This window comes from Talpa europaea (genome assembly GCF_964194135.1).
Source record: "Talpa europaea genome assembly, chromosome: 1".
NCBI classification, from domain to species: Eukaryota; Metazoa; Chordata; class Mammalia; order Eulipotyphla; family Talpidae; genus Talpa; species Talpa europaea.
Genome location: NC_140073.1, coordinates 56359397 through 56481292, shown reverse-complemented (window position 1 = coordinate 56481292; position 121896 = coordinate 56359397). Strand labels below are relative to the sequence as shown.

Genomic DNA, 121896 nt, shown 5'->3' with positions numbered 1-121896 from the left:
ATACTCAGGTGATATTTGTTGATTTAATAAAATATAAGATTTCTGTTTTAACTTAATTTCCAAAAAAATTTATCTTTGTACTTTTGTTACCTTCTAGACTTGTTTATAAACTGATCTACATACTAAATTGTTCATTTCTGTCTTTTGATCAGATAGATGCCTTCAGTCAGGTAAGTTTAAGGAGAAAATGCTTTGAGTTTGACACATTGATATGTGACTCTGTCTGCCAAGGACACATTTGGCTGTATCATGTTTGCTACTGAGTAGTAAGTAGGAACATGCACATGAGAGAATGATTAAAAGCTTTGCATCTATAAATGTCTGCATATATTTGCCATGGTTGGAAAAAATAATCTTTAGCCAATATACTTTGTTAATTTTACCACTTTCTAAATTTCATTATTAAATCATTTTCATATAAACTGGGAAATTGTACTTTTGTAACTTACCTTCCTTAATATTACCGCAGATTTTTGATTTGTCTCTTCTGGTGTTTGAATAGACGTTATATTTGAAATCTATGGCTTATTTCCTTCTATCGCCTTCCTTTTTTCCTTAGTGTTTATGTGAAGGTGCTTCATAAATATTTCCATCGCATTGTCAAAATAAGTTTGGACTTGGATAGTTGCTAGCCACATTTTAGGCGTTTCACAGACTGGAATTAGAAGCTAGAAAAGATACTCGCCTTGGTTGATAAGTTAATGGGTAGAGGAGTCAGCTCTAGTTTTAAATTCCATTGTTCTCTCTGTGACCTGCTGCTGTCATTAAAAATACAAACTGAAAAGAAATTGCGTGCCTCTATGGGCTAGACTGACGACCACTCTTCATTCCAGATGGTCTTTTGTGAAGCACAGGGGGTTGCCCCTGCTCTGATGCACAGACATGGACAAGAAAAATTGCAAACCACATAGTAATATTAACTTGAGTCAAAATGCGGTAAATCAGTTATTGCACTTCATAACTAGATAAGGCTATATAAACCCATGTATTGCCAACACCATCTTACTACCCCGATAACTAATGGCTGGAGAGATCAGTGAGATTACTAGTAGGGGCAACCATACCTGCTTCAAATCATTTCCAAAAATATTTTACTTTTGTTTTTAACATCGTATATCATTTTGTAAAAAGATCTCCTTTTCTTTACCAGTGACTTTGAGATCCGATATTGAGGAGGAGACTTAATGTAGTTTACTTGGGGTGAAAGTACATAGTGACTATCCCATTTGTCACTGACCTGGTTTGCAGCTAAGGGGTTTTTTTTTTTTTTTTTTTTTTTTTTCCCTGAATGAAACTACCCACATTGGCAAAAGTTGTATAAAGTTTCTTTCGTTGGTATATCTTTTGGGGCAGGTGTTGACCATGTTGAAACAGCAGGTTAATTGATTGTAGGCAGACAACCAGAAGAAAAGGTTTTATGGGAACTTTCTTAATAAATTACCATTCAAAAATAACTTTATCTGCTACAAAATTATGAATTTTAGAGTTGGTTTTGTTGTAAAATTTGCCATGTGAGATCACCTGGGGAGCAAAACATCATCTTGACTGAACCTTTCACTGTCAAGCGCCCTGCATGTCTCCCTTGAGCCCCGGGCATTTGGCAGCAATTCTGTGCAGTGATTGGAGCACAGGAAAAGAAAGAGTAAGAGAAGCAAGCAGCACCCCCTGCTCTCCTATACTTGAATACCAGGCTGTCTGCCTTAATGGGAAGCACTTAAAATCCAATTCCTTGGCTTCCCAACAACCACTCAGGCTCAAGCCTTAAGCACACCAAACTGGCATCGCTTAGTGCCCAGCTTTCAAAGGGCACAAAATAAAATCTCCATTGCACTGATCATCTTTGTCCTGTAGTGGCAGAGGAAATACCCTTCACTTAACGTCGCTTTTACTGAGGGGAGGCTTCAGGGCCCTGGAAGAGGCAGCGGCACTGCTGTAAGAGGGGAAAGAGGGCTTTCGTGAAAGGGTCTGAGAAATCCAACTAGTAGATCTTAGGAGGCAGGTGCCGTGATGTCGGGTGGGTGTGCCCGGCGTTCGGTGTTCATCACGGCTGTCCCAAGAAGAGCTTGCTGACAGCTGCTGGTAGGCAGAACGAAGAGCTCTTGGACAGAATTTATATCATGGATGGGTCCAAAGTAGAAAAGAAGGAATTGATGCTTCCTTTCATGTTAACAAGGGTACAATACATTGAATTGGTGTGATCCTGGCCTAAAAGAAACATGAACATAATAGAAGAGTGTGGATTGACAGTAAATACAGACAACAGTCTCTGTCCCTGACTCCTGGCACAGCGCTGTTTCCTATGTTGGACACTAGGAACATCTTTTAGCTAATAGTTGTTCAGAACCACTCATCTGAGGTGTGCAACTGTGTGGTAGACATGACACTTCAAAAGATTAAAAAGGAGTATTTAGTAAGCCTGTTTTGCCAATATCTTATGTCTATTTGGGCAAGGGAGGGGGAGAATTCTCCAACATATACAAATACAAAATCCAAGTATGTTAAAGAGAAAATGTAAGAAATTGAAGAAAATAAAGGTGAGGATCTTCAGGGAAAGGATGTAATTTTTAATTAACAGTTCACTTTAGAAGGAATACTAATGAGATAGTTGCAAGACAGGGACCTCATGATCCCCTCTGGAAGTGAGAGAGGGAGGGCTCCACAAACAAAGCCAGGGATCCTGCTGTCCCCTTCTGGAACTGAGTAAACATGGAGGGGATCTTTAGAGACAGCGCCCATCACCATACCCACAGCATCACTGCCCTTGTGGAGTTTTGGGTAACATGGCTGAACTCAGTCTGGCCACCAGTTCCTGACACCCCAGAAGGAGCACCCCAAAGAGATGACCACCACTACCAGTGGCATAGTGTCCAATGCATAGAACCAAATAGAAAAGAACAGGGAGAAGGAAAACTCCAAATAACCAAGCAGGCCCTCAGGGGAAGGACACCCCACAAAAAGAAAAACATCCACCAGAACCCAATAACAATGATGTGGAAGAACTCTGCCTGCCAGATAGAGAATTGAAAATCATCATCATTAAAAAACATGAAGATGAAAAGGATAATGATATGAAAGATGTAATTAATGAACTAAAGAATGAAACTTGAGTTCCTAAAGAAGGAAATGAAAGAAACATGAGAGGTTAAAAGATTAATGGGGAAGCTAAAGAACTCGGAAAGGCAATGAAAACAATTGATGAAATGGAATAATGAATCAGTACTCTCGATACAGAAATAAAAAACCAAGAGGGAAGAGAAGTATGAGTGAAAAAAGTTAAAAACACTTCGAGAACTATCTGACACCATGAGAAAAGGAAATATAAGAGTTATAGGAATCCCAGATGGTGAGGAGAGAGACCAAGGAGTGGAGAAACTATTCAAGGAGATAATTAAAGAGAACTTCCCATGCATGAAGAAGGTGAAAATAGACAAGCGAGAAGAACACCAAATTACACAATGAAAGGAAACTATGGCGAGTCTAAGACAAGGAAGAAAAAATGAAGCTGGCAAGGGCGAAGAAACAAAGGAAAGCCAATCAGGCTGACATCAGACTTCTCTGAAGAATCGCTATCGGTAAGAAGAGAGTGGAGGGACATAGTCAACAACCTCTGTGACAACAAATGGCCACCAAAAATACTGTACCTTGCAAAGCTCTCCTTCCTTTATGAAGAAAGATTAAAGACTTTCTCAGAGAAACGGAAACTCCAGAAATTAGTTATGACTAAGCCCCCACTCCGAGCAGCACTATTTACAATAGCTAAGCTTTGGAAACAGCCCAAATGCCCAAAAATAGATGACTGGATCAAGAAGATGTGGTACATATATACCATGGAATATTACTCAGCATTCAAAAAAGATAAACACATGCAATTTGCAGCAACATGGATGGTGCTGGAAGGGATCATGCTCAGCGAAATAAGCCAGAAAGAAAAAGAAAAATACTGGATGGTCTCACTCATAGCAGGAATGTAGAAAACTTAAATAAGGGACCAGGAAAATGAATAACTATAAGAAAGTGAAAATCAAAATCAACAAAAAACTATGAACCAGAGACACTCTATGGGGGTAGGGGGCGGGAGGGGAGGGATTGGGGTCAAATTAAGGGGGTTGCAATTGTATGGGGAATATAAAAATAAAATTTATTATTTAAAAAAAAAAGTCCTTAAACCAAAACCAACAGAAGAATGAATAAAAAGACCAGAATAAGGCAAGGAATAAAATCACCAAAAGACAGACAAAATGGCAAGTACAGATGCCAACGTATCAATATTAACTCATAAATGGACTAAATTCATCAATAAAAAGACACATTAAAAAACAAAATCCAACCTTATGCTGTCTCCAGCAAACACACTTTACTACAAAAGATAAATCTAGACTGAAAGTAAAAGGTTGGAAAACAATCCTACAAGCAAATGTGTCAAAAAAAAAAAAGGTAGAAACAGCTGTACTTAGATGAAACAGACTTAAAGCTAAAAAAGGTGAAAAGACACAGATGGACACTACATTATGATCAAGGGGACAATCCATCAGGAAGATGTAATGGTCATTAACATATACTCACCAAATGAAGGAGCACCAAAATATATAAGACAATTATCAACTCTGAAAACAGACATTACAGAAAATACATGTATAGTAAGAGACTTCAACACCCCACTCTCACCAATGGTCAAATCAACAAGACAGAAAATAAAGACACTAGAGCCCTAAATAAAAATCTAGACCCCATGGGCTTAATAGACATCCACATGACACTGTACCACCGCCCCCCCCCCCAAAGTAAAAATTCCAAGTACACATTTCTCTCAAGCGCACATGGATTATTCTCCAGAATTGATCACGTATTGGGCCGTTAGATAAACATCACAAATACGTTAAGATCAAAATCGATGGCACAGTGGGTGAGCCGGTGGCACAGCAGGTTGAGCGCCGTGCTGTGAAGTTCACAGCCTCTGCAGCACGGGTTCAATCCCCAGGCGGCCAGGGAGAAACCCACATGGCACTGCAGACCTCTCCTGTCTCCCCAAATCTCCCCTCAGCAGTGCTTTCGGTCCGTCAGCTTGTTCTGCTCCCTGCTCTGTCTCTGGTGAATCCTCTCACCCTCCCGTGCCTCTGGCCTGTATCCCAGCTCTTATATAAATAAAAAATCTTAAAAAGATCAAAATCATTCCAACTATCTTCTCTGATCATAAAGGCATCAAACTAGAAATAAATCATGAAAAGAAAGCAAGGAACCCTCCCACGTGATGGAGATTGAGACCCACACTACAGGAAGACCAATGGATTAAAGAGGAGGTCAAAGAAGAAATTAAAAAATACTTTGAGTTGAACGACAATGAGGACACCCCTTTCCAGAAGGTATGGGGCACAGCAAGAGCAGTAATGAGAGGAAAGTATAGAGCAATACAGGCTCACATCAAGAAACAAGAAAGAACTCAGAAACAACCTAATCTCCCATCTCAAAGAACTCGAAAATGAACAAACAAAAGAGCCAAAAACCAGTAGAAGAAAGGAAATAATAAAAAAGCAGAAATAAAGGAAATATAAATTTTAAAAAAAATGCAAAAGAGCAACAAAAGTTGGTTCTTCGAAAAAATAAACAGACAAACCTCTAGCCAGGCTCACAAAGAAAAAATGAGAAAACACATAAATAGACTCGTAGATGAAAGGAGAAATTACAACACACAGTAGAAATCAAAAGAATAATCAGAGATTACTATGAACATTTATATGTAAACGAATTCCATCTAGAAGAGATGGACAAATTCCTAGCATGATCGAATCACCCAAAGCTAGACATAGAAAAATAGAACACCTAAACAGACCAATTGAAAGCAGCGAAATTGAGGCAGTAATCCAAGCATTCCCCAAAAACAAAAGCCTGGGCCCAGACGGCTTCACAAATGAATTCTACCAAACAGTCAGCAGTGAATTAGTGCCTCTCTTCCCTACACAAACGCTTTCAAAAAACTGAGAAAGAAGGAATACTACCAAATACGTTCTGTGAAGCCAACATTAACGCTAATACCGAAACCAAATACAACACAGAAACTACAGGCCAATCTTCCTAATGAACATGGATCAAAAAATCTTCAACAAGATCCCTGCCAACAGAATCCAACAATGCATCAAAAGAATAATAATACACCACAGTCAAGTGGGATTTATTCCAGGAACACAAGTTTCAACATCCAAAAATCAATGTAATCCAACACATCAACAAAAAGAAAAAAACAAACCATAAATGAAATAGAAATTAAAAAAGCAATCCATATCGATAGATGCTGAGAGATCATTCGACAAAGTTCTACAACCATTATGAAGGCCCTGGAAATTCTCAGCATAGAAGGAATATACCTCATATTTCTTTGAAAGGGAAATTAGTTCTTAGAGATTTTGACCTTGAAGGCATTGTGCTAAGTGGAAAATAATAGGGAATGACAAATACCATATGACATCACTATATGTGGAATCTCAACAAAAAGCTCATAAAGACAAAGATCAGACTGTGGTTACCCGGTAAAGGGTGGAGAGAGGAGGTTTTGAATAGGTGGTCAAAGGATAGAGACTTCCAGTTATTATAAATATGTGCCATGAAGACTAGAGCTAGCACTGCTGTATGAAACATCGTTGGGAGAGTAGGTTATAAGATTTCTTAACACAAGGTGAAATTTTCCCCCTTTTTTCTTTATATTGTGTATGTGTGAGAGGGGGTTGCTTGCTGAATCTATTAGAGAATTCATTTCACAATACTTGTCAAACTATTCTGTACATCTTACGCAGTGATATATGTCAATTATTTCACCATGAAACTAGGGAGGAAGAAACTCAGACCTGTGCATTGGCTCTAGCAGCAGGAACTTCAACTTCTAACTATACCTAGTAAATGGGAGGGGCAGAAACCAGATTACATTGAGATGGTGGAGAATGTATAAAATTATCCAGAAGTTTGGCTGTGATAATGAGCAAAGGCACACAGACCAAGGGAGAGTTTGAAGTGAAAGTACACTCACTTCTTTGTTAAGTCCCTCAACAGAGTGTCCTCTGTGAGCCAGTAGTGTAGGTACAAGAATTAATAAGAACGATTTTTCCTTCATGGAGCTTAGTTTTCTTGAGTGAGCAGACAGCAAATGTTTCATGGAAAGTGAGGCGAAAGTGGCTGAGAGGGTAGTGTGATGTGAGGAGAAGGTGCTGTTTTGGATGGGGTGTTGCTGTTGAGGAGGTGACCTTTGAGCAGAGAGTTGAATGAAGGGCAGAAGCAAATGGTAAGATGTGGAGAGTAGCTCTCCTCCCCCACATGCGGACAGAACAGAGCAAAGACCTTCAAGGAGACTGCGCTTGGTTTGTGTGCCATGCAGCAAGGATACCGGCAAGGCTCGAGCAGAGTAGATAAGGGGGGACTTAAGTTACTGAATTCCCCTCAGCCCGATTTTTCATCTGTCAAATGAGCATAATGGTCATTCCAACCTCAAGAGGATTATAATAAGGATCTACTAGGTTGATGAATGTAAAATGCATAGAATAAGCACTATTAAGGATTTGCTATTAGTATAACAAAACAGTCGTTGAAAGTATCAGTTGTAGGCACTGTCCATCCTGCCCTGTCTGCACAGTCGACATTCACCGGGTGCTGGGGAGCTGCCCCAGAAGCAGAAAAGTGAACCCCTGCCTCCTCACCTCCCTGCCCACGAGCGTCAGTGGCAGTAACGCTGTAGTTGGATGTGACAGAACATGTTTTTGAGAACAGCTAGTCCCACACCTCTAAATATTCTTAGGTCTGCGATTTTATTTATTTTTTTTTAAGTACTTTTTTTTTTTTAAAGATTTATTTATTTATTTATACAAGCACTGGGTACAGTCAGAAGCGCGGGAGGGTGAGAGAATTCACCAGAGCCAGAGCGGGGAGCAGAGCAGGCAGAAAGACCGAGTACACTGCTGAGGGGAGCAGCGGGCGGCAGGAGAGGTCTGCGCGCCATGTGGGACCCTCCTCCGGTGGCCGGGGAGCAGCCGGGGATCAAACTGGTGCCGCAGAGGCCGTGGGCAGCTTCGCAACCCAGCGCTCAACCGCTGCGCCACCGGGGAGGCCCAGGTCTGCGATTTTAGATGCCCCCAGATAAAGGAGAATATTTTATCAAGTAGTTTGAGTCCTTTCATTTTCTTTTAAAGAGAATGAGTAAGAGAGCCTGATGTATCTTACGGACATTTTACTATTAAAAACATTGACTTCTCATAAGGAAAAGATTTACTTTAGATTATGTATTTGGAGTAGGTTAGGCTGCGTATGACAGAAAATTCACCCTCACAATGATTCAAACAAGATGGAAGTTTAGTGCTACTCTGACCACAGATGGGTAGGTGCTCACTTTCAAGTCCTTGAGATAATCGCTCTCATCCTCTGCGGCTGAGCAATACAACCACATCCCGGGCAGCAGGGTGTAGGAATGAGGGGGATAGGGAAGGGGAGATCTGACCAGAGATTTGCACACTCCTACTTACATTTTCTTGGTTAGAACTATGTCAAATGGCTGCCCGGAAAGCTGGGAATTAGAATATTTAATTTGGGTCACCATGTACAATAGTGCTAGCTACAACAGTGCCAAGGCTGAAGGACAGGTCACCATTTGTGGGTTCTCACCCGTGTGCTCGCAATTGTAATGGGGTTTATTAACAAATGAGGTAATTTGGAAAAAAAGAAAGTTTCTAAGGCCACAAATAGCTGACCATCCCACCCTGGGTAATGTCCTCACTTTCTAGTAGTCTAAACCAAAGGCTGCTCATGCTCGATGGCATCCCTTCCACAAGAGCCTAGAGCCGGTGGCACACTGGTAAGTGGTGGACCAAGAGCCAACTCATGGCAGCAGCAGGAGGTGCTCAGAGGCAGTGTTGCTGAGGTGGCACCAGAGCAGCCAGCAACACCTATTCAATGCCTAGACTGGCCAGTGTCAGACACTGGACTGAACAGGGGCAGAGGCAACAGCACCAGGATGCAGTGCCGGAGGATTAGAAAGAGTGGAAAGCTCTCAGAGGTTGCTGGACACAAGTCAACAGTGTTTGGCCACATGTCTGCAGTGCCGATGGTAGGCACTAGTGTCACAAACCTTTGAGAGCCGTTGACTCACAGCAACAGCAGACAGCCCTTTTAGAGACTCCAGGCACAGACTACTGGGCTCAGGCCAATGGTGCCAGTCAGCAGGTGAAGCTGGAGGAAGGGCTGGAGGCAGGTGCAGGGGTTAGGCTGCAGTTTGAAGTGGGGATCAGATGTGAAAGAATACAGGGGTCCATGAAGGCCTGGAAGTTCTTTCCAAGAGGTTGGAATAAGTCTTCCTAACAAGTCTGCCTGCGATGGCCTTTCCAGAAGGGCCCCATGAGCCTGGATCTCTAACCTTCTGAAATTTTGCCTTTCAAACCTGATTGGCCTGTTTACAATCCTTGCTGTCTGGTGCCAGTCAAGCTCCAGTCTGATTGGTCCATTTATGATCCTCAATAGGTGAAAACAAAGGTGAAATCCTGGCCTGCACATCTAGACCTGACCTAGGGTGAGGTCAGGCAGTCTCTTAGGTGGCGAGTTCTGGGAAGCTGCGGCTGAGTCGGCAGGGGCAGATGCTCATCCAAGAGGTCCCGAATCCGGCTGACAGGGGCTGGCCCAGAGCCAGGGGCTGGCCCACACCCACAGGCTGCACCGCCCTGGCCCTCAATCCTGCTCATTCCCCCACAGTCACAGCAGTTATGGGGCTTCTGCTTCACATATAATTAACTAACACAACTAAATGAAACATTATTATAAAAAGCGGGGGATAATTTGAAGGAAAACGAACAGCCACTTTCGCGGATACAGAATTTTGAGTAAAATAAATGTTAATTTCTTGAAACATTTGATGATCAATGTCTTCAAAACCCTAAAAGTCACATAAGTGGAGATATGAGAGAGCCTGATGTGGTGGGCAGGGGTCCAGATGCGCTTGGCATGGGTTGTGGAAGAATCCACAGAGAATGACAGGTTAGAAGTAAAAGCAAAGTTTTATCGAAAACCCTTTCCAAGGGAGGAAAGGACTGAAGTCAGACTCTGCAGAAGTCGGTAGCTCTCTGCAAAAGTTGGCAGCTGGAATTTAGCTTTTGCATTCCAGTTTCCTTTGCCTGTGGTTTCTCTTTTCCTACTTAACAAGTGCTGTGCTGTTTAAACTTTTTGTTAAGACTGCAGCACAGAAAACGGTGAGGTGGTTAGGGTGCTGGTGATGCTGGCGGGGGCACAGGAACCAGGTGGTTTATTTTTTGAAATGTTCATTCATTCCACTAGTCAGGCAGCCTAAGGAACAGCGTGGGGAAGTCCATGCGATGCCAAGGACAGGTTCGTGCCTGCTTGTGAACATGTCTGCATCGTTGCTGAATCTGAGACTCGGCTTCCTTGTGTTAAAACACATGGTGGTGAAGTGACTGGAGACGGGATCTCAATAATTACATGAGATGGCAGAGGCGCCAACACTGCCATTGTGGTCACCCCGCCGTGTATCAGTCCATCGAATCAGCACGTTTAGTTGCAGATTGACACAATGCTAGAGGTCTATATATCAATTGTTTAAATTAAATAAATAAGTGGAGAAATCTCCTGATGTACACCTAAAAGAATCAGATGATTTGCAACCGGTCAAAGATCTAATAAACTTATTTTGAACCTAGAATAACCAGAGACTTTAAATAACGAGAAAGCCAGCATACAGCACCCGATTTTTAAAATTCTTTTTTTGTCCTTGCTTTTGATACATACGGCAATTATTAGATTTTTAAATGAGATCTAAAAATACAGATTCAGTGTAGAGTCAGCAAAATATTAAATATACTTTGTTTTTATTTATTTTTTGGAAGTTACTCTGATTTTACATCCTTGCCATTTTTACTGAAATATAGGTTTTCTCTCCTCAGTGTCGTCACCTTACATCTCCCACCGCCCCGGCACGCACGGTGGACAGGAGAGGCACCTTACCTCTCCTCCACACAGCCCACTGTGCTCTCCCCGCGCCTGCTGTTTTCTCCCCATTCTTCACCACCACCCCCACTTCCCCTTCTAAATGCTTCAAATCTATGGCCTGCTTTCAGGGGTCAGTTTTATAGTTTGTCATTTTGGATGGCTGGCTGCTTTAAAAATCTGATATGTTGTTTCATTGCTCTATATTCCACATATAAGTGAAACCATTGGAACTTACCTTTTTCTGATTTATTTCACTTTATTTCCCTTCCAGCTCCATCCGTGTTGCTACAAATGGCATGAGTTTATCTTTTCAGATCACTGAGTAATATTCCACGGTGTATAGACCACACCTTTTTTGTCCACTCGTCTGTTCTGGGACATTTAGGTTGTTTCCAGATCTCGGCTGTTGTAAAAAGTGCCGCCATAAACATAGGACTGCGGGGTTTCCTTTCAGATTAGCGTTTTGGGGTTCTTTGGCTAGATGCCTAGGAGCGGGCTGTCTGGGTCACATGACAGATGCATTTTTAGTCTTTTGAGGAAACTCCAAACTTCTTTCCATAAGGGCTAGACCTGTCCACATTCCCACCAACAGTGTGAGATGATTCCTTTTCTCCTCTCTCACCAGCACTTTGGGGATATATATATATATATATATATATATATATATCTGCCATTCTCACTGGTGTGTGGTGGTATATCTTATTGTGGTTTTGATTTGCATTTCCCTAGTGATGACTGTTTTTTTTCTTGTGCCTGTTGGCCATCCTATTGTTTTCTTTGGAGAAGCGCCTATTCAGCTCTCCTGCCCATTTTTTTAAAGATTGTTTTTTATTTATGCATGCAAGAACTGGGGTGCAGGCTAGAGGTGTGGGGGTAAGAGGATTCACCAGAGCCAGAGTGGGGAGCAGAACAAGCGAATCTACTGAAATACACTGCTGAGGGGAGCAGCGGGTGAGACAGGAGAGGTCTGCTGTGCCATGTGGGTCAGCTCCCTGGCTGGGGACTGAACTCATGCCATAGTGGTTGGCCATGATAGAGTGATAGTGCTGAGACTTTAAACCCTGCACCACCAGGGAGGCCCCATTTCTGCACATTTTTGATTGGGTTGTTTTTTTTCTTTTTGTTGAGTTGCATGAGCTCTTGGATATCAGCCCCTTGTCAGATGTGTGGCAAGTGCAAGCACTTCCTCCCATTTAGTAGGGTGCCTCTTCATTTTGGTTACTGTCTCTCTCTCTCTGTATAGAAGCTTTTTAGTTTGATGTAGCCCCAGTTGTTTATATTCTCCTTTGTTTTCCTTGATGCTGGGGATGAGTCCTCAAAGGTGTTTCTGAAGTTTATGTCATGGAGTGTTTTGCCAATTTTTTTTCTATGTATTTTGTGGTATCAGCTCTTAATATCCAAGTATTTTATCCATTTTGAGTTGATTTTCATGTGGCATGAGATAGTAGTCTACTTTCATTCTTTTGCATGTGGTTGTCCAATTTTCCCAACACCCTTTATTGAAGAGGCCTTCCTTGTTCCAGTGACAATACTTCACTTCTCTGTCAGAGATTAGTTGTCGATATATGTTGGTTTTAATTCTGGGCTCTCGATTCAATTCCATTGGTTTTTGTTCCAGTACCTTGCATGCCATTTTAATTATAATGGCTTTATGGTGTAGTTTGAAATATGGAAGTGTGATACCTCAATTATTTATCTTTCTAGTCATGAAGGCATTGGGCATTTGTTTCCATATGAATTTCAGTAATATTTGTCCTATTTTCTTAAAGAATGCTGTTGTGATATTTTATTGGTATTGCACTGTATCTGTAGATTGCTTTGAATAAAGTGGCCATTTTGATAATGTTGATTCTTCTTATCCATGATTAGTGAATATCTTTCCATTTCTTTGTGTCTTCAGTTTCTTTTAACAATGTTGTATATTCTTCCTTGTACAGGCCCTTCACCTCTTTTGTTAGGTTTATTCCCAGGTATTTAATTGTTGGGGGGAGCTTGTACATGGGATGGTTTTCACACTTTTTATTTTCTCTTTCTCATTAACCCTGTGGCCATTTTTTCCTCATTTTCATCTTTGACCCCACTGATTTGTTATTCCATTTGGGTTATTTTACTTCCTTGGTGTTCTCTAGAAATTTTCATCTGTTCCATGGATCTTCCTACATTGTGCAGTTCAATTCTTTTCTTTTTTTTTTTTTAAGATTTATTTATTTATGCATACAAGAGCTGGGGTACAGGCCAGAGATGCGGGGGTGGGGGGGGTGAGAGGACTTACCAGAGACAGTGTGGGGAGCAGAACAGGCAGACTGACTGAAATACACTGCTGAGGGGAGTAGCGGGTGAGACAGAAGAGGTCTGCTACACCATGTGGGTTGCTCCCTGGCCAGCCCAGGATCAAACTCGTGCTCCGAGGCTGCAGATTGCTTCATAGTGCAGTACTTAACCGCTTGTGCCATCAGGGAGGCCCTCAATTATTTTCTTACTTCAAATTTTCATCTTCTTTTCCTTGATTGTGTTTTTCATTTGCTTTTCTGATTTTTTGCATATTTCTGAACTGTTTTTCTATGTTTTCTTTTTACTGCTCCAATTATTTAATTTCTTTAGTCATGAAGATTTTGAATTCTGTGTCTGATAGGGAAAGAAGCTTGTCCAGATTTCTGCGGCTTGACTCTGAAGTTTTGTTTTCTCTCTGTGGTGAATTGTTCCCTTGAGGACTTGCTCGGCCTTTTATACTTTTCTTTCTTCCCATTGCTTGCTTTCGGGTTTGCTTGGCTGTGGTCGGGGCATCTGTGGGTGTGGGTTTTCCTCTCCCACTATTCTTGTCGTTTACCAGGTGACAGCTACAGTAGCTGGGGCCTCCCATAGAGCCGGTGGGGTTGTGGGACCCGCCTGAATACTGTGTTGGAAGATGGGAACTCTGTGGCCTGCTCAGGCTTGGATCTGGGCAAGTGGTGGGTTCACAGGGCCTGATAGGGACAGGATCCAGTTTAATTTCAAAGTTAAATTTAACCTCCTCATAGCCTAAAAAAGAATTACAGTTTATAATTTAGAGGGCTTGAAATATTTCAAGGAAATCAAATGCAAAAAAATATCAAAATCTTAAAAAATGAAAGTAAACAAATCCAAACTGCTAGTTCTCAGTAAATACTACAAGACATGTTGAAAATGTGTACCTTCTCGAAGGGACAATACCAAACGCGTTCTATGAAGCCAACATTACACTAATACCAAAACCGAACAGGGACAACACAAAAAAGGAAAACTACAGGCCAATCTCCCTAATGAACACTGATGCAAAAATCCTCAATAAAATTTTAGCTATCAGAATCCAACAATGTATCCATAAGATAATTCACCACAACCAAGTTGGATTCATTCCAGGGGCACAAGGATGGTTTAACATCCGAAAATCAATCAACGTTATCCAACACATCAACAAAAAGAAATATAAAAACCATATGATAATATCAATAGATGCTGAGAAAGCTTTCGACAAAGTGCAACACCCATTCATGATAAAAGCCCTTGAAATTCTTGGGATACAAGGAACATACCTCAACATCATAAAGGCCATCTATGAGAAGCCAACAGCCAGTATCATTCTCAATGGTGAAAAGCTGAAAGCAATTCCATTAAGATCTGGAACAAGACAAGGATGTCCACTCTCACCATTGCTTTTCAATATAATACTGGAAGTCCTAGCCAGGGCAATAAGACAAGAGAAAGACATCCAAGGAATCCAAATAGGAAAAGAAGAAGTCAAACTATCACTATTTGCAGACGATATGATATTATACATAGAGAACCCCAAAAACTCCACAGAAAAGCTAATTCAACTCATCAATCAGTTCAGTAAAGTGGCAGGATACAAAATCAACACGCAAAAGTCAGTAGCCTTCCTATACACAAACAATAAATCTGAAGAAGAAGAAATCAAAAAGACCACCCCTTTTGTTATTGAAACAAAAAAAGTCAAATATTTGGGAATAAATCTAACAAAAGAGGTAAAGGACCTATACAAAGAAAACTATAAAACACTGTTAAAAGAAATAGAAGAAGACACAAAGAAATGGAGAGACATCCCCTGCTCATGGATTGGAAGAATAAACATTATTAAAATGGCCATCCTTCCAAAAGCAATATACAGATTCAATGCTATTCCAATCAAAATTTCAATGTCATTCTTCAAAGAAATAGAACAATTATTGATGAAATTCATATGGAATCACAAAAAACCCCGAATAGCCAAAGCTCTCCTGAAAAAAAAAGAAGGGAATGGAGGCATCAGACTCCCAGACTTCAAACTATACTACAAAGCCATAATCATCAAAACTGCATGGTATTGGAACAAGAACAGACATACAGACCAATGGAATCGAATAGAAAATCCAGAAATAAACCCACAGATTTATGGTCAACTAATCTTTGACAAAGGAGCAAAGAATATGCATTGGAGCAAAGAAAGTTTGTTCAATAAATGGTGCTGGGAAAACTGGGTCGCTACATGCAAAAGAATGAAGCTTGACCACCACCTCACACCATACACAAAAATCAACTCAAAATGGATTAAAGAACTAGACATAAGACCTGAAACCATAAAATATATAGAAGGAAATATAGGCGAAACACTACGTGATTTGCACATCAAAGACATCTTTACAGACACATCACCCAAGGCAGTGATAGTGAAGGCAAAGATAAACAGCTGGGACTACATCAAATTAAAGAGCTTTTGCACAGCAAAAGAGACAATAACAAAAACAAAGAGAAACCCCACCAACTGGGAGAACATTTTTGCACCCAACACTAATGATAAAGGACTGATCACAAAAATCTGCAAAGAGCTGATGAGACTCAACAACAACAAAGAAAATAATCCAGTCAAAAAATGGGCAGAAGAGCTTAAAAGAAACCTCTCTGAAGAGGAAATGCAAATGGCCAACAGGCATATGAAAAAATGTTCAACATCACTTGTCATCAGGGAAATGCAAATCAAAACTACCATGAGATACCATCTTACACCAGTGAGAATGGCACATATTAAAAAAACTAGCAACAACAAATGTTGGCTAGGGTGTGGAGAAAAAGGAACTCTTCTGCACTGTTGGTGGGAGTGCAAACTGGTCCAACCACTGTGGAAAGCTGTGTGGAGATTTCTGGACCTACTAACCATAGAGCTTCCATATGATCCAGCAATTCCACTCCTAGGTATTTACCCAAAGGACACAGAAACATCAATTCCAAAGAACACCTGCACCCCTATGTTTATAGCAGCACTGTTTACAATAGCTAAGCTTTGGAAACAACCCAAATGCCCAAAAATAGATGACTGGATCAAGAAGATGTGGTACATATATACCATGGAATATTACTCAGCATTCAAAAAAGATAAACACATGCAATTTGCTGCAACATGGATGGCGCTGGAAGGGATCATGCTCAGCGAAATAAGCCAAAAAGAAAAAGAAAAATACCGGATGGTCTCACTCATAGCAGGAATCTAGAAAACTTAAATAAGGGACCAGGAAAATGAATAACTATAAGAAAGTGAAAATCAAAATCAACAAAAAACTATGAACCAGAGACACTTTTAGGGGGGCAGGGGCGGGAGGGGAGGGATTGGGGTCAGAATGGGGGGGCTGCAATTGTATGGGGAATATAACAATAAAATTTATAAAAAAAAAATAAATGACATTGGATAGCAAAAAAATAAATAAATAAATACACAAAAAAAAAAAAAAAAAAAAAAGAAAATGTGTACCTTCTCACCAGATTTTAGATCCAACAGCATGCCACGCTGACATTTTACATAAATAGCACATACATCACAGACATTTTTAAGTAGCTGGGAGAAAATGACGGATGCAGAAATAAAATGTTAACAGTCAAGGAACTTCAAACATTGGAAGTTAATTGCACACTTGCACCAGGACCTTGGTGGAGTGGGACATGCCATCCCTCTGATGTGGAGTCTGAGGGCTTTTAGGTAGAAATGTTTTTCTATCCTCAGTTAGTCACACAGAGGAAACGCCAACATAGTTCATTTTCATTCCTTTTAGGAGGGAAATGTTGCAAGGCCCAGCATATTTTTATAGCTGAGACTATACAAAAAACTGGCCTTACCCCAAGAAGGCAAGAGGTCAGAGAGTTGCAGGACTCGAGGAAGGAAATGCTGACAAAACCTTCTATGAAGACTCTGTGAGGATATCTGAAACGTTAGTCCCTTTGAAACTCATTCCCTGAGCTGGAAATGTGAGGGCATTTCTGTGTGAAGAAATGGAAAGGTATTTTGAAGGGTTTAGCATTTATTCAGTTCAAAAGAACAGGATGATCTAAAAACAGAACCAAATTCAAGAGTCAGGGTCCAAAAAAAGCAGCCTTTATGGGAACTGGATTCTCACAAGTCATAGGAATAGCAAATGGGAATGGAGTTAATAGTGTTAAAGACACTAATATTTAGAAAGCCTCCATTGCTTGAGGGCACATTTCCTTGTGTCTAGTGCAAAAGTCAGTTTTATTCCAAGAAAAATACAGAGAACTGTTGTGTTCAGTTCTTGTAAAAAAAAAAAAAAAAAGAAAAGAAAAGAAAAAAGCAAGGTTAGAAATGGACTTGAACAAGCAGCCTTTTATCGCTACAAAAATCTCCTGGCCTTTCCGTTCCCTGAATTGCTTTAGTGTCTGACTGTAAGACTTAGAAAGAAACGAAAATATTACCTCTGACCCACAGAGCTGCACAGCCTCCCTCCCTACACTCAGAATTGTGGCCCCAGGTATTTTTCTTGTCCCCACATGCTGGTGCTCATCATAGACGCAGGGCATGGCCTCTCAGAGGCCGTCAGGCCCATCTCACATCATACCAAGTGGAGACTGCGCTGGAGGGGATGGTGTGGAGCCCGATTCCATGAAAAGCTGGTTGGCGCTGCCGAACAGAGCTCTCAGACACAGACCTCTGCACCTTAGGGCGTGTGCACTGTTAAGACGAGCAGTCGAGGGCCTCCCTGGTGGCACAGGGGTTAGGATGCAACCTATGAAGCTGTCCGCAGCCTCTGCAGCACGAGTTCAATCCCAGCCAGGAAGCTACCCACATGGCACAGCAGACCCTCCTGTCTCACCCACTGCTCCCCTCAGCAGTGTGCTTCAGTTAAGATTAGCTTGTTCTGGGCCTCCCTGGTGGCGCAGCGGTTGATCGCTGGGTTGCGAAGCTGCAGTGCCGGTTCTATCCCCAGCCACTGGCGAGGGTCCCACATGGCACGCAGACCTCTCCTGCTGCCCTCTGCTCCCCTTGGCAGTGTATTTCGTCAGTCTGCCTGTTCTGTTTCCCTCTCTTTCTGGTGAATCCTCTCACCCTCCCGCACTTCTGACTGTACCCAGTGCTTGTATAAATAAGTAAATCTTTAAAAAAAAATTAACTTGTTCTGTTAGACTAATTATAATAAAGTAAAAATCAAAATCAACAAGCAACTATAAGCCAGAGACACACTATGGGGGGGCGGGTAGGAGGAATTATGGTAAAAATAAGGGGGTTGGCAATTGTGTGAGGACTATAACCAAGATGAAAAGGCATACATTGTACAAAAATGAAAAATGATGTAAAAAAATATATAAAATAAAATATATTAAAAAAAGATTAATTTGTTCTGTTCCCCACTCTGTCTCTGGTGAATCCTCTCACCCCCCACACCTCTGGCCTGTACCCCAGTTCTTGTATGCATAAATAAATAAATCTTTAAAAAAAAAAAAGGTGAACAGACAAGATTACTGCTCTTTGTCAGTCATCACATCAACTACCATACATTCACGTCTAGCACTGTCGCCTCGTGGGGTGGCAGCTTGGAAGCGGCCTGGGATGAGGGTAAGATGACTCGAAGTCCATGTGGAGTGATGAGAAGCCTAGAAGGGCTACATGTGAAGCCTTGTGCAGCCCCCATCCAAAGGCAGTCTGGTATTTATTGGCATTGAGTACAAAGGGGGTCAAGTAAATAGGGGGTGTGCATGTGTGGGTGATGGGATTAGGGTGGAGTGACCAGGGGCTATTGCCTGGGGCGCTCCGTTATGCCTGCCAGTCTAAGCATATTACCTCTAGTCTAATGCCTGCCTATTGTTTTCAGCAGCTCCTGGTTTCCCAGCATACCAGGTCTTTTGCCACTGGTGAGAGCCCCGCTGCGTGGCCCTGCACAGCTGACAAGCAGGGACTCTGGGCACCAAGACAATATCCCAAGAACAAGGGGGGCTGGGATCCCTACACACCATGTGCAGGTTCCATGTACTTTTTCTATTCCTAAAACTAATCCTGCAATGTAGGAATTAGGCCCATGGACCCTGGATGAGGAAACTAGGCTTGAAAGAGGTGAAGTAATGCCCAAGAGTCAAGACCCAGCCTAAATCCACAGAATGTTTCCTCCCTACACCCTGTCTCCTTACACCTTCTGAATTTCTCACACCTAATTCCAGGGCCAAAATCAGCAATTTCCCATCCTGAGGCTAAAGCTGCTGCCACCCAAGCCCTCCCCCAACCAAAAAATCTTGAATAGCAATATGTAAAACTCACATACTTGGTTATTCCGAGAACTAAAACCTCCATAAAATTCTAAACTCACTTTGAGTTTAATTCCGAACCAGTTACTAAAGATGCTACGAATAAAACATTGCAAGGTAAAGACAACTTTGTCTCCTCCCACTTTCCGCGTTTCCTTGCTGTTATTGCTAAAAAACAGAGGCAGGGCTCACCAGCCCTGAGATGCCTCCCTGACCCGTCACTCCCACACTGGACCACCGCTGTCTCACGAAAGGGGCAATTTAATTTTTCCTCCCCGGAGCCTTGTATGCCAGGCCTGGCCCCAAGGACTCGTTTGATAAATGTTTTGTGGAAGACGTGACTCTGATAGGAAGTTTCACACTGGCACAACTTTATTGAGATTGCTTTGTGGTGTAGTCTTGTAACACAGTTACACAGGATTTGGGCCTTTAAGAAAACACTGCAGATTTGTTTTAAAAATACTGCTGTTCTGCAAATTATAAACACAAGAAGTGATATTAACAGAAGGAAAGCGCATTCTTCCCCTTCCTGTTCTAAAGAAGGACTTTTTGACTCTGACATCTTCTTGGCAGCAAACAAGACTTTTAGTCATTTGATATTTTCTTCTGATTCACATTCATGTAGTGAAGGAGAAACTGCCACAACTAAGAAATGAATGCTGGAATCCTACCATGTTATGCCTGGCTCGTTTTAATCCTCTCTTGGTGAATTTTCCAAGTGCGGAGAAAAACAATGTCAGTTTCTGCTGACCTACTGAAATCAGTGAGCTGTCACACAGAAGCTGTGTTGGTGACTAGAAGATTTTTGATTTGTCAGAGTGGAAAGTTAGTACATTGCTTTTTCCTTATCTTAGAAAAGTAAAAATAAATGATATCTATAAAAAGTTTGTCTCTCTTAAAAAGAAAACTGAAAAACCCGTAATGTTTCTAACATTTACAAGGATATTTCTGTTCCTGCTGACCTTTGAAAGGCTGTCCTAACAAAGCATTCTTGCTGCTGTTCATACTGCAAGACATAATCATGGCCTTTACACACTTTCACTCTATAAAATGGATCTGGAATACAGGTATTTTGGGGAAAATTCTTGGAAAACCTCTTTGGAATATAAAATATATCAGTAAAGCACATAAATTTTAAGTGTCTTGCTTCATGAATTTTATAAAGTGAACACATCTATGCTAACTGCCACTGAGATCAAAATTACCTGAAACCTTCAGGGGTCTTCCTGGTCTTCCCCACAAAGCACCACCATTCTGACTTCTGTCATTACAGATTAGTATGCTTGTCTGCCTTTGAAGCTGTGTAAACAGAATCCTATCACGTGTGCTCTTTTGTGTCAACCTTCTTTCACTCAATTTTATGTCTCTATGATTGATCCATATCGCTACATGTGATAGTAGTTCTTTTTCATTCCTATATAGTATTTCATCGTGTGAATATAGCACAACTTATATACATATTCTACTGCTGATAGTCTTTTGGGTTGTTTCAATTTTTTGTCTATTATCAGTGAAGCTGCCAGGAACATTCTCATACCTGACTCCTGATGAATGTAAGCGCTCATTTCTGTTTCCTATTAAGCCCAGAGTGGAACTGTTGAATTATGACATATGAATATACATACATTCAGCTCTAATCCTACCAAACGTATTCCAAATTATTTGTATCAATTTATGCTTCACCAATAATTTATATGAGAGTTTAAGTTGCTTTATATACTTGCTAATATTTACCATTTACAACATTTTAATTTAGCTGTTCTCATGGCTATATAATGATATCTTGTAGTTTTGTTTTCCCCTAATGAATAATGTTAATATTTTTATTCTTATTAGTTATCTGAATATACTCTTGTAAAGTTCTTATTCAACTCTTTTATCTGTCTTTTCCTTAAAATTGATTTTTTTCCTACTAATTTTTTGATATTTGCTATATATTTTGGATATGATTTTTTTTGCTAACCACATGCAGAAGCAACATATTCCCCTAGTATGTAATTACTTTTATCTCTTTATTTTTTAAAGATTTATTTATTTATACAAGAACCAGGGTACAGGCCAGAGGTGCAGGAGGGTGAAAGGATTCACCAGAGACAGAAGGTGGACACCCTTGTTCTTGTCTGCCAGCATGCTCATGACAACTTCAACATGTCATTTTCACTACTTGAGTAACTTTACTGACTTCAACCATATCCATGTGGTAATATCCATGTGGTGTCACAGCATAATCGTCAGTGACTGCTTCACCCATAAACCGGTGGGGGCCATTGTGCTGTCAGTGACTGCTTCACCCATAAATCAGTGGGGGCCTTTGTGCTGTCAGTACAACACATGAGCTGTCAGTGCAACATATGAATCTCTGCAAGAGCTTCCATTTGGATGTTCAGAATAAACTCTATCACAGCCCTCACTACAGCCGTTATGATCACTATATCTTCAAAAAGAATGGTCATCATGAAAACCAAATGGCCATAATCTCAGTGTATATAGTCTTGAGGTGGCAGCGCATAATCTTGATGTCTCAGAAACTTGATAATCTCTGCTTGAATAATTTCTTTAGTGACATAACAATCATCTCTGGGTGACTTTTAGTCCTTGCTCCTGGAAGAGATTGGCTTTCTGCATGGAGGACCTCCATAATTTTCTCTCCCATGTGACGCTGGTCCTTATCCTCCCATTCTACTATTGTTTTGTCCTGGTGCAGAAGGAACAGATCTTTTAGGAGGAGACCTCCATTTCTTGAAGATGGACCTCTTTTCAGTGAAAGGAGGTGCCTGGAAGAACTCATGTTGAGATTCAGAGAATATCCACTATCATCCAAGTGTCCTCCACAGGAGGGATCCCTCTTGCTTCTACTCTTGCATATCTAAGCCTTCTTAGGGTGCCTGTGTTTCTTGGAGGAGGTGGTGCTGATCTCTTTCTACCACCACTTTCAAAACATGGTTTGTCGGTTTGCTTTGCCTTAATTGTTTTTCCAGTCAAAGTCTTTCCATTCATATCTTTGGCAGAAACTTTATTATTACAGAACTCTCAAAAAATATAAAAACAACTCCTCTGGTCTTGTTTCCCCACCCTTCATCAAAAGGACTTCCACTATGTTGCCATATTTCCCAAATACTGCTTCAAGAGTTTTTTTCCATTGGTTTTAATTTTGAGACTCCTACGAACAGCTTCTAAGGATGATCTACTTCTACCGTTTTCTTTTTCTCTATTACTGAGGTCTTGCCATAGCATTCTCTCAACTACTGCCATCTAAACTTAATATTTTGTAGTTTTGATGCTATTATGGTATAATATAAATTTTTCCCAATTGTTTGTTGCTAGTTTGTTGTTATAAGTATAATGTATCTTTATTGACCTTGTGCTCTGTGACCTTACTAAATTCACTTATAAGCTCAAGACGTTTATAGATTACCTTTGTTTTATCTTAATATAGAATCTTCACATTTCTAAGTATGATAGTTTCCTTCTTCTTTTTTAAACTTTATCCTTGTAATTTGTTTTTCTTGACTTTATAGAACTGCCTAAAGCCTCCAGTTCTGTTCAATATTGTTGAATAGAAGTGTGATAGTGAGCGTGCGTGTCTTGTTCCTGACCGCAATGGGAAAATGTTTACTATTGTTAGCTAAGAACTTTATCATATCATCATGAATTTTAATCACACGATTGAATTTTATCAAATGCTGCATTTATTGATATGTTCCTATGCATTCATATGAGTTCCCTTTTTGTCTTATCAAATCATTGATTTTTTTTTTTTTTGGAGAGATTGACCTGCAGTTGCACAAATAATACAGGCAGATTACATGTATTCTTTATCCAGTTTCCTTCAGTGAACACATTATTCAAACTTAGAGTACAATATCTGGTGGTTATTTGCACTGATCTAATCCACTGATCTTTGTTCATGTTTCCACCCTGATTTTTGAATGCAAAATCAACTTTGCATTTTTTATTCATAAAATATTATATATTATGTGATATTTACTGTTTATTACATTAAATAAACTAATATTTTGTAAAGAGTTTTTGCATGTATATTCATGAGAGATATCGGCCTGTAATTTTCTTTTCTTTTAAGGTCTCTTACAAGATTTAGTTATTAGAATTAAATTAAATAGAATGATTTGGATGTGTTTCTTTTTTCTCTGTTCTCTGAGTTTGTGTGTTTGGTATTACACCTTTGTGAAATGTTTGGAAAACATCAGTGATGCAAGCCTTCTGGGCTTGAAATTTATGTGTGGGGTTAAATTTAAAGTACATGTTTGATTATTTTAACATATCTAGGACCATTCAGGATTTTATTTCCTCCTATTTTTCAGATATTTTTCAAAGAGATGGTTCTATTTCATCTAAATTTTCAAAATTATTGGGAAAATTTTTAATAATGCCTAAAATCTACAGTGATATTTCCTTTTTTCATTGGACTTTTCCCCTTTTGATTAGCTTTACTAAGTATTATCAATTTTGATTAACCCTTCAAAGAGACAGTTTTGCTTGTTGATTTTCTCCTTTATCAGCTTTTTATTTGATTTCTGCTCTTTATTTCCTTTTTCTACTTTCTTTAAATTTACTTTTGCTATTTTTCTCAATTCTTATAGTTAAAGCTTAGATGATTGAAAATTGTCTCTTAATACATAGTAATAAATTTCCTTTTATTTATTTTTAAGGATTGATCTTATTTATGCATATCATCCAGATAGATTGTTTATTGTTATGTTTCTCTTCATTTTCTCTTTATTTCTCTTAATACCTCTAGCTTTAAAATATATTTATTTTGATCATTTATGTATCTATATCACCTTCCTTATGGTTAAGTTTGCAAGGAATATTTTCAGTCTATCTGTGTTCCTATATTTAAAAATTCATTTCTTATTAAAAAAAAAACTATGTAAGTAGAGTTAATTTTGAAATGGAATAATAACTTCAAAGACAGTACTCTCACAGTGCCTTAGCTTGTGGTGCCCTTGGAGAGAAGTGGTAATGGACTCAGTAGTTTATTTCTATTTATTTATGTTTACATCATTGTCCATTTTTGTACAATGTTTGATTTCTCCTCTCAGGTTTTGTGCCCATAAAGTTATCACGACAATGACACCTGTGAACCATCACCATAGACTCTTATGCTCTTCCCTCCTGTTTTGGTTCCCTTCTCTCCCCCTTCCCTGATGAAGGTTTCCAATTTATAGTTTGCCTGCTAGTTTTTTTTTTTCCCCTGATCCCTTGTATGGTTCCCCTGTGTTCCTCCTATAAGTGAAATCATCCAATGTTTTTCTTTTCCCGTCTGACTCATTTCATGGAACATAGCCCCTTTCAGCTGTGTCCATGTTGTCGTGAATGGCCTAAGTTTATCTTTTTGATTGCTGAGTACTATTCCATTGTGTATATACACTACATCTTCTTGATCCAGTCATCTATTTTTGGGCATTTGGGTTGTTTCTGGATATTTAGCTATGGTAAACAGTGCTGCAATGAACATAAGAGGGCAAGTCAAGTATCTTTTTGAATTAACATTTTTGTGTCCTTTGGTAGATTCCTAGGAGTGGAATTGCTGGGTCATATGGTAAATCCATTTTTAGTAATTTGAGGACTTAGTAGTTTAAACTTGATATAGCTGATGGGAAATTTTTTGATGGAATATTTTTCCTCCAATGAGCACTATTACACTTATTTGTTTCAACAGTATTTGGTATTCATTATAAATTGTGTTAGGTTAGAGAGGAGAAGACTTGAATTATAGACTGTGACTCAACATCCTCAGAGGGAAAGATCTATAGTCTTGCGAACTTTTGAAATTTTCTTAGAAATATTTCTAATTAAACTAGACCATATTGGAGTTATAGATGAATCAGTGAAATATTTTACGTGGTAAGGAAGCTCTGAGACCATCTGAGTTCACTGTTATGCTTCTGAATACTTGAATATGGAAAAATAAAGTGTACTTTCATTTTTGTTACTCATGCCATGCATTTTAAATAAATGCTAAATACTTGGAACTTGAATTTAGATGTAATTATGACCTTTAGAAATAACAACTGGCTTAAAAAGACATGAAAGTACAAATAAAATGGGCAACTGTCAGTTTCCAAGTTAAAGTTGTTGTGCTTTACAGCTTTCAGTCTTAGAGAAAAGACTTCACTATTTTATATGTAATACGATTCTCTGGGCTCCTGACATCTTCATAGAATTTGAGTGGACTTTCCGCCTCTTGAAAATGAATGGACATTTTCTTGCCTTCCACACTCATGAGCTTCACTGCCAGGGGGCCGAGGTTGACATAATCCTGTAATGAATAGAGATAAGAGAATGGGAGAGTTGATTTAGCAGGTTAATACTCTCAAAGGATTTTTAAATTTTTTTTTATAGTTAACATTTATCTGACAGATTTCATTACCCTCTGAATTGACTATATACCATATAACACCTGCAGTATGAGGGCTACTATAAATAAAAAATCACTCAGTAACCTACATACCCACTCTGGCATATAGCAAAGATCTCCCAAAAGGCAGGCTAGAAAGTTTGCTCATTCTGGAGGGGAGGGCGGCTAGACTAGGGAGATAATGTAAGTTTAGTTAGTGAAAGATAAGTGTTGGCTGCATATACATGGTCCATCACTGGCTAGGATATAACTACAACAGAGTTTCTACATCATCCAAGAACAAAGGGGAAGATCTGCAGACATTCCTTTGACTATAAATATTCTAGTAGCGAGCAAAATTCATGTATATATGATACATACAAACGCATGCACACACACACACACACACACACAATGTTTCCACATTCTTCCAGACTGCCAATAGCTAAAGGTATCAACAAAGAAAAGCAAGTCTAATTTATATGAAATCTTGCACCCAAAGCCAGTTTCAACTGAGTTGAAACATTTCAGGTCCCACCCCATGTGCCTTCTTCTCGGAAGCCTCCCCAAGCCATGATTCTGTCTATTTATCTCCTTTAAACTATAGCAAACCTGCCCTGAATGTCCAGTATGTGTCAGGTGTTGTACCAAGTGCTGGGGTGCAATTAAGCTCACAGACTAGTCAGGAAGGTTGATACCAGTGGTCCAGTCGTCTAGGACAGTAATGAATTATTTTCGTATCTGTCTTTGATAAGCATGTAAGCAATTTGTGGGTAAAGCCTGCCCTGCAGGTGACTGGGGGCTTCATTTCTTCCTGTTCTCCCCCTTTAAATTCCTAAGTATTTAGAAAGTACTTGGCATGTAGTGGTGTTCTCAATAAACACATTAGAATTTAGGAGACTCAAAGAACAAGAACAAAAGGCATTGTTTTACTTTTCAAAAATGCATATAATTGTATTTTTAAAAAAATACAAATAATGAGCCAAATAAATGTAAGATCGGAGAAAAGAAAATTGGTAGAAGGCTACCATTTATTTCAGAATCATCTGAAGGAGGATTCTGAAGTCATGTACTGTATTTAGTCTGCTCAACCTGACCTAACAAAATGTCATTGACTGAATGGCCTAACATAAATTCCTCACAGTTCTAGAGGCTGGAAGTTCAAGGTCAGGGTGCCAGCATGATTGGATTCTGGAGAGAGCTATCTTCCTGACTTGCAAATGACTGGCTGCCTTCTCATTGTGTCTTTACAAGGGAGGAAGGGAGAGAAGGGAGAAGAGAGGAAAGGAGAGAGAAAAAGCTCCTGCTCTCCTTATGGGGGCAGAGTCTTACTGGATTTGGGTCACATCTTTATAAATTCATTTAATCTTACTTAACTCCTAAGGATCCAAACTTCACATGTAGTACCAATAGGTATTAAGACTTCAACATATGAATTTGCGGGATGGGACTACGGTAGAATTCAGTACATATCACATACAATGCCATTTCTACTTCCATACGAAAACTTCCATACGAAAGAAGAAGGTCTTTCATTAAACCAAATTGTCTGCAACTTTTGGAGTTATAATTATCCATTATCCTGAGGTCATCACGATATGTCAGGTATCAGGATTCCAAGATACTCACAGAGATAGAATGTCATAGCATTTAGAACTTTAGTCTTTAAATCATCACTTGATAGTAGTAGGACTGAGTTGTATCTTACAATACTATCATTCGAGACAGAAGGAAGGGAAAGGCACTCAACAGAAATAACTAAAATTTTAACACCATTGTAACACCAAGCCGAGCTAAAGTCACAATCATTAAGAAGCAAAATAACAAATATAGAGAAATATAATATTATATTATTCTGTATTATATAATACAGAGAGAAGCAGAGTTAAAACATGGCCCATCAAAACGAATTGTGATCAAACCATCCAACAGATCACAAAACTAGTCCATCATACACTAACCACAGAAGAACCTTTAAACAAAAATCAATAGAAGCAACATACAAGCTAATGTAATTAATATATTATGGTATTAGAAGAAAAATAGACATGTGAGTCAATGAAACAGGATCAAAATCCCAGAAATAAATCCATGTATATATTAATACTTAATTTGCGATAAAGGTGCCATGAACAGTGGGGAAAGCAGTCTCTCTAACAAATAGTGCTGGGAAAACTTCATACGCAGACGAATGACATTGCATCACTCTCTGAACTTCAGGCACAAAAATAAATTTGAAAGGGATTAAAACATATGTAAGACCTGCAACAATAAAGTATATAAAGCTAAACATTGATGATACATTTCATGACATTAGTGACAAAAGATGTTTTGGGAGATTTGACCCCTTATGGTAAAAGAAATAAAAGCAAAAATAAAAATCTAATTAAAGAGCTTTTACACAGCAAAAGAAAATATAAGTAGATTAAAAATAGATCTCACTGAATGGGAGAAAATATTCATATGTTACACAACTGACAAAGGGTTAACACCCAAGGTTTACAAAAAAAGTATTCAATTTATCTCTAAAATAAAGAGCCCAATTAATAAATGAGCATAAGTTCTAAACAGACAACTCACCAAAGAAGATATCCAGAAAGCCAATAGACACATGGAAAAAAATGTCCATTGCTTTTAGCAAGGGTGACACAGGTGAAAACTGCACAGGGATACCATCTTGCACCCATGAGAATGGCATGTATTAAAAAGAATACCAAAAAGTGCTAGAAAGGATGTGGAGAAAGGGGCCCCACATTAAACTGTTGGTGGGACTGTAAACTGGTAAGCCATCTTGGTAAAAGGCAAAAGATTTAGATGATCTGAAGAGAAACCCGAGTATTAATATAGCCATTTTGAAAAGTGATCTGGATTTACCGTAAAAAAACTAATAATGGAGGGCTCCCCAGTGGTGCAGCAGGTTGAGCACAGCACTGTGAAGCTGCCTGCAGCCTCTGCAACACAGGTTCAATTCCCGGCCGGCCAGGGAGCAACCCACATGGTGCAGCAGACCTCTCCTGCCGCCCGCTGCTCCCCTCAGCAGTGTATTTCATCAGTCTGCCTGTTCTGTTCCCTGCTCTGTCTCTGGTGAATCCTCTCAACCTCTCACACCTCTGGCCTGTACCCCAGTTCTTGTATAAAATAAATAAATCTTAAAAAAAAACCCACAAAAAATTAATAATGGAAATATTGTATGACCTAGCAAATTCACTCTTGGGCATCTATCCAAAGAATATGAAATTATCAATTCAAAAAAATTCATGTTCTGCAGTGTTTATTACAGCATTATTTATGATAGGACAAACAACCCAAGAGCCCACTGATAGAGGGTGGCTCAAAAAGATGTGGTCTGTGCACACAACGGAATAGTGTTCTGCTATAAGGAAAGATGAGATGTTGCCTTTCACAGAAAATGGAAGTAGTTTAAGGGAATTATGTGTAGTAAAGTGAGTCAGAATAACAAAGACAAGTATTGGACATTGATATAGCAAACCAAGCAATAAAGCAAGATACTTAGAAAAACTACTAGCTTCTGAGATTGGGGTGGGGAAAAGGAAGGGATAAAGCATCAAAATGCCCAAAAGCCCAAGAGAGAACTTTCTAGAGGAGCCCGCCTGAATTCCTAGTCAACAGAAAACCTGAAAGAAAATAGATAATTATTGTTATAAGCCACTGAGTTGGAGGTCAATTGTTACGCAGCATTAGATAACTTAAATAATTACTAATAACTGAGATCTATAAATGAATTTATAGTAAATTGGGCAAGGGTAGGAGTGAAATAATATCCAATGAGGGAGATGAATGATGGACAAATTTTACTAGTAACTGCAAATGGAATTTTCCATCCCCTTTTTTTGGTTAATTTTCTCCATTAGTAAAACAGCATTTTCTTTCTTTTTTTTTTTTTTAAGATTTATTTATTTTTACATAAGAGCTGGGGTACAGGCCAGAGGTGTAGGGGTGACAGGATTCACCAGAGACAGCGTGGGGAACAGAACAGACAGACTGACTGAAACACACTGCTGAGGGGAGCAGCGGGCGAGACAGGAGAGGTCTGCCATGCCATATGGGTAGCTCTCTGGCTGGCCAGGAACTGAACCCACATTGCAGAGGCTACAGAGAGCTTCACAGCGCTGCACTCAACCCGCTGCGGCACCAGGGAGGCCCACAGCATTTTCTTAATAATCAAAGTTGTGTTCACATGAATCTTACCTTGAAATCCTGCTCATCCTCATAGAGTAGGTTTTCCATTCTAGAGATCCCAGACTCTGTGCACATGCTCTCTTCTTTGTCATTCCCCTCATGCAGTTCATCTGTGATGGTCTCCTCACCAAAGTGCGGGATAGTGCTCTCCACCAATGAACTCATCGTGTCTTTACTTTTTACATCTACAGGTTGTGAGATGAATGTAAAGAAATTAATTATGTCCATGTTTCAGACAGATAAAAATAAAAATACAATGCCTAGCTTGCCATTTTTCAATCCGAAAGCCCTTGGAGACTCTCCTGGAGGAGATGAGCTGGAGAATTAGTAATGTAGAAGGTACGTATTAAAGTGAGAATGTGTCCCATTTTCAGAAACTCGAAGCTGTATTTCCTTCTGTTAGTTAACAAATCACAGTGATCACCTGGGAACCTATATGTATATTAGTATTGTGTTTGGCTAAACTGGAACCCTAACCACACCGGTGTCAAAGACTTTCTGTCTCTCTCCACTGGTTTCTATTTACTTCACTGTGAAATATGGTGACTCTGATTTGAAAATCAGACTAGAGAAAAGCACTGCAAGAAAAAAACAAAACATAGAGGCTGACGCATATCTACCCCCTAAGTAGCTCATGAGTCTGCGGTGCCTGTCCAGAGCAGATGCTCAGTGTGTGTTTGCTAAATTGAAAAAACAAACAAAAAACTACCACCGTAGTAATGAAGCAATACCTAAATATGTTCCTGGTGACTGCAATGGCATTTGTTGAGGTGGCACTTCCTGTCCAGCAGCTTGGGTAAGATACAGTCTCCTAAAAGAACAAATAAGAAAGCAGCCTGTCAGGCAACAAATATTCCTACCTGCTAAACAATGTCTCTTTCTCTGCCACATGCTAGAGACACATAAAAAAAAAACCCAAAACCAAGACATGGTTCCTACTTTTGAGCAGGATATGGTCCAGTGGGGTTTTGGGGTGATGGTTTTACCAAGGTGGGGTTTTACCATGCTATGGGGAAGAAAGAAGCAGCACCTGACTTAGCTGTAGGAGACAACAGAACGTTTCCATGAGAAGAAACCTGAGCTGCGTCTTGAGGAACTGGGGGTAGGTTTGCCAAGGAAGAGCTTGGGATGAGGGAAAGTCACTCCCAGATGCGAGAACAACACACTTAAGAGTCCCAGAAGTGAGAGTAGTCAGTTTGGTCACCTGCGGCGATCCAGGTGAGGGCTGACAGTCTGGATGGGATGTGATGAGAGGAAGGAGAGGCAGAGCGGGGAGCCCTCAGGGGGCATGTAGGTGTGCAGAGAGGGCCGTGTTCCAGCCAAGCCCAGGGAGCTGTGCACCTGCTATTGCAGCTCTGCACCTGGGTTTCATTCTGTGCTCTGTTTTTCAGATGCCTGCTAAATTTCTAAAAGAAAATTTGCTGCCTTGAAAGCTTAGTATGGCATTTCCTTGTGGTTTGTCTGAAGATGTACAGATGTGCAAACACCCCTCATGCTCAGCAGCTGAGCAACCACAGTGAATCCCCTGATTACAGGCTTCCAATTTTATTTTAATTTTTAAAAAGATTTTATTTATTTTTGTGTAAAAGAACTGGGGAGTATAGGCCAGAGCTGGGGGTGGGGATTCACCAGAGACAGAATGGAGAGCAGAACAGGCGGCTCTACTGACATACACCGCTGAGGGTGGCAGCGGGTGAGAGGGGAGAGGTCTGCTGCGCCCTCTGGGTAGCTCCCTGGCAGGGGATCAAACTCAGGCCTTCATGCTGGTAGTGCTGAGACTTCACCCTGAAGCCACCAGGGAGGCCCAGGCTGCCAGTTTTAAAGAGCATGAATAAAGTGTTAATCTGAGCTGCTTAAGACTCTAACAAATAATTTAACAGCACACAATTTTTAAATCTATAAACGCTTCTAAAGATTTGATTTAGTAAAGGTTAGTTTTACAGGTAGCTCTCATCTGCAGACAGACATGTCTGGGCTCCTAGAATTCTCTTCTTCCCTGGTTTATTTTGAATAATTAATAGCTTACTAAAATGCCATAACTTTCATAAATCTGACTTTTCTCTTGTCACTTTTATATCTGATAGGGCAGCAACACTTGATATTTAATGATATAGAAAATAGTTTAAAAAATGTTATTGTATCCAGTAGTGTTAGATTTATAGGCGTTCATCCACTCAGCCTTAGCCCTGTGGTCCTGGAGGTCCCACCTAGTGAACATTCCTCTCGTAGTAATTCTATGAGCAAGAATATCCTACTTTTGGTCTAAATAGGGAAACAGAACTTCTGTATGTCTCTTAGGAAGAGTTAATAGCTACTTTTTAGCATCTTACTAGAATTCTCAGCAAAGATGTAAAAAAGGGCAGTTGCCATAAAATATACAATATGTGCTGTATTTCTCTGACTTGAAAATGGGTCTAGGGAAAGCTCCTGAATCCACTCAAATTCACTCCCTGGGTAAGAAGTGTAATGGATAATTGAGGGTTTACACATTTCTCTATTTCTTTATGTGTATCTTTATTTTTTTGTTTTAGTATTTTATTTGTTTTGGTATTTTTTATATTAACTTTTTAATTTTTTTTACATCATTGTTCATTTCTAAACAATATTTGCTTCCCCCACCCCCTCAGGTGTAGTCCCCATAAAGTTTCCTTCCCCAATGCACCCGTGCACCATCACCTCAGTCCCCTGTGCTCCTCCCTCCCTCCCTCTGATCCCTCTCCCACCTCCTCCCCTGCAGGATGTCTCTGGTTTATAATTGGCTGTTTTTGCTTTGTTGTGTTTTGTACTGTTATTATTTTTTTTCCCCGATGTCTTATTTGGTTCCTCTATATTCCTGCTATAAGTGAAACCATCCAATATTTTTCTTTTTCCTTCTGGCTTATTTCACTGAGCACAATTCCTTCTAGCTCCATCCATGTTGCTGCAAAAGGCATGTGTTTATCTTTTTTGATTGCTGAATAATATTCCACTGTAGTATATGCACCACATCTTCTTGATCCAGTCATCTATATGTATCTTTATATAATGTCCTAAGTAGTTGCCTCAAGGCAGTAACAACCTAGCCAGGAAGCAGACATTAAATAAATCATCAGGAGCATGGCAAATACAAAGGGAAAGTGCAGAGAATCCTGGAAGCATAAACTAGGGTAGCTAACCCAGTGTTTATCTTTTTTAAATATATTTTTATCTTTTTTAAATATAAATTTTAAATTTTTTACCTTTTTTAAATATATTTTTAAAAATAATATATTTATTTATTTAGTGCTGCAGGACATGCATCGGTGGCTGCCTCGGTGGCTGCCTCGGTGGCTGCATCGGTGACTGCTTCGGTGGCTGCATCGGTGGCTGCATTGGTGGCTGCATCTGTGGCTGCATCTGTGGCTGCCTCGGTGGCTGCCTCGGTGGCTGCCTCAGTGGCTGCATCGGTGGCTGGCCCACAGGCCTCGTCCTCTTTCTGGGCAAGAACCTGCCTCCAGGACCATGGCAGACCCGGCTGCTCAGACCCCCAGGTGCACCTGGAGGCAGGTCGCAAGGCAGAGCCACTCAGGAGCCTCTCGTGGGACAGGTGTGGGGTGGTTCTCCTGGCAGCTGCGTGATCTGGGAGCCCCCTGTGGAGCAGGAGCCTGTCCTGCTTTGTCCAGACCAATGTGGCCTTGGGGCTCCGGGCCTCCTCACCTGCACTCAACCCAGGGTTTGTGAGCATTGCTCATGCCGTTTTTTCCCCTGGAAGCTTCTTTATTCCATCTCTCCCCAACCTGAAGCAGGACTAAGCACTCATGTTTCTCCCGAGTGAAAACGAAGCCACGAAGCAATGGATGATGTGAATTTTACTGAAGATTTTTGTGGGAAGACTCAGGGCCGGGTTAAGTTGCATAAGAGACAGCAGACAGCATAATGCAGATCCCCATTCAAAGTTTCTCATCTCCCTTTCTGTCCTTGCCAGCTTTTATCTGGCGGATTAAAGAATTACTCTTTATGATAATTGGCACTTCACATCCAAATCAACACCAGATTATTACACCAGATTGAACTGACTGAAGCGGGAGGTGGAGTTGGCAGGGAAGGGGGTAGCTCATTTCTAAGGTCTGGCGGGTTCAGAAAAGAGGAGGAGAGAATGGCAGGTAGAGCAGCAACGTGGATGGAGCAGGAAGAAATTCTGCTCAGTGAAATAAACCAGAAGGAGAAAGAAAAATAGCGGATGGTTTCACTTATAGCAGGAATATAGGGGAACCCAACAAGACATCAGTGTGAAAAATAATAACAGTACAAAACACAACAAAGCAAAAACAGACAATTGTGAATCAGAGACATCCTGCAGGGGAGGAGGCGGAGAGGGATGAGAGGGAGGGAGGGAGGGGCACAGGGGACTGAGGTGATGGTGCTCGGGTGCCTTGGGGAAGGACACTCCATGGGGACTACACCTGAGGTTGTGGGGGGAACAAATATTGTTTGAAAATGAACAATGATGTAAAAAAAATAAAAACAATTAATTATTAAAAAAAAAAAAAAAGGACGCCACAGCACCAGCAGGTGGAGATTAGACATGAACACAAAGAAGGTGGCGGGCAGAGCAGATGGCAAGGATTATAGGCGGAACAGAAGCCTGAAGCTGGAAACCTGATCAGAGAGTGCAGGACTGGCAAAAAAAGAGCACCAGCTCCCTGGGGGGCAGCCAGACGCCTGCCTCCCGGGGGGATCCGCCAGGGCATCAGTGCAAGACTGTGAATACAGGAGCTCAGGGACCAGCCAGTTGGTTCAGTCTGCCTGCCGACACCATCTGTACCGTACCTGCTTTTCTAGAGCAGCCCCCATAAATTTTGGGAGAGAGGTAGTAGGTGACCTTTCTCTACTGTGGAGCACACACCCCCACCTCCCCACCAGCTTTCAGGCTATAAAGTAATTAATAGCACTAGCTTCCAGTGGCTCCAATCTTGTATCCTAACACCCATCACTTTGCACTTTTGCATCAAACAAAAACCACACGACCTAACCTGTATTCACCCTTTTCAAAACACATTAAGAAGTTTATAAATAAACAGTAACAACAACAGCAACAAAAATCTTATCATGTTTCAAATAGTTTTCTTTCCACGGTACACAAACAACAGGAACTACATGGATGAAATTTTTTTCCTGTCCCTTCTACCATTTTTAACTTCTTTGCTTTAATTCTTATGCCGAGACATCTCTTTCCCATCTTGGGCATACACCCTGCATTTGTGTGATTCATTGCCCCTCTGCTCCTAAATGTGCTATTTAGATGATTTCTTTGACTTCTTGTTTCTGACTGCTTGCCCGAATTATGACTGCCACTTTGAGTTTTAATTTTATACTTCAGGGCATAGTTTTTTCCATCAAAACTGGAATATTAAAAAAACATAATGAATAGGCAAAAACCAAGTTTTTGGATCTCTACCATTTTAAGGCATTTTATGCACACTATCATATTTGTGGCATATAATGAATACATTCATTGTGCAAAGAAGATTTATTCATATTTTAAAAATGTTTATAAATTTAAAAACAAAGTGAAAGAAACTTTTCTTCATATATACATGTTTTAAAAATATTTTCCAGATATGTTAATGACTTATACCTGGGTATTTTGAGATCCACAAGTCTACAGTTGAATAGTTGATCAATAAGCATCAAATTTTCTTCTTCCAGTTCATGAATAACATGTTCCATATCTTCAACTTCCTTTCTGTGAATTTCAATCTGTTCTCAGAAGAGAGTGGTTGTTAGCAATTATTGACTTAGTTCTACTTAATCTATAAGAAATTCAACTCCTAAAATTATATTTGTCAGGGGGTTGGATCTATCCTGTATTATTTATTATTGGGCTTGCTTGCCCTCCCTTTCAAAGAAGGAACAGTAGTACTATTTTCTAGACTATTTGCATAACCTATGTGCATGGTTAGGCACTTATAAAGAGAATGGGAGGAGTTGTCCTTTCCTACCCTTTCAAAAATATCACTGGGCTTATATTTGAGCTAGAGGTAAACAAGAAAATAAGAAGGATAAATATTTTTATCTATATTGTATAAGAATAAGAATCTGCCTAAGGTTAATTATAAACAACATAATGAAAACTCATAATAAAAAGCCTACGTTATGGCATTAAAAAAAACAGACGTACAGGCCTACTGGCTCTAATAGCTCCTGTAATACAAATATATTTTCTCTGAGTGCTGTAGTGGTTCCAGGAAATATCAAGCAAATGGAATATTGCTCATCCATTCATCCAATTGCACTCTATGACTGCTATGTACCAGAACCCATCATGCACTTTGGAAACAAAGGATCAGCAAGATATAATAACCTTCAAGGAACTCTTAGTCTAGTGAGAAAGATATAATGAAAATAGAAACAAGTGTGATTAAAACCATAATAGAGGTTGCCCAGGTGCTGTGGGAGGAAAAAAAGTTCATTCTATGTCTGCCAGCTATGAGGGGTTAAGGGGGTACTAAGCACAAGGGGTTAAGATGCAACCTATGAAGCAATCAACAGCCACTACAGCATGAGTTTGATCCCCAAACAGGGAGCTACCCACAGGGCGCAGCAGACCTCTCCTGTCTCACCTGCTGCTCCCCTCAGCAGTGTACTTCGGTCAATCTGCCTGTTCCGCTCCCCACTCTGTCTCTGGTGAAGCTCTCACCCCCTGCACCTCTGACCTGTCCCCCAGTTCTTGTATGCATAAATAAATAAATCTTTAAAAAAAAAGGGGGAGGTACTAATAGAAGAGGTGACATCTCATTTGGATCTTGAAGACCATGTAGGGATTCCCCAGGCTGACAACAGAGGGTCTATTCTAGGTGGAAGGAAACACATGTGCAAAGACACAATTATTTTGGTGTGGGTAGATATAAAAAGGGAGTGGGGAGAAGTAGGAGAGGAACTAGACAATTTGGGAAGAGTCAAACCAGCTAATGAATCTGATTTTTGTCTTGTAGGCGATGGAATGTCACTGATAGACATGGCAGACTTAATTAACATTTACTGAAGAAATGTTGACCAATTCACTTCTCTGCCCACACAGAGCAGCATGAACTAAAAAAGTCCTGGATCAAGAGGTACTCGTGGGGACCGGTTAGGACTATGGAAGAATTAGAAGTAAAAATAAAAAAGAGAAAGTGGTAGGTTGGTGAGAATAATAGAAAGATAAACTGTAGAGAGTATTTTCTTGAGGGAATATGATATAACGGATCATTTGGAAGGTGAATACTAATATTTCTGCTTTGTAATTTAATTATTGTATTTTTTAATCCTGAAGCATTCAGAATTTTACCACATGCATATTTCTAGCATATAAATCATTTATTAAATGCTTGAATTCTTACCAGGGCAGAGTTCTGTACTAGCTAGATGTAGGAGAATACAAAGGGGATTAAAGCATAGCTCCTGCCGTCAGAAGAGTTTACAATTCAGTGACCAAAACACAAGCAATTAGAATATAAAACAATATGAGTAATAGAAAAGGCTAAAATATTTCTGGTGGTTTGGAATTAGGACAAAAAGGGCATATATTAGGTATGTGCCTTAAACAATTTAGAAAAAAATCATTAAATCTGTAATATTGATTACAAAACTAGGGGGTGGTGCTTTAGGATCTCAGAGGTTGAGAAATAATCAGCTTGATTACAAGCCTGAATGCCTTACTGGAAAGTTTATAATTTTTCAAATGTCAAAGGATGAGAAAGAAGCAGAAGGAGTTGACAGCACATTTGGAATGTTTGACCTAAGGACTTGGTGCGCTTGGCAGATGCACACACCGTCTTTGGTCTCCATCTGAAGCTGAGAATAAGGTCCCTTGGAGGGAGTTAAGCTCCATTTTTCAAGCTATGGCCATCCTGTGACATACCTCTTTGGAGTATTCAGTAAGGTTCTCATTGTTACCTCACTCCCAGCTTTTCAAAATGTTAGAGAATGAAAACTAGTTCCTATTTATTGCCAGATAAATACCTTAGATTCCCAGAAAATGAAAGCAAGGAAGTAGAAGACCACTTTCCCTCCCTCCTTCCTCTTCTGCCAAAATATTAAAGAAATGTGCTTAAGAAATAAGGGCAGAACATTTAGTTAAAACTGTTACAAGACAAGGACCTAGGATCCTGAATCGAGTGTATGCTTTTGACATTTTCTCCTGCAAGATCCAAGTTGACCTTGTGCCCTTTCACACTTGAAACTCTGATTGTGAAACTCTGCCTCCCTTGCTCTCGTTTCTCTGGCTTCCCATTTTTTTACTCTAATCTAAGCTATTTGGGAATTTCAGTTTTCTTCCTTTTCCTAATTCACATGCTAAATAAAACTAGATCATTAAAGTCATGCAACGGGAGGTCTCATATACTTCTCAGAGATCTAAGTTTTTTGGTTATTCTTGAGAGATAGTTACGTGGAAAAAAGTTTTTAAGAGTTCCATTATTAAATATTCCTTGTTACTCATTCTAAACCTTCCTCAAATAAATTAATGGACATATATTGTTCAATTTGGAAGCAATTTTCAATTTTTATGATAATACTTATAACCAAAAAGGGTTTTAATTAATTTGTGAATAAATTTAATAATGCTAAAATGAATATTTATTGAAGTAGAAAATAAATGTATTGCATTACCTTAAAATTACTTGACCTTTATTACTGAACTCTTTTTGTTCCTGATTCAATTAAACTTGACATTTTTTATTTCCACTAAATTATGAGAATAAGACAAAACAGAATGTAATTTTTCACTTTAGTAGGAAGGATCATGGCAACCTACCAGCCTTTCCTGTCAGTAAAATAAATATTTTTGCATTCATTTTCTGTAAATTAAATATCTGTGGCATCTTATAAGATTTGATTTGAATAGTTAAATTATAATCATTATGATCGTACTGTTTGTATTTAATGAAAGCATAAGAACTAAGTTCTTCCCTAATATTCCTTTAACTATTAAACTCACCTCGAATTTTTTAAAATTAGTGCCTTTTTTTTAGAAAATGAGGATTCATCTTGATTGGTTTTTTAGTAGGAGTATGGGCTCCTATTCACCACGACTCTACAAAGCCAATTTAGACATAATTGTCAAAAGCATAGAAAGCATATTGAGTCTTAAACCCCTTGTCTCCTGCACTCACCAACTCCAGTCCAATAGGTTTCAAAGAAAAGGGAAAAGGAGAAGCAGACCCTGACATTTTCCCCAGAGGTGCGCGCAGATGGCGAGAAAGGAACCGTAGGGAACAAAACAAAAATTGAAGGAGAAATTTAATGAGTGCTGCTTTAGGTTTTGTGAGTTTGAAGCGCCTTTCGGACACGCACATGAAAATAAAAATTCAGTTTCAGAGCTGAGGACATACCCAAATTAGTGCTGACCATGTACATTTGAGAATCACATACAAATAATCTGCTCACAAAAGCTGTGTGGCATTGACTCTTTCCAAACGCAGTGAGTTTTCTTTCCTAGATGGCATCTAAGCCGAAGTCGTGTAGCTGCTAGTCTGGAGGCAAAGGGAAGTTCAAAGCAGTGAGCCTTGCAGAGCCTGCCCAGCACTCCTGTGACATCTAGACCAAAGATGATTTGTCTGCTTCGTTTAGCAACATGTCCTCAACGTCAACTTTCTGTCTTCAGAAAATAATTGAAAACAGATTCCGCTGGTTAACTCCTCCTATTCTCTTTTGATGGGCTCCTTTTTGTATTACTGTAATTTTACTTCAGTGACCTTTCATAACAGATAGGATCAGTCTTCTCTCTTCAACCACAACACAAACAATTCACAAAGGTTTTAACATAACTGCTTCCTTCACCTGAGATCTGACCAACATATTTAACTCATTCCTCCAGTGCGTTTATGTATATTCATTGATAATGTTTCATTCAATTTCCACTTAGTTAGGATAGACGACTTACTAAATTTCATTAGTACATATATTTGAGAAGATATAGTCAGTGCAGTGAAAAGACAACAAATGGACATTTCGGCATATTTTTAAGCAAGAGTTACAGTAAAACAGGAGCACACTGGAGAAATATTAAAGATTTCTTGGAGGAGTTACAAAATGACTCCCATGGAAATTGATTCTCAAAGTCCATCCTAAACGGAAGCACTGGAGTTTTCCAGGCAGAGGAGAGTAAGGAGCTACGTAAGGGCAGAGGAACCAGTGTATAGGAGTATAGGATGTAAGAACAACAGGGCAGAAGCTTGTAACAAGGGCGTAGAGGTCGTCACATGGCCACAGGCAGCCAGGGTGGTTGTTGCAGCGCTGATACAGGGAGACCAGACCGCTGAGTGAGGCAGTACTCTGCATGCATGGATTCCTGCGTGCTCTCCAGAGGAGGGGAGAAGAGAGCCGGGGGGCAAGCTGGGGTGGGATCTAGAGGCGGTATGTGCAGGACGTATTTGTCATTGACAAGTGACTATAACCAGGGGTTCGATAAATGACTAAACCAGAGTTGGCTGCAAAATAATGTCCACATTAGTCCATTTCAGAAATCCCCTGTGCCAGGTGCAGATTAGAGTCCTTCCCCCACAACAGAAAGGTGGAGGAGGAATGATCCGAAGGAAACCTCTGCACCTTCTTTAGTAATATGCCCCTTGGAGAGAGCAGGGGTAGGAAGAGTAAACAAAAAAAGACAATTAATCCAAAGGAGACCATGGGATCTCAAAGAGGCCACTTAAAACAGCAGAGAATAAGGTTAAATTGAGCCTTTTGCCTTGTTCCTGTCACCCAAGGGAGCAGGGAAGGCCAGATAAAAGTTAGGAGATAAAGACATTTTGTACATTTAAATACACTGCATATACTATGTCATGCCAAACATGATTTCTTAGTACAATTGAAATTATTTGTAGTATATGTTGAGTAACTGCTTGTAGGGTAAAGAAAATGTCAGGCTTTTCTGCCCTCCCGCCATCAGGACAGATGATGGATCCTTGCAGTCCTGAATGCATGCCTGATGGCGGCACCTGGAGTAGGGTGTGGGCATAGGTAGATGGGATTCACCTGGGCTGAGACTGGGCTTTTAAGGGCGGCTTCATGGGGACGCCAGCAGAAGCCAAGAAGTAGAGATAGCAGCAGCAGCAGAAGCCAAAAGAGAAGCTGAGAGAGAAGCAAGAGAAGCAGAAGGTGAGAGAAGGCCGGAGAGCCCAGATAGAATGAAGACTTGCTGGGGGCTGGGAGGCCTGCCAGCCTCCCGGCCCACCAGCACCCTTACCTGCTGTGGACCGGGTAAATCCCAATAAAAAGACCTGCAAAAAGCCACTGAGGACTCTGACTCCTCCTTTATCCAGTCTGCTGGATCCTAGAAAACCTGCACTGTGTCCATTCCTGCCTTACACTGCTTTAATAAGATTAGGGATTCCACTCGAATTTCATTTGACCTCAGTCAGTCAGAGTTCTGGCTCTTTCAATGACTTCAGCTCATAAACAAAAGTCATTTGTAGTTCAAAAAATGAGAAAGAAGAAATCCTTTTCTAACAGTTTCACTTACCTCTTTCTTCAGCCAGTCATTCTCCCAGATCTCCCGATAGCTGCCTTTGTCAATTAACCTCAAAGCTTTCTAAAAGAAAAATTCTGTGTTAAGGAAGAGTGGCCACACAGCAAATCACAGTTGTAGCAGTGGTGATGCACAATTGACTTGTCGATCATTGAAAATTAAGTTTTGCAACTTGGAAACATACCGAAGAACTTTTGGCTCGGTCATTCTTTACCATTCTATTATACTGTTTTTTTGTGTGTTTTTTTGTTTGTTTTTTTTTTTTTTTTTGTTTTTTGCTTATTTACACCTTTAATACAGGCAATTTATGGATGCTGGCTGTTAATTCAATTTAGCCTTGATTATGACTAAATCTGACTACTATTGTGAAATCAGTCATTCAATGAGCTCTACAATTAAGATGGTTAAACTACAGTGACCAAACTTTCTTCAAGTTTATGGCCATGACATAATCTTCACTTTATAATGAAATACACACACACACACATTTGTAGCATATGGATCTTCATAGTTTAACCATCATTAACTATGGTCAGATCACTTAATTGTTGATTTCACCATTTACTCATCTTCAGCCACAGAGTGGACAAATTGCATGGGGAGATAAATCAGTGGTCAGTTCTCCAAAATCCTCTGTATTTGTACAACTCAGTAAAAAATCATGCAATAGAAAAGAATACTGAAAAAAAAAAAAGAAATTGAACCAATGGGGAAGCAACAAACAATAGCAACTGAAACTCAGTTAAGAATTTTGGAAAGGGGGGCGGAGCAACATGGCGGTGAGGAGACGCTGCGAGTAAGATCTCCCATTAAAAAAAAGTTAATAGGGAGGAAAAGCGGCAGGTCCCAGTGAGAACTGGGACACGGAAGATAAACGGGTGACTCCAGCAAACTACCCGAAGAAGAAAGTGGCCATAAAAGAGGACTAGAAGGGAGGGAAGCGCAGAACCCTGCTCCCCTCCCCCCGCCCACAGAGGCGGCACTCTCCAACCGGCAGAGAGGAGGAAAACAACAAACCAAAACGGCCAACAAGAACAAATGACGCAGCAAGCGGGACTGGGAGTGGAAAGGAACTATTGCAGCCACCACACCCCGTGAATGGGAGCTGAGGCGAACCCTGCAGGATTCGCCGTGGCGGTGAGCGAACGGCTCCGGGCTCCATTAGAGAAGAACAAAGACCCCGGGACGCGCACACAGCCCGGGCTGCAGGTAAGCTTGCGCGGAAAGCAGCGCGCTGGGCGCGCTTGAAAAGCAAGTGCAGACCGGGATTGCAGCTGCCCAGGTCCCCGCGCCTGCGACCTAGGCTTGAGGGGAGACGACCTAGGCTTGCGGGGAGACGCACGGAGGTCCTCACTGAGGTGAAGGTCCCTCCCTGAGTAAGCAGGAACCAGGCGCCCAGGCACGGCAGCGGTGCAAAAGGCGCCATTCCCGCGCCACTGAACTGGGCTACAGCCCGCGTCCTGGAACTGAGGGCTTTGAACTGAGACCCGGGGCACGAAAATTTGGGGCATGGGTTCTCCACGACGGTGGGGCACAAGGCAGACACAGCACCCCAAAGCTGTTGAGGTGTACCCTACCATCCCAGCTCTGTTCCCTGTCCCACGGGGTGGGGGGAGGTGAAAAACAGCCCCCCAAGGACAATAGGAGAGATCTCTGGCGCCACCTAGTGACCAGGAAAAAAAAGTCACTAACACCCCATAAAACAGGAAATTTCTTAAGACTGATTGAAAAGGGCAGAAGGCTTCTGGAGGACCCAGTGGCCAGCCGGGAAGTTATTCCACGCCAGGCCCCTTCCGACCAGCAGTCTGAGCCCACAGAGGGAGCAGGCACCCACGTCCGGGGCAGACCGGGGCACAGAAGAGTGTGCCTGAAACCGGAGGCGCAGGGACTGCATCCCGCTTCGCCATTTGAGAACAGGGACATTTCTTCAGTAAAAACTGCCTAAAACCAGCAGAAAGCTCCCCCAGAAGACAGAGATGGCTCCTGGAAGAGCCAGAGGGGAGCGGAGAAGTTCACCCAAGATGTCAGTCAGTCCGAGCAACACAGTGTCCCAACGCATATGACAAATTAGAAAACAGACAGTAGGGAGTAGAAGAACCACACGCAACCTAACAACTCCTCAGGAAAGAAGCACACCACAAAAAGAAAACCACTCCCCAGATTGCAACGACAGCAACTTGGAAGAACTTCTGAGACTTCCAGAAAGAGAATTTAAAATTGCCATGATTAAAAAAGTGATAGATCAGAAGAAGGAAATTGAGTCCCTAAAGAGGGAAGTAAAAGAAATGCAGGAGATCAAAGAATTAATGGAGGAACTAAAGAACTCCGGGAAAAGCAAGGAAAGCAGAATAGATGAAATGGAAGAACGAATAAGTTCTCTTGAAGACACAGAAATAAAAAGAACCAAAACAGAAAAGGAAAGAGAAGTACGAAGGAAAAAGAATGAAGAAAGACTTCGGGAACTATCTGACTCCATGAGGAAAGGAAATATAAGAGTTATAGGAATTCCAGAAGGAGAGGAGAGAGATGTAGGAACAGAGAAAATATTCCAGGAGATAATTGAAGAGAACTTCCCAAATGCGAAGAAGGAGCTGAAAATTGATATACAAGAAGCAAGAAGAACACCAAACTTCCACGACGAAAGGAAAAACACAGCAAGACACATAATAGTAAAGCTCCCAAGAATCCAGGACAAGGAAAAAATAATGAAGCTGACAAGAGGGAAGAAACAGATAACATTCAAAGGAAAACCAATCAGGCTGACATCAGACTTCTCTGAAGAAACACTACGGGCAAGGAGAGAGTGAAGGGACATAGTCAACAGACTCCAAGAAAACAGATGCCAACCAAGAATACTCTATCCCGCAAAGCTCTCTTTCCTCCATGAAGAAAGAATATGGACCTTCCCAGACAAAGAGAAACTCCGGAATTTCATTACGAATAAACCCCCACTCCAAAAAATACTACAAGGAATCCTAAAGCCAGAACCTCAGAGGGACGAATAACAACGAAAGAAGACCAAAAAAAAAAAAAAAGTTATTAAAAGAATAAATAAAATCAAAGGAAAGACAAACATAATGGCAAATACAGATGCTAACATATCAATATTAACTCTAAATGTAAATGGACTAAACTCTTCAATAAAAAGACACAGAGTTGCAGCCTGGATTAAGAAACAAAACCCAACCTTTTGCTGTCTCTAGGAAACACATTTAGCTACAAAAGATAAAAATAGGCTCAAAGTCAAAGGATGGAAAACAATCCTACAAGCAAATGGGCAAAAAAAGAAAGCAGGAACAGCTATACTTAGATAAAACAGACTTCAAACTCAAAAAAATAAAGAGACCCTAATGGTCACTACATTATGATTAAGGGGACAATACTTCAAGAAGAAATAACACTCATTAACATATACTCACCAAACGAAAGAGCACCAAAATATATCAGACAACTGTTGTCCTCTCTGAAAACAGACATCAGAGAAAACACATACGTAGTGGGAGACTTCAACACACCACTATCAACAATGGATAGATCAACAAGACAAAAAATAAGTAAAGAAAGTAAAGCTCTAAATAAGGACCTAGAGCATTTGGGCTTAACAGACATCTATAGAACACTAAACCCAAAAAAAACGGAGTACACATTTTTCTCAAGCGCACACGGATCATTCTCCAGGATCGATCACATACTGGGGCACAAGACAAACATCAACAGATACACCAAGATTGAAATCATACCAACCATCTTTTCTGACCATGAAGGCATCAAACTAGAAATAAATCGTAAAAAGAAGGCAAGGAACTATCCTACCTCATGGAGATTAAAAGCCACACTATTGGAAGACCACTGGACTAACGAGGAGATCAAAGAAGAAATTAAAAAATTCTTTGAATTGAATGACAAGGAGGACACCAATATCCTAAATGTATGGGATGCAGCAAAAGCAGTAATAAGAGGAAAATATATAGCAATAGAAGCTCACATCAAAAAACAAGAAAGAACTCAAAGAAACAACCTAATCTCGAAGCTCAAAGATCTAGAAAAAGAACAACAAAAAAACCCCAAAACCAGTAGAAGAAAAGAAATAACAAAAACCAAAGCAGAAATAAATGAAATTGAAACTAAAAAAACAATCCAAAAGATCAATGAAACCAAGAGCTGGTTCTTTGAAAAAATAAATAAAATAGACAAACCCCTAGCCAGGCTCACAAAGGAAAAAAGGGAGAAAGCACAAATACACAGGATCATAAATGAAAGAGGAGAAATCACAACGGACACAGCAGAAATCAAAAGAATAATCAGTAACTACTATGAACAGTTATATGGAAACAAGTTCAACAATCTAGAGGAGATGGACAAATTCCTACAACTCTACAATCAACCAAAGCTAGATAAAGAAGAAATAGAACACCTAAACAGACCAATTACAAGCAGTGAAATTGAAATGGTAATCAAAAACCTCCCCAAAAACAAAAGCCCAGGACCTGATGGATTTACAAATGAATTCTACCAAACATTCAGAGACGAATTAGTGCCTATCCTTCACAAACTCTTCCAAAAAATTGAGAAGGAAGGGACAATACCAAACACGTTCTATGAAGCCAATATTACACTAATACCAAAACCGAATAAGGACAACACAAAAAAGGAAAACTATAGGCCAATCTCCCTAATGAACACTGATGCAAAAATCCTCAATAAAATTTTAGCTATCAGAATCCAACAATGTATCCATAAGATAATTCACCACGACCAAGTAGGATTAATTCCAGGGGCACAAGGATGGTTTAACATCCGAAAATCAATCAACGTTATCCAACACATCAACAAAAAGAAATATAAAAACCATATGATAATATCAATAGATGCTGAGAAAGCTTTCGACAAAGTGCAACACCCATTCATGATAAAAGCCCTTGAAATTCTTGGGATACAAGGAACATACCTCAACATCATAAAGGCCATCTATGACAAGCCAACAGCCAGTATCATTCTCAATGGTGAAAAGCTGAAAGCAATTCCATTAAGATCTGGAACAAGACAAGGATGTCCACTCTCACCACTGCTTTTCAATATAATACTGGAAGTCCTAGCCAGAGCAATAAGACAAGAGAAAGACATCCAAGGAATCCAAATAGGAAAAGAAGAAGTCAAACTATCACTCTTTGCAGATGATATGATAATATACATAGAGAACCCCAAAATCTCCACAGAAAAACTAATTCAACTCATCAATCAATTCAGTAAAGTGGCAGGATACAAAATCAACACGCAAAAGTCAGTAGCCTTCCTATACACAAACAATAAATCTGAAGAAGAAGAAATCAAAAAAACCACCCCTTTTATTATCGAAACAAAAAAAATCAAATATTTGGGAATAAATCTAACAAAAGAGGTAAAGGACCTATACAAAGAAAACTATAAAACACTGTTAAAAGAAATAGAAGAAGACACAAAGAAATGGAAAGACATCCCCTGCTCATGGATTGGAAGAATAAACATTATTAAAATGGCCATCCGACCAAAAGCAATATACAGATTCAATGCTATTCCAATCAAAATCTCAATGGCATTCTTCAAAGAAATAGAACAATTATTGATGAAATTCATATGGAATCACCAACAACCCCGAATAGCCAAAGCTCTACTGAAAAAAAAAGAAGGAAATGGAGGCATCACACTCCCAGACTTCAAACTATACTACAAAGCCATAATCATCAAAACTGCATGGTATTGGAACAAGAACAGACATACAGACCAATGGAATCGAATAGAAAATCCAGAAATAAACCCACAGATTTATGGTCAACTAATCTTTGACAAAGGAGCAAAGACTATGCATTGGAGCAAAGAAAGTTTATTCAATAAATGGTGCTGGGAAAACTGGGTCGCTACATGCAAAAGAATGAAGCTTGACCACTACCTCACACCATACACAAAAATCAACTCAAAATGGATTAAAGAACTAGACATAAGACCTGAAACCATAAAATACATAGAAGGAAATATAGGCGAAACACTACGGGATTTGCACATCAAAGACATCTTTACAGACACATCACCCAAAGCAGTGATAGTGAAGACAAAGATAAACAGCTGGGACCACATCAAATTAAAGAGCTTCTGCACAGCAAAAGAGACAATAACAAAAACAAAGAGAAACCCCACCAACTGGGAGAACATTTTTGCACCCAACACTAATGATAAAGGACTGATCACAAAAATCTGCAAAGAGCTGATGAGACTCAGCAACAACAAAGTAAATAATCCAGTCAAAAAATGGGCAGAAGAGCTAAAAAGAAACTTCTCTGAAGAGGAAATGCAAATGGCCAACAGACATATGAAAAAATGTTCAACATCACTTGTCATCAGGGAAATGCAAATCAAAACTACCATGAGATACCATCTCACACCAGTGAGAATGGCACATATTAAAAAAACTAGCAACAACAAATGTTGGCGAGGGTGTGGAGAAAAAGGAACTCTTCAGCACTGTTGGTGGGAGTGCAAACTGGTCCAACCACTATGAAGAGCGGTGTGGAGATTTCTGGACCTACTAAACATAGAGCTTCCATATGATCCAGCAATTCCACTCCTAGGTATTTACCCAAAGGACACAGAAACATCAATTCCAAAGAACACCTGCACCCCTATGTTTATAGCAGCACTGTTTACAATAGCTAAGCTTTGGAAACAACCCAAATGCCCAAAAATAGATGACTGGATCAAGAAGATGTGGTACATATATACCATAGAATATTACTCAGCATTCAAAAAAGATAAACACATGCAATTTGCAGCAACATGGATGGCGCTGGAAGGGATCATGCTCAGCGAAATAAGCCAAAAAGAAAAAGAAAAATACCAGATGGTCTCACTCATAGCAGGGATGTAGAAAACTTAAATAAGGGACCAGGAAAATGAATATAAGAAAGTGAAAATCAAAATCAACAAAAAACTATGAACCAGAGACACTTTTTGGGGGGTGGGGGGTGGGAGGGGAAGGATTGGGGTCAGAATGGGGCGTTTGCAATTGTATGGGGAAATATAAAAATAAAATTTAATATTAAAAAAAAAAAAGAATTTTGGAAAGATGAGATGTTTTTGATTCTGAAGGGCTATTCCAGAAGAGACAATCCAGAAGGGATTTAGGAGACAGTCTGGGAACAGGGGAAGGACAACAAAAAGAAAGTTCAGATATTTTGTGCAAAACAAAGATATTAGAAAACATATAAAATTGTAAATTATATCTCAAACACTGTATATCCCAAGCTTTTAATACTCCAGCAATGATTTGGACACATAAGAAAGTACTTTTTAGACAAATTGTATTTTTTCCTATAATTCATACCAAATTTTTATTTAATAGTATTGTTTGTTGCCATTTGTAAGGTAAAGAAAATATCAGGCTTTTCTGCCCTTCCGCCATCAAGATAGATGATGGATCCTTGTCCTGAATGCATGCCTGATGGCGGGCACCTGGAATAGGGTGTGGGCATAGGTAGATGGGATTCAGCTGAGCTAAGACTGTGCTTTTAAGGGTGGCATCACGGGGGGGACGCGAGCAGCAGCAGCAGCAGCAGCAGCAGTAGAAGCAGCAGTAGAAGCCGAAGCTGAAGCCGAAAGAAAAGCCGAGAAGCAGCAGAACCAACGCCAGAGAGCCCAAATAGAGTGAAGACTTGCTGGGGGCTGGGAGCCCTGCCCGCCTCCCAGCCCCCCAGCCAGCACCCCTGCCTGCCATATGCCTGGTGAACCCCAAATAAAAAACCTGCAAAACTACTGAGGACTCTGACTCCTCCTTTACCCGGTCTGCAGGGGATCAGAAATCCTGCACTGTGTCCTGTCCTGCCCTTACACCATTATTATTATGCTTAAAAATAACTGAATGATAATGTACTGAGCTCTTGTTCCTTGTGGGGTGATAAACTATTTAAATCATCTAATTCAATCCTCACATCAGTCTTCAAAGTACATGCTGCTACTGTATTTCATAGATTAGGAACCCAAAGTATAGAAAAGTTAAGAAACAAATTCAGTTTATACACTTAGTAAGTTAAGTTCTTAATCTAAATATCACAAGAATAAATGGGAGGAAATTATCAACGAATGTGTATTCACTGACGTTCAATGAAAGAAAATTGAAATATACCTGCGTGGCCCATTCCTTCTTTTGGTCCAGTTGCAGCAAAGTTTCTTTGATTATTTTCTTTCTAGCATCATGGAGAGTGATTTTATACTGTTCTTTAAAAAAAAAAAGTAAAAACATTTACAAGGCTGATCCTATGTAAAACAATAATGTCAGTAAATTTTATCTTCCATGATCCTCACCTTTCCTTTCTATACATTTTTCCCCGCCAAGAAAATAATCCACTTTTATTTACTTGCTTTTCAGGAAGTTTATTGAGGGGTACAACAATCACATAGATTCTGTGTCCAGTGGCTTTTGCAAGAAGGTTGCTTTTAACTATTTGGTAGCAACCATGCCCGTTTCCATGGGCACGCCTTATTGTTCCCAGATTAATCTAGTTTTATTCATTTGCCACCAGGAGTCACAGTGTTAGTCTTTGTTTTGTATACATAAGCACATCTCTTGCCTAGATAAAATTTAGTTCTATCTTTAGCATAATCCCCTTCAATTTTATGGAGATCTATCTGCACCCTCTGGATCAAGAGATTCTACTTTTAGGTAGCAAAACTTGTCCAGAGCTTTCCAGCCATATTTTAGAAGTCCTGTTCCCAGCAGGCCTCCACAGGATGCAAAATGGTGGGAAGAAAAGGTGAAATTTGGTCACACGACCTTGTGGGAGAAACCTCAACACAATTCCCCCTCCTGGATTTTGAGGGTACATTTTTTTTTAAAGATTTATTTATTGATACAAGCATTGGGTACAGTTAGAGGCGCGGGAGGGTGAGAGAATTCACCAGAGCCAGAGTGGTGAGCAGAACAGGCAGACTGACTAAGTACACTGCTGAGGGAGCAGCGGGCAAGGCAGGAGAGGTCTGCGTGCCATGTGGGACCCTTGCCAGCGGCCGGGGATTGAACCGGTGCTATAGAGGCTGCAGGCAGCTTTGCCGCCCAGCACTCAACTGCTGCGCCACCAGGGGAGGCCCTTGAGGGTACATTTTTACTGAAGAATCTAGTACCCTCCAATCAGAAGAAATGCTCCAATTATTTAGTAGTATGTTAATGTGAAGTAGTTGAAGGTGATGTTTTCATCAAGAAAATTGATATTTTCAAGGGTTTATTTCTCCAAGGGGAGAATTTCTAACGTTTCAAAATTTGTGTGGCTACCTACACTTCTGCTTCCACACAAAAATATAAAGATTTGAAATCTGCTTGAGTAGCATCTTGTACATTGGACACCAGTGAATTAAATTTCCAATATTGTTGAGCAGGAAAGGCAGACTGAGAGGAGAGTGAGGAGCAGAGGGGCTGCAAAAGTCAGGAGACTGGGTCTTGAATTGGGCTCAGAGCAAGAAAGATGAGGACGTACAGAGTCTGACATCCTCTCCAGAATGTCTTATGCCACAAATGCCTGACTTTAGTCCTTGAATGATGCTTAGAGACCATATAACCAACAGCCCTGTTTAAAGAAAGCCAAGAGCAGTAATATTGAGGCTGCTTTAGAGAGTGGAGAGAAATAAACCTAGGTAAACGAGTCCAGTTTTTTCATACTTTTATCCAACAAGATGTCATCAAGCTCTCTTGGTGTGCGTGACACCACTGAAGGCCAGGGGAAGATGCTGTATATTTTGGGGGTAGGGGGGGTGAGGCGCCAGAACCATACAGAAGTTAAATAGCAAATAATACTTCAGGCGGTGGTGGTTGTGATGAAGAAAAACTAAGTCTTTCTATTTTATCAGAGGAAGTTTTTTTTTTAAAGATTTATTTTATTTATACAAGAGCTGGGGTACAGACCAGATGTACGGGAGGGTGAGAGGATTCACCAGAGACAGAGTGGGGAACAGAACAAGCAGTCTGATGAAATACACTGCTGAGGGGAGCAGCGGGCGAGTCAGGAGAGGTCTGCTGCACCACGTGGGTATCTCCCTGGCCAGCTGGGATTGAACCTGCGCTGCAGAGGCTGCGGACAGCTTCACAACGCTGTGCCAAAGAGCCTGTGCCACCAGAGAGGCCCTGTGGATGGGACAATTGAGCAAAGACCAAAGTAAGGTAGTCAGCAGTGTGTGACAGGAAGGAGCCGTGTTCACTACTGAGAATAATCAGTAGTTGTGTTTAAGGTCATATCTTTGCTATCTGTCCCCATTAGCTGTGTTTTATTTAAAACATCTGAAAGACAATTACTTGGAAGTCAAAGCATTTTCCTATCTGAATGTTGATAATTACAGCTGCTAGATTTCTGGAGTGGTCTACCTAGGCCTATATAACTTATTCTATAACTGAAAAATAGTATTGTTCACTAGTACTGTGGAAGCTAACTGCCATGACATGTAGGATATTGTTTCAAAGGGAAAATTGTCACACCAGACCAAGTCATTCAAAGCAGAGCTCTCAAGGAGCTCCATCTACTGGCAAGGAGATCCGAGGTCTGGTCTTGCAATAGACCAGAAACCAAGCCAAGGAGGTGACGGGCCTGGAAGGGAGGTGGGAGCAATGCAGCCTTTCTCTGAGCTTCTTTCTGGCACCAGTGCTTCCCCCATTTCATGAAAATGCTGAAAAAGGAGTGTAAACATGTCTCTTCCATTTTTGCTGTAATTCCTGGGACAGAATGGATATTGAAAAATATATTGAAAATGAAATGAAATTTGGCAACTGGCAAATCTTTCCCAGGCCAATGATCTGAGGTTCATCACCAAGACAGCATTTGGTGAGAACTTTAGTGGGGAGGGAAGGGGGGTGGGTAAATAGAGGACTCTCCCACATTGTGGAGAGAAAAGAAAGGGGGTCGGGAGAGGACTATTCTTGCCTCTGATAGAGTTGGCACCAAGATGTCTGGTGGGATTTACTAGGTTTGGGGTCTTGTCTATTTTAATATCTGGAGAAAAAGAAAAGTGGAGTTCTTCATTATTCTAACCCACATATGCACATCTCTAGAATCTGCATTTTTCTTACTCTCACTCAAAGTAATTACTTGAATATTTTAATCATTACATCTAATTTCTTTTCTTTTTTTTTAAGATTTATTTATTTATGCAAGAATCAGGGTACAGGACATAAGTGTGGGGGATGAGAGGATTCACCAGAGCCAGAACGGGGAACAGAATAGGCAGACTGACGAAATACACTGCTGAGGGGAGCAGTTGGCAAGACAGGAGAGGTCTGGTGCCATGCGGGACCCTTGCCTGCCGGCCGGGATCAAACCAGCACTGCAGAAGCTGCGCACAGCTTCACAGCACTGCGCTCACCCACCTGTGCCACCGGGGAGGCTCTACAATCTAATTTCTGATGGAATTTCTTTTTCAATTCAGGACCTCCTCTATTGGACTGATACTGGGTCCTTTATTTGAAGTTGCTATCTCTGAAAACACATCCATCAATCTAAAAGCTATAATGGATTTTATATTTTTAGTATCTGAAAGAAACATAAAACCTGGAGCTTGAAAACATTAAATATTAATTTTTTGCTGTAAATCATAAAAAGTAGATGAGCAAACATGCCCAAAGGTGGTAGTTACACGGCCCTGTCGGCACCAGAGCAGCCAGTCTATCAGGCAACTCTGCCTCCAATGCCACAGAAAATTCTCTGCACTGTTTTTTCCTTTTAAAACTAGAGTAACCAACACAAGGGAAGATATGCAAAACCTATTATGATCAGATCATGCTTTGGATAACAACCATTAACCATTTATTTGCGACTATAACTGAAGAAACTGTGAGGATGTGAAAGTCTCTTCATAAAGACTTGAGACATTGCAACAGGGAGAGGATGCCTTGGCTGCTGGGATCCCCACTCTCACGGGGCATGTCCCAGAAGCTGACAGCAAATCCACGCTGGCTGCTGCTTGCTTTGCACGGTTCTGCCCTCCCTGTTGTGTCTGGCCTTCACTGGCATCTCCAGAACTTTTTGGAGTTGGTGATCCAATTTTCACCCACTTTATGTGCTGATCCGCTCCTGTGGTGGTGTCTTCCTTTCAGGCCCTTTCTGGAGACCACAGAACAGGTGCAGCCAACAACATCCTCAGCTCTGGTGAGCCACCTTCCTCCCTGGTCACAGGGCTGGGTCAGACGCCTCCCTTCGACACATACCGTTTACTGCTTCTTGAGTCCCATTTCGACTACTTTTAACTAAGTGTGAGTTTGGCTAAGACAATGAACTTCTCTGAGCCTCTGTTATCTTTAAGCAGGGCACGGTTCCCTCTATTTCAAAGGGACATGGCAGAGTTAGATGAGGTATGTGACAGACAAGCAGGTGCTGCCTATGTTTATTGCAGCATTATTTACAATAGCCAAGAACTGAAAGCAACCTCAGTGCCCATTGACTGGTGATTGAGTAAAGAAGATGTAGCATATATACACAGTGGACTACTACTCAGCTATAAAGTTTAAATCCTGCCATTTGCACCAACACATGGGGGATATTATGCTTAGTGAAATAGGTCGGATGGAGAAAGACAAATGCCATAGGACTTCACTCATATATAGAGAAAACAAATGGATGAAGTAAACAAAACTAAATAAAGATTGAAGCTGTAAGACAAATTAGTGGTTACCAGAAGGAAGGGGAAGGAGAGTGGGTAAATCAGGGCAGAAGTGATAATGGTATAGCAAACAAGAGGATTGGGCTCTTACTGGGGACTTGATATAGTATCTATACTTGTTGATTCTCAATGATGCACACCTGAAATTCTACGCTATAATGAAATTTTATCTCAATGAAAAATAAAAGAAAGACTGCAGGAGCTAGAAATGTTGTCTTGGGGGTCACTGGGGACTCTCATTTCACAGATGAGTAAATTTTTCTTGAGTCCCGTTTCTACTACTTTTAACTAAGTTTGTGAGTTTGGTTAAGACACATAACTTCCCTGGGCCTCTGTTACCTTTAAACAGGGCACAGTTGCTTCTATTTTAAAGGATCGTGCCATTACTCAAAAAAGCAATGTCCTCTTTTTGTAAATGAACTTGAACCCAAGTCCTTTAAGTTGCCATCAATGCACAAGCAATTCGGGGACCCCTGGGGAAGGACAAAAGTAAGGATGCTCTGGGGCTGTAATGTCTAGTGACTTTGAGTGAATAACCACACACTTTATTCCTGGACCTCATCTAAGTTTCCCTTTCCTTGCACTGAGTCTTGTCCTGCGCACATCAATGACCCTCCTTCGAGCTAAAGCTCAGGGAAGCAGCACTAGGTCCTGCCTGCCCCAGCCTCAAAGGCGCAGGGGAGGCGGTGGCAAAAGGAAGAATTGGAGAGTTGGCCAACGAAAGTTTGCCGCTGGAGCCAACCAATGACCCCCGGGGAAGCATGGACAGAAGCGTTGCTTCATCTTTGCTGAGGCAGGTGATCAGACCAGCCTTCCTCAGGGTCAGGGGAATCACAGGACTTTCTGTGGAAAGTGAGAAAGGAAACAGGCACAGAACAAAGCCAGGGCCCCAGGAAAGGAATAGTCAGAGACCATGAGGGGTGACCCTGGAAGGAGCCATCCGCAGAGCGACCCGGGTCAGGGGAGCTCATGTTTCCCCCCTTGGTGCTGCCCTTCCTTCCTGCGGGTGTTACAGCCCACACGGATCACACAGGGGTGTCAGGGAGGGATCAAGGGATCGAGCAACTTTACTTTTGTCTCTTCCCTTCATACCCTAAGGCTAGTATCTCTCTCTGAATAAAATGTATGGAAAATTCTACGATTCTTTTGCTTCCTTTGTGATAATTAAAGGTCCTTCAAATCAGTTACTCATCTGTCCATCAAAATAAAAACCTTAAACTTTATCAAGGTAATGGCTATTCTTTTACTAGCGTGGACCTTGCTCTTTCCTCTGACTGGGGCTTCTGTGCGTCCCTCAGGGTTCAAGCGTAGCACAGACGGGGACAGGAGAGGCTCTGCTTGACTGAGACAATCCCGAACTAATGTTCCTCTTTCTGGTCCTCGCTGGAATTTAAACTGATTCCTCCCTTCTGGGGCTGTTTTCATAGGCTTCGAAGGACCACCCTCTCAATGGCTACTTATAATACTCCACTCGCATGTCCCTGACGTAGGGAATGTGCTCTCTTCGGAGGTTGATTAGCAAGTAACTCTTCCTTTTGCCTCTGGCTCTCAATCTCCTCCTTCTCCCCCCACCCCCAGGCTCCTGTCTCCCTGTAGGGACACCCTAACTCCCCATCCCAGTTGGGCTTGGGCCTTGTTTCAGGGCGCAGTGTACCAGCTTCTCTTACAATACATCCCCCAGCCAGGTACATATGTTAAAACCCAATCCCCAAAGCAATGGCATCCGGAAGTGATTAGGACAGAAGATGGGAGACCTCGTGGGTAGGATGAGTGGGTGCCCAAAGCGTTCCCTCGCCCCCTCTGCCATGGAGGGCAGTGAGAAGGTGGCTGTCATTGAACCAGAAACTGGGCTCTAACCAGACACCACCTTGGCTGGCTTGATCCTAAGAGTCCCAGCCTCCAGAAGTATGAGAAATAAATTCTTGTTCTTTATAAGCCACTAAATCTCTGGTATTGTGTTATAGAACACTGAGTGAACTGAGGGACGATGCCACAGTTTCCCGCGAGCCTATTGGCGTCTGTGTGCCTTCTTTGGAGATATGTCTATTTCACAACCGTAGGGTAAGGAAAAACGTCAGGCTTGTCTGCCCTCCCGCCATCAGGATAGATGATGGATCCTTGCGGTCCTGAACGCATGCCTGATGGCGGGCACCTGGAGTAGGGTGTGGGCATAGGTAGATGGGATTCACCTGGGCTGAGACTGGGCTTTTAAGGGCGGCGTCACGGGGATGCCAGCAGAAGCCAAAAGAGAAGCCGAGAAAGAAGCAGCAGAAGCCGAGAGAGAGAAGGCCGGAGAGCCCAGATAGAGTGAAGACTTGCTGGGGGCTGGGAGGCCTGCCAGCCTCCCGGCACCCCCAGCGCCCCTGCCTGCTGCGTACCTGGTAATCTAAATAAAAAGACCTGCAAAAAGCCACTAAGGACTCTGATCCCTCCTTCACCCAGGCTGCATGGGATCAGAAAACCTGCACTGTTGTCTTCCTGCCTTTACAACAACCTCTCCCCATTTTTCAATTAGGCTATTTGTTTTGGGGTTGCAGCACTGCATGAGTTATTTCTCCGGTGTTTTTTAACTCACCTCAGCGACAGACTGGTGGTCTCAGGGTTCCTGGATCTAGTGAGCTCCGTCGCACCTGACGCCATCCGCATGCACACCCTCTCCACAACCAGCTCACCTTTGCTCACCAGCGTTTTTCTGACCATGGCTTAGCCTTTCCTTGGGCACGTCTCCACAGTGATTCTGGACATCTAGCCTGGGAAAGTTGCCTGAGCTCACCTCAGGTGAGTTCCCCTTCTGATAAACCCACTCCCAGGACCCCTTACCCTAGCGGAATTCTCCAGACCCAGGGTGGGAGCACAGACACCCCCCAGAGAACTAAGCTTCTTCCCTGAGGTCAGATGGTTGCAGGACTTCTCCATTCCTGCATCACCCACTCCTTTATTTTCCCTTCTCAGTCTTATAGGCTGTCCCGGGATAGTTTCTCTACTTCCTCCCCCTTTGCCAGCGGGTCAGGAAACACCCAATCTTTTTTCCACCAAATAATGTGGAGCGTGATTTCTTACTGAACATGCACTAGTCTTGTTGCAACTGACCTGACATTTTCTCCGCATTCTCTTTAACTGTGCTGATGTCATTTTGTAAGGCGGTAATGATTTTGGCATGCTGTTCACTCCCTACATTCTTGTACGCTTCCCAATATTCCTTCTCACCAAGTTTCTCAAGAAATAGCTTTTCACTATTAATTATCTGCGTGCGCATATCTATTGAAAGAAAATCAAGGCCCCATGTCACTCTGTTGTCATTGCAACTTGCAATTTGATTTTATGAAACTGATAAAATTAATATTAAAATTCTGTTACCAATAAATGATACTTTAGATCTATAATTGATGGTAATTAAACTATTTGAACTTATCCCTAATGATTCAAAATGTAATTAAAATTAAACTTCTACCTATGTAGTAGATGTGTGGTTTTGGACTGTGATTGAGATGCTAACAAACACAAATTCTAGGAATAACTTTGAATTACCCCTGCGATAGCTTGATATCAATCTTATTTTTGTACAATTTATTATATCACATAGATTATCAGTAAACTAATTTTTATGGCCATTTATGGGCAAAGTAATTTCAGTTTATATCCTTCTACCACCTCTCGTAACCATTTTTGTAAGTTGTTTGAGTCTGTCGTCTAAAGTTCATCTCCTCGGACTTCCACTGTGTGACACAAGAGTATGTGACAGTCACAACAACATGTCCTCCCGCACCTCCCATCATCGCTAAGCTCGACCTCCAAACTTGCCCTTTTCCAACTGGAATTCTTCTTTCTCCATCGAACGGGAGGTGAGAGGAGTGGGTAGCTTCTTTGAAGATATTGGGGGGACAAACTTCACTCATAAATTTGAACTGAGGCTGAAGTCAATGAAGGCACCAAACAAGTAAATTTCCCAACAGGAAGCATGTGTCTCTGGTGTCAGGAGTTCGCGGTGGTGCAGAACAGGGTGTCGTCTGGTGTGGAGTCAGGTGGTTTCATCGGTCTTTGTTTTTGGTCACTGTCCTTCTCCCGCAGTGCCTCTGCCCGCTCTGTCATTCCCCTCCCCTGCCCATTGAGCTTACGTGTCTGTGGTTGTGGTGGCAATGATGTCATCTGAACTACGTGAACGGAATTCCCAACCTGATAGATACAAGCCACTAATATAATCAAGAATTAACTTGATACAATGAATTAGGACAATTTTCTAAGTTCCTAAATCACCTTTCAAGTTTTGTTCCTTGTCTCTCTCAAATTTCCATTTTTCCTTCATTGCTTCTTCAACTTCCTCTCTTGTTATGGCTGGCAATACCACCGACTTCTCTTCTTCACTGAGTTCCTTTAATAGGTTCCGTATGTGCCAAATCTGCTCATCCTTTAAGCGTTTATTCTGTCATGAAAATCAATAGTAACTAGCAACAACCGATGCAATATTTACATTGATAATCTAAAAAGTTCAACTGTAGGGTAAGTGATTGTCAGGCTCTTCTGCCCTCCCGCCATTGGCATTGATGATGGAGCCTGTGGTCCTGCGTGCATGCCTGATGGCGGCACCTGGAGTCGGGGGTGGGTGTGCATAGGTGGGCACACCTGGGCGGAGAGTGGGGCTTATAAGGGCAGCATCACGGGGATGCCAGGGGAAAAGAACCAGCAGAAGAGAGTAGCAGAACGAGACAGCAGAGCAAGAATGAAAGGGAGAACAAGCAGAAGAGAAAGAACGATACCACAAGAGAACACCCAAGAGTCCAGAAAAGAGTGAAGACTCGCTCGGGGCACCCCTGCCTGCCATGTGCCTGGTAAAAGGTCAATAAAAGCCTGAAAAGTCACTGAGGGCTCCAGGACTCTCCTTTACCCGCCTGCTCAGATCATAGAAAACCTGCTCCAGGCTCTTCCTGCCATTACATCAACATTGCCTTTTAAAAATGACTTATTTTTTGGGTCTCCCCTGGTGGTGCAGGTGGTTGAGCACAGTGCTGCAAAGCTATCTGCAGCCTCTGCAGCGCCGGTTCGATCCCAGCTGGTTGGTGAGGGTCCCACATGGTGGGGCAGACCTCTCCTGTCGCGCCCACTGCTCCCCTCAGCAGTGTATTTCGTCAGTCTGCCTGTTCTGTTCCCCACTCTGTCTCTGGTGAGTCCTCTCACCCCCCGCACCTCTGGCCTGTACCCCGGTTCTTGTATAAATAAATAAATCTTTTTTAAAAAAGTCTTATTTTTCTAGTTTATCATTTTCTTTACTATAAATTTTCATCATTATATTCTATTGTTGCTATTCATGGCTTTTATTCTTTTAACTTACTTGGATGTGTTATTTCATGAGCATTTTCTTTCCCCAAATTGATTCTCTAGGCCAGAATTTCTCCAGTTTTAATGTATATCCCAAGCACTGGGAGGTCTTGCTAAAATGCAGATTTTGATTCAGTAAGTTTTGTGTGAGGCCTGCAATCTGCATCCTTGACAAGCTCCAGGTGTTGCAAGTCTTCTGGCCCACAGGCTTCACTAGAGCAGCAATATTTATTTATTGATAGTACTACAGCCTACTAAAATTCAGTTCTTTATTACTTAACCCAACAAACTTTAAATCTGAGGGTTGAATATTTTGATTTCTTAAATTAAATTATTAATTATTTCACAAAATTTTAATTAAAAATTAAATTATTTCACAAAACAGTGTTTTAATAAACTCCAGATAGGATTTTCATGCTTTTTAAGTTATTTCATAAGCTATATTGAAGTGATACATAGGACACAAGCAAGGAAAATTAACTATATTGCTCAGTACTGAAAATATAGGCCAAAAAAAAAAATAGGGCTGGATAGGCTTTCAAAAAATAGAAATAGAGATTAAAAATAAGATATTCAAAATTTAGCAGTTTAAACATTTTGATCTTCTATTTTCAACACTCTAAAGTATCACAATTAATTTTGTCTCTGAAGAATTTTAAGTACAAAGAGATTCATAATAGATGTGCCTGAAAATGGAATTCTTCTTTCTAATCACTCTTACTGGGAATGACATAAGGAGGGTGTAGTGGCAGGAAGGGCTCAGTGCAGGATCTCGATGATCCTAGCAGACGGGTGAAGGAGGAGTCCTGGAGCCCTCGGTGGCTTTTTCAGGCTTTTATTGAGTTTACCAGGTGCATGGCAGGCAGGGGTGCCAGCCCCCCCCGGGCGAATCTTCACTCTTTCTGGGCTCTCAGGCGTTCTCTCGTGGTCTCTGCTTCTCTGCTGGTTCTCCTTCTGGTTCTGCTGTTCCTCCACTGGTAGTTTCATTCCACGCTGCCACCCTTATATGCCCCGTCTCAGCCCAGGTGAACCCCCCTATGTCTGCCCACATCCTACTCCAGGTGCCCGCCATTAGGCATGCATTCAGGACTGCAGGGATCCATCATCAATTCTGATGGTGGGAGGGCAGAAAAGCCTGACTATCATTTAGCATATAGAGGGACAGTGGAGTCAAGACCTTGAAAAGTCCCCTTTCATAGAAGCAATATAAAAAATGGAAAATTTTGGCAATTAACTTTTCAGAATTCTGGAAACTAAAGGCTTACAATAACTTCCAGACAGTATACTTACTCAACATAAATGGTTGCATCTTGGGAAGGACAGTGAGTTTTGCAGCACTTTAATTTTCCCTAAAAATTCAACAGCACCATAACTATGGTGAAAACCAGCAGCTTAGCAGCCTGGTTTTGGGGGTTAGGAAGTGGGGAGAAGGAACAAAACTGTTCCAAAATCCAGTTCCCAACTAATGGTCATTGATTGATCTACCTGGTGGTTGCCTAGAAAATCCCACTGATCAAAGTTGTCTTTGAAAGCTCGGATAATTTGTGAACAGTGCTTTCCCAGGTTGATTATTGTTAAAAAAAAAAAAATCAGAGAAAATTGTTGAACATTATAACTCTCTGAGGCAGTAATGACAGTCGATATTAACAACATGCTGACCAAGAACAACTTTAAATGAAAGCCGGGATAAGAAGCCCATAGGGGCTTTTGAAAGCTATGACATGTTTCTGGGGATATGAAAGTCCGCAGGCAACTAGAGTGCGGGGTACAGCCTTGGTGCTGTGCGTGAACTTAGGAATGACCTACGAAGGCCCTAAGCTCGCACCTTGAACCATCTTTGTGCTACTGTGGAAGCAAGAAGTGAAGGTAAAGGGGCAGCTGTTAATTGCTTAGCTGAGTGTCAAAGGTAAACCTCAACACACAAAGGCTGGGAGTTTTATTGGTTAAACTGCCCAATCATTAGTTGACCCCGAAACCACACAAGCAGAGTTCAGAGATGACACAGAATAAACACAGAGACTTTGCAGAGTTAGTTCAGAGAAGTCACTACCCAAACAATAACAACCACAATAAGCAGCAACAACAACACACCTTGGAGAGAGAAGAGAAGCTAATATCTGGGATTGTGACATCATCATATTCAAAAGGTCTAGTTTCAACAAAAATTTGTGAGGCATACAAAGAAACAAGAAAGTATAACTCATACACATTTTTATTGGGCGTTTTTTTTCCCCCACCCTCCTATTGGGAGTTTTATTATGCACAGAATAAAATAACCAATAGAAACAGCCCATGAGGTACCTAAGACATTGGACTTTCTAGACAAAGATTTTAAATCAGCTATCTTAAATATATTCATAGTTAAAGGAACCAAAGTGTAAAGAACTTAAGGAAAACACGAAAATGATATCTCATCAAATCGAAAAATCAGTAAAGAAAAATTGTTTTTTAAAAAACAGTCAAGTGGAAAATCTGAAGTTAAAAAGTACAATAATTGAAATGAAAACTTCTTTAGAGGGGCTCAATGTCAGATTCAAGCAGGCAGAATATTATTCAGTCATAAAAAGGAATGAAGTACGGTGCTATGGATTAAATGTGATGCACTCTTCCCTCTCCAAATTCATATGTTGAAGACCTCTCCTCCGTAATGTGATGGTATTTGGAGGTGTGGCCTTCAGGACATCATCAGGTTTACATAAGCTTCTGGTGGTGGGGCCACTGTGATGGAATTTTTATTTTTATAAGAAGAGGAAGACATCAGAACTATCTACCATTACAGGAAGAAAAAAGGAACCTTGAGCTGAGTCTCATCATTTATATAAAAATTAACTCAAATAGACCATTATTTAAATGGAAAAGGTGAGATCATAAACATTTCAGAGTAAAACGTAGGATAAAGTCTTTGAGATCTAGGGCTTGGCAAAGAGTTTTCAAACTTGACATCAAAAGCATTAAATGAAAAATTGATACTCAGAATATTATCGAAATCAAAAGCTTCTGCTTTGTGAAAGGATTATTGGGAAGATGAAAAGATAAGTTACAGACTGAGAGGAAATATTTGCTAATAACATCCAACAAAGAATTAGCATCTAGAAAAATCTCTCTAAAATCCTCAAAACTCAATATTAATAATAATAAAAATTCAATTAAGATATAGGCAAAAGACAAAAAGTTAAATTTTACCAAAGAGGATATGTAGATGGCAAATAAGCACATCATTAGTCATGAAGGAAATGCAAATCAAAACTACCTACCTACCAGGATGGTTAAAACAAAACAGTGACAGTGACGTCACCATATGCTAGTGAAGATGCAGAAAGAATGTAAGAAAGCACAATGACTCTGTTACAAACGATTCCACATTTATATGTTGAAGCTCTGTCCCCAGTGCAGTGGTATTTGAAGGTGTGGCATTTGTGTATGACAACATGTTCAAAGTTCATTATACCTAGAAAGTTATGTTGGTTGACACACTGAAATAGGCTTTACTTAGGTATATCCTGCAATGCGCTAGAGGAGACACTTATCCCACAAAGTAAAATAAACAGGGATTATTATTTAAGGTACGAATAGTTATTGCATTATAAAATAGAAAAAAGATGATTCAGTAAATAAGCTGTAATAAAGAGATTGATATTGTTTTGTTATAAGTCCATCTCATGGTCTTTACCTTTTTAATTGTTTAAAGACTCAAAAGAACAAAAACAAAAGTCATGGAACTTTCCCCAATGATTTCATCAAATGTAACCATAGCACATTATCAAGCTGACATTGGTCCAATGTTATCAACTAAATGAGAGAGTATTTGGATTTCACCAGTTTTTGCATGAGTTCGTGTTTTTTAGTGTATAGGATTATGAAACGTTGTCACATGGAGCTATGAGAATTATCACTCTACAGCTGGCATTTGGAGTAATGCTGTTAAATGAGATCAGCCAGCGAGAGTTTAGAGCAAAGAGAAGGGCTGAGACCTGAACCCTGGTAAATATCATGATTTTGGGGTGGGTTCAGGAAAGGGCAATGAGTGAAAACCAAGAAGAAATGGCCAGAAAAGCAGGAGAACTGGAGAGGAAAGTGTGTCTTGCTAGTGTATCATTTTTCATTTAACAATTTAGATACCTGTGGCCTCAGAAAGTTTTTCTTTAACTGGTGCTGGTATGAATCAACTCAAGAAATATTTATTGAATACCTTACTCTTCCCTTACTCATGCTTTCAATTTTATAATGGAAATAGATTTTTACACATTTCGGTATAAATTGGGGCATGAAAAGGGACCGGTCAAGAGAAGAGCATTCTGGGTCAGAGGAAACAACCTGTGTATGGTTTATGTACAACAACCAGAAGGAGCCTGGGCTTCCCAGGATTGAAAAGCAGCAGTGGTAAGCAGTGGCCGGTGTCGCTGCAGACAAGGTGGAAGGTTGAGCCAAGAGGAGATTCTGCAGGAAGGGCCTGGCAGGCTTCAGTAAGGACTATGATTTTCTGCGTAATAAAAAGCCACAACAAGGTGTTGAGCACCGAAAGGTTTACAAAGGGTAATTCTGATTGTACTACGGAAAATGTATTGGACAGCAGAAGGATGATAAGAGATGATGGATGTTTAAACTGGGGCATGGTAGCATAAATGGAAATAAATCAGTTCATACAGCTGTGGTTAGAGTTTGCCTCTGTCTGCTTGCTGGGGGCACCAATGACCCCAGAGCAGATTTAGGCATATCCTGTTCCTGAGCTAAACCTTACAGAAATAAAAACTGTTTCTCATTCCAAAGGATGGGGTATGCGGAAATGAATCCTCAGACCTGAATTTTTGTCCTTTCTACAACCAAATAAAGTCCCCAAACTGACCCCTGGGGATGTGCACTGGTTCATGCTGGTAGCTCACTTCTGCATACTCTGGAGCTTATGATGTGAAACCTGCATCCATGCTCCTCAGCCAACCTTCTCTTTCCTCTCTCATCCGTGGCCCTGAGTTTCACGTTTGTCCCTATTATGAGTGACTGCACTTTGCGAGCTGTGGCAATGTCAGCATGTTAATTAACACTTATATTACTCTCTAAGAGCTTGTCTGGCCCAATGGATATTTAATGAATATCTCAACATGCATATGATCTACATAAATAAATAAACCAGCCTTACGGAGAAGACATAGATGCCCATTTTTACAGAAAGAAAATTGAGGTTAATATCGGTTTTGGCTAAAATGACATCGGCAGTAAATTGTACAGTCAGGATTTAAACTCCTATCTCTGACCACAGTCTCCATTAATATTTTTTTTTCTAATTAATAAAGAATTAACTATGGAAGTCTCAGGGTCCATAAAAAGCAAACATTCTATAAGGGATATCCTTGATATTTCCTCAAGGATAGTTATAATGCTAGTTATAATGTTTCCAAACATTATTTCTGTTAATCTATCCCTGATAATGACGTATAACACCTCTTTGAATTTCCCTTTAATCTGATTTCATAAAAACATTATCTTAAACATTAAATTAGCTGTTTTAAGAACTGAGATTTTACTTTTCAAAGAACATTTACATTTGCACTCTGAAAATCTAAAAGGAAAAATACGAGAATTAAAAGTAGAGAACAAATGTTTTATAGTTACACTAAATAAGAAGTCAAAATATAAGTGTAGTTTCAGAGCTTTAAAATTTTGAACATAGGATTAAGTGTCCTTATGATCTAAATAACACTTTATATTGACTTCCCTTCATACTAATACAAATGTAATAGGAATAATAGCAACTTCTTGCTTCACACGTACCAAAAAAATTTAAATTGATTGCAAATTAATCAAGTCTAAGCACTAAATAAGATAATTTCCTGGAGTCTATTTCATCATAATTCACAATTATTTTAAGCACGTGTATAAATGTATAATGACTAGACACGGGCTCTAAATTTTACACTTACTCTTTCATGAAACTTTTGATTCTTTTCCCTAAGTTTCCTCATTTGGACCATGAAGCGTTCTACTGCATTTTCCTTTATCTGACGGCTGATGACAAAGATAAGGCATGTTACAATTATAAATTTTAGGAAAAATAAGTGAGACAACATTTTTAAATTGAAATTATTGAAATTGAAATAAAGTATTAAATATATTACACAAACTCATTTAGGGGTAGTAGGAAACTTTTTTGTTTCTGAATGGATCGTCTCATCTAAATATATACCTGAAGGATATATTGGAAAGATAACTTCAAGTTTGAAAAAAAAAGCATTTCCCATTTGTATTTCACAGCCATGATTTTTTCTTTTCACTTGTTCATTATCTATAAATAATTTAGCTAAAAGGAGTGTTTATATCAAGGAGTACATCACCTTGATATAATACTAAGGCATCCCTATGGGTTCAAGTTTTTTGCATACCATCTCTTCTATAAATAATAAACGTTTCTTTCCTGAGACAGTATATTTTTCTCAATTTCATTGCTCTCACAAATCTTACTGACACCGGGCAATAAGGCCAAGGACATCGCCCAAATAGTTTACCGGTCACTGCTGAGTTCTGCACCTGTGCACACAATTGCAACACCACTCAGGTTCAGGGAACAACAATAATGGGATTTAGTTAACAAACAAGGGAAAACAAAGAGTCATTGAGGCCACAGCGGTCAGTTAGCTCACCCCAAAGTCCTAAACAAAAAGCCTCTAAAGATGGAGTCTTCCCGCTACTGAGGTCCTGGAGCACATGGTAGCCAGACGGTAGGCCAGGATCCAATTCAGAAGATAGTGGAAGACACAACAGGAGCTGCCGGGATGAGCCAGCACAGCACCAGACAAGCTACTTTGGAAACAGCAGCTGCACAGCCGAAAGACCCCACAAATGGCCACACTCACACAGCTCAGTGAGGCGCCCAGTTCCAGGTCTGACCCTTCCAGCCTGTAACAACAGCAGAGCTGGGAACAGTTTCAGCCACTGGGCTACTTACAAAGCCTCTGCACTTCTGTCCTCTGAGATTGCCTGTAGAAGCCTCTCCACATCCTCGGGAGGCAACAGCCTTATGGAGGATCAGTGTGGTGGGGGCAGGAATGGCAGACCCTGGAATCGCTGAGTCTTGGGGGGCAGCTTCTTCAGTCCCTTATATTTCCTATCCAGGTTTCCACCACCACCGTTACTCTGTCCACATTTCACCTGAGGCTATTGGTCCTCACCTGCACCCCCTCGAGGGGGCGCCACATGTAACAGCCTTTGGCTTAAGCCCAGGATTATATTTACAGTCACAGATTTCACTGACACATTATGAGAAAGAAAACAAATAAATTCAAATTGAAAAAAATACTTATGCTTTCATCTATTTTTTATCCATAAGCATATCCACACCCATTTCTATACCTATATCCGTACTCATTGAGAAAACAAGTCTAAGAAGAACCATCATTATTCAAAGATGATCACTTTATGGATTATTGACAATCTCAGGTCTTCACAAACAGCCAGAGAAGTTAACAATCTTATTTTCTTGACAAAAAAAGAATCAGTTGTTCAATCAATCACCCACTTTGTGTTCCTAGCTTTGTTATAAGCTGAGATGGCACAAGAGAAACACAAGGTGCTTCTAGGAGAATCAGGAGAGGATGTGTTGGTTATCTGTCAGTGACAAAAATTCTGTCACCTGGGAACAGGTGGAGAGAGTATTGTTCTGTCAGTAGCAGGACACAGTGTAGCCAAATCTTCACTGTTCTAGTGGATTATTTATTTAGTTGTAATGAAGGAAAGAGAACAAAAGCATGGAATGTTCAATTATATCTTGCACTGTCTCTTTGTACACTTCTGTTAAATAGGAAGCAGACTGACCTCTGGTTGACCCAGAAAACAGAAACATTTGTCATTGGATGGCATCACTACAAACCTTGGTGGCAAATTAGAGATCAGGTTGTGTCACTTTTTGTTCATCTCTCCCAAGGTGAAATGAGGGAGGTTTTCGGTTAGGGTGAGAAATGAATGCAGATAGTATCTGCTTATTACTGAAAATTATCTTACATAGATGATAAAAGAACTTTTCAAAAGTCCTTTCCCATGGATGTCTCACTTAATGGATGTTCTGATATTTCCAGTCACTGTCTTCTAAAAAGAACATGTGACTCCATTTGGAATCTCACAAAAAGGAGATGGATTTTTTTCTGAATGGTACAGACAACTCTCTGAAACAATGACCGTTTGGGTAGGTGTATTTTGTTTTAATGATAGCTTCTTTTGTAATAGTTTGTTGATAGTCTTACGGGGGGGGGGGTTCACTTATATGTGACACTTTGGTTTTTTGTAGCTGCTTTCAGGATTCTATGTCTTCAACTTTTGCCATTTTAATTATAAAATATCTTAGTTTGTGTCTGGGTTTCTTTTGTTTGGAACTTTTTGAGATGCATGCATCTGTATATCTGTCTCCTTCCCCAGTTTGGAGACGTCCTCAGTTATTATTTCTTCAAATAGGGTTTCTTCCCCTTTCTTTCTGAAACCTCTATAATGCAAATATTCCTCCTGATGCTGTGCTATGTCTCTCATGTCATCTTCATTTTTAACAAAAAAAATTTAACTGATATTTTTGGATCATTTCTACTCTCCTATTTTCTGACTTACTGATTCAGTCCTCTACTTCATTGAGTTTACTGTTGAGACCCTTTATTGCATTTTTTTTATTTCAACTTTTATATTATCTATGATTTCTGTTTGGAACATTTGCATAATTTTCTTTCTCTTGTTATAGTTCTTAGTTTGTTCATTCATTGTTCTAATTTCAGTTAGCATCAGTAGGACTGTTGTATTCCATTCTTCTTCTGGTAGTTTATTTCTGTTGTATTTTTTTTTTTTAGGATTTGGTCTTGATCCATTGATTGGGGTGAATTCCTCTGCCTCCTTATTCTGTTTAGAGCTCTGTGGTTATTTCTATGAATCAAGCTAGACTGCCTTCCATCCCAAACCTGCTGTAATAGTGTTAGAACTGCAGGTTAGTCCAGGGTGTTGGCCTTGGTTGTTGTGCTTTTTATTGTGTATTGGTTGAAGGTTCATCACCAATCAGTATGACTATGGTTCAAGAGCAAGCACAGGTGGTGCCCCAAGACCCCAGCCTATAGGGTAGAGTCCATGGGACACGAATTGAGGGGGTCGCTGCTGTATAGTACCACAGGTATGAACCTCCCTGGGTGATACAGCTGCCTGAAGTGAAGGAGGACTCTACCATCAAGGTCAGCCCAAGGATGATTCCATTGGCAGTGCTTTCCCAGAAGCCTCAGAATGCAGCTGGCCTCTGATCTCAGCAGATCTGTGCTTTTCCCCTGAAGCTCAGACCACAGTAGTGGGCTTAGGCTGCAAGTACATTTGTATACTAACTGTTCTACTCTATGTTGTATTTTAAAGAGGTGAACCAGAAAACTATTGTACACATAGGAAAAGTGACCAGGAATGCATTGGAGGGAGCCAAAATCGTATTAATTTTTGCTGTTACATAGCTACTACTTAGGCAAAGTTATAGTCAGAGTTTAAAAAACTTTCAAAAATATGCACACGGCACAAGGGCACTTCCAATCCTGTTCTCTCAGTAGCTGGGTTGTTTTTTGTTCTTGAATTAACATTGGTTTACAATACAGAACACGATCTAGGGGGACAGATTCACACCTCAGCTTTTGAGTGAATCATTTTTCCATTTGAAATTACATGAGTCTTAGTCAAGAAATGGGCAGAACTAAAAAAACATTTCTTCAAAGAGGAAATGCAAATGGCCAACAGGCATATGAAAAAATGTTCAACATCCCTTATCATCAGAGAAATACAAATCAAAACCACACTGAGATACCACCTTACACCAGTAAAAATGGCACATATCAAAAAAACAAGCAACAACAAATGTTGGCGAGGATGTGGAGAAAAAGGAGCTCTCCTACATTGCTGGTGGGAGTGCAAACTGGTCCAACCACTGTGGAAAGCTGGCTGGAGGTTCCTAAGTCTACTAAAAATGGAGCTACCATACAATCCGGCAATTCTACTCCTAAGGATCTATCCAAAGGACATAAAAACAGTGATTCAAAAGAGCACCTGTACACCTATGTTTACTGCAGCACTATTTACATTAGGTAAAACCTGGAAACAACCCAAATGCCCAAAAATAGATGACTGGATCAAGAGGATGTGGCACATATACACAATGGAATATTATTCAGCAATCAAAAAAGATAAACTCATGCCATTCACAGCTACATGGATGGAGCTAGAAGGAATTATGCTCAGTGAAATAAGCCAGAAGGAAAAAGAAAAATACCGGATGGTGTCACTTATAGCAGGAATATAGGGGAACCCAATTAGACATCAGTGTAAAAAAATAATAACAGTACAAAACACAACAAAGCAAAAACAGACAATTATAAACCAGAGCCATACTGCATGGGAGGAGGAGGGAGAGGGATTAGAGGGAGGGAGGGAGGAGCACAGGGGACTGGGGTGATGGTGCACGGGTGCCTTGGGGAAGGAGATTCTATGGGGGACTACACCTGAGGGGGTGGGGGGAAGCAAATATTGTCTAAAAAATGTAAAAAATGATAAATGTTAAAATAAAAAAAATGAAAAAGAAAAAATACTACATTAAAAAAATGAAATTGTATGGGTCTTAGTGATCACATTTACATAATCTAAACTTACTGATAGTCTAGAAGTGCTTCGCTGATAGGCATTTTGACTTCTTTTGGTGGTTCAGTTTGAACATCCTTTTTATTTGCTTTTGTTGAGCCTTCCATTATGTTGCTTATCTAGCAAGAAATACCTGTGTAGAAAAAAAAACATAGGAAAGTAAATAAATTCTATTCTTTTGTAATTGTACTTGTGTTTACTCAAGACAAGGAATTTCTGGGACTTAATTTAAAATTGGCCTTTCCATCCAGTCTGCACTATGACTCCAGAACTAACATCAACTAACATCTACTAAGATGCTGGGGCATTATGGATCAGTGAGATTCTTCAATAGGAGTGTCAGGTTCAGCACAGGTATTGTGCCCTCCTGCCAAACCTCCTGAGACACTCACTCCCTTATTTTATCCATCTGTATCTGTGGCCTCTGTGAGCTTCTGTATAGAAGAGCAAGGACTGGGCTTTTTCATCATTTTATTTCTTCACAGTGTTTGACAGAGTGTACCACATGTAGCAGCTGCTCAATGTCTTACTTTGTAACTGAAAATAAAACCAACCCACAACTTTCTGTGAGCACCAAGAAACTAGAATCCAAAAGAATTAGATTGACCAGAGTTGATATAAAGAGCAAATAAGAGAACATATTAAAGTATAAAAGTTGAAGAGGTTTACAAATGCAAATGCTCATGATAATTACATGTTATTGACAGTAATTATTCACCAGATATTGATTTTTGCACCTAATTATAAAAATTATCATAAATAATATTTTTCAAAGGGGATGTCTGGTCCACTTTTCACAGACGTATATAATAAGCCAGACTTCACAAATTTTGTATGGGTACTAAAGCGTGTGAGATTATAGTTTTCCTTAACAGATTTTTATCCTTCAATTTTCAGTGATCTAAAAAAAACATGCCATAACCTTCAGTGTTTTAGTAATGGGGTGTTACAGAAAGAACCTTTGTAATTAATTGTTTGAAATGACTGAAACTCCATGAAAGTGAGGATGATGTAATCCTTGTGCACTTAGCATAGCAGACACACAATAAATCCTTGTGCAGTGAATAAATGAATGGGTGGGTGAATAAATTGTGTGGTCATATTTTAATCCTAGACCCACCGCCTATTATCTATGTGATCTTCAGTCGCCTATTTAATCTTTCTGAACTTCAGTTTTGTCATCTGTAAAGCTTTGTCATCTTACTCTAAGATTGCTTCTAAGAGGTATGGTAAGGATTACATAAGCTATATTTAAGGCACCTAGCACAGTGACTAAATACACAGACAAAACTTAATAAATACTATGCCTGCTTAGTAATAACTCCAGACTGCAGCTTCAGGGTCAAGGTAACTGTAAAGCAGCGGATATCTGCTTGTTGCCAAGTCTGATGATCTGGGGAAAGAAATCCATGGGGTTTGCTATTGTTAGCCTTCATTATTGATTTGGATTACTGAAGTAGTAATCTAGATTATTCAGACTCACAGTGGAAAAACTCTGAAATGTCTACCTCATAGACATGGTTCTTACACGTTGAATTCCAGTGAGGTCTTTGTCTCTGGGATTTTCTAGTCAAGTGCGATCATTCTAACAGATTCAAGTAAATATGAATACAAATATACTATTTTAAAATGCTTTCCAACTGACAAGCATACAGGTGAGGATTTAATATGTTAAGGCAGCTTACTATCTTAAGGAACATCACAGATATGAAAATATTAAAAATAATTCCATAAGCTACATGCTAAAATGTGTCATTATACCTTCATGTTTTACAGAAATTTATCAGCTAGGGATGTTGCTTTCCTTTGTTTTCAGTGAAAAGTTAAATTTTTATGATTTTTTATTTCAGAATTAGAATTCTGAAACTTGATTTTGCTCAAAAAGAGAGCATGCTGACCAATGTTTCATTTATAATAACTCGCTATTCTTACAATGATTTTTATTGCAAAATATTTTATTTGAAAGTTAAATGTCAACATTCACCTTTAATTTTCTGAGTCATATGGAAGAGATCAAGTGCCATGGTTCCCACCTGTGGTACCCATCTGGTGCTGGAGGGAAAATGACCTCATCTCACTTAATTACCTGTTACCTGGCTCTTATGCTTTCAACTCTCTCACTGCTGTATAATTAGTTACTTCACTGTGGCTCATGGCAAAGGATTTTAATAAAATATGAGTGAATATGTGGATCCATTAAGCACACATGATTTATGCATAAACTATATTTAGATTTATTGTTTCACACACTTCTGAGAAAATTAGTAAGCCAATTGGATTGCCTGTTTAACAGTTGCATGCTTCTAATGAGCTAATGATAGTATGTCAAAATATACTTTTGCATTTGATAATGTTCTATAAACAATGGGGACTTTCACAAATATTTATAAGGATTTATAGTTGCCAACCACCTAGAGAATTTCTATCTCAGTAAAGGGAGACTCCTAGAACAGTGTTCACAAAGTCTATGCAATTATTTTCCAGGAGGTTTCACTTAGAATAGTAATTCCTGACAAATGGACACCTAATCTGTTTGTCAGTAACTGCAAATATCTATTTAGGTCCAGCTCTGTGCAGGGCACTTGCAGGGTAAGTGAAAAAGCATCAGGATTTTCTGCCCTCCCGCCATTAGGATAGATGACGGAACCCTGAATGCATGCCTGATGGCGGGCACCTGGAGTAGGGTGTGGGCATAGGTAGATGGGATTCACCTGGGATAAGACTGGGCTTATAAGGGCGGTGTCACGGGGATGCCAGCAGAACCAAGAGAGCAGAGCCCACCAGAAATACCGGAGGCCCAGACGGAGTGAAGACTCGCTGGGGGCTGGGAGGCCTGCCAGCCTCCTGGCCCCCCAGCATCCCTGCCTGCCATGTGCCTGGTAAATCCCAATAAAAGCCTGCAAAAGCCAGCGAGGGCTCCAGGACTCTCTCCTCCTTCATCTGTCTGCTGGAATCCTAGAAAACCTGCACTGTCCCTTCCTGCCCATTACAGCACTTTACCTGGTACTTAAGTGATAAAATATAGAAGAGGTAAGATCTCTATTCAGACTAGTAGGAAGAAAGAAGCATGCTCTCAGAGAAGTTTTTAAAAATAAGGAGAAACTTAAAGAGACTTTAGCACCATTGTGCCAGTACTGCAACAGAAGAGCTCTGTGGAGACGTGGCTCACATCACAGTGTCTCTCCTCTCCCAAGTCAGTTTTGGCATTATTTCATACTATAGAGTAAGGGCAGGTGAGGAGGATGTGTTCGAAAAGCTCAGGTCCCCATTTTTTCCAGAGTTTACTCTATAATTACTTTTTGTCAGAATGTTTCCAAAAAATATTCTCCGAATTCTTCTCAGTGTAAAAGTCTCTTTAGTAAAAATGGACACATACCAAGTCAGCTTCAAAGGCGATGCCTTACTTGATTGCAAAATTACCCTCCAAAACCTCCAAAGAGTACATGCCTTCCCGTTAATCTTAGCCTCTTGGTTCAAGATCTAGAAAGTTCCCAATGACTTTTTCCTTGACTCTGTGGACCAAGAAAATCCAGAGTCTCCTAGTGATTCCTTTCACAGTTTTGTGGTGGCTGGGAAGGATGGTAGTTCTGCCCTAAACTCTTGCTGGACACTTGAAAGTGATCCTGATATTTGTTAGCTAATGTTTTATACAAATGCAGATTAAAATGGAAGATTCTTAATAGCATTAGTAATGACAATATTTCTCAGTACCGTTTCATGCGGGGTTGAAAGCATGATTTAGTTAAAAGATCTTTATATGAATGTTAGAAGTCTAACAGCATCATAATGAACCACTACTTCCAAAAGTCTGGGTTAAAAACCAATCTAGGGCCTCCCGGGAGGCAGAGCGGTTGAGCGCTAGGCTGTGAAGCTGCCTGCGGTCTCTGCAGTGCCAGTTTGATCCCCTGCCGGCCTGCAAGGGTCCCACATGGCGCGCAGACCTCTCCTGATGCCTGCTGCTCCCCTCAGCAGTGTGCTTTGGTCCTCTGCCTGTTCTGCTCCCCACTCTGGCTCTGGTGAATTCTCTCACCCTCCCGCACTTCTGACTGTACCCAGTGCTTGTATAAATAAATAAATAAATAAATCTTTAAAAAAATAAATACATAAAACCAATCTAAACTGAAATGGTGCTTATCTCACACAGAAGTCACTGCACAAAACATTTGAAACACATCCATGGCGCTCATTTTCAATAAACTATCACCCCTTTAATACTGAATAACAACTAACAAGTTCAATAAACCCTCCTCTTTGGGAACTGAAAAATAGATGTGGCACTAAGGTTAGTGTCGGCTGGGGCACAAACTGGATATTCAATAATGTCTGATTTTAATGATTGACTTGCAGCTAATGTATGCTTTCTTTACCAGTCACCCTATTTAATGCTTAGAATGGTGTCTCCATCCTGAATTTGGAAAACTCCCTGAATTTTAAAATAACTTTTAAACACAAATGCTGACTTAGGCTTGCACACATTTGTACTACAAAGCTTAAATGAAAACAATTTGTAAGTTGTTTTAGAAATTGTCTCTGGCATATGTTTAAAAAGAACCCAGAGTTCAAAGTATTTTAATAGTGATGTCACCGACAGGTTAATTTTTAAAGCTATCAGTCCTTTTTTTGTATAAATTATACATATATAGCCCAATGCAAAATACAATCAATCTGGAGACGTGTTAACCATATATTCAAATCAAGGTTTTAAGAATAGCTAGATGAGTGACATTTTCACTTGCATAACTAAGGAGCTGTATTTCCTTGACCGGCACATCCTTTGATCAGTTCAGGGGCCCATTGTTGAACTGCAGTTCCAACTGATGTTAGATTCTTAAAAATTGGTCTCTCTGCTGCTCCAGAATTGCCAGTTGGAAATGCCGCATATTATACTAACTTCTCCAGCTACGAGATCTACGTTGTTCCCAACCCCTGAGGTTCTTCCATTTTAGACAGAGACAGGATTACGCAAGAGATTGTGGGGACAATGGAAACGCTCGCGGACCTTTTATGCTCTGACAGTGGAGGACAGAACGGCTTCGTCTCCACGCGTGGTGCATACACAGAGTCTCCTGGGTCCAGTCTTGGGGGCGGCGGCCTCCCGCTCCCCCGCGGCTGCCCCGGGGCGGCCTCTCCGCCCGGAGGACGCTTCAGCCCGCTGGCAGCAGGGGCTTGGTGACGGGGTGAAAGGGAAGAGAGGAGACAAATAAGCCGATTCGGATCTAACAAATTACTAAAGGAAAGACGCCCGTGCCCTGTCCCGAGACCGCAGGCCCGCCGGGGAGGGCCCCGCGGCTGACCCCGGGGAGGGGGCGCGGGGCTCCCCCAGGGGTGGCCGCCGGCCGGGATCCGGGGGGGGGGGTTCAAAAGCAAGATTTGGGTCCAGCGCGCGGATGAGGTTTACAATCTGGGACGTTTCTAACTGTCTCCCCAGTGCGGCGCGCGGCGTCACCGACCTGAATCGACAGGAGCTGCCCGGGGCGTCCCCTCCGCGGGGCAGCCGGCGCCGAGGCTCCTGAGGGGACGGGACGCGGGTCGGCCGGGGCCAGAGAGCGCCCCCCGCGCCGCCCCTGGGCGAGGAGCGCCCCAGGAGACCCCTCAGCCCCTCCCGACCCCCGCGCGGTGTCCCCCCAGAGAGCGCGGCCCCAGCCACGTGGGCCCCCAAGCCTAAGCCGAGGGCGGGGACGCTCAGTCTGCCTGCCGACCTGGGGGCCCTGAGCGGACACCTGGCCCGCGGCTCCCCGCGCGGCGCGGCGGCGTCCTCTGTTGCCAAGGCGACCTGCGCGTCGGCGAGAGCGGGGACGGGCGCCGCCTGGCGGCCGCGCGGGTAAACAGCCCGAGTCGGGTCCCCAGGCGCTGCCTCCTGCGCCCACCTGGCCCCTGGGGGCGGCTGCGGAGGGGCGCGCCGCGCAGGACTGGCCGGCCCGCGGGGGCCTCTCGGCGTCTCCCGGAGATGGAGCGTCGTGCGTGAGATGGGGCGCCGTGGGGGGGTCCCCGCGCCTCTGTCCGCCCCGCCCCTCCTCCAGGCAGCTGTTCTCCATGATTTAAACATTTTTTTTATTATTTTTTACATCATTTTTCATTTTTGCACAATGTATGCATTTTCTTATTTTTTTAAGATTGATTTATTTATGCATACAAGAGCTGGGGTACAGGCCAGAGATGCAGGGGGTGAGAGCATCCACCAGAGACAGAGCGGGGAACAGAACAGGCAGACTGACTGAAATATACTGCTGAGGGGAGCAGCGGGCGAGACAGGAGAGGTCTTCCCCGCCATGTGGGTAGCTCCCTGCCCGGGGATCGAACTCGTGCTGCGGAGGCTGTGGACCGCCCCATAGTGTGGTGCTGAACCTCTTGTGACACCAGGGAGGCCCAGAATATATGCATTTTCATCTTGGTTAGAGTCCCCATATAATTCCCACCCCCTTGTTTTGATCCTACTCCCTCCTCCCCCCAGTGTAAGGGACCAGGAAAAAGACTAATTATAATAAAGTAAAAGTCAAAACCAACAAGCAACTATTTTTTATAATTTTTTGTTTTGTGAGTGTAGGGTAAGGTGAAAAATCAGGCTTTTCTGCCCTCCCACCATCAGGATAGATGAGGGAACCCTGTGATCCTGAATGCATGCCTGATGCCACCTGAAGTGGGTACACCTGTGCAAAGACTGTGCTTTTTTTAAGGGTGGTGTCACGGGGACACCAGTAGAAGCCAAAAGAGAAGAAGCCCGAAGCAGAAGCAGAGAAGGCCAGAGAGCCCAGATAGAGTGAGGATGTGCTGGGGGCTGGGAGGACTGCCAACCTCCCAGCCCCCCAGCACCCCTACCTGCCACGTACCCGCTGAACCCCAATAAAAACCTGCAAAACCACTGTGGACTCTGACTCCTCCTTTACCCGGTCTGCATGGGATCAGAAAACCTGCACTGTGTCCTGTCCTGCCTTTACAGTGAGTTAGCACTTTTGGCCTTATCCACAGAATCACAAACCCCTGAGTGCTCGCAGGGGAACTTCCAGCTCTGAAAGTCCTCCCTTCTGTTTGTTTTCTTTGTCCCTTTACTGTTTTTGCTTCAAAACCTCAGAAAACAAAACCAAAAAGCAATTCAAAGTATACATCCTGTCTTTTCACCTCTCTCTGCTTTCTTAAAAACTCTTCTAGCAGGTAAACAAAATCACACACCCTCAACTTTAAAGCTCCCCCTTTCTCTCCTGCACACGTTCTCAATTTTGCCTCAGTAGCTTTATTGCGCCCCGGAAGCACCTGCTTCCCCCAGACACAGCTGAGTCAATTCGTCCTTCTGTTTCAGGAAGTCTAGTGAGGCTTCTGTGCCACCCCTCATCATATGTCACCTGTTTGTTACTGAAAAGCTTGTATGTGTTGTGATTAATGCTGTTGTTTTAATGCCATTGAGAACTTCCTAATAGGGAGGAACAGTGCAGTAAATAAAAATATTATTTAGCTTTTAGTTGAGGAATTTTTTCCTTAGTAGTAAACATTCAAAAATTAAAGGTTTGAAATATTTTGTGTCCCACTTTACTTGAACCTCCATATATATATATTCATATATATTTGTTAAGTATATTCATATACATTTCTAAAGTGCCAATAATGTGCTGTGGCCATCCAGTCAATATAAGTTGTTTAGTTACTTTGTTTTCTCTAAACAACAAATGGGGTTATGGGGTAAAATTATTAAATACTTTGCAAAAGCAGGAGAAAAATAAACTACCACCGATTTTGTTTTTTTAAGCATGGAGATTTTAAAATTAAATGGACAAAACAATTTTGCAATTTGTGGCACTTTGAATTCATTCCCAAATAATTTCATATAAATATTAGGCCTGCTTCTTTTATAAGAGCCTGGGCTCATGATCAAAAATGTACTTTTCCCTATCATTTATCTTTCTGCAGGTTTTTCTTGTGGTGTTTGCCAGTCAGTGGTTAAACTGTGAGGCCAGATGAAAACCATTTGCAAGTTTCCTCATTTGAACTTGAATTACTATTAGCCTCGCCAGGCAGAATGATGCAGTAATTGAGGTAAGAGATTTTCTGTGGTAGAAAAAGCCAGATATGTTGTCTTATTTTGGCGAAATCATAGAGAACCTGTTTGGTATGAACAGTTGCTAAATTTCATAATTAAAAAAACCTCCACTTATTTTTATTGAGAATCACTACTTGTACAAACAGACCCTAAGGTAACCAACTAAATGTATTTATAAATCTCACAATAATTTCTAGAGAACTCAGGTGGTCATGAACCTGTTGACTCTGCAAACTCATTTAAACTTCTAGGAAATTAGAAATTTTACTGACAACAGTTAGCTTTGAAAAATAGAAAAATCTTGCTATAACCTCTTCAAACTCCTTTTTAAAAAAAAAAGATTTATTATATATGCATACAAGAACTGGGGTACAGGCCAGAGGTGTAAGAGGGTGAGCGGATTCACCAGAGACAGAGCGGGGAACAGAACAGGCAGACTGGCTGAAATACACTGCTGAGGGGAGCAGCGGGTGAGACAGGAGAGGTCTGCTGCACCATGTGGGTAGCTCCCTGGCTGCCCAGGGATGGAACTCGTGCTGCAGTGGTGGTGGATTGCTTCATAGGTTGCGTCTTAACCCCTTGTACCACCAGGGAGGCCCACCTCTCCAAACTCTTTCTGACAAATTTGAAAAAAAATAACCAAAAACAAAACTTGTGAAGCAAACTATTATCTTGAGAAGAAAGTTGACCTTTAAGAAGATATGGTAAATAATTCATACTGGGGCTTCTGTTTTGACCCAACTTTGTGAGCATGTGGTAGTGTTATAAAATGGGATCATTCCCCACTTTATTTATAAAGGTCATAGTTTTTTCCTTTAGGTCAGAGACACAGGAAATCCACCCTCTTCAACTATTCAAACCAAAATGAGCTTGACTAACCAGAACTCTGTCGATAAGAGATCACATCTCTGTTTTCCCCAGTTATCTCTTCTGCTTTTCTAAATTTTAAAATTACTTTTATGATCTCTTGTTTTCTTTAAGGGAATGGAATCCACGGAGTAGAACCCAGAGTATCATGTCCCAGGAACTAGAGCCAGGTGATATGGCCTATGCCTGAGGACTTTAGTGTGATGTCATGAGAACAGTTCAGCAGCAGTGAATTTTGACATGTTTTCAGAAGTTTTGAAATATGACTACTTATGACAAACATATAAACATATAGAACATGACCAAAAATCTAGAAATCTATATATGTGTATACATTAATGTATGTATTTATTCAATTATTTCAGAAGCTAAGATAATTAAATGAGGAAAGGATAGTATATTCAACAAATGCTGCTCTAACTATGGTATATCTGTTTGGAAAAAGTTGAGCCTTGACCTGATCATGTATCATATAAAAATTGAGCACCAAATGAATCCTAGAACTGAACATAAAAGCTAATACTTCTAGAGTAAAACATGGGAGAAAATATTTGTGACCTTGGTTAAGCAAAGTTTTTTTTTTTATATATATGTGATATAAACAGCACAAGTCAAAAAAGAAGTAAATGATTATTTGGATTTCATTAAAGTTAAAAATTTCCACTCTTGGGCCTCCCTGGTAGCCCAAGGGGTTAAACACAGCACTGTGAAGCTATCCTTGAGGTATAAGATGAATACTCATCAAACTACTACCCAGTTGTACACACTAAATCCCAAGCCTCCCATCACAGTTATAAAAGGAACCCCCTGGGCCTCCCTGGTGGCACAATGGGTTAAAACGTAATCTATGAAGCTATCTGCAGCCACCGCAGCACCAGTTCAATCCCCGGCCAGGGAGCTTACCCACATGGCACAGCAGACCTCTCCTGCCTCACCCTCTGCTCCCCTCAGCAGTGTATTTCAGACAATCTGCCTGTTCTGCTCCCCATTCTGTCTCTGGCAAATCCTCTTACTACCCCCCTCCCCCCACACACACCTCTGGCCTATACCAGTTCTTGTATGCATAAATAAATAAATCTTTAAAAAAAATTTCTGCTCTTTTGTTAATTTTAAGATGAAAACGCAAGTCACAGTTTAGAAGGAAATGTTTGCAATACATATATCTGACAGAATGCTGGTATTCAAAATTTATGAACAATATCTAGAGTGTAATAAAGGGGAAATAAAACAACCAATTACAAATACCAAAAGATTTGAAGGGTTATTCTACAAAAGAAGTTATATGAATGGCCAATTAGTACTTGTGAATGTACAATTGCTTACAAATCTGGGTCCAATTATAAGTTTGTGTGTGTGTGTGTGTGTGTGTGTGTGTGATGCTTCACACCATCTAACTGGGTACTTACAATTCAATTCAGTTCCTACTGTCTACCCCAAGACAGCATCTGATTCCGTAAGCCAAGGGCTCAGTCCCATAAGACTCCCCTCACTTGAGATGCTAATCACAGGTACAAGTTGTCACCTGCATTTCTGACCAACTGGTTATAAATTCCATCATTCCTTCCTTGAATTTTAATGATTTGCTTAAAGGGCTCACACCACTCAGGAAACTAGGTTACAAGATTGTTACAAAGGATATTAAGGATACAAATCAATAGCCAGATGAAGAGATACATAGGACAGGTCCCCAGCTGAAGAACTGCTGTGGTGGTGCTCCGGATCTGGCTCAGGAGCACAAGTAAACCCTCTGCTCCCTCTACCTGCAGCCTCACTGAGCTTCCTCCTTTTGGGTTTTTATGGAGGCTGCATTAATATAAGCATGGTTGGTTAACTCATTGGCCATTGGTGATTAAACTCAACTTATTTTATTTTTTTAAAGATTTGTTTATGCATACAAGAACTGGGGTACAGGCCAGAGATGCAGGGGGTGAGAGGATTCACCAGAGACAGAGTGGGGAGCAGAACAAGCAGATCTACTGAAATACAATGCTGAGGGGAGCAGCAGGCGGGACAGAAGAGGTCTGCGGTGCCATGTATGTTACTCCCTGGCCAGGGATCAATCTCATGCTGCGGAGACTGTGGATTGCTTCACAGTGCTATGCTTAACCCCTTGCGCCACTCGGGAAGCCCTAAACTCAACTTCTAACCCCTCTTTACCCTATTGTGGTTGGGGTGGGAGGCAGTGGGGCATGTGACTAAAAGTCCCTCTGACCGTGTGGTTTGTCCCCTTAGTAACCCGCCCCCATGCTGAGGTCATCCAGGGCTTACTGAAAGTCACCTCACTAGCACGCCAAAATAAACAACTTTGTGGAGGTCATCACTGAAGAAATTCCAAGGGGGGAGTTTTGTGTGAAACGGGGATAAAGACCAAATGCAGGTGACCCTTGAGTAACACAGTTTTGAACTCTGTTGGGCATACAATCCTTTTCCCATTCTTCAGGTTCTGCATTCATGATTTAGCGAGCTGAGGATGCAGAACATGGGAATATAGGTTGACTATAAGAACTTCAACAGATATTTATGTCCTGGGGAGTCCTGAACCCAGTCCTCATCCCCCCCAGATACCAAGGGGTGACTGTGGTTAAGTTTTAGGGAGTCAAAATTTATACACTGGTTTTTGACAGTGCGGGGCTTCATGCTCCCAACTTCTGCATTATTCCAGAGTCATCTCTATATACAACTCTCTCTCTATGTGTGTCTCTCTCTGTATATACAACTGTCTCTCTCTCACACATATATACATACATACACATACACTCACATATATGGCTTTATATATATATATGTAAGAATGCTATATGTTTGTATATATAAAGAGTTAATCTTTTAATTTTTTGAAAAAAGTATCCTCAAAATATCACAGGTGGGTTTTTTTTACCCACATACAACAAACCACACAAACATGTGTGATGAAATCAGTGATCAAAGAGCTAAAGTTGAGTTGAGTAAGGGTTATTCCTAGTTCATGGAGCATGGTCTGTATGACCTTGTGGTTGATCACAGACCATGCAGACTTTGGCCTCATCTTCACTGAATGAAACTCCACCATCAGCAACAGCTAGGCTGATGTGTTTGAAAGAGGCCTACAGCTTCTTTAAGTTCCTTCACTTAGCTGCCAGGTACTTTTTTTAAATTTTATATATTTTTACATCATTTTTCATTTTTGCACAATGTATGCATTTACATCTTGGTTATAGTCCCCATACAATTCCCAACCCCCTTGTTTTGATCCTATTCCCTCCTCCCCCATTGTGTGTCTCTGGTTTGTAGTTGCTTGTTGATTTTGATTTTTACTTTATTATAATTAGTCTTTTCCTGGTCCCTTATTTAGGTTTTCTAGATTCCTCCTATGAGTGAGACCATCTGGTATTTTTCTTTTTCTTTCTGGCTTATTTCGCTGAGCATGATCCCTTCCAGCTCCATCCATGTTGCTGCAAATTGCATGAGTTTATCTTTTTTGATTGCTGAGTAATATTCCATTGTGTATATGCATTTAGAGCATCACAAAGTGTGTAAATCCAGGAGTTCCTTTTATATATTTATTTAAAGATTTATTTATTTATGCATACAAGAACTGGGGTACAGACCAGAGGTGCGGGGGGTGAGAGGATTCACCAGAGACAGCGTGGGGTGCAGAACAGGCAGACTAACTGAAATACACTGCTGAGGGAAGCAGCAGGCGAGTCAGGAGAGGTCTGCTGTACCATGTGGGTAGCTCCATGCCTGGGGATTAAACTCAGTGGCTGTGGACAGCTTCATAGGTCATGTTTTACCCCTTGTGCCACCAGGGAGGCCGGGGGGTTCCTTTTATTATTGTGATGGTAGACTTGGGACAAGGGCATCTGAAATATTCCTTTACTGTTTCTGGAGGCAATCCGAAATTGCTTCATTATATTGTGTTATATGAACAAAAGCCTTCAAGGCTAACTGGAATCTAGTTTCCAAGGAGGTGCTTTTACTGTCAAAGCTCTGCATCTGCATGGGCACAGCCTCAGATTCCTCTGTTCACACAAGACTGTTACTTGAGTGTGGTTGTGGCTGCTGTCCTCAGTAGGATTACTCCACTGATGTTGATCTGCTCAACAACCTCTCCAACAGTTACATCTGGAGAAGCCACTGTCTTTACAAAGAGGTACAAAATCCAAACCACAGCTCTCATAGATTGAAATCAAGTCTGGCCATGTCAGCATTATCTTCTTGGTTATTATGAGTCAGGATTCTAGCATGGATTGCAGGATACGAGGCTTTCACATGCTCCCTAACATTTCAGGAAATTGTCAGCTCAGAGACATCTTTCATGGCCAGACCAGTATCCTTGAGAGCTTTTGTAGTCCCTCCAGAAACTACCAGATTCAAACCCACAGAAGTTAGATTTATGGCAAATTCCCTAAGACCAGTTTTGTCAGAGAAACTAAGGAAGGCAAGTTGGCTCGGCATCATGACTGTAGGCGGGTAGGGTTCCAGGGAGAGTGTGTGTGTGTGTGTGGGGGGGGGGCAAAACCATGTAAAGAGGGAGACAAGTGCAGGAAGCTATATTTCTTACTATAAGTCACAAAATCACAACGCTCAACATCATTAGTCATCAGGGAAATGCAAATGAAAACCTCAGTACGTTATGTATCAACTGTACCTCAAAACAAAACAAAGACAAGACCAGTGAGATACCACTGTGCATCTACTGGAATGGACACACTAAAAAGACCAACAACACCATGTATTAGCAAGTTGGAACAAGGATGTGGCTATATAGAACATTTGTATGTCACTGGTGGTGAAACTATGCTAGTCGTGATGGTTCCTTCTTGTTTCTGTTTATATTGCAAGAATAGCATGGCTTGTGAGAATGAAACAGTGGGGCAAAAACACACTAACCTAACTTAAATGAGGAGAAAATAATTTTTTTTATGAGTTGACAAGCAGTGTTTCAAAGCACAGGCTCAAAAGAGTGTTCACTGTCCTCAGGGTGACTGCTCACTCAATGGGAAAAAAAATGCCCCAGGAAAAAGGAACTAAGATGCCCAGTTTATGGTCAAGTTCACAACAGTTAGAAATGGGGGACATTTTTGTTGCAGTTATGGACCCAAATTTGAGCAACTAATCAGACTCTATCAATTTGCATATTTTTTGTACTTTGTATATTTCCCAACCCTTAAACATTGCCCAAAGCTCCACATTTACCTGCCTCTACTCTCCTTGCCAGATGACCTTTCAGTGAGCTGTTTTCTTCCTCAAATGTTGGTGGTGTGTTTGTTGGCCTCTGTGCCATTGGACAGTGGGCCCACTCTTGGCAATGGTGGGAAAGTATATTGGCACAACCGTTCTGGAAACAATTTGGTAGTCTCTTACAAAGTTAAATATATACCTACTCAGCAGTCCTACTCCAAGATATGCATTCAAGATAATGACAATGAATGTTCATAACAGCTTTATCAAAATGACATAAAACTGGAAGGAACCCAGATGTCCATCAGCAGATAATTGCATAAACCAAAAGGTGTATATCCATACAATAGAAACTATTAGCAATAAAGAAGGAATGAATGATGCATTCAGCAACATGAAGCATCTTAAAAAGAATTTAGCTAAGTTGAAAAAGCCAAGTTGAAAACCCTATATACTGTATCATATGACATTCTAGAGAATTTGAAAGTACATCAATGGTTGTCCAGTGCTGAGGGGGAGGAGGGGAGAAACGAATCAGGAGGTGGGAGGGGCCAGAAGAGAACTTTTTGGGATGGAGCATATGTTGTGTATCTTTTTTTTAAATTTTTATTTATTTTTGCATAGAAGAACTAGGGTGTAGGCCAGAGGTGCAAGGGATGAGAGGATTAATCAGAAACAGAGTGGGGAGCAGAACAGGCAAATTTACTGACATACACTGCTAAGGGAAGCAGGAGGTGAAACAGAAGAGGTCTGCTGCACCATATGTAGGTTAGCTCCCTGGCTGGGAATTCAACTCGGGTCACAGAAGTGATAGTGCTAAGACTTAACTCCTAGGCCATCAGGGAGGTCCATGTTGTGTATCTTGATTGTGGTGGTGGTTACAAAGATGTATGCCTTTGTTAAGACTCACCAAATTCATATATTCTAAATGGAAGCATTTTATTGTACGTAAATTATACCTTGATTAATTTGATTATATAAAAATAAATGCAAATTTGTCAATAATTATCCCATCAGGAAGTGGGGTCTCTATTTCCTTGACTCTGATATTCAAGTCTTCTGACTACTTCAACAATACAGTATGCAAACATGGTTCTATGTTACTTCAAGGTTAGATCTTCCTGGTTATTTCTGGTTCATGGCTCTGAGGAAAGCTCTGTCTTGTAAAGTCTTTTACATGCTGGAGAGGCCAAGTGCCCACTGTTCCCCTGAGCCCTCCCTTCTAGGCCACAAAGTGCCACACCTTGAAGTCATCCTGAACTTACCCAACCAGTCCAGCCACCCACTGAGTATTACTGAGTTGATCTCTGTTGATGTCACCAGGAGTGAGAGATCACCATTACTAACCTACAGAATCTGTGAAATATAATAAAGCAGTAGTTGTTTTAAGGCACTAGCTTATGATAGTAATATATATCGTTATCTATCATGATATAACAAATTACCCCAAATTTTGTGATGTAAGATAACAATAATCACTTAATATGGATCAGGATTTTGGAGCAACTTGGCTGGGCAGATCTAACTTAGAGTATCTCATGAAGTCAAATGTTGGATGGATTTTTGTCTCTGATAAGGCTTTCAGTGCCAGGGAAATGAAAGGCAGACAAGTTAGCAGGCAAGAGCAACACAGTAGGATAACCCCTCAAATAGGGGTAAAGCAGAATGCTATGGGGAAACCTAACCCAGTTTTGAGTTCCTACTTCCAGTCCGCTTCCTAGAGGAAGTGAGGTCTAAGTTGAGACTTGACAATGAGCAGGAGTGGTCAATTAGGAGGTTTGGGTATGAGAGAGGCAGGCACATGTGGATGGTCATGTTCAAAGCGCTGGAAAGAGTGAGTGTCTTGTGGAGCTGAAAGGAATTTTCTGTGGCTAGAAAACAGTGTTCCAGAGAGAAGGGAGGAGTAAGACAAGAGGCTGGAGAAGCAAGTAGGGAAGAACCAGGTTCTTTCAAGATGACAGAAATTCATCCTGGTCGCAGACTGGAGGAGGGTGGGAGGTCAAGACAGGGACAGATTGCAGGGTGAACGCCACTAACTTCAAGTCCAAGCCCTCTGCTGCCTCAGTGTCTCTTACTTAGGTCTGGTTTCTGGTACAAGGAACATGTCTTTGGCTCTGCCTTTTTTGAGATTTCAGTGACTGGCAAAAAAGAATGATCTCATCTCTCTGACTCAAATTATCAGCTTCAGTTTCTAGAAACTTCTATGACTCAGGTGAGAGTCCCACTCCCACTGTCAGGAAGTAGTCTGAAACTCTAACATCAACACAACTCCAACACACAATTTAAAAGAATTAGAACATATGGAGTAACACTACCTCACATCTAGAGAATAAGACAATATAGAGGCTGACTTCCATCTTTTAAGAACTATTTGTACAATTGTTTTCCAGTTGATTTTTAAAATAAACTTTGTGCTTCCCTTAAAACTTTGATTACATTAAAACATTCCTTTTCACATGTAGTATATCTCATTGTAGTGAATACATGATAATATTTATACATGAAAACTTACCAAATTCTTCATTTAAAATTGTGACTTTGATTATTTGTAAGGTATGCCTTAATAAAGATGATTTTTAAAAACTGAATTAAGGGCCTCCCTGGTGGCGCAGGCGGTTGAGCGCCACACTGTGAAGCTGTTCGCAGCCTCTGCAGCACTGGTTCAATATCCACCAGCCAGCGAGAATTCCAATGGTGAAGCAGACCTCTCCTGTCTCGCCCGCTGCTCCCCTCAGCAGTGTATTTCATCAGTCTGCCTGTTCTGTTCCCACACTGTCTCTGGTGAATCCTCTTACACTCCCGCGCATCTGGCCTGTACCCCAGTTCTTATATAAATAAATAAATCTTAAAAAAATTGAATTAAGTTCAAAACTATACAGAGATGAATCCAGGCAAATAAGGATACACATATATGACTCCATTTATTAATATATAAGACTCTAGAAAACACAAGAATCATCATAAATTAAGTTAAATAGAAGTGAGAAACCTGGAAGAAAATGTGAACAACATATGTAAGAGATAAAGGATTATTATTATGTCGTCAATTTTAACATGTATTTGGTCCTTAATCATACATTTAATTTTTTATTCCTTGAAACATATCAAACACATGTGTTTTATATCCTGAATCTGCTAATTCTAATATTTGCAGGCTGTGTAGTTTTGATTTATTGTTTCTTGCTTCTGGTAATTTGCTACCTAGTATTTTGATTGCATGTTCATTGAAACCTTATATAATAGGTCTTCCAACACTCTTGTTTCATTATAATGTTGAAGAGAAAAAAATCCGATTCTTGGCCTGTGCCGCTGTCTATGTGGAGTATGCATGTACACCCCTGTCCGTGTGGGTTTTCTCCAGGTTTTCTTCTTTCCTCTCACATCACAAAGACATATGCATGTAGTTCATTAGCATTTCACGGTCGTCCCAGTTGGAATGAGTGTATGTGTGACGCATCCTGTGATCAAAAGCACCCTCTTTAAGGTTGGGTCCCCACCTGTGCCCTGAGCTGCCAGGGTGGTCTCTACCACTGTGAACTGGAATAATTGGGTGGGGAAAGGAATGAACAAATTAATACAAATTATTGTTTAATATTAGAAGGGTCCTGGGTCTTTACCTAAAAGTCTGGTTATGTTTTTGTGACCAGAAATATTCCATAGGAACCAAACTCTTGTTTATGTCAATTAGCCTGTAGTAAAATTGGTTTTGTTATATGTCATTTCACTTACATAGTTTCCAAGAATCTACCATGACTTTATGTGAGGAATTACTATATGTGATCACTTTTGGAAACTTGGGTTAATAGTTTGCTTTTAGTAACTAAATGCTTGAGATCATTAGCCAATACAGAATCACTTTGAATGATATTTAGGCACAGATTTTCTTGGGGCTACAAAGGTTTGTGAATTCTGGTTCCAAATGTGCCTGCAGGTTGAATTTGCAGCTCGCACTTCTCAGGCAAGCTCCTCTCCAATCCCCTACATGACCCTTTACTCTGTATAGAGCTTTCCTGTAATAAGTCTTGTAAGTCTGATTATGTCACCTCCCCTACTTAAAAAAATTAATGACCCACTCATTTCTTAAGTCTCAGCTTAAACATTACTTCCTCATGGATACTTCCTCAGACCCTCTGTCTTAACACTAGATCAAGTCTCCAATCTTGTACCTTATACTTCTCATAGTCTTCATAACAATTATAACCAATTATTTGTGTAGTTGTATTTCAATGAAATGGTAAATATCTTCCCACTAGCTGTAAACTCTATGATTTTGGGAATCATACCATTCACTGATGTATCTCTGACATTTAACTTAGGGTCTGGTGTATATTTATTGAATATATTTAATAATGAATACATTAATAATTTGGGAAATATTCCCATAGTGGAAGGAATCTAGTTCCCAGCTTTGTCTAGCTCTGTAAAAGCCTCCAAGTCATGTGGCATCTCTAAGTTTCAAGTACTCACTTGTAAAATAGAACTAATAACAGTTGCTTCCTAGGATTGTTGTGAGAGTTACAAATGATGTATCTAAAGAAATATAAAGAGGACATTGTGATGACAGATGCTCAGTAAGTGGTAACTTTTTATTTGTTATTTGCCAGATAAGTTGCTCATAACTTCTGGGGAATTTTGCCAGCCAACTATTTTAAGCATTCCCATATAGATATTTCAAATATGGAGTAACGTAAAGAAAGCCTATAATGAATCACTGCATAATTATGACAATTCATGATTTAGAAATTGGATTTTATAGACACTTTTCCAAAGAAGACAAACAGATGGCCAACAGACACATCAACAAATGCTCACCATCACTTATCATCCAGGAAATGCAAATTAAAACCACTTACACTCCGTGAAAATGGCCCAAATAAAGAGACTAGAAGTAAGTGTTGGCAAAGGTCTAGAGGAAAGGGAACACTTGTACCCTGTTGGTGAGAATGTAGACTGGTCCAGCCCCTATGGAAAACATGATAGAGGTTTTGATACAGGGCAGCAGAGGGCTATGACACTGCCCAAACTGGCTATCACACTGCCCAAATAGTTTACCGGTCACTGTCTGAGTTCTTCATCTGTGGGCACAATTGCAAGACTGCTCAGACTCAGGGGACAACAAAGGGATTTATTTAACAAACCAGGGAAAAACAAAGAGTTACTGAAGCCAATAATGACCTTTATCTCACCCAAAGCCATGTCCAGTGTTTCTCAGCTCTGCACAAATACAGTTAAAATGGCATCTTCCCACCACTGAGGATGACAAACAATAGGCCCCGTGTCTAAGATGGAGTTTTCCTGCCTGTGCCAACCTGGAGCACACGACAGCCAGACTCCAGGCCAGGTTCCAACTCACAAAGACAACAGAAGACACAACAGGAGATGCTCTCAGTGTTGCAGAGATGCCCCAATGCAGCACCAGGCAAGCAACACTCAAAACAGGAGCTACAACAGCTGAACAGTACGACAAATGGCCACACTCACGCAGCTCAGTGAGGCGCCCGACTCCGGATCTTGGCCTTCTCTGCCAGGCTGCAACAGCAACAAAACCAAAATCAGTTTCAGCTGCTCAGCTACTTGCAAAACCTCCGAACTTTTCCTCTCTGAGGTTGGCTGTTGCAGACCTCCACCTTCAGAGGCCTGCAGCAGTCTTCTGGAAGATTGGTACAGTGGGGGCCCAAATCTGCTGACCCCAAATGCTAAAGATCTGAAAATGGCTGAAATCCTGAAGACTAAATGAATCTGTGCCCCCTTCTGCAGTCACTTATATTTGTTATCTGTTGCCTCACCCCACATTGCAATACTTTTTAGCATTTTCCCTGGGGTTCTCTCTCCTCACCAGCAACCCCCTCCAGGGGGCACCACCGATAACAGTCTATGACTTTAGCCACTGGTTACAGTTTCTCAAAAATTTTAAAAATAGATCACCTTGGGCTCAAGTAATCCCACTCTTGGGATTGCTGGGGTAGATTTGCATCTACCTGAAAGATGCAAAACTGTAACCAGTAGCTAAAGCCACAGACTGTTACGGGTGGTGCCCCCTGGAGGGGGGTGCTGGTGAGGCTAGACAGCCCCAGGGAAAATGCTAAAAAGTATCACATGTTGGGGTGCTGTGATAGATAAAAAATATAAGGGACAGCAGAAGGACCTGCAGATCATTCACTCTCCAGGATTCAACGTTTGAGCATTCAGTCTTCAGGACCCAGTGTTGTGGATGTAGAAGGCTGTTGTGGGCCTATAAAGATGGAGGCCTCCAGCAGCCAACCTCAGAGAGGAAAAGTTTGGAGGCTTTGCAAGTAGCCAAGCAACTGAAACTGCTCCTGGTTTTGCTGCTATTACATCCTGGCAGGGAAGGTGAAGACCTGGAGCCGGGTGCCTCGCTGAGCTGCGCAAGTGTGGCCGTTTGTCAGGTCATTTGATGGCTGCAGCTGCTGTCTTGAGTGTTGCTTATCTGGTGTTGTGCGGGGGCATCGCAGTAGCTGAGGGAGCATCTCCTGTTGCGTTTTCTGTTGTCTTCGTGAGTTGGAACATGGCCTAGAGTCTGGCTGCCACGTGTCTGCAGTGGCAGGGAGATGCTACCTTGGACACGCGGCTTGTTTTTCTGGGGAGGATCTCCACATCCGGTGTGGCAGGAAGCTGCCATCTTAGCTAATTTTGTTTAGGATTTGAAAACACTGGACACTTGCTTCAGGTGAAGTAAAGGCCATTTTTGGCTTTAGTAACTCTTTGTTTTTCCCTGGTTTGTTAAATAAATCCCACTGTTGTTTTTCTCTGAGCCTGAGTAGTCTTGCAATTGTGTGTGCAGGTGAAGAACTCAGAGAGTGACTGGTAAACTATTTGTACAGTGTACCCACTGAGGGGTTAAAGTCTTAGTGCTATCAAGCTATCACCAGCCAGTGCAGCATGAGTTTGCTCCCCAGCCAGGGAGCTACCCACATGGCACAGCAGACCTCTCCTGTCTCACTACTGCTCCCCTCAGAAGTGTATTTTGGTAGATCTGCCTGTTGTGCTCCCCACTCTGTCTCTGGTGAATCCTCTCACACACAACCCTCCCCCCCCCGCCCCGTATCTCTGGCCTAGATCCCTGTTCTTGTATGCATAAGTAAATAAATAAAATCTTTTTTTAAAAAAGTAAGCCTCTAACAGCGAGTGGAATAACTATTATTTAGGATGAAGTTTAGCTCAATTAATTGTTTTTAACCAAATGGCTTTGTCTCTGTGATTTAACTTAAGTTTGGGGATAATTATTCTTAAGTTCTTTCCCTTTTCACTAAGATTTGCACTGCAGTTTGATGCTAACACTGTTGGAATGCTGCTCCTCAAATGTAAATATTCATTGAAGTTTAATCTTGCTTTAATAGTACAAAAAGAAACTTCTGTCCATTTCAGAATTAACAGATACTTTTTATAATGATGCCCTGAAAAATATGCATAATACCAGTTTTTCAGTCTCACATTCTTTATCTGATTCAGATCTGATACAGATGAACTTGGGCCTTTTTCTGAAGCATGACTACTTAAGTACACAATAAATGAATCAGTATCTGCACATGACTCAACCGTCTGCATATTTGCCACTGTTAAGGCAGCAATAATCCCATGTTCTTGTTCATGTTCTTGTTTGCTAACACCCACTGAGTATACACTCTCACTTAGAAGACCTGAGAATAAGAGTCCAACGAATAGAATTGGCAGATGAGAAAAGGCAGAAGGGGTTAGCTAGAAAATGATGCTTCCCTGAATTTGGCAAACAACTTGAGATAGATTGTCTTAGTTTGTGTTGCCCCCAAAACTGACTTTAAACAAGAACTTGGAATATAGGTAGTTTATTTAGGAAGAGATCCCAGAAGCACAACTGAGAGAGTGGGGGGAGTGGAAAGGAAAGGGAGAAACACCAATAAGGGGCACAATAACGAGCAAGTTACTGTGGTAGGAAACTGGGGCTCATTCTCGTTAGGGACTTGAAGGCATCCTCTGGGGAGTCATTTGAAGGCCGACAAGATAGTCCCACAGCACAATAGGGAAGTTGGAGTATTTATGTGTGCATACACTTTCTCATTGTTGGAAGAATGCCCTGGAGAGTGAGGCATTATACACACACACACACACACACACACACACACTGCCTGTAAGCTGAGAAACTTCTTGTCAGTTGGAGAAAGTCCTCAGACAGAGACACAAGCACTAAGACCCAGAAGTTGATTGAGAGGCTATGGGGGTGTGACTGTGCCATCTGTTCCACGGGGAGGTTAGGATCTCCGATGTGACAGAACATCAGGGCTAGTGTTGAGGAATGTGTAGTTGCATGGTAAAAGCAATGGATTTGTCAATTCTGAAGGAAGGATTTTTTTACCCTCTTCCCATAATGATATAAAACCAATGAAATGCACAGTTAGCTGGCCAATTCAGGCCACTTTTTGGTTGTTTTGTGTCCTGTAAAAAAATGGCTCTCAAAATATTGTCTCTGACTCAGCAACATTAGCATCACATGAAATGCAACTTCTCAGTCCTCACATGAGGCCCCTTGCATCGGAACCTGTGCAGGTGGGGCCCAGAAGGCTGTGACAAGCCCTCCAGGGATCCGGATACAGCTGAAGTTGGAGAACTTCAGATGCAGACACGGGAGGGGAGGGATTGGGGTCAAAATGGGGGGTTGCAATTGTATGGGGAATATAAAAATAAAATTTATTATTAAAAAAAAAAACCCTGTACTAAGAGACTTCATTTTTATTCCCATCACAGAGAGTGGAGTTGGTATAGAGAAGCATATCAATTCATCTTAGTTGAGTGTGAATATGGATAAATTTGTTTTAAAGATTAATTAATTAATTAATTAATTTATACAAGCACTGGGTACAGTCAGAAGCCGGGAGGGTGAGAGAATTCACCAGAGCCAGAGCGGGGAGCAGAACAGGCAGACTGACAAAGTACACTGCTGAGGGGAGCAGCGGGCATGGCAGGAGAGGTCTGCACACCATGTGGGACCCTCGCCGGTGGCCGGGGATGGAATCGGTGCTGCAGAGGCTGCGGGCAGCTTAGCAGCCCAGCACTCAACCACTGTGCCACCAGGAGAGGCCCTGAATATGGATACATTTTCTGATCTTTATGGGCCTTTTTCAGTCTGTAAAGTGAGAAGTTTGGAATTGAATGCTGGTCTCATTTTTTTTCTTATAAGAGTGGAATACTTTCTTCCAAAGAAATTTACATGAAACACCAGTGAGACATAAAGCAGAGTTCCTTGATCTGGATAGTAGCCCAGAGCCTTGTCTTCTCATCGTCCCCCTGCTGGTTTCCCAAGCCCCTCTATGGCCATTAGGTTCTAAGAAGTATAGTTTAACAACCCCTGTGGCAGGAGACCTTCTGATTCCTCTGTGGTATGATCTAACACACCAAGCACAGCTAACTGTAATTTGCCTGATGCTGATAATTCTGGGATCATGAACTTGGGTTCAAGACTTGGCTGTATCCTGTAGCAGAGTGACGGTGAGCAAGTAATACAGCTTCCATAGCATCAACATCCTCGTTTATAAGATAAAATTAGCTCTAATTCCTGTTACACCTGCCTTTCTGGGCTATTAGGAGGATCAAATGAGATCATATATGTGAATATACTTTAGAAATTGCTAAGCCCTGTCTAATTGGAAGGGATTATTGTGGGAGAAATTATCCTTCCAGGTTGCTTTCCTTTGTAACTGGTGCCAAAGATAGGTAGAGATAGACAGAGCATATAGATAATCTATAGTTTCTGCTTTATCTTCTGTGGGTGCAAATATAATTTTCGTTTTTAATTAAAAACTTGTTGGGCCTCCCTGGTGGTGCAAGGGGCTAAGCACAGCACTGTGAAGTAGTATGCAGTCTTTGCAACACAAGTTCGATCCCCAGACAGGGAGCTACCCACATGGTGCAGCAGACCTCTCCTGCCTCCCCGCTGCTCCCCTCAGGAGTGTATTTCAGTCAATCTGCCTGTTCTGCTCCCCACTCTCTCTGGTGAATCCTCTCACCCCTGCATCTCTGCCTGTACCCCAGCTCTTGTTTGCATAAATAAATAAATCTTTAAAAACAAAAACAAAAAACTTGTTTGCCAGGAAGTGTCACGTTAAATAAAATGATGCTAACCAGAGACTTGCATTAGCATGCAGAATCATTCTACAGAGCTTGTAAATGTAATGTTGGAGGTGATACTATCTAAAGATTTAATTAGTTTTTCTTAACAATTTACTGCCCACATACTAATAGGAAAAGCCAGTTTTGCAACATGTTGACTTAGCAATTGTATCTACTTGCATATTCAGAAAACTTTAGTATAATATTGAATTCATATTTATTCAAATTTTTTTTCTGTCAGGCGGTCTTCTGGAAGAGATTCATTAACTTACCACAGAGTTACTGAGTATCCTGCATGACTGGATACAGAGTTATCCAGTATGACTGGATTTTGTCATCAGAGAAGTCTTAAAATTTTCTTGTGGAATTTACGATTATCTACTAGGAATGTCAAATAGGATTACTGGAACTAGAAGGTAGTCAGATTTAAGACCTATTAACTTCCAAACCCCCAAAATGTCAGAAGTTCAGAAAGATGTCTTAACACTATCCTCTTAAACAGATACTTGCCAATAACCCTCCATAGCCATTTTGGAGGTAGCTATCATGTGGACATACTAACATTTTCTAAGTGTCTCTCATTTTTGCATTTCCTAAGCAAACTTTCCCCCATTACCTGAGTCTCCAATCTAACACTCATAATCAGTGAGAAGTTGCTGAGAAGAAATCAACACAGACTGGATGAAGATTTACTGACCACCACCCCATATTTGGGTGGAAGGGCTGTCAGCTGTCCTTAACCTCAGAGAGGGCTAGGAGCCAGCAAGACTCCTGTATGTGTGATTGAATAGTCATTAAAAAAAATAGATACCGCCCAAATTTAATTAATTAATTAAAAATTAATTAAAAATTAAATACTCAGTACTAACAATTGGTTAGGGTGCTCTGGGCTCCGCAAACAGAATAAATAAGCCTCTGCTGAGATTTGGGGGTGTCCGAGGAATCAGGCAAGCAGGCATGCAGGTAAGAGGACAAGACCTCTCTGAGGCCCCACTCCTGGTCAAGGCCACTACCCCCTTTGTGCCCCTGGATTTGCCCCACACCCAGTAACCCACCCAAGGTGCAATGTTCCCCCATCCCCATCACCATGATACTGCAAGGCAAATGAAGGAGAGCAACAGGTTGAAAGCACCCTGAACTTTCTATGCCTTGGCCTGGGGTGTTCACCGCAGGAGTACTTCTGTCTGGTGCTGGACAGCTTTGTGAGGGACAACAGCATGGAGGACTAATTTCCCCTTGGGGCCACTGGATAAAAATGCTGCTGCTTTACTGCTTTCACTCTAAATCTGGTTGATGCAGACTTACTGGAGATGCTGTGGTTTGAACAGGAATGAATCTGTTTTGGGGGTAGTCTGTCCTGCCTGCGGCAGCCCTGCTGAAGCTAAGTAGTTGTCCTTGGAGGCAGGGGAGGAAGGGATGCTGTGCTGGAATTTATCTCAAAGTGTGACATGGCAAGACCTTGTAAGGTAGCTAGGGAAGGAAGCAGGACCTAAGCTAATTGATGGCCAACATATGCAGCACCACAGGACAAACCTGCGGGGGCCCATCAAAGCAGTACCTGGAGAGCACCTGTGAACTACAGGGGAGAATGACTTTCAAATCACCCTGGGGGACATTGCCACTAGATTAACATGGTGATTTTTACACCCCCTCCTGCAGTTGTGCACAGCTGATGACCATGACGGTTCTGCCAACTCTCTAATAGGGCTTGAACTACCCCCTCCAACCCAAAGGTGGAACTTGGACCAGGTGCTGGGGGCAGACTGGGTGGCTCTGGGACCCCATGTGCCGGGGATTTCTTGCCTTTCAGCAGTTCTTTTTTTTTTTTTTTTTTTAAAAGATTTGTTTATGCATACAAGAACTGGGGTATAGGCCAGAGGTGTAGGAGGGTGAGAGGCTTCACCAGAGACAGAGCAGGGAGCAGAACAGGTGGATCCACTGAAATACACTGCTGAGGGGAGCAGCGGGGAGACAGGAGAGGTTTCTGTGCCATGTGGGTTTCTCCCTGGCCGGGGATGGAACTTGTGCTGCAGTGGCTGTGGACAGCTTCATAGGTTGCATCTTAACCCCTTGCGCCACCAGGGAGGCCCCTTTCAGCAGTTCTTCCGTGGGCGTTGCCTGCCTGGATGCTGCCTGTATGGAACCCCTCCCGAGTGTATTATGGTGAAATAAATTGCCGTTTTGCTTTGCCTGGATGCGGCTTTGAATTCTTTCCTAACCATGGTCAAGTTCCAGAGACCTCTGAAGCCCATAACAACCTCTCTGCAGACATTGACCAAGAATAATCAGTCACGGTCAGGCTTGACGGGAAGGCAAGTGGAAAGGACCATGAAAAGATGGTTTAGTCTCTTGGAATTTTGCTTTAACTGATTTTGGTTGTATTACGATTGTGGGGAAATGTTCCACTGAAGGAGTATTACATTGATTGCTATAATTTGGGGACTTAAAAAAAACAGCAGCGATACACACACACATATGCAAAGGTATTCACCTTCTGCTCTGGTGTCCTCGCTGTGTGATAAACAGAATGCACAGTGTCCTCCTGCGGACGGACAGGACAACTTATTAATTTTTTTAAAAATAAAGTTTGAGTCCTGTGAGCAGTAATTTATATTGCCGCTCATGAAAGTGAAAGTGAAGGGAAACAAAGCGATTGCGCGTGTGTCTAGATGAGCGGCCTCGGTTCACCTGGGGCCTGGCACATGTTTCTGTTTTTCATTTATTTGCATATATTTATTAAACACTACTTGTGGGCATTGTTGTGCTGCTAAGATCGCTTGTTTGCTTCCAAGGAGCTCACCATCTAATAGAATAAACATGTTTATTTGAGCCTAAGTACTTTATTTATATTTTTAAAGATTTTATTTATTTTTGCATAGAAGAACTGGGGTATGGACCAAAGGTAGAGTGGGGAGCAGAACAGGCAGATCTACTGAAATACCCTGCTGCGGGGAGCCGCGGGCGAGTCAGGAGAGGTCTGCCCCGCCATGAGGGTCAACCCGGTGGCCAGGGATGAACTCAGGCCATCGTGGTGGTGGCGCTGAGACTTAACCCCAAGGCCACCAGGGAGGCCCTCATTTGAGCCTATGTACTTTATATACCTTAGTTCTCAAAACATCACTATAGGGTTATTGTTATTCCATTTTTACCGAGGAAATAGAGCCTTTGAACAGTTAAGGTGCTTGTCAAAGGTTACGCTAAGGGGAAATCACAGCCTCGATGCTTTCTAGGCACCTTTTCCTTAACCTTGTGTTGCCCAAATCCGTACTGTGGGGCTCCTGTCTTGGTTGCCTTGCCTGCTGTCTTGCCTACTATTTTAGTGTCTGTCTTAATCTGGGCCATGCTCCAAACCCCAGAGTCAAGCTTGGTTTGATATCATGCTCCAGCCCTTTCTAGGTCTCCTCACAGCAGACAGCTCCCCCAGTTTGGGTCCTATTATTAATAGTCCAATTGTCTGGAAACACAAAGCATTGTTCCAAATTGCAAAATAGCTCCTAGAACTACCTAGAGGAATATTCCCTTTCCTCTATAGCCATCCTCACGGGTCTTTGTAATTCCACAGTCAGCATCAGATACTTCAAAACATATATAAGCTACATTAGAGGCACAGTGAAGAAGAAAGTGCCATTAATTTATTCAAACTTCATCCTCAAAATCTCTAAACTCAGGGCTGTACACCTAATAGCCCAGGCATCCTTTCTCTAAGGATAAACAGATGAATATAGCAGTTAGTATATATGACTGGTCCCACTGCTACTAGCTCAGCTTTCTGCCCGTCTCTGCCACGGCTTTGGGGAGAGCAGAAAAGGGGGTACAGTCTGGTCTGGCATAGTCATCTGCACGGGATAGGAGGAGCCCTGCTCTGTGGCCATGGCTTTGGGTCCTCATTGTGCTTCCCACTGTGTCCCCCTTCCCCTCCTGGGTAGGTTCTGCTTCTCGAGTAAGCAAGAGATTACTTCCTCTTGCCTCGTTTGTTCTTGTGCAGGGGAGGGGTAATATTTGATCATGCCTCAGATGCTTTATTTTTCTTAGAGTGGTGGAATTCAGCTAGTTAGGAATTGAAGTGCATTATTACCAGTTGTCACTGACAGCTGCAATATTTGCTCTGGCCATTACTTAATTCAAGTACACCAAGCTACTCAGTAAGGCTTAGTGAGAAATCTTTAACAAATTTCTGCAAACCATTTCCCATACTGAGACTGATACTTTTCATAATCATAAACCACTGTAGACTGTCGTCTGCAGCTCTCATGTCACCCTGCGTGACATCTGTTAATTGTTGAAGTGGCCCTTCCTCTGCCCACATAGCCCACAGATCGTGATACCATCCCAGCCCATGTCCAAGTCTGCCTTGGACCTTCTGACCCTGGAGCTGCGTGGAGCTGGATCCTTGATTGAATTTCCCCCCATCCTTTTCCTCGACATTACTAAGCTGCCTTAACCACACCAAGGCCAACAGCTCCGTAAGTGACTCAAACTCATGGTCAGCAGTGGGTGGGTTGAGGTTTCCTATAATTCAAAGTTAGAGCCCCCTCGAAGTTTACCGTGGTTTCTATGCAAGGCCCATAATCATTATTTTTTACTCTTAACATGAAGGTGACTAATGGCAATTCAGCCTGACTAACCACAGCATCCTGCAGTCAGTGTGGCGTTGATTTGGGGCTTACATAGACTTTAAATGAATCTTGAAAACTTGTCAGTGTTATTTGATATGGTGTTCTAAGGAGTTGTTGCATCTATAATGTATTTTCCTCCTGGGACTCCATTCGAGACTAGACAATGTATGCTCAAACTATAATTTCTGGCAATTTTTGAAACCAGAGACAGATGCTTAGTAACGTTGACAGTATTAACCACAAATTAGTTTTGAAGTTTAAAATGGAAAAAATAAATTATTTCATTTTAGATTTTCTAAAACCAAATTAATTAAAGTATATTTTTACCTTCTCTCAAACCCATGTTATTTCTTGTCTTAGAAAAATTTTAATGCTCTCAACATAGGATGTGTTTGCCTAAAGGCTATGCAAACTGATAGGTACTAGCCTACCCAAGTCTCTAACTTTATTGTTGGCAAATATCAGCAGGCACATGTGCTTGACGCTCTATTTCAGGTTATTGTCACAACTGAGAAAATACTCTCAGACCCAATACATTTTTCAAATTTTCATGAATTATTCTTTCATCAACTCTTGTTTATCTAGTGCTTACTCTGCGCCAGAAACTGTTCTCAGCTTTGAGTCTTAACAATAGACAATGTTTCTGTCTGTATGGAGGTTATATTCTAGTGGAGGTTCAACTGTCTGTTAATTGAACAAGCAAATGAATTGAATGAATGAAGGTTTAAGGAGGAAGGAGGCAATGGTTGGCCTGGATCATGGTTAGAACAACTGACAATCCCTGTTAGTGCCTGAGGATTTAGACAGAGCCAGAAGGAGGTCAGTGTCAGGTGTCTACTCAGCCTAGTGACCTTACTCAGTCTCTCTACACTCCTGAACCCTGTAAGACCCCTGTCTCCACACTTCAGTGCTTGGGAAGCTTTTGCTGTTTTTAACTCCATCCTCCTTCTATACCCACTTGTTTAATGTCGCCTCTGGTTACACTGCTACACCCTCTAGCTCTCTGCCAGGATTGATACTTCATTGGCCTGGCTATTGGTTCTCCTCCTTTGCTTCAACCCTAGATACTCTCTTTCTTACCTTTACATCTCACAGCTATTGCCAGCTCCACTTCTGTTTGAGTCCTGCCCCAGTTTATAGTTTGCACCCATAGGCAACTTCTGATCTAACAAGGGGAAACCACACATCAGGGATTGGGGCTCAGCAGCAGCAGTTTCATAACAGTGGTGGTGCTCAGATCCAGACAGACAGCAAGGTTAGGGTTGCAGGAGGTGATCTAGTTGGAATAGAACTATGATTTGTAGAGGAGACAGGTGGGAGACGTTCAAGGAGTTAGGAATTCAGGGTAGGCTCTACCTGGGAGAGTAAAAAGTACAAAGCACGAAGTCAAGATATCATCCGATTTTAAAATCGGGCATGCTAAAGAAGAATTAGGGGCAAGACTATAATTTGGTGGGTACACGGTTGTAGTAGTACTAATTCCAGGTTCCTGGTCTAGGTGTGTGAACCCACTGCCCTGACTGGCTAGGGTTGAGACTTGCTGAGAGTAGTGGTTCAAAGCATAAAGTTTGAGAGAAGAGAAGAGGATGTGAATCTCTACTCTGCTACTTACCTACTCTGTGACCTTTAGCAAATTCCTTCACCTTTCTAATTCCTAGTCTCCTAACCTGTAAAATAGGGATGGTATCATCCACTTTACATGGAATGTGGTGAGGATTAAATGAATGAACTTGGGATGACCCTGAGGTCTCTTCATAAAGAAAAGGAGATAAACAAATCTGTGAGTATCGAGAGTTCCCATGAAGCCCAAGTAGGGAGAAGACAATTGTTAGGTTTCCAAAGTTGCCATGACTGACTCTGCTTTCAACAGTAGTCTAGCACAGTCATTTAGGTCTGTATACTGGAAGGCAATAACACCCAGAGGATGAGTCTCTCACTGGGCCTGAGGAAGTGGTTTGTGTTGACTCATACTTCTCTGACACTTGCTCCTGTGTATAAAAACTCATATTTGCAAGGCTCTGTTGCGAGCTTATAATCCCCTTGAGTGTACTGACGCCGTGTGTCTCCTTCTTTGAGCTCAAATGATATTGACCAAAAATTGAAAACAGACATAAACACGTGGGCGTGTTGCTGAGAGCATTCCACATACACGAGTTGAACTTAGCCTTTCATCCTCTTGCTCAGAAGGTTTCAGTTGCTCCTTATTTTTGACTGCATCATTTACTCACTTTCCTAGGACTTTATGATTTCAGCTTATTTGTTCTCAGCTTCCTTTGCTTATTAACACTCCTTCTCTGTCCTGCACCTTCCATGTCTCTCAATTACAACTTGTCCCTTCACCTCCAGTTGTCCTTTACATCATCTCTTCAAAATCCACTCTTTCTTCAGGTTGGCTCAGCCTCACCCCTGTTCTTGAAGACCCTTTTGACTACTGGAACTCATTTAGAAACACATACCCCTGAATTCCTATAATACTTAATTTAGAATTGATCAGATTCTTATGACTCTTATGGATGCATATTTTTAAGTTGATACATACCAAACATCAAGAGCACCAATCATTAAGTAAAAAGCCTAACACATCTTTATATGTGTATAAATCTGAATTATAAACACTCCAATTAAGATATAGAGCGTTTTCTTATAGTACTGCTCCCAATGCTGAGGAAATAGGTGATATCTATCAATATTAACTCATGCTTACTGATTGATTAAATGATCTTCGGCTACATTTGTACACCTCGGTTTCAGTGGTTGTCAAACTCTAGCCTTCATCACCTGGAGGGCTTGTAAAACCAGATTACTAGACCCCACCCCCAAAGTTTCTGTTTTAGAAGGTCTGACAGGCCTTAGATTTTTCTATATGGTAATCTGATACTGGGGAGAAGGTCTTCGTAAGGGTAACAAATGCCCCCTAGCTCAGGTGCTTATTGTGGGCAGGTTGCTTCACTTTTTCTTTGCCATGGACAGCTTGGGCAGTGTGGTGAAGCCCATTTACTCAGTCTCAGTATTTCTTAAATAAATGAAATAAATTACAAATTCTAGGGCTACACATAAACCAATTATATTTAAATTAAATTTATTTAAAAATTATAATATCTGCAACAAGTCAATTGTAATGTGATATGAAAAATTTGAGTTTCTAATTGGTGATAAACACACACCTACTGATAATATTATTGTGGTTTGTCACTCACATTTTAAGGGAAGAATTGAGATCGACATCAGTAAAAACACAAAGCCTCGCTGCAGGGGCGGGAAGACCACAGGGCAGGTTTTCTGACCCAGCAGAACGGGTAAAGGAGGAGTCAGGGTCCTCAGTGGCTTTTGCAGGTCTTTTATTTAGATTCACCAGGCACACGGCAGGCAGGGGTTCTGGCGGGCTGGGAGGCTGGCAGTCCTCCCAGCCCCCAGCACATCCTCACTCTATCTGGGCTCTCTCTGGCCTTCTTCTTCTCTCGGCTTCCATTCGTTCTTGGCTTCTGCTGGTGTCCCCGTGACGCCACCCTTATAAACGCAGTCTCTCAGCCCAGGTGTACCCACTACAGGTGCCGCCATCAGGCATGCATTCAGGACCACAGGGTTCCTCATCTATCCTAATGGTGGGAGGGCAGAAAAGCCGGATACTTTTACCTTGCCCTACACTAGCTTAGGAATCTACCTTGGCGTGGTTGTCCTTTACATCATCTACATGTTCTACATTTTGAGTTTGCTGAGGTTGCAGAGAATTCTCAATCTGACTTGATTCAATGTTATTAATGAAGTGTCTTCTATGTGTAGACACTAGTGCTAGATACTTGGCCTTCAGAGAGGAATAAGGCACTGTCTTTTCCCCTATTCAAGAACCTCCCATTTGGGTGAGAAAAGGTTGCACTACGGATTGATGGCTAAAGTGGTATTTGCAGAAAGAGAAGAATGCATGACATCCCAAAGAAAAGAATGGAATTATTTACTCAGAAACCTGGGCATTCATGGTAGGAAGCTCTGGTACCTGGAACTCCATGGACTGTGGCAGTGGGAGACTACTCCTTTGGCCATCTGCAGTGAAATGTGCCTCCAGGTGTGCAGACTGCTCAGATACTGGCAGTGAATGTGACCTCAGAACTGGTTTTGGCTAAGGGGCCATCAACAAGCATGACACAAATATTTGCACACTGAGGCTTTTCTCTTGTAATACTTGGGCTTTGACCTCATAGATTCGGCATAGATTATTGAATGAGGAGAGGATATGCGGAGGGTAACTCTGGAGGATGAGAGATCATCTCTATGTTTCAACCTCAGCTGAGCTCTCAGTTGAATGCAGTTGCATCTTAGTAGCAGGAACGCAGCAGAAGAACCACCCAACTCCAGAATCCTGAGTAACAACCAATAATTTTAACCACTGTTTTGGAGTGTTTTGCTACATACCAATAGATAACTGAAATAATTGTTTTCAACTTCTTTAATATTTTCCCACTAACACTTGGCTTTTAAAGATACAAAGAGAAAAACACTTAAGCAGAGATATTTCTGCAAACAAGCATAATTTCCTAGTGAATTTTTACTAGGAAATTTTCTAGTGTTTCATACATTTTAATCCTATAGGATTTACGACTACAAAATTGAGATTATAATTATGACTCTGGTGAAATTAAATACTGATGTTCATAGAATAAAACCACTAAACCCTTAAAACGTAGGATTTTGAGCTAGAAGACATCTTGGAATCTATACAGCCTAAACTTTTAACTTTAGAGAGGACGCTGAGGTCTGAGCGGATAAAGTCACACCTTATGTTGTTAGTAGGTGTCTGGAAGGGAAACCAAATTTCCTGCCTTCTAATGCAATATCCTTTAATAAGTAAGAAATAATAATTTGCAGATATAATTTTTATTATCTTATTTAATTTTCACAATAGACAAAGAAGAATTTTTTTTTTAATCTTTCCCAAATTCTCAATTGAAAAACTTGAGATTTCAACTTGAAGATAACTGTTCACTTCACGTAACTCATAAAACTCATAGTTTCTGGGCCTTATGACCTCTGATTCGGGACTCCTTTTTATTATATAATGCTGCCTCTAAGTTTCAGTGTAAAAAACAAGGATGTGAACTAATATATTTTTGAAAGGGAATCATCAGCAGATCCTAATCTGGTTCATCTTTAAATTTCTCATAGCAATATACCATGTACATAATGGTCACTCAGTAAATGTTTGTAATATTTGTTAATACATGAATGAATGAATGAGTAACTGAATAAATAAGGGCTGGAACAAGATTGGGTTTCAGTTTTATAGGCATTCCATTCTTGAAGTGTACAGTAATCAAGAACCTCTGTATTTGAAAAGGAATAGGGGATAACTTCCCCTTCAATAAGCAATTATTCTAACATTTTGTTATATTGTGCTTTGAATTCTAAAGCAGAGTCATGACCTCAAAGGTAAGTAAGCTCTTCCAGTGTGTTTCTCTCATCCTGTACATAAAAGCTCAAAAAGCCCCTCTCTGGACAAGGCCCAATGATGGGAAATAGGTGAAGGCAGAGCTTTCCACTGACCTATAAAGAAACAAAGGTCACTACCCTTCTCCAGAAGGGAGAGAAAGGAGGGGGAGAAAGTGACCCAGGGAGCGTAAGCAGCCTTGACCACTAGAGATAAAATGAGAGTCACACATTTCATTTAAAAACTGTTAGTAGTCACACTAAAAGAAAAATAAAAAGAAACTGATGAAATTAGTTTTTGCTATTTTTTATTTAATTCTATGTATTTAAAATATTGTATTTCCAATATGTAATCAATACACAAGTTATTAATGGAATATTTGGCCTTTTGGGGTGGGTATTTTACACTTACAGCACATCTCAGTGAGGACTAGCCACATTTCTAGTGCTCAATAGTCACACATTACTAGCTGTTACCATTTTGTTAAGAAGATTTTTTTTTTTATTATTTTATAGAGGCATGTTTTTATTTATTTATTTATTTGTTTTGTTTATACAAGCAGTGAGTACAGTCAGAAGCACGGGAGGGTGAGAGAATTCACCAGAGCCAGAGCGGGGAGCAGAGCAGGCAGAAGGACCGAAGTACACTGCTGAGGGGAGCAGCGGGCGGCAGGAGAGGTCTGCGCACCATGTGGGACCCTCCTCTGGTGGCCGGGGAGCAGCCGGGTATCGAACCGGCGCTGCAGAGGCCGCGGGCAGCTTTGCAACCCAGCGCTCAACCGCTGCGCCACCTGGGAGGCCCTAGCTGTTACCATTTTGAAAAGCACCAGACTAGTCACAGAGAACAGTGATTCTGTAAAGAGAATGGGATCATAATGACAGCAGAGTAAGTACAGTATGGTAAGGGATGCTGAGAAAATGAGCTTGTATTATTCCAACTGTGTAACCCAGACCACTGCAGCCTGAAGGGAGATTGTGCTGCTTCCTGGGGAAGTTAGCCTGGCTTCAGCAGCCTTCTGGGAAAATGTTTGGCTGTGTGGTCTTGGGCAAGTAATTCAGCCTTCATATAACTTGGTTTCTCATCTGTTACTATGGAGAGCTGCTCAGGCAGTTGCGTGGAATAACTGGTAAAAAAACAAACAAACAAACAAACCACAAAAAAACATTCAGTCAAGTCCCAGACAAGTAGGAACCACTCCATCAGCAGTAGCACTAATACCCTGATAGGATTCACCTTGTCACACAAAGTTCAACCCTGTTTAAAAAAATATATATTAGCAGAAGACAAATCATTGTCTTCTCTTCCACAGGAAGCAAAGAGCGGCTCTTAGGTAAGATGAATTTCAAAAAAAAAAAAAAAAAAACCCAGCAAAGTAAATTCAACAAAAATGTTGATGAGTTGCATTAAAACTAGCTTTCTTCTACAAGAGGAAATCTCTTATAAATAAAATAAGATGGTCTTCTACTTATTTCTATTGTGGTAAAATGTCTTAACAAAATTTACCCTTTCATTTTTTTATATATTGTTTTATATATTTTTTACATCATTTTTCATTTTTTTGCACAATGTCTGTATTTTTCATCTTGGTTATATTCCCCATACAATTCCCACTGCCCTTATTTTGACTGTAATCCCTCCCACCTCCCCCCAATTTACCCTTTTAATTTTTTTCTTGTACAGTAGCATGTTGTTCTGTGGCATTAATTGCCTTCATATTGTTCTGCAACCATCACCATCAAATGTCTCCAGAAATTTTTCAAAATCTCACGATGAAACTCTGTACCCCATAGCTCAGCAGTACCCTCCTCCCCACCAGCCCATGCAACATCCATTCTGCTTGATGTCTCCTTATATTTGATTATGTAGGTTCTCATATAAATGGATGTCTTCTGTTTTTTGAAGTTACATCTGTTCTTTCTTTAAACATTATAATAGGCATATTTATTCTAATTCTGGTCGTGTAAGCCCAGAGGTTTTTTTAAAAAAGAATAGTTAAAGTTGGAATTCATGTTGACATGCACAGGCACCAGGCACTGAACTAAAAATAAAGATTATTACACAAGTTTATCTGAGGGAGGTGATCACTATAAAGACTTTTCTTTCCCTTTTAAATTGAACTTGTATAGAAGTATATCCCTGTGAATTTAAATTAAGACATGTCTGCATAAGATCGTTATTCATAAAGATCTTTAATAATGATACCATTGTCTTCATGTATATCAAAAATCTCCTTGGTAGACTAGATGCTTGGATTCCAATATTGACCACCTCACCAGTTTGCCATTTGGCATGGGCTTAAGGGCCTGGTCCTCTCATGTCCCTTCCTATCTTCATCTGTAAAATGCAGATACTAAGAACTGCCATTCCTACATCAGAGGGTAAACATGAAGATCAAACAAGATAATCAAAGTAAAACAGCTTTGAAAAATACAAAGCCTTGTAGAAATGCAGGCATTATTAAAGACTGTGCAGAGATTGTTAACACAGTTGGATTCCAAGCCAAGGTTTTGTACTTCCAAAAGTTAGGAAAGCTATTCAGTATTTGCAAATTATTTAGAAAACCAAATTCCTGCTTTGGCAATCCAATACCACAATGGAATTGTGTCCTAAATAGTGTACATTTGATATGTACTGCTGTAAGTCATCCAACCACATTACCACACTAGAGGTAATTGTACAACATTTCAGCAAGATCCACAATTTTTGGTGGGTAAGAAGTTATGAATCCACATAGTTTAAAGACAAAGTAATATCTTCAAAGGGAAGATTGAAGAAAAAACTTTTCCATGGTGGCGAAAGTGCTGCTCTCTGTAACATGTCTTCTATGAGCTTGCCAGTGCAATTTAACAAAAATTTATTGAGTGCCTTTGGCAGTCAAGTCATCTGGGGTAGAGACTGGGTTGGAAGAAGGATGGAGATGGTGGGAAGAAACATGAAGAGAAATACAAAGGGTTCCCTGAATTGGGTGAAATTTAAAAATAGCAGGGCATGGAATGTTCTGTGACAACCTACTACAAAGGTGGAATGATATCAATGCCAAGACAAGGATTGAGAAAAACACCATGGAATTGGAGTGCTGGGGAAGTTTACTTAATTATCACCAGAATCTGGTGATGATTGTCCAGGGTCTTGATACGGAAGAAGACTTGCTTGGGTCAGACATAGGAGAGGATATTTTAAGTCTGAGGGAACCACACCTAGCCCATTTCACAAATAAATATTTACCAACCACTAAATGATAGAACTAAGTAACTTGGCAATGTGCCTGTGACTCTACAAAGTCATGACTGTGTGGAGTTAAATCTCAGATCCTTATTCTAAAGCACCAGTCTCCAGGCTCCACTATTTCAGAGGGACAGCTCAGAGAGCATTCATATATGACCCCACAAGTGACACTCCATTTTATTTAGTTCCACAGAGTTGTGAAAATTTTATCTTTGCCCAAACAGAATTTTATCTTTGTTCCAAATTCAACTCCAGAGCACTTCCAGGTCCACCTCCATTTGCACGTCTGAATTCTGGGATTACACACTTTTCTTTCAAGACTTTACACTAAGGTTACTCTTCCTGCTCCCAAAACTAGAAGACCTACCTTCTAATCATTATCATTTCATGCTGTTAACTAACATTTATTAAGGTCTTACTTAATAACATCTTAATACATTAAGCAATGTGTAGAAGAGGAATAAAGAACTAGAGAGGTCAAGTGCATTTTAACCTTCACAGTAACTATAGAGAATATTGTTATTATTGCCTCTTTAATAGACGGAGGGAAGTAACTGGCCCAAGGTCCAGTTAAAGAGTGGCAGGACCAGTATTTGAACCTTGGACATTTGACATCAGAGCTCTATCTTTTACCTTCCAAGCCAAACAACTCTTGGATGAACTGAGGTCCCCATTAAAACCCTGTCCCTGAACCTGCAGTAAGAAACCTTAGAACCTCCCTAGCAGTTAGGGAGGTTCATTTCCACACTGCAGTTCATTTCCTTGCAGTGTGACACTGGGAGTCGCGAGTATTGAGTTCCTTTCAAAGCTCTGTGTTAGGTAAAAAGGCACATGAGAAATTCCTCAACATTACTTAGTATCAGGGAAATGCAAATTCAAATCATGGAGTGTGCTGTACAGTGCTGCTACCAAAATGCCGTGAGGCCCATGGAGATACTACCTCACACCTGTGATGATAGTCTATATCAAAAACACCAGTGTTGGTGAGGGCATGGAGAAAAAGAAAACACTGTGGGTGGGATTGTAAATTGATGCAGTGTCTGTAGAAAACTGTATGGAGATCCCTTAAAAAACTAAAAATAGAATTACTGTGTGATGCAGCTATTCTATATTCCACTGGTGGGTATTTGAAGAACAAGAAAACACTAATTCAAAAAGATTCACGCACCCTTATTTTCATAACAGTATTATTAACGACCGCCAATACATGGAATCAAGCTGAATGCCCATCAGGGGATGATGGGTCAAGAAATTATTGGCTAAGCAATTCCACTCCTAGGTATTTACCCAAATGACACAGAAACATTAATTCCAAAGGGCACCTGCACCCTTATGTTTATAGCAGCACCATTTACAATAGCTAAGCTTTGGAAACAACCCAAATGCCCCAAAATAGATGACTGGATCAAGAAGATGTGGTACATATACAACATGGAATATTACTCAGCATTCAAAAAAGATAAACTCATGCAATTTGCAGCTACATGGATGGAGCTGGAAGGGATCATGCTCAGCGAAATAAGTCAGAAAGAAAAAGAAAAATACCGGATGGTCTCAGTCATAGCAGGAATTTAGAAAACCTAGACAAGGGACCAGGAAAAAAGGCTAATTAATACAAAGTAAGAATCAAAATCAACAAGCAACTATAAACCAGAGCGGGGCGGAGGGGGAAGGGACTGGGGTCAAAATAAGCGGGGGTGCAATTGTATGGGGAATATAACCAAAATGAAAATACATACATTGTGCAAAAATGAAAAATTATGTAAGAATTATATAAAATAAAATATAAAACATAAAATAAATAAAATATTGGGGCAAAAAAAGAGAAATTATTGGCTATATACTCAATGGAATACTACTCAGCTTAAAAAAAAATTAAATCTTGCCTTCTACAACAACATGCCTGGAACTTGAGGTGATTATGCTAAGATAAGTCAGAAAATAAAACACAATTAACTGGATGGTTTCACTCATGTGGACTACAAGTAAATAAAGCACTACCAGAACATAACCAAAGCAACCAGACTGTAAAACCTGTGGTGGCCACTCCAGGGGAAGAGGTGGCATGGTGTCTACAGGGAGCTCAAATTGATTGTGACAGCGCAAGAACATTGGTTGTTAGTGCTGAGGTATAACCACAAACGAAGGTGTGAAGTTGCACTTTGCAAACTCATGCGTAGTATTGCAGCCTACGCAGGGCTCACAAAAACAACTGCTGCAGGGGCCTCCCTGGAGGCTCCAGGGGTTACGTCTGAGCACTATGAGGCTATTGTCAGCCTCTGCCAAGCGAGCTCCAGCCCTGGCCAGGGAGCTACCCCCATGGTACAGCAGACCTCTTCTGTCTCGCCCGCTGCTCCCCTCAGCAGTGTATTTCGTCAGTCTGCCTGTTCTGCTCCCCACTCTGTCTCTGGTGAATCCTCTTACCCCCACACCTCCGGCTTTTACCCCCGTTCTTGTGTGCGTAAATAAGTCTTTAAAAACAAAAACAAAAAAACAAGTGCTGCATTTTTCTTCTGCACAGTAAAAAAAAGTTGTTTGGGGCAAGATACACTTGAGGACAGGAAGGGGCCGGCCGCTGGCAGAAGAAAGGCTGTGGTGAGCTGTGGCAGAGGGTGGGGCAGGGGCCTGGAGCCCGCCATGCAGAGCTGGGGTGCGCGGTTGGGGTGGGGCGGGGTGGACGGGGCTGGCGTGGACGGGGCGGGCGCAGCGCCATTGGCCGCACGCCCCGGGCGTGGCCCCGCGGGAGGAGCCCGCACGCGCGGCCCTGACAGCGGCGGCACCTGGACGGCGCGCAGGGGCCCGAGAGGAGCCTGCGGGGCCCGAGAGACGCGCGCGGGAGCAGGGGTGCCGGCGCCCGCGGAGGAAGGTACGACGCGCCGCCGGGGCTGGGACGCGCCCCGGGCGGGGCCGTCGGGGAGGAGGACGCAGGCCTGGAGACCGTCCCGCCGCGCCCCCCCGGGCGCATCCTGGCCGCCGGTCCCTTGCGGCCGCTCGGCGCAGCTCCGGCCCCCCCGGGCGCCTTCTCCGGGCCGGCGCGGCGGGGCTCTCCGGCCGCCCGGGGCCCGCGCGGGCTGAGTCGTGGCCCCGGCGCGCGCGCTCCTGCCCGTCCACGCGGGGGCGGCTGCACTGTCGGGGCGCGGGTCCCCTGGAGGCTGAGGCGCGGGACAGCGGGGTTCTGGGGGGCAGCCGCGCGTCCTGAGGCTTTCGAGGACTGGCGGGGCTCGGCGCCGGGCGCGGCCGGACCTGGCGGCGGACAGGTGCCCCCGGCTGCCCAGGTGAGGCGAGTTGGCGGGGCAGGGCCCCCTCGCGGCGAGTGTTGAGGCGAGCGCTCCCGGACGGGTGATTTGTGCTTGGAGAGTAGCATTGGTTTTGGAGTTTCTTCCCTAACCTGTGTTACAAACCACAGTGAGATTTATTTGACGTTCAAAGTGAAATCCAACAGCTTCAGCCCCTAAAGGCGCCACCAGCCTGGGCGAAGCGCGTCTCCCGCACCCATGCGACCCCCCCCCCCCTCCTGGTGAATCTTGCGAGGACCTCCGCCTCCTGCTCCTGTCTCAGTGAAAGTCCTTACTTTCAAAAATGTCTCCCAGTCGGTGGGGTTTCTCTTTGTTTTGGTTATTGTCTCTTTTGCTGTGCAGAAGCTCTTTAATTTGATGTAGTCCCAGCTGTTTATCTTTGCCTTCGCTATCACTGCTTTGGGTGATGTGTCTGTAAAGATGTCTTTGATGTGCATGTCACGTAGTGTTTTACCTATATTTCCTTCTATATAATTCCAAAGAACACCTGCACCCCTATGTTTTTAGCAGCACTGTTTACAATAGCTAAGCTTTGGAAACAACCCAAATGCCCAAAAATAGATGACTGGATCAAGAAGATGTGGTACATATACACCATGGAATATTACTCAGCATTCAAAAAAGATAAGCTCATGCCATTTGTGGCAACATGGATGGAGCTGGAAGGGATCATGCTCAGCGAAATAAGCCAGAAAGAGAAAGAAAAATACCGGATGGTCTCACTCATAGCAGGAATCTAGAAAACTTAAATAAGGGACCAGGAAAAAGAATAACTATAAGAAAGAAAAAATCAAAATCAACAAACAACTGTGGACCAGAGACACACTATGGGGGGGGGGCAGCGGGGAAAGGAGGGATTGGAGTCAAAATGAGGGGGTTGCAATTGTATGGGGAATATAAAAATAAAATAAAAAAAAAGAAAGCCCCTATTTTCATTCAGTGAGGGGCTGTGACCTGCAGCCTTCAGGGGGTGGGCCTTTACTTGAGATGCAAGCCTGAATAGCAACACGCTGAATCCAAGTCAACTTTCTGAACTGTGCAGGCTGGCAGGGGTGTGCAGAGCAGGTGCAGCGAGGATTAGACAGACAGACTGGCAAGACAAGACAGGATAGTTTCAAGCTGCTGTCCCCTTTCCTGGCCCCTGGAAGCCGGAGTGCTGTCCCTTGCTGTCAGCTGGATGGAGCAGCCACACGGAGGGCGGCTGAGAAGAGCTTAGGACTTGGGTGGGTTTCCCTGGGAGGTCTCCAGCACTGGCCTCCTGTCCCCTTTTGTAGTTCCTCTACCCCACCTCCCCCTGAGGTGGCATCTTGAGTGAATTCAGATTTAAGGACCCATTAAGAGAGGGGGGCAGGGCTCAGAGCTACAGCACTATTGACTATCTTTTACTAGATACTCACCGGCCAGAAACTCCTCTTTGTGCTCAGTATGTCCTCAGGCCTGACAAGGCCACAGGAGGGGCGGTATACTGTCATGTACCCATTTTACAAATGAGAAGCTGAGGCTCAGACAGATGCTTCCTTTAGACGCAGGGCTAGTAAGTGGTCTCAGTCGGATTCCATTTCAACCTCTCTGATTCTAAAACCTGTGTATTTCCACTTTTCTGGTGTTCCTTGAGTAGGGGCAAACTGAAATAGGAACAAAAATAACCACTATTGAGTTCTCACTTGGTGCCAGACACTGTTCAAGGCCTTTTAGGAGTGTTGTGGCATCGGTGGGGTAGGCTTTTTGGTCCTTTGGTGGGACTCAGTGACTGCCTTAGCCTTTCTTACACAGCGTTCCTGTTCCAGGCCTGCTGGGCCCCACCCATCTGCAGAGGCCCTATTTGCTTCATCCTAGAGGTGGTTTGAGGACCAATGAAAGATTGATCATCCTCGGCAGATCCGTTAGACCTGACCGTTGGCTTGTGAATGATGCTACTGTCTCCTCCGAGGCCTTTCTCAGGCTTCATTCAATAAACATTTGTGAAATGAATGAATTAGCAGCTTGTGCCGAGTAGACTGCTGGCCTGCAGAAATGGGAACAGCCCAGGGGGAACACAGGACCCACCATCCTCAAACTGGGAAGTTAAGCCAGGCAGTTCCCCCCTTAAGCAAGGGCACTAGGGGCAACTGTGCCCCTGTGGCCTTCTGTATTTTCCTGCCCACATGTTTGCTGCCCCCTTGTTTTAATAAAATTTCAAAGATAGAGTGGATAAAGAAAATTGACTTAAAAAAATTTTACAGGATTGACTTAGTGTTAATGAAGTTGATGCACAAAAGGCGTTTTGGTTTTTTTGGTGGGGAGGGGTAAAACAATGCTGTTTGCTTTAGGGCTTCCCAAAATTCTTCATAGAAAAATCCCCAGTAGTGCAGAAGGCCAACAAATGCTTCTGGGGCCTGGGGTATAGCTCAGATTGGCCCCAGCAAACATGAAAATTGCTTTAAGGATTTATGAATTTTTTCACTTGATTTCATATGTTGAATTTGGTTTAAATGCATATAAAAGTTTTTTCCCAAAATATTTGCCAAAAAAAAAAAATGGTGTTCTGGGCTATTGTTTTTATATTCTTAGGGACTGAGAATATCCAGATGGAGCAGGGCAAAGGTTCTGGTCTGGGGACTTAGAGTGTTGTTTGAATTTTCCTTTTACTTAACTCTCAGTAATAGAGCCCCCAAACCCCAGTGAACATAACCCCTTTTCCTGTTTTGTTTTGTTTTGTTTAAGAATGAATGTTTTAAAATTGAAAAAAAGAAAACCTTTACTATTTGTTTTCCACCCCCAACTCCAGCTTTGTGGAGATATGATTCACATATAACATGTAAGTTTAAATTATATAATGATTTGCTATATATATGTATATGCTATATACATGTGCATGTATCCACACGATTACTTAACACATCTATCACCTCACATAAATATTATGGTTTTGTTTTATTTTACTTTTTTTTTGTTTATTTATTTATTTATTTTTTAAATAATAAATTTTATTTTTATATTCCCCCATACAATTGCAACCGCCCCATTCTGACCCCAATCCCTCCCCTCCCGCCCCCCACCCCCCAAAAAGTGTCTCTGGTTCATAGTTTTTTGTTGATTTTGATTTTCACTTTCTTATATTCATTTTCCTGGTCCCTTATTTAAGTTTTCTAGATTCCTGCTATGAGTGAGACCATCCGGTATTTTTCTTTTTCTTTTTGGCTTATTTCGCTGAGCATGATCCCTTCCAACGCCATCCATGTTGCTGCAAATTGCATGTGTTTATCTTTTTTGAATGCTGAGTAATATTCCATGGTGTATATGTACCACATCTTCTTGATCCAGTCATCTATTTTTGGGCATTTGGGCTGTTTCCAAAGCTTAGCTATTGTAAATAGTGCTGCTATAAACATAGGGGTGCAGGTGTTCTTTGGAATTGATGTTTATTTTACTTTTTTATATAGTGAGAAGATTTGAGATTTGTTCTCTAGCAACTCCCAAGCATATAATACTGTATTTTTTTTTTTTAAAAACAAACCATTTTTTTTTTTTTTAAATAGAGGGATGCTTTATTTATTTGTTTGCTTGTTTTGTTTATACATGCACTGGGTACAGTCAGAAGTGCGGGAGGGTGAGAGAATTCACCAGAGCCAGAGCGGGGAGCAGAGCAGGCAGAAGGACCGAAGTACACTGCTGAGGGGAGCAGCGGGCGGCAGGAGAGGTCTGTGCGCCATGCGGGACCCTCCTCTGGTGGCCGGGGAGCAGCCGGGGATCGAACCGGCGCCGCAGAGGCCACACGCAGTTTCGCAACCCAGTGCTCAACCGCTGCGCCACCGGGGAGGCCCAATATAATACTGTATTGTTAACCACAGGCACTTTGCTGTGTATTAGATTCTCAGAACTTACTCATCTATGGAACTTGTAATTTGTAACTCATCTATGTACTTCTTGACCAACCTCTTCCCCTCTGTCCCCTGCCCCCAATTCCTAGAAACAAGATTCTACTCCGTTCGTCTGTGCATTCGGCTTTTTCAGATTCCTCATATAGGTGAGATCATTATTGTTCTCTTATTACCAAAGTTATACATATTCTTTGCAGAAAAAAGTTAAACAGAGATTAGCATTAATAATAATAAAATCAATACATCTCTAGTCAGAAATAACTAATGATATACTTAGTTAGGATATAGACTTTTCTCTTTGTCTATATGAGTTCTTTAAAAAAAAACAAAACAGGTTGCTGCGCACCTTACTTTTGATTATTGTTAGTGCTTAGAGCCATCTCAGATTATTTTTCAAAGAATGTAGAGAATAAGTTATGAATAATTGAAAACATCATGCAGGTAAATCCTGTTTGTGCACCCCAAATATCGTCCTATAGTTCTCTGTTTCATGTAGTTCTAAGCAGAGAAAAGTCCCTGCCTTGGGCTACTACTGAATTTGCAGAGTCCATATGTGCTGCTTAATACCAACTTAAGTGTTTAAATACCTCAAATGCAACAAAAAAGGTAACTTGTCAGTGTTGTTGATGTGCAAAATGAAGGGCAGAAGGTTTCAAAACTCAGTTGCACAAGAAGGAAAATGGAGACTTAGTTAAGGCCCTCAACTCCAGCATTTTATTTTATTGACTGAGTGCCCTAGCAAAACAGGTGGTTTCTGTGGCTCTGCTTTCCCTCCAATTAAATTGGGAGTAATGTCACCTGCTCTACTTTCTCCTATTAGAGTCATTCTGAGGCCCCGCAGGTGTTGTTCCCTGAGTTGCATGCAATGTGTGTGCTTAAGCATAGAAAGGTCAGAAGTATTCTTTGTTAAATACTGGACTGTAACTCTTGGGTTTAATGCTTGTGGGCCTTCATTTAGCACATGCTCTGTTGGCTCCCTACTCAATGTTTTCTTCAAGGAATATAGAATTCCTTAAAGGCTGACTTCTCATTAATCTTGATCACAATCTTGAACCGAAGAAAAGATAAAAAATACTCTGTAAGGGCAGGACTTGGACACGGTGCAGGTTTTCTGATCCCATGCAGACCGGGTAAAGGAGGAGTCAGAGTCCTCAGTAGTTTTGCAGGTTTTTTATTTGGGGTTCACCAGGCATATGGCAGGCAGGGGTGCTGGCTGGGGGGCTGGGAGGCTGGCAGGCCTCCCAGCCCCCAGCAAGTCTTCACTCTATCTGGGCTCTCTGGCGTTCTCTGCTTCTGCTTCGGCTTCTCTTTCAGGTTCTACTGCTGCTGCTGGTGCTGCTACTGCTGCTGCTGGTGCTGCTGGCGTCCCCCCGTGACGCTGCCCTTAAAAAGCACAGTCTTAGCTCAGCTGAATCCCATCTACCTATGCCCACACCCTATTCCAGGTCCCGCCATCAGGCATGCATTCAGGACAAGGATCCATCATCTCTCCTGATGGCGGAAGGGCAGAAAAGCCTGACATTCTCTTTTCCCTACATACTCCCATTTCACATGCAGTATGCAGCAACATGGATGGAGCTAGAAGGGATCATGCTCAGTGAAATAAGTCAGAAAGAAAAAGAAAAATACTGGATGGTCTCAGTCATAGCAGGAATTTAGAAAACCTAAATAAGGGACCAGGAAAAAGACTAATCAATACAAAGTAAAAATCAAAATCAGCAACTATAAACCAGAGACACTACTGGGGGGAGGGGAGGGAGGGACGGGAAGAGGAAGAACTAGAGTCAAAATAAGCGGGGGGTGGGGGGGGTGGGGGGGTGCAATTGTATGGGGAATATAACCAAAATGAAAATGCATACATTGTGCAAAGATGAAAAATGATGTAAAAATTATATAAAATAAAATATTTTAAAAAATACCCCCATTTCACAGAATAAAAGCAGGCTTGCCATGCGAGGAAGCTTTTCCTTAGCACCAGGCCTCCCAGAGCTCCTAAGCACTGTCTCTCATTGCTGTAAGCCAGGCCTGCAAGGAGGAAGCTAGGAGAGCAATTGAAAGGCGGTCTACCCAGGGGGCATGGCTCAGTACCAGCAACCACTGCCCCCAGGCTTGCTTCCAGCAGGCACCAGGCTCCCGGCTGCTCTGGGAAAGAGAGGCCCTGCTTAGGGAGGCTGGTGGCTTGGCCCCAAAGACAAACTGTGCAGTCTGGGTTCAGTCATAACCTCTCCCTGACCCTTGGTTTCTTTATCTATAAAGTAAGGGAGTTGAACCAGTCCTAGTCGTAAAAATCTATGATTCTGAGTTATTTTCCGTTCGTATCAGCTCAAGTAGAAGTTTAGTAATTACCCCGCCAGATGAGTCAGGTGTCAGAAAATGTTTCCATTTTATGTGGCTTAGAGTTTCTGGTACTCCCCAGGAATGTCTGAGGGTCTCCCAGCTGACTTAGGGGGACACATGCAGGACACGTAGGGTAGTTTTTGCTTTCATCGGTTTGCTACTATTCATCTGGAATCTCATATTGTTGGGAGGGAGAACTGCTTTCTGGCAGCTTTGGGGAAGGTAAGTTGACTGAAGTGTAAAGAAAGCCTACTAGTAGGAATAAATCTATCCCAAAAGTCTGGGACATTTCTGTCACCACAGGGAAAGTAATGATTGCCTTGACATAGTCTTTCAGGGGAAAAAAAAAAAATTGTTTCTCTCAGCACACTTGCCTGAGGAGTTAGTGGCCTGCCGCTGCAGTTAAGAAGCAGCACTACCCAGACGAATATAATTGAAACGAAACTCTGGAAAACTGACAAGTCCTCTTTTCTTCTGGCTTTATTTCCAGAAGACACCAAGTATGTTTTGTTTTGGGGTCCTCTATCACAACTTGATGAGTGACGGGTTCTATAGTGAAGAGCATGTGTAAAACAAAATTTGTCTTCCTGTTGTGCATGGTGAGCATTTATGAAAAGCAAGGGATTCTTTGTACAAGTTGCCCTTAGCAGACCTCTTAAATGTGGCACTTTTTGTAAAAAACCAAATAGCATTGGTTTATAACATTACATAGGTTTAGGTGTATATACCCCAAATCTACCTCTGCATATCCTGCACTCTGTCTACCACTGCATCTGTTTACTTTGTTTCATAGTATGTGCTCTTGAATCTTTTTGAAATAGCATCATACTGCCTTTCTGCAAATGGAGCGCCTGTGTTCTTGCTAGAATCCTAAGCCACTTTGCTGTCTGAAGCTTAATAGCAGATGGTTATCAGGTGTGGTCACTGGTGAAAAGTCGGAAGCCAGAATTCTGTGAAGCGCAGTGACTCCCATGGCGGTGGGGGAGGGCTCTAGCAGGTGGTTCTGGCTGTGTCCACAGGCAAGTGGGAGTCTGAAAGCCCACGTTTCCTATAGAGAGCCGATAACCTGGGCTTTGGCATCAGAGTTTAAACCTTGAATTCACTTGCTAGTTGTGTAATTAAACAAGTAACCTGTCTGTTTCTTTTCTGAAAAAACCTATTCATTATCTCTCCCTCTCACAAAGTGGCTCTAAGGAATAAATAAGATGATGAAATATTAAAGTGCCTAACACTGTGTCTTTCACAGAGAAGCAGTTCAATGAAGTCAATTCTTTCTTCCCTCTCCCTTCTCTTTCCTTCTCTCTCCTTCCTCTGTTGGCGCTTGAGAATTTCCACACTACAGCTTTGCCATTTTCCAACTACACTTCATCAAGTCACTTTAATTTTACAGATGCTTTTGTTCTCACCTGTAGAAAACAGGGTTGATGATTCTTGTCCCACTGTTTTATTGGATTTTCATCTAATCATTAAGATGACAAACAGATTCTGGGGATTAAAAAAAAAAAACAAACCAGGAAAATTTAAAGTAATATTTCCAATACAATGTAGTCAATGTTCTAGGAAATAAATACAGCTTATTATGAGATTCACAGCTTGAGATGTTAGTGGACGACAGAGCAGGTAGAACCGCGGCCCAGAGGAGCTGGCTACCATAGGAAGGGGCTGCGGTTGAGGGATGTTCACGGCCTGGAGGCAGGAAGGGTCTGTTCACTGAATGACCCGGGGAAGACCACTGAGGGGTTACCTAGGGCAGAGAAGGTGACTAGAGGTGGTGTTCGTGTGCTGGCTTGAAGCCCAAAGATGAAATGAGGCTTAAAACTTGCCCTTTACGTAATGGAAGTGTCTCAATATTGTGAAAGAAATCACTACATATTTTCTTTAGGAGAACAGCACTGTCCAAAGTATGAAAGATAGACTTGAGGTTGATTGAAGGCATGCTTGTTCAGGCTTGTGGGTACAGATTTGACACTGTAAAGTTTGTTTGTTTTTACAAGAGATACTTATAGGATGGTACTGCTGTTCAAGATTTCTGTAAGAAAGACTGGAAAACGGTGACCCCATGTGCTAATTTATGTTCTAGGCCACAGGGGAGCCAACTTGTTGCAGAGCTAGATATGCCTTGCTTTGGAGTTCAGCATATTTACAAATTTTCAATAAAGGACCCAGCTGTGCTTTGGGTAAAATGATTGCCATTGGAGCCCAGAAAGAATGTTTAGGTCCCTTTTTTATATCTTCAGAATTGAGTCTTTTCTGGGAATAGTTGACACTCAATGCATGCTGAAATTGAGAAGTGCTTTGTAGAATTTATCCTGTGTTTAGCATACACTGCTGTGGTTAACACACTGAGTTTCCTGCAGGGAGGAGGCTTGGGCTGCAAAACTATTATCTTTGGGCAAATTGGAAGAAAGTGGGTGGCTCTTTTCCCCAAGCAGCTGGGGTCAGACACAAGTATACAAGTGTGTTGTGTGTTTCTAGGTCTGTGTTTATGTTTTCCTGAGCGTTGTCTGCTCTGTCCAGACCAGAGGGAAAATCTGACATACACGCACGTTTCCTCAGGGACAGCCCCTGGGGAGATTGGTCTTGGTTACTAGAGGTACCTAGTGAAGGGTAGATCGCCTGCTTTCCCAGATGAACTGGGTAGTCCCCAGGAGTCAGGGATATGGAATACAGGTGGCTCCGCTGGCCAGATTCTGCTGGGGACAGATGAGACCAAACACTGGTGGTTGCTGGGTGTGTTGAGAAAGTGAGAATGCGGTAGATGTCTTGCTTTTGTTTTCTCCGATTCTGTTTTCCCCAGACTCCCTCTCTGATCAGGCAGCAGCTGAAGGCAAGTCTTGATTGATCTATGGGGTACAGGGAGCAAGAGGTAGGTTTTAAATTCCTGGAGGCCTTTTACCTGGAACTTGGAATAATAGACTTCTGAACCTGTCCTCCTTCTTGTGCCAAGCCTTGGGTCCTTCTCACTGAGATGAATCCTTTCTTAGATTTGGGTTTGGTCTCTTGCCTTTGAGACCGAAGATACCAAGGTAGATAAACTGTGGGTGGGAATGGTCAGGTCATTGAAGGGTGTGTTTGTGTGCAGACGATGACCAAATGTTTAAACTTAGTTTAACTTAGTATAAGGACAGTATGACTAGTTGATCACAGGTGAAATTTGTTGCTACTCTTTAAAATATTATTAAACAGTCAACCTTTGTTGATAAAAGGGGCAGCAGATTCTAGTGAAAAGAATATCAGATTTGAAGACAGGAATTAGTTATTCAATAAATACTCAGTAAGTATTTACTGTTTACTGTGCACCAGAAATTGTTTTAGGTTCAGAGTCCATGGGGAAGACAATGTCCATAATTACCAGGCAGGGAGATGTTAATAGACATGAGCATAGAGGAGGGAGGAGGTAAAGTGGTGAGAGGGAAGGAACATTAGGGGCCAAGGACTTCCTGCAAGAGGTGATGCTTGAAAGGAGATTTGAGGGAGGAATAGGACCCAGATCAAGTTAGCAGGACTGAGGTCAGAGGGCAGAGGCAGCAGGCTGGTCTCAGAAAGCTTTCTGCATCTCATTCAGGAGACCGGGAAACATTTCTTCTCTGAGCCTCAGTTTCCTCATTGGCAAGATGAAAATAATTACCTGATCTTATCGCATGGTATTGGCTCAAATAAAATAATAATCCCTACAAGTACTGAACACCTTACTATGTGCCAAGCTTGAGTTAAGCTCTTACATGAATTAATTCATTTAATCCTTACCACAACTTTGAGATAGGCATTATTACTAAGCCCATTTTACACATGAGAAAACAGATACAGAGGTTAAGTAACTTCGATCATAATGCTAGTAAGAGGTGGAGTCAGTCAGAATGGTGTCTGACAACATTGTGTGTGTGTGTGTGTGTGTGTGTGTGTGTATGCGGTGCCACCTCTCTGCCAAGCTTAAGAGCTGAGTCGCATTTGTTCTAGGCAGAAGTGTATAGCTGTGGACTCCCCAGGTGGTCTTTGATTTCTCCAAAATGCCTCTTACCCATGTTCTGCGTGTCTGGGGAACAAATGTGCCTCCTCCTGGATACCAGGCAGGTAAACTCTGACAATGGAATGGATCTCTTCTCTCTAAGAGAAATAGCAGTCACCTGGAAAGGACTCATTCTGGAGTGGAATGAAGCATCTGCCTGAGACAGGGAAGTTTTTCTCTTTGCATGACTATTACTGTGAATGGGGGTTTCACTGCTTTGAAATTCGTGCGGTATTGGAGAAGCCCCTTTCCATAGTCAGCTCCCCCGTGGCTGGTGGGGGGAGCTAGCAGCCTTGCACAATCATCACTGTCCTTTTGGATTGGGAAGTGCACACTTAATGTCCCTGAATGTCTCCCCCTCTCTGCCCACCAAGGGAGAAGTGACAGGCATCTGCTCTTAGCACCTGTTAGTTCCACTGTTGTTCAGACACCATCCTGCCCAGCCATCTGTTTTGAGGGATGGGCCTCCTTTTTATTCCACTTTCTCTACCTTCAGCTTCCAGAATGTCATCTAATTTCATCTCACCTTCTTCCTCAGTGATATGAGCCCTTGGCTCACAAACAGTTTTCTGCCCATCCCTCCCTTTGATTGGCAAAGGGTGATGTGTCAGTTACTAAATTTATTCACCTGTCTCTGCCCTGGTCTGCCTCTGTTCCTTGTAGCAACCGGCTGCTTCCTTTCCTGAAATTCTTTACCCAGCTTTGTGATACATCGCTGTTCTGCTTTTCCAACCTTTCTCTTTTCAGTTGGCAAGTACAGTGCCATCTACTTTATTCTCTGTGCTTCCTCCTTGCATTCTCCTTCTCTCCGACATCAAGCACCCCCACGGCTGGCGCCCAGCCTCTAAGCAGG

At 41.6% G+C, this 121896-nt stretch overlaps 1 protein-coding gene across 1 annotated transcript; it reads right to left on the bottom strand.

Moving 5' to 3' along the window:
• Positions 1–13549: 13549 nt before the first annotated feature.
• Positions 13550–70231, bottom strand: CCDC83 (coiled-coil domain containing 83; the record flags this gene model as incomplete). Its single annotated transcript, XM_084250996.1, has 12 exons — positions 13550–13983; positions 17820–17960; positions 25654–25780; positions 30068–30243; positions 30790–30869; positions 35655–35776; positions 41520–41588; positions 49678–49769; positions 57279–57446; positions 58443–58608; positions 65417–65501; positions 70137–70231. The coding sequence occupies 12 exons, from the start codon at positions 70229–70231 to the stop codon at positions 13550–13552; spliced, it is 1755 nt and encodes a 584-aa protein (XP_084107122.1).
• Between the last annotated feature and the right edge of the window lie 51665 nt (positions 70232–121896).